The sequence below is a fragment of the Conger conger genome, chromosome 6 (assembly GCF_963514075.1).
Source record: "Conger conger chromosome 6, fConCon1.1, whole genome shotgun sequence".
Taxonomy (NCBI): Eukaryota; Metazoa; Chordata; class Actinopteri; order Anguilliformes; family Congridae; genus Conger; species Conger conger.
In genome coordinates, this window is record NC_083765.1 from 23,634,706 (window position 1) to 23,777,385 (window position 142,680).

The window sequence follows — 142,680 nt, forward strand, 5'->3', positions numbered from 1 at the left end:
GCCCATTCTGAAATTATACCTCATTGCAGGCATTTGGGAAAAGTTTAAGGCAGTGGAGTAGTCATGGTAATGAGCATGTGGGGTATCATACTGTATCTGCATTCCTGCAATTCTGCGGAACACCAGAGAAATTAGACGTCCCACACACACTCTATCTCAGAAATGAAGGTACAAAACGCGCCTAAAAAGATACAAATGTCTTTGCTGGGGCGGCACCCTATGTACATATATATTGCTGGCACAGTACAATTTTAATGAATTTGTAGCTTTTTTGCTTGAAAAACGTCTTAATTTGTACCCAAAGGAGACATTACCCTCTTGCAGGGTACATTTTGGAAATCTGATCCTTGTACCTTCACTGTCACCTCATTTCTGAGCATGCAGTGTAAAAATGCAGGTAGGTTCTTGTTCAAACCTGGCTAAAATGCTTGTTTGTACAGCAGCTGAGGGTTTCAGACACGAGCTCCGTGTTGAAGTGTTTATCTAGGGGAAATGGCACCCTCTGCACCCGATGCTCTTTGCGTTTCCATGAAAAGCCGTTGGGCCTGTTTCAGCGCGGCGCTCCCGCTGATTCTGTATTCACTGAGGGGACGTTCTTTTCTCCACCGCTGCCCAAGCAGTGAGCAGGGCCGGGCTCATCTCCAGGGCCAATAAGAGCCATCCCCACACTCTGGCTGCAGTGTATGAGGCGGAGAGGGGGAATATTACAGAAAAAATGGGGGTGCATTCCAGTACTCTGTGATTAGAAGGTATGCAGGAAGTCAACATCAGCATTTGTAAAAGTTGACTTAATTAAAAAAAGAATTATTCATCAAATAAATTGCATTCCACTCAAACCCAGCTGTCTTAAAATTAACAATAAAAAATTATAATCGTCATCATTAAGACAGCTGGAATCCAAATCTTTAAATTAATATGGAATGTTCACTGTTTCTGAATAAAAACAATTAATAATAATTTAAAAAGCGCTTTACACTGCAGGAACATGAATTACGGGTGGAACCAGAAGCAGAATGCACAGGGGTTCTCCAGGAACAGGCTTGGGAACCTCTGGGTTCCATCGTGTGCCTTTCCATGGGGACAGAACTCTGGTGTTAACAGAGAACGGCTGTACCATAATCTGTCAATAAGAGGAGGACGTGCAACATCAGTTATTCATAAAATAACATGAGCTATTAAATAATCATGTTGCCAGATCTGTTTTTAGTTTGAACAGTATTTTTTTCCACACTTTGAGTCAACAAAAACCATGCATGCAACAGATGAATGCAGTCTACTCATGACAAGATTATTTTTTATGAATTTATGGATTAGATAATGTTCATCGTTAAGGGATTGAATTGCCACAGATGGGGTTTCAGCTGTGTCTTGCAGTCACGCTACAGAACCAGCACAGTAATCGTAACTAAAGTACCAGTGCCATTTGAGAGCAGTGCCATGGAGAGCAGTGTGTGTGCTGGTTTTTATTCCAGCCTTGATTATACTGAACACATTTTACAATTATTTGCTGAATTAGGGCAGTAGATTTGCACAAAATGTACATTCAGTGAAATGTGTTATTTGCATGGTCTAAATAACAACTGTTGGTAATATTCTGTGCTTTAATGCAGTTAAATGTCTATGGCTGAATGAGTAATTGGAATCAATTAAGGCAGCATTGATTGGTCGGAATGAGAACCTGCAAAGACACGGCCCTCTGACACCACAGCTATAGCACCTGTACAGGAGGATCGGTGTTCGTTCAGCGGGTCAGAGGCACTGCATGCCCTGTGTGCCAGTGAAGCCAGTGATTAATCTGAGGCAGCCGTCTCGTCTCTCTCTTTGTGCGTTTGGAATCGAGCTGTTTATTCCGCCGGCTTTGATGTGTCGACCAGGCTGGCCCACCTTAATGGTTTTCAGGGAACATTCATCCACTGGTGAAAATCCAGCTTCAATTACCTGGAACAAATTGCCCGGGCACGTTGCAAAGGAGGCCGATAAGTCAGATGTGTTCTGAGCTGTGGAAGCAGACCGTGCAAGAGCCACACAGCTGCCTCCGCTCTCATTTAACCCTCTCCTTACAAACAAACGCTCCGCTCTCATTTAAACCTCTCCTTACAAACAAACGCTCCGCTCTCATTTAAACCTCTCCTTACAAACAAACTCTCCGCTCTCATTTAAACCTCCCCTTACAAACAAACGCTCCGGGCTCAATCCAATCGCTTGTTTTTCACCCCTTTTTTATTTTTCTTGATCCTGACCCGGAACTCAATCAAGGTCCGCAATCTTTACGGACATTCCAACCCGTTAAATGTTCCTTCCAGGAGCGAGAAGTAGAAGTTAGGAACTCCCAATCTTTCCTTTGAGCAAGGAAATATCAGCGTATCCTTTGCAGAAGTATTTTTTCAGAAAGTCTGACGTACACTCAGTGAGCACTTTGTTGGCAGCAACTGAATGCATGAAAGCATGCAGATGTGATCAAGAGGTACAGCTGTTTTTCAAACCAAATGTCAGAATGGGGAAGAAATGTGATCTAAGTGACTTTGACCATGGAATGATTGTTGGTGCTAGACAGGGTGGTTTGAGTACCTCAGAAACTGCTGATCACCTGTGATTTTCACGCACAACAGTCTCTATAGTTTATGGAGAATGGTGCAAAAAATAAAAATCATCCAGTGAGCAGCACTTCTGCGGGCAAAAATGCTTGAGAACTCAGAGGAGAAGGGCCAGACTGGTCGAAGCTGACAGGAAAGTGACAGTAACGCAAATAACCATGCATTACAACAGTGGTATGCAGAAGAGCATCTCTGAACATTTCAAACCTCTAAATGGATAGGCTACAGCAGCAGAAGACTTAAGTCTAAAAAATAGGTAAATAAATACCTAATAAAATATATAAACCACGTCTGTAACTGACGTGGTTTCGAACTGCCATTTGAAGGAGCAAGGGCATTCCATTTGCCAAATTTACATATTCTCAATTTCCCTGCCTTTATTTATTTTCATTGGCTCTTTCTAGCCTCCCCCAATGGGTGGAGCTAGGAGTAGAAAAAAAAGCAAGGTAAATGAATTAGTGATTGGAATGAGCCCACTCCTGTCCTGTGACGTTTTCTGCAACAGTATTACACTTATTTTGTTTAGTTTAATGGCAGTAGGTACACAGTAAAGGGTGCATTAGTGCCACCCACTGGTCTGGAGTGTGGACTGGAGAGACCAATAGTTTTACAGACTTTTTATCAACATTAAGTTCCTCCCTTATTTTTGGCAAATTATTTAACTGCAGTGGATCTGTGAAGTTTGGCCTTCAAACCCTTCAGTGTATTTATAGCGCCGCTGATTGGTTTGTTTTCAACCAACCAGAATACAGGACTCCCTCCTCCGTAAGTCCCACCTGAAGACCCCTGAGCCAATGTCACCCCCTGGGCAGGTAAAGGGCGAGGCTCCTGCCTACCTGAGGTCCTCACCCAGCATCCTCCAATCAGCAACTCTACTTACTTATAACCTTGTTGGTCAGGTGCAGGGGGAAAAAACACCTGAATTTATCAGGTAAATGTTTATCGAACAGGCTAGTTTAAAAACCACCAAAACAAAGTGTATGGATCATAAAGTATAAAGTTTGAAGCAGGAAATGGCAGCAATATGGTAGTGACTCCAGGCAAATTAGAATATTCTTCTAAAATTACGAACACAGAACAGCAGGGAACTGGAGCTCAATTCCAGGTAAATTCTTCCCCAAAGTATTTATTTAAACTGCCAGTCATCGGTAGACACATTGTTTACATTGTTGACACTTCAAAAAACAACAGCCACTGACAGCCTTACATATTTCCTCTGCAACATATACTGTACATTTGGAATAAAATTTCCCCCTTTTCCTATCAAAACCTTCTCCGTCACAGCTGCCAGCACTCTTGCTGTTCCTTGGCAGCTGTATTTGCTGCCTCTTTGAAATAAATCCTTAATCACTGTTAATCACTCTGAATATTACTATAAGGCAAAAGATTTAGGGTTACAAAAACACACTAAAGCTTAGTCCTGGACTAATTTGAGTTTTCTATGCAGAATCTCCATTGAAAATGTAGTCTAGTCTTTAATTTAGTCTAAGCCTAAATCTGTGAAACTGGCCCATAAAGATGTAAGTAAGGTCCATTATACTTTTCAAAATGAGTCATGAAGAAAGTAGAGCTGATTGTTTTGGTGACTGCACACCGGGGGTCAGAGAGTGTAGCGTTTGCATTGTGCAGTAATGTCCACTCTGAAGTGCTCGAGGTGAAAAGTGATGTGTTTTGTGTGAAGCCTGCCAGCTGTGTTTGTGAAACCTGTTTGAGATCTTAGCTCTCTCACACTGTGTGCAAACACGCAGCGTTTCTCCCTGATGAGGTTGGATCAGCCGTCAGCCTGTGTCCAGGGTGTACTGCATAGCATACATTTTTAACACATCGTTCATTCACACAGCTGGGTGCGTACCTACGCTTCTCACCTGGGCTTTGACCTTATGACCTTACGACCTCCTCCTGTCAACCTTTCTCCCCCAACACTGTCCCATAAGGCGGACTCATGTGCTGAGATGACCTCATCTCACCATTATTTTGATTTGTTTCCTCTACTTTTAGTCTTTTTTTTGCGTCTTTATAGCGCCCTGCTTTGATATTTGGCCCACTTGGTTACGCCTTGAGACTGTGTTTTATGTACAGAGAAACTGGGGCCTGCATACTGAAGCAGGATTACCACTACTGAGTTAGCTGGGCCCTGTTTCACAAAGCAGGATTACTGAGTTAGTTGGGCTCTGTTTTACAGAGTAGGATTATTGAGTTAGCTGGGGCCTGTATCACAAAGCAGGATGACTGAGTTAGCGGGGCTCTGTTTCACAAAGCAGGATTATTGAGTCAGCTGGGCCCTGTTTCACAAAGCAGGATTACTGAGTTTGCTGGGCCCTGTTTCAGAATAAAACCCAGAACAGAGTTCTAGTTTTGGAAGTGAACGTATTCCAGCTAACTCAGTAATCCCACTTCGTGATATATCCCCCAGGTCCCTAGACTGACAAGTTCCTAAACAAAGTAAACATGTGTCCCATTAAAATCTGCACTGGCCATTATTGCTGTGCTTGTATGTTGTCCTTGCCATTCAGAGGTTGGTTCAAGCTGTATTCACTGGAGTAAAAGAGCTTTTGGGTTTAACCCCCACCCCACCCCCTCCCTGAGAGGACGAGGCGTGTATTCGGTGAATGTTGATCCGCGGGGAAGCAGCGTGGTAATTGGGAATCGATCCGGGCCGGAATGCGGGAAGGCCGGACGCGGGACGCTGATCCCGTGTGTTTGCGGAGCGCTGAATTCCTGTAACTGGAGAGCAGAATGCCGCTGCTGTTACTGAGCCAAATTGGTGATTTGCTCAACGTACCCCCCCTCCCCTCCACAACCCCCCCAGAACACACTCAGGGGTCAAGTGAAGCTTCTCAACAGGTGCAGAAAGACAAGCCCTGTTCTCATTGTCCTATCACCCCAACCCACTCCAAACTCATCCAGCCCCATAATAACCCTCACAAATAGACCTGGAGATATCGAGACCAAAGAGAGTGTTGTTTTGTTTTGTTTCAAAGTCAAAACACAGGTTCCTCCATAAGACCTCTGCATTGACCCCTCTCCCGGTTAGAAATGATCAGTCAACAAATAAGAAAAATGGAACCAGCGATTCAGAGGCAATATGAGAATAAAGCCATTTCATCTCCTCAATTCTGTGGAATGACATGATTCTGTACTTTGTCTGATTCTGAGGTTACATTCTTCTGGATAAAAAATTTAATATCAGCTGCAACATTTTTTCCCAGACAGTGCAGGATTACTTGTAGATCTCAAGACACCTCACAGTTTAGATCTCTCAACGTCAAATCACTTTAAAATTCACATTATGCCCCTAACCACAGCTCTCCACTTTACTGCCACTCTTTTTCTTCCATCAGGCCCCTGATCTACTGTACTGAACTCTCCTGTACTGATCTACTGCACTGAACTCTCCTGTACTGATCTACTGCACTGAACTCTCCTGTACTGATCTACTGTACTGAACTCTCCTGTACTGATCTACTGCACTGAACTCTCCAGTACTGATCTACTGTACTGAACTCTCCTGTACTGATCTACTGCACTGAACTCTCCTGTACTGATCTACTGCACTGAACTACTGTACTGAACTCTCCTCTAGTGATCTACTGCACTGAACTACTGTGCTGATCTACTGCACTGAACTCTCCTGTAGTGATCTACTGCACTGAACTACTGTGCTGATCTACTGCACTGAACTCTCCTGTAGTGATCTACTACACTGAACTACTGTGCTGATCTACTGCACTGATCTACTGTGCTGATCTACTGTACTGAACTCTCCTGTACTGATCTACTGTACTGAAGTCTCCTGTACTGATCTACTGTACTGAACTCTCCTGTACTGATCTACTGTACTGAAGTCTCCTGTACTGATCTACTGTACTGAACTCTCCTGTAGTGATCTACTGTACTGAACTCTCCTGTACTGATCTACTGTACTGAACTACTGTGCTGATCTACTGTACTCTCCTGTACTGATCTACTGTACTGAACTCTCCTGTATTGATCTACTGTACTGAACTCTCCTGTACTGAACTACTGCACTGAACTCTCCTCTACTGAACTACTGCACTGAACTCTCCGCTACTGAACTACTACACTGAACTCTCTTGTACTGAACTACTGCACTGAACTGTCTTGTATTGAACGACTGTATTGAACTCTCCTGCACTGATCTACTGCACTGAACTACTGTGCTGATCTCACCTGTGCTGAACTACTGTAATGAACTCTCCTCTGAAGGTACATTTACATGAGGCCTTTGAAGGTTTTTCAGCCATTCCAAGCTGTCATCTTTTGATCATGAATCCAAACTACTTGTAGAAAAACAGCTTCAAATATGTGTTTGGGTGTGTATACTCACTGCATGGCACTTCTAACCCCCTACAATCAACACCTGCATCCCACACACACACATGTATACACACTTCAATCACAGCTGCTCTCATACACACAAGCACACACAGAAACACTTATCACACACATGCACCATTTCACACAAGCGGGCACACACACATACACATATTGTCTCACACACACACACACACACACACACACACTTTCTCACAGGGATTGAGGAACAGGTGTGCTTAAATCCTCGCTAATCCCCCTCGTTATCACGTTAACCCTTTAAACTCCGCCCCCTCCCACAGCATGGGTCCCTCCCACCCATAAATCACCATTCCCAGAGACTCTTAATGAATAATTCATCAACAGAGAAACAGAGGCAGTCTCAGGGTCATTCAGCTGGGTTCAAGCCCAACACAAATCTTTCCGTTTGCAGTGTATTCAGCTGTCCTTGGAAACTGTATTCAATACATTTCCAGCACTAAACGCAAATGTATCAATGTAGGAATCCATGATACAGTATACTTGTTATACTGGTTGTGTTGTCAGGAACTGTTGAAATGCTGAAAATGATGAACCCTTGTGAAGTTGTGAGGTCTCAAATATATGATTAGAAAGTTCTCAACTGAACATTCTAATGATGATGTAACAATCAGTGCTGATAATGGAAAGCAATGGGGTTCTAGAACACTGACTTGCACAGTAGAACTTTGAAAAAACATTCCAAAACCAAACCTACTCATCAAACAGTTAAGCACGCTCATGTGACTGTGTACAAACTCTCAGGCACCTTGTCCTGACCGTGGAGGGGTGATATGTCTCAGGGATGTGTTGTCGAAAGTCAGGAACGGGGTTCGCAGAGAGAGAACCGGGGAAAGCGTCCTCAAAGGCCTTCTTGTTTCATCCACCCCGTCCTAAACGAGCAAAACAAATTGGTAAATTACAGTTTGGGGAGGGCGCACAGAGAACCCCGCTGGGGTGGGGACAGCAGAAGCCCCTCATTCAGCATTCCGGGCCGGGCCAGATCTCCCAGGGTCGTAACTCAGGAGCGCGCGGACGTTCGCCGAAAGCTTCGTCCGTCCCGGCAGGAACCGTGAAAGGGCCACCGCATGTCGCCCGCGCCCCCTTCTCCCCGACAACGGTTGCCGAGCGGGGGAGACCCAGCCGGGCGTGGTCAATAGGCCCCATTCAGCCGCGACTTCCTGAGAGCCGGACCGAGAGAGGGAGCGATGTGGGGAAAGTGTTTTTTTGGGGTGTTGGGGGGTGGGGGGGGGTGGGGGGCTACCTCCTTCCTGTTTATGTGGGCCCCTGCCAACTTGCCTGTCACATGACTGCAAATTCATCCATGGCCCCCCCTCAATAGCGGGTCCTAGCCCCAGCTCTATACAGCTCCCAGTCACTCCAACAACAAGCCCCACATCTGGCACTAACCCCCCTGGCCTCCCCATCCGGCACCTGCTGCCCTGGTAATCTGGGTAATCTGGCCACAGGTCTCCTGGCCCTTACAGAGCCCCCTCAGTGAGGATAACTCATTCATCATTCAGGCAGAAGGGAAACGGCGGAGTTAGCACTGTAATCCACTGTACGTCACTCCAGCACACTGTCATTAACACAACATCAATTAAAGAGGGGTGTGGTCTTCTACAGCACTAATGAGAGATGGGCGTGGCCCGACCTGCCATATGATCGGTCTAAACTCGGTCTAAACAAAGGAACCTGGGGAATGTCTTACCTGTCATCTGTCACCTCTGAGGGAAAATGTGATGAAGCAGAGAGGTGACATTTTCTTTCAGGATGAGAAATAACACTGGGGCACAAATTAATATGTGTGCAGAGGGACACCCCTGCTATCTCTCAATGAACAACTTTCCCTAAAGTACTATTTCATTATATGTACATTGTACATAGAAATAACAGACAGCCCTGATATGAATCAGCCAGCCAGTCTTTATTCTCATACATTGTCAGGCTGTCATACAGACACAATGGACATTTTGTGAAAGGAAGTTAAAACTACGTCAGTCAGTTGATGATGAACATGATTCTTGATCCTAAATAGGTGATAAAGGCAAACTTCCAGCAAATAGTATGATTAAAAGTATCCCTCAATAACCACAAAAATGTAGTCTACAGGAGAAAATTCTACAGAAAGATCTACTGGAATGTAGCATAACATAAAGGAGCTCGATTAATTCTATATTTGTCCTTAACTTTGACTTTGATTCTGCAATGCAAGTGTTAATTTCTTCCGTCATAAATGTTGACTGAATCTTTGCCCTGTAACCTTCAATGTCACTCAAGCAAAATAGAGTTTTGAATGCAAACTGAAACTGAGTAGAACAGCACAAAACAACTTTGAACTCTGGAATGAATACATGCTTTCTTAATGTCCTTGTGGGGTACTGGCATGGATTTCACGCTTCTCTCAGACTCCGGGCCAAAAGATGGTACACATATCTAGTCTTGTTAGTAGAACACTGTCAGTAGAATTATCTAAAATACTGTGATCAGCATGTCTGACAGAGAGGCAGCTCTTTTGAAATCCTCTGAAGTTTCTTCATGACGTTTTTTAAAGCTGCTGCCCAAGGGGCTTTGGGGGGGGGGGGGGGTTGCAGCATTGAGGGTAGATGTAGATCATGAAGACAAGCAGAAGAACATGGAGCATCTCAAAATTATTTCAGCCACTCACTGGATGGTAGACTTCTCAGGTCAGACAGGGGTCTAAAGCACACAACCATGAGTTACCACAGGACTGTAAACTTCTCAGGACAAACAGAGGTCTAAAACATACAATCATGCGTTACCCACAATTACTGTAGACTTTTCAGGTAAAACACAGGTCTAAAACTTACAACCATGACTAATCTACAGAATTGTAGACCTCTCAGATCAGATAAAGGTATAAAACATACAAACATGAGTTACCCTCATAACTGTAGACTTCTCAGGTCAGACAGAGGTCTGTGTGGAGTGTGGGGTTCTTTCCAAGGTACATAGACAATGTTGCCAGTACTTCATAGGAACATTATGAATGCATGTATTCATTCTAGAGGTTGTGCATTTTGGTTTTGTTTTGTTTTACTGTGTCCCATTTTATATGAAAAACCGTCTCTTACTTGAGTGATACTGAATTATAAAGTAGTACACTGACTTAGGTCTAGACAAAACAAAGTCAACATAGGCCAAATCAAATTTGTTCTAAATTTTGACAAGACAGGAGTGGACCTATTAAGACATAGGTCTGAAATGTATCAGCCTTTGTCCTTAATTTGCTCTAAATTAAATGCAAGGGAGTTATTGTAACATATTGGCCAGCTCATGTCATAAACACTGAGAACTCAAATCCAGCACATTGCAAGGAAGAATCCAGATTGTCTCATGATTGACAGGCAGGGATCTCCCAAAGTGTTGTGGGACACAGTCAGAAGGCATGTTTCTCCACTAGGCACTGCCCACAGGCCACCATCTGATGTAACTTTATTGGACAGTGACTGAAACTTAAGAAGGTTCTGTGGGATAAGCCTGTTGGCATCTAAACATTTGAAAATCATTTTCTCAGTCAGTCCATTGTTGTAAATGGTAACCATCTGGGATGAACCAGACTGGGGGTGTTATGAGTTATGTCCTCTTGTGAGCATCCTGGCAGCTCTAACTGGATGTGTTTGAGTGTCTGTCAGCTCCTGCCTTTAAAGACTGAAGGCATTAAAGCACAATGAGGCATGGGTGATCAACACCAGCCATCCATTCGTCAGTTCCCAGGATCATTGCGACCGGCAGAGAAGATCCCCGCGTCCCTTTCAATACCATCCGTCTGCTGTAAATTATAATCATCCAGCTTCAGCTGATCAATGCAATAGATTCCTTACCCAAAAAAAGCTTTTTTTTCCTATTTTGGCAGCCACCCTTTTCTACTCCCTCCTCTACCTCTGTTCCAGTCCAATCTGCTCACCCCAAGGATACTTTCCCTAATATTTTCCTAATCTGGACAGCATACTTAGACCATACGCCTGTGTTTTAGACCCTACGTCTTCTCTTTCAATCCGGGCCAAATTCCTGCCACCCTAAAAACAGTCTTGATTTGTTCTTAAAACACCTTGACAAATCCCAGGCCCAAACAAAACCCCCTGTTGTTAGAAGGTGTTCTATCAAATGAGCTGCTTGAACGTTTTCCATCAGGTTTCAGGTAGCACCAGAGCACAAATAGCTTTTGTCTGTGTAACAACCTCCCATATGTCTGTAGATGCTGGTCATGAGCATGTTATGTTATAGCTTTTAGACCATTGCACTGCCTTCGGCACCTCAGCTGGTTCAAGTAGAACTTGACATCCAGGATGCACTTTGTAACAGAAGGCAGGGCGTTCCTCAGGGACCCGCGCTCGGCCCGGTGAGATTCTCCCTCTGGGAGAACGCTGCATCACTGTGCCAGTGACACATTTATTATACCAGAAACAAAATGGAAACCTGCTCTGGCACCACTGAGTATCTGCCTGCTGAACTGTACACTGGGCATATAAACCCTATTAAAACAACTCCATTGATCCAAAACCAGGGGCTCCAAACACTGGGGTATAGGGTCACAAAGGGGCCTCAAAAAGCAGAAAGAAATATTGCAGGTAATATGATGAGTATTTGAATTACAAAATATGAATAGGCCAGGCAATAGGTACATGTCTTTTAACGTCATGATATAGAATGACATCATGATTTATACATTCCATCGTGTAATAAATAGTCTAAATTGCATGGCATGGTGGACTATTAAGGTGAGGTCCTCAGCCAGAGGGTGGCAATTTTTGTGGGGTCTTGAGATGATAAAGCTTGTGAAGTCCTTCTCTAAAGAGTTTAAAATGAGTGAGTGGAGACCAGAGGGGTACTGGCCTGGGAGGGGGACAAGGGGAGGGGTGTGTGGGGGGGGCTCCATCTGTTGTGGGCCTGAGACCACAGGCCGCAGGAGGACCTGGGCTGTTAGCCCACTGCTCCTTCAGGGTGACCTTTGACCTCTCCCTGCAGAACCTCACAGCCCCCAGGAGCAGCTCAGAGAGGAATAAGGAAGCTGGTGCTGACTCCATCTGTTCCCCACTTTGAGTAGACCGAGCCCAAGCTCACCCCCTCCCCTCCACTCCACTCCACACGCAAACGGACACATACAGCAGGCAGACTGGCCTCCCGTGAAGATAACTCCGCAGCTGGTACACTGGCTCATCCATCCATCCATCCATCATCAAAACTGTTTATTCCTGGACAGTGTTGTCTATGTGTGTGTGTGGGGGGGGGGGGGGGGGGTTGTTGGGGGCCAGAGCATATCCCAGCATACACTGGGGGAACGGGAGGATTACACCCTGCATAGGTCGCCAATCCATCATAAGGCACACACACCATTAGCTGGCATACGTGATTCACAAAAATAATCAATAAGACGCAAAAAAAGGCAGTATACACCAGGACAGTAGCTCACTGAAAAAAAGGGCCTGCACAGGTGTAAAAATGAAACTTGTCCCACCCCCGTCCCGACCCAATCTTCAGGTAAACTTTTTCCTTATCATAAAACTCCACTCATGGCACACAATATAAACCACATTGAAATTTCATGCCAAATTGGAATAAAATGAATGGCTAAGAATTGGCTTCAAAAACACATTTTGCCTAAATGTACAAATACAGAACCGAATGATACAAAATTATTTTCTCTCAGTTATGGGTCCTGTGCTTTTGTGTTTTTGTAAACTGACACCTGGAACATAGTGGGTCAGTATAAATGACTGAAATCTAAAGGGAAGTGCCACCGGAAAATGTGCAGTTCAGTTATACATAATCTGTATGTATTCTGAATGAATGTATTCTTAAAGTTAAATAATATCTGATTCCTCAAAAAGTAAACCTGACCCAAAATGAACCCAATGCATGCCTTTGGGTCCTGCCAGGCTCCAGACAGGTATTTTGAAACACAAACACGGTAATAACTCTCCAAAATACAGTCACACCATCTCTGCCGTTGATTTTTCCACAGAGAGAAGTGGGTCCGTCGGATCATAAATGATGCAAACGAAGCGTGTGGCCAAACCTCCGTTCTGAAGCAGAATCCCAAGACAGAACGCATATTCCATCACTCTATATTTATATTATGCACGTATATTTACGCATATTTAGCTGCAGCACTTTGATAAAAGCCTGGCAGCTGAGGGCAGTAATTCTAGCGAAAGCAAATACCAGTAATTTTCCGTGTGTGCTGTGGCCCTGCTTCTCGGAATAAGGCTAAATTAGGGGGTTGGTCTCTGGGTTTGGGTAATCATAATAGCAATAAACCAGAATGTAATATTGCTTGGTGACGCTCAAGACATTCCTGGCTGTGTTGCAGGGAGTGCCAAGGCACAGGATGTGTAGCCGTTTTTCAGAAAGAGGACGGGGCGGGCAGGAGGGGGGTGGTAACACGACCTTGGCACGGGTCCTTTGCGGTGTTCGCTGTGCGTCCCGGCAAACACCATCGCCTTGGCAACCGTCCATTGGAGAGTGGCGGGGCAAGGCGGGGCAGGGCAGTGCCCTTCAAAGGAGCTCCCCAACCTGCCGGCCCCACCCATGCAATGCTGAGCAGGAGGAGGGAGGGGGATTAGCGTGCAGAGGCCATTTTGGGCGGGAGCCGGTAACCTTCGGCCAAGGTGAGTGTGGCCCTCATAGGACCTCGTCTACCCATCTGTCCTGCCCAAATAAAGAGCACTGGCACAGAGTAGACCTGCACCAGATATCGTATATCATCAAGATATGAACATGCAAGATAAACACATTCCTTAGTATTTACTTATATTGATTTGATTTGGCTGTTCAATTTGTTCAATAAAAGCATGTTGGAAATAATGTTTTCTTTTCATTCAGTGGGCATAGTCTATTCAGTGTCTGGGGCCTATTTAGCAATGTATCTAAAGCAGAAAGACATTAGAATTGTGCACATTTATGTAGACAATATTTATTTTATTTATTGCAAGTCATATCATCATCGCAATATTAAACATTATCGCATATCACAGATTTTCCTCATATCGTGCAGCCCTAGCACAGGGGAGGGGCTACCTGGGACCTGCACACCGGACTGTTCACCCCAAAATAAAACCACACCCAGCTTGGTTCAGAGAACCACTTTCTCTCCCTTGGGCCCTTCCTCTCTGTGAGTAATACAGTCCACAGCTGCTTGTGCATACTCAAACCCCTTTACTATGCATACTCAAACCCCTTTACTGTGCATACTCAACCCCTGTACTGTGCATACTCACACTCCTGTACTGTGCATACTCCAACCCCTTTACTGTGCATACTCAAACCCCTTTACTGTGCATACTCAAACCCCTTTACTGCGTACTCAAACTCCTGTACTGTGTACTCAAACCCCTTTACTGTTCATGCTCAATCCATGGTCCGCTCTTCTTTCATTCCCATATTCCTTTTTTACAGTATTCTCAGGTCTATGTCCCTCCCGTGGTAATGGGGTTTACAGGGAGAATGTGCGCTTCAGCTCCAGGGAATGTGATACTGACTAAGAGAAGCGAAGAATAAATTGGTTTTACAGTCCATCAGTGCTGTGGACACACAGCTCTTAAAGCTCCCTCTTTCCCTCTTGCCCAGCTTCTCTCTCTCTCTCTCTCTCTCTCTCTCTCTGTCATTCCCTCTCCCTCCCTCCCTCTCTCCCAACCTCTCCATCTCTCCCTCCTTCCCTCCCACTCTCAATCTCTCTCCCAGATTATCCTGCTCTCTCTCCTTCTCTCTCTGTTTTTCTCCATCTCGCTCTCCATCCCAGCTTCTCTCCCCCTCCCACTGTCAGACCCTTTGTAATACCCTAACAGTGGTGTGGGACTCTCTCACCTGCAGCACACATTGTACTGGGGAAAAAATGCATTTAATAATGGATTGAGTAGCGTTAAATCACACTGTAGAAGAACATTTTCTCATATTCACAAATCTTCAAATAACTTCTTGCTGCCCTCTAGAGGAGACTAGTATATTGCAGGATAATATCCTTCTAACACACCTCCTGTGAATTAAGTGCTGAAATTACTACTAATTATGAATATTAAATATTATATAATTAAATATTATATAATGTAATATTAAATGAATTGAATTGGCGATTACAGGACACATTTGCGTGACATCAGTCATGATTTTTGAAAATACTCAAATTCGTGATTACAGAATGCAAGCTGTCAGTAAGCCCTTTCTAACCCTCTTTCTGAGCCGTTCGTGCCTCTGGGACATTACATGCACAGATAATTTGTTTATTATTCTGACCGTATTGAAACCACACTGGAGGTAGGCGAGGAGCCCGACGCAGTGAGGCAGGGATTTGTGCGTGTTTACTATGCGACGCTCGGCCTGTTACAGGATGTGAAAACAGCGCTCGGAACAGATGGGAAACAAACCGAACGGTCAACAGTTACAGCAGCTTCCACCACGCAGAGTAAGCACAGGAATCTGAGCTGAAACTGATATAATCATCACAAATAAACACTGCACAGCCTTTAGCTAACTACAGATATTACCTAAAAGGTTTTGGAGTTTGCAGTGACTACATAATATGATTACACCATCAAACTTATGCTGAGCATATTACTGTTATTATTTTATTTTTTATTTTTTTCACAAGCTTTGTCTCGCTTTCCGTACACATCTTTGTGTCTGTCCCTGAATATTTCATTTTGAATGGATGAATTTTCAGTACAGTATCATTATTAAGTATGATCTGCTGATTAATAATAATAATGATAATGAATGAAATAATTGTGTTACTTAGCGAAGGCCTTTATCTAAATTGACTTACTTGATTAGACTAATCAGGGGCCAATCCCCCCTGAAGCAATGTGGGGTTAAGGGCCTTACTCAAGGGCCCAACAGATGTGCAGATCTTATCGTGGCTACACCGGGACTTGAACCACCAACCTTCCAGGTCCCTGTAATAAAGAAACCTATGCCTTTGTGTCTTCTGTGATTAAGGCTACTAATATGATATCTGAAATATCTCCGAAATATGTTTCAGTTGGAGAAAAATGTTTTATCAATTGTATACACCATAATGTTCAGTGGCTACTGTGCCTTGCAGGTTAGGGATCTCTCTCATTTACATGTTTAATCTGGGGAAAGGTCTGCGCTTATGGAACGGGGTGTCCTTGTAACGCGTCTCCTTCACAAGGTTGTCCAGGCCATGCTGGAGCCAGCAGCAGATGTGCAGCCAAAGAGGGCCTTCCAAACAGCGGAATGTGCCTGTAAAAACCCGGGATTAGGAGGAGGACGTGAGCATTACCACGGCAACCTGCATCTGCCACTGACACACACCAGCCCGCCGAGTCACACAAACAGAAGGGTGTGCTTAGGACAAATTCAGAACTTGTTCTCATAGTTACAGCATCCATTTCCACTTTTAGTTCAAAAATTAAAAAATGAATCCCCAAATATGGTATGATAATGGATATCTTATCTACGTTTTGATATTTGTGTGTAAAATGGTGGTGGACATTGACGTAAGGTTGATATAGTCAGAAGAAAAGATTATTCCCAAAATAATTTTTCATTTCTCCAGATAAGCTAAAGAAATTACAAACTTTTCTAAAGCTAAAGCCTAGATTCCAGTCAAAGCCAGTTGACTGGTCTTAAAATGTACTTAGGGAGTCATGTGCCCTTACAATCAATACCAACAGCCTGGTTTACATTCATTTTGACTCAGTTTTTCAGAAGAGACGTCTCAGAGGTGGCCTTGCCAACGTTGTTTTTGGGGCTAAAGCAGTTCTGCCAGAGCTGCCAGCACAGTCCTTTACATCAGCCCAAGATCCCTGGTTAGCATGGTAAAGGGCGATTAATACCCCAAAATTTTGGGTATTAATAATCACGAGGGAACACTCGGCTGAGGTCAGCCATTTTAAGTGACTCTTCCCCAGACAGAGCACTCCATAAACACTCACACACATTGCTGCGATTATAACAGCCTGTATCCACTTGGTGACACATCCCTGTGGTAACCCTTATGGAAAGTAGCGCCACTAAACCTCTTGTTGCGTATATGCTGTTGTTTGTGCAGGGTATGGAGCCTTCTCTCCTGTTCCCTGACACTAACGGTTAACAGACTGGCAAAGTGTCACACCCTCTGACTGCCATGTCATCAATAGACCAGGAGGGAATTTCACAAAGCAGAATTACTGTGCTAGCTGGATACATTTGCAAAGTAAATCCCGGAACCCTTGCAAAACTGGAACTAGGACTGAAGCAAAAACAGCTATTCCAGGTTTTACTCAGAATTTATCCAGCCAACTTTGTAATTCTGCTTTGTGATAAACCTCCCAGGGTCAAATACGTAATTGCTTTGGATTGAAATACTTTTATACATTTTACTGAGCTTGTCTGGTGTATCGGAACCAAAAAGTGCAAACCCTGCCTTCTCATCCTCTGGGTTGGCTCAATTGCACCAGGCAAGATCTATCAAGCACAAAAAAATATTTTAATCCAAAACAATGACATTTGATCCACGTCTGTTCATCACACTATAAAAGGGGAAAACTGATTTTAACACCCTGTTTGCATGAAGGGCGAGGGTGCAGATTCTGGCATACTGTAGTACATTAAATAGTACACAGTATAGTACAGAGATTTGAGATATTAATCTGAGCAGACATCTGTTGAGCACATCCATCTGTTCACCCTCTTTGGCCAGAACGATCACAAAAACTTGTGTCAAAAGAAAATGTGTATTTACAAGAATCATAGTGCAGAATCCAACATATCATTCTCTCGAAAGTCAGCTATGTGCAGGAAATCCTTTTGTCAAGCAAAGGTCAGAGTTTGTATGTTTTGGAAACTTATAATAATAATTTAGTCAGTCTCAAAATGCTCCAACAGTTTAAAAATCATACCATTAAAACCGAATCTGTGTACATTTAACTTTTCTGGAGACGTTTTTGTTTTTCCAGATCCGCAGATCCGGTGTATTATTTTAAAAGGTTGATTTTTTATTTCTGGCGGCGGAAGCGCTGGTGCTGACCACATCGGCTGGCGTGTTGAGCGAACGTCATTGTCGTTGATGACGGGTCCGGTTGCCAGGGCGATGGCGGTCGCAGACGAGGCAGCGACCGCGCGGCATCGACAGCCGCCAGGAGCCATGGAAACAAGGCGGGAATAGGATGTGGTGTCGTGTTGTCCCGAAGACGACCCCAGTGAACACCTGCACTGCTCTTTTTTCCTTGAAGGAATGTTGGCTGCTAAAAAAAAGTTACCCGAGCGTAAATGCCACTTGCTCTTTGCTTACTTTCACGTGTCCATTATCAATCATGTAGAACACGGATAATATACGTGTGTTTCTCACCTGCACTAATCCCCTGTGTAATGGGGCGTGTTCAGAGGATGATTGATGTTAAGTGTAACCAAGGGGATGTGATCTTTATTTAGAACAACACAGCCACTTCTGTTTCCCTGTTTCTTTACACCAGGGTGAAGGATGGTGTATCTCAGACATCAATCACACAAACACAAAGTACACATGTGTGCATAACTCTCCATCCCAATGCTCTGATTTCAGAACAGCAATTCATCAGATAATCCAGGTTTGACACACACAGTATTTGTTGCTGAATTGATTTGTATGCACCCATTAGAGGTATTTGGGTCATAGCACTGTATTGCTCTACAAGCACTGATGCTCTGAGTAGCATTGTGTCACACACCCTAAATGTATGAATGGATTAGCTCCCCTTTACCTGCAAGCCTATACAGAATCCAACTAGGTCATCATAACCTGTGTGTTTGTATTAAGCTAAAGTATATACATGCAAAATTGACTGTGTACATCTCATTCTGGGATGGAGAGGCCCAGTCAAAAGGTAGTCAGAGTAATGCTGGGTAAATATTGCCATACTGAATGCAGGCATAGATTACATTTTCTGCAGTGCCAAATGCTGACGTTTGTGGAAACAAAGTGCAATACTACCCCCTGCTGGTAATACAGTTGTAGTCCAAGCTGCAGCCTGACTCTCCAGCCAGCCCACACAAGCGCTGAGTAACAGGAATTCTGTGATGAAGGGCAAACAAAAATGTATGCACAGTAGGCAACCTTATGAACAGCTTCCACTCACATACCTGGCAGGGCCACACTGTGCTGTGGTATGCCACCAACTTGGGGAGTCTCTCCATTCACAGTCTACTGCTGGTGTGGAAAAGGGCTCGATCCGGCTCACACGGGATCCATTACGGCTCTGGGCCCCTCTCTGAAGTCCCTGCGCAACAGCTGAGGGGCAGCCAAGTGTGAAGTGTTCAGATTAACAAACTTTAAAGACCATTTGTCCAACAGGCTGCATGTGTTAAATGTGTGATCTATCTCGAGGGGGATTTCAATCCATTTACAGCACTGGTAATGTGATTCTTAGCTGTGGGAGGTTTAAATTAAACATACACTTCCCGACATTATGGAGGAAGGGAAAGTTCTTCCACCGCGCCTAACGCCACCTCCTTTCACTCTGTGGCACACCAGCCGAGCTGCGCATTCACTGTGTTGGAGGACTTATTGCACAGTTGTTGCAAGCAGGGCAGCAGTCATCAGGTTGTTAGGGTTATTTCACTATCACAAACTGGCCTGAGCACGAAAGCCTGTTAAAATAGTTTTTTTTCCTTTAAACATTTTAATATGCATCTAGCCTAAATAGCAGCCATTGAGTTTCCTTTGGAGATTTGTCATGTTTTGTTTTTTCAGTTCTTCAATAAAGTTTGATTTACTGTGAATTCATGAAAATGATAATAAAAGTAAAGTTTAGGCTACTCGTAGCAGGCCACCCTATCAGAACCATCCAATCCATCCAGGATTATGTTCTCAGAAAAATGCTGGTCTAGGTATATTGGGTTATTTTTAGCACCGTTCCTGGAATGTTAACGTAAGAAACTAATGGAAATGTGCACACCTGAAATTGTGCACTCCACAAGTACCTTTACTCCTCTCTCCTAATGTAAACACAGTTTTATTACGGTAATTGATAAATGACTGGCATTTATATAGCGCCTTTATTCAAAGCACTGTACAATTTATGCTTCTCATTCACCCATTCACACACACACTCACACACCAACGGCGATTGGCTGCCATGCAAGGCACCAACCAGCTCGTCAGGAGCAATTAGGGATTAGGTGTCTTGCTCAGGGACACTTCAACACACCCTGGGCTGGATCGAACCGGCAACCCTCCGACTGCCAGACAACTGCTCTTACCGCTTGAGCCAATGTCTCCCGGTCTTATTCCTCAGGAAAACAATGGGCACTGAAGAATTATTACCATGTGTTCACTGTACAAACAGGTACAAAACATCACTACTGCAGAGCCGAAGTGGTATTGTGGCAAACTAGTATATATTAAAGGTACAATAGGTAATTTCTGACTTCTAACGGGCAAGAGAGGAATAGCAGCAACAAACACCTTCAAATCACAATAGTGTTTATCCCTCCCCCTTCTCTGTAAACGCGCTGACGTTGAAACACAATTGGCTGTGGCAATTAGAACCAATTTTCAACCAACGAGCTTGAATTATTGTACAGTTATACACTGATGTGTTTTGGGCCGTGAACTGTATATTTTGAAACCTGAATTTAAGGACTATAAACACAGGCAGAGGGTGAGTCAACATGTTTTTCAATGACAGGAAGGGATTTACACTGGTCTTGTAATAATGTTTTGACACAAAAATCTTACCTATTGTACCTTTAACTTTAACCAAAAACTGGAGAATGCACCTTGGACACTAGCTAGGGCAGGAGTACCCAATCATGTGCCATGGAGGGCCAAGAGAATGCAGGTTTTCATTCCAACCAATCACTACACCAGATGATTTCACTAATTAACACACCTTCAATCAGAGAAGAGGGAACTAATTACTGAATTCAGTAGGTGAAATGATTGGTTTCTTTGAATGAAAGCTTGCATACAGTCGGCCCTCCATGGCATTATGATTGGGTACCCCGGAGCTAGGGGAGAACTCGCTAGGCGGCGATAGTGCACCACGAACGTGGTGTAGAACATAATGAATTCCCGAGAAGAAGCACCGCCGCTTGTGCGTGACGTCACTGCCATTCTATCCAATAATATCACAGATGTCATAGTTTGAATCGACTTCAAGCGGTTGGTTTATGGACAGTAAAATAGAAGGTAAGCGCAATAATTTAGTTGTTTTCATTATTTTTTTTATATAAGATAGTTCGGTTCAAATAAACATTATTCATAATGTGAAAGTAGATGACTCGAAGTCCGCAGTACTTGCTAGCTCAGTTCATGCTACTAGTTAGTTTATTCTGAAGAAAAATGTGTGCTATGATGACACTAGAGAGCTAGCCAGCTAGCTAACGATAACTAACTGCCTTATCAATTGCTGCACTTGCTAGCTAGTTAACAGCTAGCTAATGCTTTTGAACTTTGTAATATAATCAGCTGTAAAATCAGATGCATAACTTTCACTGCTTTAATATGTTGGGTTATTGAATTCAGGTTTGCCACCAATGTAGCCAGTCTAGTGAACTGCTAACGTTAACGGTTTTATACAACGTAGAATGTTTATTTATTTAACTTGCGTATTAACTTCGCTCTAACTTACCTGTCCTTTCCTGCCACTGCTGTTTATCTTCAGAACCACAAAAAACGTACAGCCAAGCATCAAAAGTACGGTCGTTCATTATGACTACTCACGTCTCTAGTCTTAATAGCTATAATAAAAGCTTAGCAAAGTTGATTAAAACAAGGCTCACCAGGCCAAAATTTGTCCAGGTGAACATGGAATTGTGTCCTTTAAAATGGTTTCACTTCAGTTGACAGGTTAACAGGTTGTCTAATAACGTTAACGTTATAGCTGCAATCTTGATTAACATAAGATTACCCAATGTATTATTCTTGTAGAGATAATTTAATTCATGATGGCTGCAAGAAGAGGTTTCCAAGCCAATGGTGATAACACGGTAAGGCAGATTTCTTTTAATTTCGTTTTCCTGGTCTGGTTTTATCAGCACAAAGTTTCAAGACTTTAATGCAGAGGACAGTTGTTCTAATATAAGATGTTCCGGTTCTGTCATCTGGTTAGTCTGTGGTGAGACCAGCCGAGAGAGTGCCACTGAGAAATCTACAGAACGAGTTACTGGGTCAGCAACTGGCCTTGTCTGCAACTAAGGTGTTCAGTAAATCTCCTTTCAAAAAAAAGGTAAGAAGTGTAATTACTTATACTTTAACTGTTTTATTGCCATTCCATTTCAACTGAAATTAAGTGCATTGCAGCATCTCCAATTTATTTTTATTTTGGCTTAGGCGGTAAGAGCAATCTTCTGGCAGTCAGAGGGTTGCCGGTTCGATCTCACCCTGGGTGTGTCGAAGTGTCCCTGAGTAAGACACCTAACCCCCAAATGCTCCTGATGAGCTGGTTGGTGCCTTGCATGGCAGACAATCGCCGTTGGTGTGCGAGTGTGTGTAAGAATGGGTGAATGAGCATCAGTTGTACAGCGCTTTGGATAAAAGCACTATATAAATGCAGACAATTTACCATTTATTTAATTTTATGTGGTGGGAGGTAATGATGAGCAATGGAAATCCTGAAATTTTGAGTTTCATATGCTGCGGTGTACTTCATTTGAGTTGACACGGAATGGCCCATTTTCATAAACTTGATGCTGGTGTGTGGAACCCTTGTGATTACATCTCAATCTCATTCTCTCCACACAGGGTGAAACGGTCCAGGGGGAGGGGCTGCCGCACTGTTCACCTCTCTGCAGGGCGTCCAACGGCATAGCTCCCCTCATCGAAACGGCGCTCACCAAGGAGAACACTGCGGCCAATACAGCTAAGCGAGATGAGTCTGTTGCTCAGAAGGGCTGTCCTGATTCGCTCTTGGCTGATTTGATTGACAAGGGGGTTGAGCCCCAGACCAGGACCAGCTTTAGCTCAGTGCTGATACAATCGGACATGACCGGTACAGCGCTAACAGGAAATGCAGAGGACGTTTCTGGTATGGGGCTAACAGGACGTGCAGAGGAATGGGCAAACAGTGTCAGCGCACCGGACCAACAGGCTTCGGTGGGTTGTTTGAGTGACAGCTTGACCAGCTGCCAAACTCAAACCGCCACTGGGGACTCTGCTGTTGAGCCCTGCACTGATGGCAGAGCTGGGGAGGTAACGTTCAGATCCCTGCACTGTTCTGGGGTTGAGTTGGAGATCGCTGACACCTCTTCCCTTCCAGAAGAGTCTGTTGTGCTTTTGCCTGAACGTTCCGCAGACTTGTCCAGCTGCTGTTCATTTCAGAAAAACTGCAGTGGTCATCTGGACTTCTCCCAGCATGTGGGCCTGAATCCCAGTAACAAGTGTGAAGACCATGCTTACTGCCTCCAGAAACGAGGTGGCTCCTGTTTCAGAGATGCTCTTCTTCCGGAAGAGTGTTCAGAGAAGAGTGTTACTGCTGACCAATCGCAGGACAGCGCAGAGAAGGGCGTTACTGTTGACCAATCACAGGACAAGACGGAGAACAATGTCATTGCTGACCAATCTCAGGACTCTGTGACTGCTGACCAAATGCAGAATAAGGTAGAGCAGAGTCTTTCTGCTGACCAATCACAGGACAAGACAGAAAACTGTGTCCCTGCCCAAGCACAGGACACTACAGAGAAGAGTCTTGTAGCTGACCAATCACAGGGTATTGCAGAGAAGGGTCTTGCTGTTGACCAGTCACAGAGCACAGCAGTTCAGGGTCTTGTTGCTGAGTGCAGAGAGCATGATGCAGTTTTGCAGACGGGGGGCTCTGATGTCACCCCTGGGCACACTCAGGAGAGATACTCTGAAACCCCTTCCTGTGTGGAGACGGGAAGCCCAGCACTAGCCAAGACGTCCCGTCTGTGGCAGGAGGCCCCCGGGTGCCCCTGGAACACGGTAGACAGCCCTGTGGGGCCCCGAGGGAGCAGGCTGTGGATGGGCATCCTAGAGAGCCCCATGCCCCTACCACAACTCAACTCCACCCTGATTCAGCCCATACCGATCCCTACCACTGCCACATCCCAAACCAGGGAGCCTGATTCAGGGGTACTACCTACTCCTGCTAAGGGGGGTACTGGCCCGGAACTGGCCCCCCTGCAGACTAAGACCAGCTTTAGCTCAGTGCTGATACAATCGGACATTACCGGTACAGCGCTAACAGGAAATGCAGAGGACGTTTCTGGTATGGGGCTAACAGGACGTGCAGAGGAATGGGCAAACAGTGTCAGCGCACCGGACCAACAGGCTTCGGTGGGTTGTTTGAGTGACAGCTTGACCAGCTGCCAAACTCAAACCGCCACTGGGGACTCTGCTGTTGAGCCCTGCACTGATGGCAGAGCTGGGGAGGTAACGTTCAGATCCCTGCACTGTTCTGGGGTTGAGTTGGAGATCGCCGACACCTCTTCCCTTCCAGAAGAGTCTGTTGTGCTTTTGCCTGAACGTTCCGCAGACTTGTCCAGCTGCTGTTCATTTCAGAAAAACTGCAGTGGTCATCTGGACTTCTCCCAGCATGTGGGCCTGAATCCCAGTAACAAATCTGAAGACCATGCTTACTGCCTCCAGAAACGAGGTGGCTCCTGTTTCAGAGATGCTCTTCTTCCGGAAGAGTGTTCAGAGAAGAGTGTTACTGCTGACCAATCACAGGACAAGACGGAGAACATTGTCACTGCTGACCAATCTCGGGCCACTGTTACTGCTGACCAAATGCAGAATAAGGTAGAGCAGAGTCTTTCTGCTGACCAATCACAGGACAAGACAGAAAACTGTGTCCCTGCCCAAGCACAGGACACTACAGAGAAGAGTCTTGTAGCTGACCAATCACAGGGTATTGCAGAGAAGGGTCTTGCTGTTGACCTGTCACAGAGCACAGCAGTTCAGGGTCTTGTTGCTGAGTGCAGAGAGCATGATGCAGTTTTGCAGACGGGGGGCTCTGATGTCACCCCTGGGCACGGTCAGGAGAGATACTCTGAAACCCCTTCCTGTGTGGAGACGGGAAGCCCAGCACTGGCCAAGACATCCCGTCTGCGGCAGGGGGGCCCCAGGTGCCCCTGGGACACGGTAGACAGCCCTGTGGGGCCCCGAGGGAGCAGGCTGTGCATGGGCATCCTAGAGAGCCCCATGCCCCAACCACAACTCAACTCCACCCTGATTCAGCCCATACCGACCCCTACCACTGCCACATCCCAGACCAGGGAGCCTGATTCAGGGGTACTACCTACTCCTGCTCAGGGGGATATTGGCCCGGAACTGGCACCCCTGCAGACCCCTGGGGACCTAACAGACACCGAAACAGGGCCTCCCCAGGAGAACCTTGCGCCACAGACACCTGGACGCCTGACTGAAACCCAAACAGGGCCCCTGGGGCCACAAGCACCTGGACACCAGGCATGTACTAAGTCAGAGCCCCTACAGATGTTGGGGGCCCTTTGGACCCCTGGAGACTTGGCAGGCCCTCAGTCCGGCCCCCTGCAGGAACGGCTGCTCCAGATGGGGGCCCTGCTCCTTCGAGCCTCCCAGAACATGGCCCCTGCAGTGGAGCAGCACAGCGCCTCCACATGGACCAGCCCGGTAGCACTGGTGGAGCGCTCTGTTAACACCTCCGGCCTGTTCGAGCGCAGGAGGGAGGTCTCTGTGGCCGAGGCCAGCACCAGCACTGACTCCCTGCACTGGATGTGAGCCTGACTTTAACATATGCTGTGCATGTGTGTGTGTGTTGTACATTGTATAATACTGTCAGTATGATTGTATTGTATGCAGTGTGTGGATTGTATACAGTGTGTATGTTACTGTGTGTATGTTGTACACTGTGTATAATAGTCCCTCTCTCCCAGTGTGGCTCCTGAGGCAGTGGCGGGATGGTCTCGGAGGGATCTGGAACAGCGGTTCTTCTCCTCCATCACTATGGTGGAGGCTCTGTCCCAGCAGCTGGCCTCCGCCCAAACGCACACACACCACACACCCCCAATCTCCGAGCTCAGGGACCGGGTGGTGCAGACTGACCTTACAGAGCTCAGCCAGGTACAACATAATCACCATTACTGTACATACACAAACATGCATGCACACGCTTATACATACGCACATGTGTGTTTACAGGGTGTGATGTACAGAGAGCTGTGTGTGTGTTTATAAGGTGTGATGTACAGAGAGCTGTGTGTGTGTTTACAGGGTGTGATGTACAGAGAGCTGTGTGTGTGTGTTTATAAGGTGTGATGTACAGAGAGCTGTGTGTGTGTTTACAGGGTGTGATGTACAAAGAGCTGTGTGTGTGTGTGTGTGTGTGTGTGTGTGTGTGTGTGTTTATAGGGTGTGATGTACAGAGAGCTGTGTGTGTGTTTATAAGGTGTGATGTACAGAGAGCTGTGTGTGTGTTTACAGGGTGTGATGTACAAAGAGCTGTGTGTGTGTGTGTGTGTGTGTGTGTGTGTTTACAGGGTGTGATGTACAGAGAGCTGTGTGTGTGTGTGTGTGTGTGTGTGTTTACAGGGTGTGATGTACAGAGAGCTGTGTGTGTGTGTGTGTTCACAGGGTGTGCTGTACAGGGAGGTGTGTGTGTGTGTGTTAACAGGGTGTGATATACAGGGAGTTGTGTGTATGTGTGTGTGTGTGTTTACAGGGTGTGATGTACAGGGCGGTGTGTGTGTGTTTACAAGGTGTGATGTACAGAGAGCTGTGTGTGTGTGTTCACAGGGTGTGATGTACAGAGCTGTGTGTGTGTGTGTGTGTGTGTGTGTTCACAGGGTGTGATGTACAGAGAGCTGTGTGTGTGTGTTCACAGGGTGTGATGTACAGAGAGCTGTGTGTGTGTGTTCACAGGGTGTGATGTACAGGGAGCTGTGTGTGTGTGTTCACAGGGTGTGATGTACAGGGAGCTGTGTGTGTGTGTTCACAGGGTGTGATGTACAGGGAGCTGTGTGTGTGTGTTCACAGGGTGTGATGTACAGGGAGCTGTGTGTGTGTGTTCACAGGGTGTGATGTACAGGGAGCTGTGTGTGTGTGTTCACAGGGTGTGATGTACAGGGAGCTGTGTGTGTGTGTTCACAGGGTGTGATGTACAGGGAGCTGTGTGTGTGTGTTCACAGGGTGTGATGTACAGGGAGCTGTGTGTGTGTGTTCACAGGGTGTGATATACAGGGAGTTGTGTGTGTGTGTGTGTGTGTGTGTGTGTGTGTGTGTTTACAGGGTGTGATGTACTGGGAGGTGTGTGTGTGTGTTCACAGGGTGTGATGTACAGGGAGGTGTGTGTGTGTTCACAGGGTGTGATGTACTGAGAGCTGTGTGTGTGTGTTCACAGGGTGTGATGTACAGGGAGCTGTGTGTGAGAGCTCTGGAGAGGCTCAGGACCCTGGAACTCCAACAGGAGCAGCAGGAGCGCCTCCTGCAGGAGCTGAGGAGCAGCAGCACAGCCATGGTAGGGAGGGGCCTGTTCTCCTCACGCCCACTCTATTCACAGTGTGGGAAAAGTAGCAGAACATCTCCCTGTTCTCCCCTGGCAGGCTGCTATGGCTGCAGAAACGGAGCGAGCTCTTTCCAGTGTAAACGAAATGGGTCAAATGGCCAGTGAGGACCAGGACAGCATCTCCCAACAGGTAAGCTGTTGCCATAGTGACCTGTGAACTGTGACATCACTGCCCCCCATGAGAGATTAAATGTGAATGACACTGCCATGTTTTTTAAGCTACCTGCATTCTCGTGAATGATGCCAAAAAAAGCTTTTCCTAGAAAGTGTGTTTGTGCGTGTGTTAATGGACCGTGTTGGTGTGTGTGTGTGTGTGCAGATGTGCCGGATGAGGGCCCTGTACGGAAGGTTCCGGCAGGCTCATAGGAGGATGGAGGAGAGGGTGGAGCGATGCGAACAGGAGAAACTCCTCACGGAGCAGCAGAGGGAGGAGGCGCTCAGGACCAAGGAGGCGGTAAGAGCCCTCACCTCTGACCTCTTACCCCTGACCCCTCACCCCTGACATCTCAAGGAGTGAGAGGCTGCAGTCCAGGTCTGTAATGTCTGCACTGGCACTTTATTAGACAACGGGTGCTCACAGAATTAATGGAGGTCAATGGGGTTTTTCCAAAATGCTTTGCTAAATAGGTCATTTCTCCCACATTTGTAGTTGTCAGGACGCACTACAATTGCATTACAATCTGTAATGGTTTTGATAATCCAACGAAAATCTACTTTTAAACAGACTAACGCAGGTCAGATGCAAGCCACTCTGAGGTTCTTTTTTTATTATTATTTTTTTATTTTTATTTTTTACTTCTGCTGCTGTAGCCTCTCCACTTCGAGTTATGATGTGTTGTGTGTTCAGAGATGCTCTTCTGCATACCACTGTTGTGGTTATACTGTCACCTTCCTGTCAGCTTTGACCAATCTGGCCATTCTCCTCTGACGTCTCTCATTAACAAGGTGTTTCTGTCTGCAGCATTCTGTCTTGCACCACTTTGTGAATTCTAGAGACTGATGTGTGTGAAAATGCCACCCATACTCAAACCACCCTGTCTGCCACCAACAATCATTCCACGGTCAAAGTCACTTCTATCACATTTTTTCCCCATTCTGATGGTTGGTTAACTGAAGCTGCTGACCTGTATTTACATGATTCCCCTTGTGCACAAAAAAACAATGGGGGAAAAGCACCAGTTCAGTATCTTCCTATTCTGTAAAATCCAGTCGGGCCAGTGCCCTCATCCCTCATCCCTCATCCCTCATCCCTGACCCCTGACCTCTCACCCCTGTGCAGTCCCTGCTGGTGCTGGAGCAGCTGCAGTGTCGTCATGCCGCCCAGGTAGCCGAGCTGGAGAGGAGTGTGGGCTCTCACCTGGAGCTCATCCCCGCGCTCTCTACCGCCTGCCAGGAACAGGTGCTCTCTCTCACACTCTCTCACACTCACACACACTCACACACACACACACACACACACACACACACACACACACACACACTCTCACACACACACACACGCTCTCACACACACACGCTCTCACACACACACACACACACACACACACACACACACACACACACACACTTGAGTACCTCTAACACACACTCTTAACACATCTGACCACTTACAGCACACGCTGTTAATCTAACACACCTGAACAAGCAGCACACACACTGCTAACACACCTGAGCTGGTGTCACAGGCTGCAGGGATCACACAGGAAGATTTCGCTATACGCTGGTAGTTCTATGTTGCTTTTAAAGGCCCACACGCATCAGCGTTCTCTTCCTGGTTTCAGTATCTAAAACGCCCACAAAACTTTCACATGGAGCACTGAGGTAAGTTTCTTTGCAATTTTCAATTTGCAATTATTTAAACTTGGATCGGAATGAAACCCAAATCGAAAGCTCGAGGATTATCTGAAAAGCATGAAAAATGTACCATTTTCTTTTCCTCCAGGTTTCTTTAAATGAAGAGTATGTTGAGTCTCTTCAGGCTGCGGATGAACTCTTGAAGGGCACGATAAGTGACCAGTCCAGGCTGAGTGAAGAGGTGGGTATTTCGCTCTGTGTAACACAGACTCCGAACCTGTGGTTTGATGAGGGTCTGGAGGGCTTTGATGAACTGGGTGTTTATATCTCTGTAGCTGAGTAAAGCCCGGTTCCTGCTCCGACGGACCGGCCCGGTTCTGCTGAAGCTGCACCAGGAAGCTGCCGCCGCCCTGCAGGCCCAGAACCAGCAGCAACGGGACACAGAAGAGGTGGGTTTTTTTGGAATTCATACACTTAGATGTGTTTATGTGGTTATTGAGAATTGGCTAAGCTGAAGAAAAAGGACTGTGAAACGCTTTAATGGTCTGCTGTGTTTTTCAGATTCAAGATGAGCTGGAACTCACAGCTTCTCGCCTGTACGACGCCCAGCAGCAGATAGGGGACCTTAACCTACAGGTCACCATCCTCACCTCAGGTACGGCCATTTGTCTGCCTGCGGTTGGAGATGTGCTGTGTATATGCTGTGTGTGCTGAGGTGTGTGTATATGCTGTCTGTACTTTAGTGGTGTGTGTATATGCTGTGTGTGCTGAGGTGTGTGTATATGCTGTCTGTGTACTTTAGTGGTGTGTATATATGCTGTGTGTGCTGAGGTGTGTGTATATGCTGTCTGTACTGTAGTGGTGTGTATATATGCTGTGTGTGTGCTGTAGTGGTGTGTATATATGCTGTCTGTGCTGAGGTGTGTATATGCGGTTTGTGTACTGTAGTGGTGTGTGTATATGCTGTGTGTGTGCTGTAGGGGTTTGTGTATATGCTGTCTGTACTGTAGTTTGTGTATATGCTGTCTGCTGAGGTGTGTGTATATGCTGTCTGTACTGTAGAGGTGTGTGTATATGCTGTGTATGCTGTGTGTGCTGTGGTGTGTATATGCTGTGTGTGTGTGTGCTGTAGTGGTTTGTGTATATGCTGTCTGCTGAGGTGTGTGTGTATATGCTGTCTGTGTACTGTAGTGGTGTGTATATGCTGTCTGTGCTGAGGTGTGTGTATATGCTGTGTTTGCGCTGTAGAGATGGCGGTGCTGAGGCAGCGGATGGGTGAGGTAGAGGAGGAGCGCGCTCAGGTGGAGATGAAGAGCACAGAGCTCTCGGCCACACTGAGCTCCACACAGGCGTCCTGCAGCTTCCTACAGCAAGCGCTCAACGCCCAAACAAAGAGGTGAGTCACACCGCACCCAAACGCACAGGTGAGTCGCATAGCACCCAAACGCACAGGTGAGTCACATAGCACCCAAACGCACAGGTGAGTCACATAGCACCCAAACGCACAGGTGAGTCACATAGCACCCAAACGCACAGGTGAGTCACATAGCACCCAAACGCACAGGTGAGTCACACCGCACCCAAACACACAGGTGAGTCACATAGCACCCAAACGCACAGGTGAGTCACATAGCACCCAAACACACAGGTGAGTCACATAGCACCCAAACACACAGGTGAGTCACACCGCACCCAAACGCACAGGTGAGTCACATAGCACCCAAACGCACAGGTGAGTCACACCGCACCCAAACACACAGGTGAGTCACACCGCACCCAAACACACAGGTGAGTCACATAGCACCCAAACACACAGGTGAGTCACATAGCACCCAAACGCACAGGTGAGTCACATAGCACCCAAACGCACAGGTGAGTCACATAGCACCCAAACGCACAGGTGAGTCACATAGCACCCAAACACACAGGTGAGTCACATAGCACCCAAACACACAGGTGAGTCACATAGCACCCAAACACACAGGTGAGTCCCTTACTTATCCTGTCAGCACAGTCTTTACTGATGCAGTTGTGCTACTGACTTAGGCACTGATTCCTGCCGTTTTTGTGCAACAGATTGCAAGAAGGAAGTTTAGGGTTGAGGATGTGCCACCTTACTGACTACAGCCGTCTCATGCTGCTCCATTCAACACTCATAACTGCACAAGATATGACTTCATATTGTCCCAAAGCCGTTTTTAAAGCTGTGTCTCAACTGGGTGTGTGATGTGTTGCAGTCCGGTGCAGGGTGTTGTAGCGCTCTGTGTTGTGTAGCTCACTGTGTTGTGTCCTGACGCTGTTGTGCGGGTTCTCCCCAGGATGGAGGAGGTGCAGGAGGAGTCATCCCAGCGTGTGGAGGAGCTGGAGAGAGCCCTGGCTGGAGGGGACGTCCAGCTGGCCCAAGCGCAGGCAGGTCTGCTGGAGCTCCAGACACAGCTCGCCAGCACCTGCGAAATCAACGAGGTGCGCCCCATTCCGCTCACACATCACAATAAAACAAGTGATGGAGGTTACCTGCCTGAGTGGCTTGTAGAGCAGAGGGACAGATAAAAATGGCTAAGAATTCTCATAACTTTGCTGTTTACATGTACGTGCTGTTGTTGCAGCAGGCTGTGTTTGCGGTTGTTGCAGCAGGCTGTGTTTGCGGTCGTTGCAGCAGGCTGTGTTTGCGGTCGTTGCAGCAGGCTGTGTTTGCGGTCGTTACAGCAGGCTGTGTTTGCGGTCGTTACAGCAGGCTGTGTTTGCGGTCGTTACAGCAGGCTGTGTTTGCGGTCGTTACAGCAGGCTGTGTGTTGTGTTGCGTAGTTCCTGCAGATGGAGAGCGAGGTGTCGCTGGAGCAGGTTGCCCAGAGCGAGGCCCTGGTGAAGTCTCACCTGCAGGGACTGAGGGAGAGGAACCTGGAGTGTGAGGACCTGAAGCAGGAGCTGTGTGCACTCCGGTAAGAGCCTCTCTCTCTCTCTCTCTCTCTCTCTCTCTCTCTCTCTCTATGTCTCTATGTCTATGTCTATGTCTCTATCTCACTCTCTCACTCTCTCACTCTATCTCTATCTCTATGTCTATGTCTCTATCTCTATCTATGTCTCTCTCTCTCTCCCCCTCTGCCCCTCTCTCTCTCTCTCTCTCTCCTCTGCCTCTCTCTCTCTCTCTCTCTCTCTCTCTCTCTCTGCCCCCCCCTCTCTCTCTCTCTCTCTCTCTCTCTCTATGTCTATGTCTATGTCTCTATCTCTATCTCACTCTCTCACTCTATCTCTATGTCTATGTCTATGTCTCTATCTCTATCTCTATCTATGTCTCTCTCTCTCTCCCCTCTCTCTCTCTCTCTCTCTCTCTCTCTCTCTCTCTCTCTCTCTCTCTCTCTCTCTCTCTCTCTCTCTCTCTCTCTCTCTCTCTCTCTCTCTCTCTCTCTCTCTCTCTCTCTCTCTCTCTCTCCTCACTGAACTGAAAAAACGTAGACTGTAGAAAAAATATGGACCCCATCAAGTGCCTGTGATATTACCCACTGAAAGCGCGAAAACGTGTGTGTGTGTGTGTTTTGTTGCTGAACACGTTGGTCTCTCCAGGCTGCAGCGGGACGCTGTGCAGGAGGAGGTGCTCTCCACGCGGGAGAAAACGCGGAACCTGCTGCTGGACATGGGGAACCAGCTGGCCCTGGCCTCCACTGACATCACCCTGCTGCACCACAAAGTGTACATGCTGACCTGTGCCCTCAAGACCACCCTCAACACACAGGTACATTTCTTCCCTCAACACTACCCTCAGCACACAGGTACACACTGACCTCTGCCCTCAACACTACCCTCAGCACACAGGTAAATTTCTACCCTCAACACTACCCTCAGCCCATGGGTAAATATTTACCCTCAACACACTGGTACAGCAAATTATAACGGCCAGATAATTTTGTACTTTTGTACTCTCTGTGTTTACCCCATGGGCAGCCATTTCTGCACTACCATTTCACACTGTTGGCTAACGTTCATGGCAAATATTTTTAAAAATTTGAATATGTTGGGAACGTTTGCCCTCTTGAATAGAGTGAGTCCTCTTCCACCCTGACTGAAGTGTTTAATGCAGAAGCCTGATCGCTCCTGTAAAGAGAGGGAGCCCCCCTCGCTCTCCGCCCCCCCTCGCCGATCCACCCGCTCGTTTGTGGACTCCGTCATGGTGGCCACCACTGAAGAGGCCGATGAGACGGGTATGACGTCATTGACCAACCAGCACTGCTGTGGGTGTACGTTCATGGTAATTATGTAAAAGTACGTTGATGGTGATGAAAGGGTGTATAATTGTGTGTGTGCAGATGAATGTCCTTCGGCAGCACTGGGCAGTGGAAACAGCGCTTTCACTCGTGTCACCACCGCTATCCCGCGGTACGTCTCCCGCTAACCTCTAATTCCTGCCCCTGTGGGCGTGTCCCGACATTTCAAACAGTGCTGTTCCCACAGCATGGGTGCGGCAAATCTCTCACTCTGTGGGTGTGGCTAATCTCTGTTCTGTGATTGGCCTTTTCCCTGCTGGGCGTGAATAATCCCTGCTCCGTGATTGGCCCTTTCCATGTTGGGCATGGCTAGCCCCTGCTCTATGATTGGTTGTGGCTAATCCCCGCTCTGTGATTAGCCGTGGCTGACGCCGTTTCCCCACAGTGAAGGACGACTGCCGGGTTCTGGAGCTGCTGGCCGGGCTGGGAGATGCCGTGTCGCAGCTGGTCTCCACCGTGGACTGTCTGCGTGAGATCAGAGACCACCAGTGTGAGGAGCTACAGCTCAACGTGTAAGCACTGCCCGCTCCAGGGGCCCATAACACTGTATCTGTTATTACTTATTAATATTAATAACTCATTCAAATTTTTAATTAAATATGTCAATTGTTTACCACTTTAAAAAAATTGTAAATGTTTACAATTTCTCCTAAAAGTAGTCCCCAAATTTAGTCCCCGGTATCAGTAAGGGTATTGACTGCCGTTTGTTACAGTTCCAGCCTGCAGGAGGAGCTAGACTCTCAGGGCGCTGGGTACAGGTCTCAGGTGGCTGATCTGAAAGCGCAGGTATCGCATCTCCAGGCCCAGGTGGAGAAGGATGCCCTGGCCCTGCAGCAGAAAGCCCAGGTGAGCTGCACACATCACTTCAGCTTTAGTGTGTTTCCATTCGCCCAGACAACTAGAATTTCAATCGTATCCAAAGGAACTGGTCACTTGATAGTCAAATTGTGGATGCGATGTATACCCATGGTTCCCAAACACCGTTGACCAGCGTCGGTCCCTCACAAGCTGGCTTCCGGGCCCCAGTAATTACAGTTAGCCCGAATGAAATGCTTGATGTAGTTTACCTTACAATGTGTTTCAGCTTTTTCCTTCTTCAGCAAAAACGATGGAACCCCAAAACAGATTTTATAGAGACAGACAAAGCTGCTAACTATTAGGATTAGGAAAATTCGGAACATCAATTTGGAACAATGCAATTAATTACAGCAATATTTTAAATGAGGGGTACACAACTCCGTCCTGGAGGGTTGGTCTGCACACTGGTTTTTGTTCCAACCAGTTACCTCCATTTTAGTTTTCTGACAGCTCTATAAACTACGCTGGTTCACTCCTGTAGTTGAGCACAGTCTGTAGCTATAGCTTGTGCTTATAGAAGTCAGATCAAGATACGATTGAGCTAATTAAATGATTAAAAGCGGAAGATAGCACAAAATCCTGAAATGGATGGCCCTTGTTATGAAAACCCTGTTTTACATCGATAATCATTCCCACAGGGCTATTGAGCACAACTTTCTTTTTGTCAAAACTTTTATGTACAATATGTCATGTATTTAGATGTTTATGCTTTACTGGTGTAGATGTTGGTTGCAGTGGAGATTAGGCCATAGGGTATGTGTATATTAGTTGTGATTGTGGTTGTTGTATAGGGTATTTTGTAAGGTGTACATTAGCTGGTGAATGGTGAATGTTGCATGAATGTATGTTGTTAATTCTGTGCTTTCATTCCTCTTGTCTGTTCAGGAGGAGAAAACGCTGAGGAAACTCTGTAGTGACCTGGACGAGAGCAGAGAGCTGTGTCAACAGCAGAAATGTGAAAATAAAGTAATGCAAACGCACATCTCATTTCCTCTACAAGTAACTGTATCACAAACTGCTCGTCTGTGGTTCTCTGACAACTTAATTAATATACTGTATTTTTGTGTGTGATCTGTGTGTGTGGTCTGTGCTGCAGGAGCTGTGCAGAGAGCTGTCTGGGCTGCGCTGGTCTCTGCAGCAGGCACAACTGGAGGCGCAGCTGCTGAGAAAGGAGCTGTGTGGAGGACAGGCTGAACAACGCTTACCTGCCCTGGAGGAGAAGGTCCGTCTGCAGATGGAGGTACGAACGGGCCCTTCCCGTCTCCCCTTCCCTGTGCCCCAGCCATCCTCTGGATGTGTGTCTGACATGGTGTCTAGCACTAGTTAGTGGATAAGGTTGTGTGTCTGATATGGTGTCTGACACTTGGACAGTGGATGAGTGTGTATAACGCTGATTCTGCATTTCTCACAGGTGGATAAACTGAGGAAAAATTTGAGTGAGACTGAGGACTCTCGAAGCAAACTTATTGACAGGGCCAAGAAACACGTGAGTGTGTTTTCATACGCATAGCGGCTGTGTGTGTGAGTGTATTCATGGTGAGTGATAATTAATGGAGGCCTAATTATCTGTGCTACTTGTGAATATTAATAATGATTGAACGACTGGGCTTCCTCTGATGCACGTGTGTACGTTGGTGGGCATGTCCTACGTGTGCTGTTCCAGAATGTCCTGCATCTGACCGCAGTGCTCATTTCATGTGTCTTTCCTGCAGCAAGTAGTGCTGGAAGCCAATCAGAGGAAGCTGCAGAAGGAACTGCAAATTCTGGACCAGACCATGTGCACGGTGAAACAGGTGAGGAACGGGACTTCACAGGGATGAGCGACACTGAGAATGAAGAGGTAATGTGTGACATCCCTGTCGTGTACCTGTCTTGAGCTGCATTAAATGCAGATTTTCCTGCCGTTCCAGACCCTGTCGTCTATTCCAGAGGTGGTGAAGGAGTGTGAGCAGCTAGAGGAACTTGTGGCTTACCTTGGGTAGTGTTGTTTTTGGACGGTGTCTATGTTGTGTGTTCGTGTCTTATTATGTAATTAAAATTTAACCAGTGCATATGGATGGCAATTTTAAAAATAATAAAAATGATTAACCTGTAAATTATTACTTTGCTTCCTTACACATTTGGTTTTATATTTCTAATTGTAACCAATGCATTTATTTATTAGAAATAAGTTATTTATTTAAATGACCATAATGGGGGCTTGATGGGACCATAAAATTGCTAAATGACTGACAATGTTATGAATCACAGTGGTATAATATTGAAATGTACTCGTTTACAATTTTATATTCTGTGCTTCAACTGAAAATGGTACTGTTGGGTTTTCTTGCATGGATAAAACCATGTTGGTCAAAAGCCTGGTGCCAAATTGGTGAGTTGGAGAGGTCAATATTTTTTGTCTCCCAGTTTGATGGCCATATTGTTTCCTTGGACCTACATCAATGAATGTATGAACACAGCATATAAAAAAGGTTTCAGCTGTAGACTAAGATAAATTAGTTACATTTGCCAATGTTCCAATACTTTGTGCAGCTTGTGGTCCAAAGTTTACTTGCCTCCTAGATTCTTTTGACCAACAAATGCAAGGAAAGCGGCCATTTTGTTTGTAGCCATGAATTGACATCTTTTCTGCAATAAACACATTTTGATTCATTTCTTAAACCAAAAGAAAATCCAAGAAGATTAAAATATCAGGTTACGATGTTTATTTTTTGAGTTAAAGCCACAACAGGTTCAGCACTGCAACATGCACAATCACTTTAATCACCAACGTCATACGAGCTGATTAAGCTACAGCGTGACAGAGCGGTGTGGTTGGTTGTTACAAAGCATGCAGTCTCTACTCTTCCCGTTTATGAGGAGGCTTTACCTTTAACAGTGAAATCACTGTTCTATTGTACCCCTACACAACAGGAGTGGTTGCACTAAACTTCTGGATAGTTCAACCACTGTCTCATACCCAGAAAAAAACCAAGAAACGAGCAGTGCAGAACCACGGACAAATATCAACCACAGGTCCTTTTTAAACTCTTTGGCTTGTGTGACGAAGCAGGATTACGGAGTTGGCTGGATAACTGCTGAGTACAACACGGAACCACCATATTTACTTCAGTCCACGATCCAGATTTACTCAGTGCAGTTATCCAGCTGAGTCCGTAATCCTGCTTTGGAATACAGGCCCCAGGCTAACCCTGCTGTACAAATGCGTGCTTTAATCTGGTGCTAATCGCGGAAGCTACTCTCGCATCGAGAGATGGTTAATTGCCATAAACCCTCCTGCATGTGTGAATCCTGCATTGTGCAAACTCGTGATCCAACAACCACAAAATGGATGCCATTTATGTGTAGGGTGTTCAAATGTGAAGTGAAATGTTCGAGTATGTGCAAAATTGTACCACGTACAATAAATCTTAAATATCGGCCATTTGATTTTGATTTGGCAGACCTGCAGGAAATGTGAAATTCCTCTAAAATCTAAAACTACATCTGCATATCGTCAACCAACAGTTAACAGTTCCACATTTGAAGTGGTCACTGTAATAAAGTTGAGATTGCAAAGGCATCACCAACAACGTGTTCTCACAGTGAGTGATTTGGTCGACCAGGTGCCAGAAGTCTATTCATTTTCTATGAAGCTGAGCTACGGCCAGCAACATGAGGAACTGGGCAACTGAGCGAAGGAAGTCGGCCGAAAAAGTAACTTTTCGCGGGTATCGCCTGTCAACTGCCAATCTTAGTCTCGGGTTTCATATTTGTCCAACCAATGTGATACCATGTCGTAAATCATTGTTCCGGGTAGTTTCGGTGCAGGATAATTGAGGAACAGCTGTGATGATGGTACAACCGAACCGGGATTTTCAAACATATTTAAAAATAGTACAAGCGCCATAAAAAAATGATGCTTGTTACCCAATGACGGTTACCGAGATTAATATCTTATTTTTTCAACCTATGGAAAATGAATAACAGCATAGCCTGGCAAAATCGGCTTAGCAGCACTCACTTTAGTATAATTGTACGTACATGATGATTACATATGGCAAACTTTTAAAAGGATTTTTATGTATTTTAAAAGCAGTGTCGTTGGATTTGGAGCCACGTTTGGACACTTGAGGATCTTTTGACATTTTTTGGTGATCTTTTACCCGTCTGGCCGGTAGGCGGGGTTACTGTGAGCATTTGCCGTGTTTGTCCCACTCTGCACCTGCAAGCTCAGAAAGGCGGTATGCTCTGATGAGTAGGTATACTGTGAACAACGCTCCAGTAAGTTAGTACGTTTTAAATAGTAAAATATTGTTTCAGTTGAAAACTTCGACATATTTCATGTGTCTCGTCATTTTTTTCTATGAATTGTAGTGTTTGGCTGCAATACAAAGTCCCAATGGGAGGTTTTTAACCTCCCATGTCGGAAGAATTTTATGCAAACTTAACGTTAGCTACTAGCTGCTATTAGCCTATGTTTGGGAACATTGCTTAAATATGCGCGAATATGACAGTTTAAATGCAATTCCTTATGTTTTGCTTGTGCAGCCAATGAAAAGATGCTGCCAAGGGGCCTCTGCGACCAAAACACAATGTCGATTTGCTCCAGCCCTGATTTGCAATTTCACTTCATGAAACTTGAGAGCCCTGCATATGGTCATTATAATCGGTGTCATAACATGAGGGTCGGGAATTGCAAATCTATGCATCGCATCCACCACAATACCACAAAAAAAGATAGGAGTTTTTTTACGGCACTGGATGGCTATTGCTAGTGACTGTATATTTATTGACATGATCGGTAGCTGGAGAGCATCCGGGAAAGATAACTAGCGAAAGCAAGTAAGTATCCGTCTCATTGCACAACCACAGGAACTTAAACAATTTATATCGTAAATGTTATATTGTATATTGCCGTTCTTCACTTCAACAGAAATGTGCAGCTGCACGAGACCACAAAGAGGAAAACAACGGTAAGCTCTTGCCCTTCCCTCAGCCTAGAACAGTCCGAGCGACCAGTCAACCAATTCGCTCAGTGAGAACACGGGCTAAAACTGCATTCGAAACCGCACACTACTCGTACTAAATTTCAGGCTAATTTCCTTGAAATGTAGTACGTGTAGTATGCCAAGCATGTGTTTCGAACACCGTCCAAGCCTGGTATTTCTCTCATCTACTGCACCTACATTATTTACAACTTTATTTACAACGGACGCTGTTGATTGTGCGTGGACAGGGCGTTATGCTGTGGAATTTCATTCGGGAAACCCCGTTTAGCTGGAGGGGTTTGTGCCATATCAATATCCCCTAAAACGGGTGGGAAATTCCTGTCCTGGAGGACTAGTGGGTCCTTTACATTACATTACAGGTATTTCGCAAACGCTCTTATCGAGAGCAACATACAACATACCATAACAAAGGGACGAGTGCGCTGAAAGATCTAATTGGCTAAATGAGCCAAGTGACTGTACACTGGAACACTGGTTCAATCATAGACTAGATCACAGGAAAACATTTCAGTGATGCAAGAAGTGGTGCCTTTGACTCATTCATGCAATTATGAAATGTAGCCAAAATGACAGATGTAATTGTTCGGCTAATTTACCAGAAACCAATACGGCCCTTCTGGCCTACCTCTGCCCTAAAAGTAGGCCACGGTGTGGCTTTGAGAAAGTGGTCTCCTGACAACAGGGCCCCATTTTGAACAACCAGCCACAGATTAAGCTGCATGCTGACTCCTAGCAGCCAATCAAAGCACAGCATGGATACTCAGGAACAGGAACTGTTCACTGCAGTGCATTCACAACATTTTGCAAGAGATTAGTCCAATTAAAATGGTTAACAAATATGAGTGTGATGCACAATTACCATGTTCATGGGCAGTAAATAAAATAATCCCTGCTGAATTTAATGAAATAAAGAATTATAAAGGCAAAATGGCTTCAGGCTTCATATGTCAATAATGAACTGATTGTATGGGAAATTATGCGTCATGGAGTAAAAGAGAAAAAAGACAGATTTTGATTGATGGGGGGGAAAAAAAAGAAATGAAGGTACAAAATGATTAAATGATCAAACAAATCTTTATTGACTGAACCTGAATGCTGAGAGTTGCCGAAGGTGATAGTTATGAATCACACCAACGAAACAAGACTTCAAGTTTTATGTTCAGACTTGTGTTTTAAAATAAACAGGGAAAAGCCTCCTAACCATGAGATCAAAGCCTCTAAACCAGTGTTTTTTCCACTCCATTCTTTGCCAGTTACAATAAATAGGCTACATGACACTGAATGTTGATCTTCTGTGCCTTTCTCTGCCATGTTCTACATTTCCCGCGTTGCGTTCCCGACACCGTTTGTGTGCCACACCCCTCCCAATCTACACGACCTGACTGCGCCTTTCCATATTACAACTTTCAGAAGAAAAGCTAGTTGTGCGTTTTTAAAGATTTTTTAAATACATTTTTTAAAATAATAATCTAGAAAAAGCATGCTGTGACAGAAGCTGAAGTTAAGATCAGTCAAAAGGAATATATAATTTTAACAACTTTCGGAATAAACAAGATGGACGTTTATTTTATTTTATTTTTTTACATTATTAAAATCAAGACATGGTCTCACTGCAACAATCAGTCTTACTAGAATTTCATGCCAGACTAGACTGTGTAGCTGAGTTCACACAAGCTGCCTGTATTTCCCCATACAAAACCGCAGGAAAGGGAAAACGATCGCATGAACAAAACCACATACAGAAGTCTGGCTCCCTGTGAACTCAAGTACTGTACCAAAGAGGCTCCTTCCAGTAAATTAACGCAACAAATCACAGTGCTACCCACACTTCTTAAATAAGAAAAACTACATCTTATTAAAATGGGATGGGGGGGGGGGGGGGGGGGGGGGGGGTAATAATAACAATAAATGCATTACAAACAAGATCCACCTTGAGAATTGGAACTGCTCAAGGCATATCTCCCTCCCCGTCTATTGCATTAAATACTAGAGTCCAGTTTTAAGGCCCGTTCTGCCCCACTGCGTTCATTCCCTCAAGCCCAAATACAGGCCTTAGCCCATCTGAACGTGAGCTCACAGTGCAATTACACATAGGTAAATTCTTACCGACAAATTAATCTATTGAGTGGCTGTGAACCAGCGATTACAGCAACAACATTAGGGCCTAACGACAAAGCAAATCTCTACAGGTACTCAGGCATAGAAGCATGCAAGCTAGTGGTTAGCAGGCTATCTCTGGTTCTCTTGTCAAGTATCGTTTAAGCAAGTGGCAGTTAGATAAGACATAACTGCCCAACGCTGCTTTCCATACCATCCAGGTTCAATGGAGAGGACATTCTTATTTTACCAAAGAGGTGAACCGAGGCCATGTTCATAATATCCTATCCGTTGAAAGAAACATTTGGGAAAAAAATTAAAATAAAAAATACTTTTAAGAATCTTCCTTGCATTAAGGAAACACTGGGAATTTACACTGTAAATGTACACTGCTTGCACACATACTTTAAACAGATTTTCATTGTGTAAAATGACAAAACCGCCACTTGTTTTTGTAGTATTGAGTCAAGGCAGAATGATCTTTCAACAGGTTATTTTTTCCCAAGGGATTTCAATACCTTTTTATGATCGATAAAGGGGAAAATATTTCTGGAATAGCCCTATATTGTCCATGTATTGTAACTATTAAACTATGAAAATGATTTCCCTTCAGTGTGGATTTCAGTCAAGTGGCCAAATTAATGGGGACAACAGCAAATGCACCATTTTGGAGCAATTTTAACAGCCATCAGGAATTTTGATGCTGCAAGGCTGTAGAAAATTAATTTGCATATACATTTACAGAATATGCAAGAACACTTATGAAAAGTATTAAAAAGGAATATGAATTATTAGGAAATTAAAAAAATATGAATACAGCCCTCTTTCAATTTCACTTTCAATTTCATGGTTCATCTTGCCTACTTCCTAAAACATTTCTTAGCAGTCCTAAAAGTAGCTCTTAGGTTTCCCTGGTTTAAGTAAATTTGTAAGAATACTCTTACAATCTTTAATGGAAATCCTGTGTAGTACTTCAAGTATTCAAGTGATTGTTTAAAGGGGAATTCTTTTTTGAATGGTCATTTCAGGGTACGAAAAATACAGTTCTCCAAAAAAGGTGCTTAGTACTCCCTCGTTTTGCTCAAGGCCTCGTCACACAAATTTGTCATAATCAAACACACAAAAGTGCTCAAGCTCTCAATTTCAACCACCAGGCAGCTAGGTTTTTCATATTTTTAAAAATAAACACTAACTTTGTCCTTTGGTATGTCACATCAATGACAGCAGTGCCTTACCAAAATATATTTTAAAAGTTCAGTCCCATTTCTATAAGCTTTCAATAATCTTTTTTTTTTTTATCCCATTCACTTTTTCCCCTGACAAACAATGGGTACCGTTTCATTTGATAATAGCCTGTTTGATTATAAAACGCCACAACAACTTTTGATTGCTGCATCTCAAAACTACATTCAGTATGATCACAAATCAAAATGATAATCACATGGTTTATCAATATGGCAGCAAAATCTAAAACTAAATTAAATAAATACTGAAGTTCTGCACTTCTGGAATGAATGACGGTCATGGATCTAGCGTGCAAGGTGGAGAAATGCTGCGATTGCTTTTCTCCAAGATCAAGTTAATGAACGAAAGGCATATTTCATGAGTTCAAACATTAGTTTCAATTTCATTAACACTCCTTTCAAAAATTTTTCCCCTCAGTTAGGCAACAAGTAGAACACCTAACCAGATTCATGGTTTATGTACAGCCTAATAATAATAATAATAATAATAATAATAATAATAATAATATCTGGTCAGCAGACCAAATTGTTCATAATTTGCTCATGTATACAGATTATACTTGTGCGCACGTGCGCATGTACGTACACACACACGCCATATTGATTACAGGGTAAAACTAACAGGGAGAACTGCAGGAAAGACTCGCCCTGCGGAAGTGTCCGCTTTGTTTTCCAAGCCCCCTGTCAGAAGCCGGAAGCCTCCAGAAAGAGTAGCCGGTAGCAGTTCGTCTGGCCCGTGGCGTGGGTGGGGCTCAGTTCTTCAGGGCCTGCTCTTTCTCTGCCTTCTCCTTGGCCCTCTCCTTCTCCACTAGCTTCTCCTCCTTCTGCAGCATCACCATGATCTCCGCCACCTGGGCCGTGGAGATGTCGATGTCCTCCTTATCGATTAGCTCGATCACCTGACCAGAGGACACCACCCCACACAGGAGCGTCAGAGAACATTTCTTAACAAAAGCCTCGTCCAACCGCAGCAACAGAGTTCCTCTAGGGAACCACACGTGAGGAACGTCTCTAGAACCTTCTCCGGAGAGTTATCTGGATATGAACGGTATCGTTGTGAACGGAGGATCCGGAAAGACGCGCAATTTGCAGCGGAACAAACGATGAAAGAGCAAATCATTATTAAGTTTGTGTAATAACTCCCCCAACTTTGTTTGTTCCCAAGATTATCCATCTTCCAGGGAGTCTTTCCCTACCATCATCTGTGCCTTGCTTTCTCAGGGTTTATGCATCCGTGCAAACCTCTTGTAATATATAAATACATGTTCAATTCACGTTAAAATTAGCGCATGAAGGCCCATACCTTGATGACTTCATCGATGTCGATCTTGCCATCCTTGTTGTCATCAAGTGCATCAGCGATGGCCAGCAGCTTGTGCTCTGGAATGTTCTGGATCTGGCGCATGACGGCGATGAGCTCGGAAATGCTGATCAGGTTCTCCCTAAAGGTGAAGGACATGCTGCGTACAGGAAGCCGTTACTTGGTTTGACAGGAAGTAAGATGGTGGCGAGGGGCAGCTTGCCTGCAGGGGGTCCCAGATAACAACCTGGCAAACTCTCCCCTGATTGGACACGGTTACAGAAACACCGTCCTCTGATTGGACACCGTGGTCAATCGCCTCTGACAAGAGACGGTTAACTGGTAAAAGTATTTTCTCCGAGTGGATGCATTTACAGAAATACTTCCCCCGATTGGATGCGGTTAAAGTGGTGGATGCGGTAGCAGAAAACTAAATGAACTAATTGGTCAAACTAAATGAACTAATTGGCTGCATGCACCAACACTGGTTCACTCAAAGGTTAGATCACAGTAAGACGGAGAAGTCTTCGGCTGTCATTCGTGCACATCAGGAAATGTAGCTAAAATATCAGAAGGTGTAAATGTTATGGCGTATTATGTAATTAAGGCCAGAAGTTAAGGCCAGAAATGGATATGGCCCTCTTTGCCCACCTCTGCCCTAGACCGTATCCTTACAGTGGCCATCTCTGATTGTTTAATGTTTGACTGATTGAAAACCTCCACTATATTCTTGCAAAATTTAGCAAAGCTCTGTGTTTAATTGATTCTGAGAAATGTAGATATTGAGTGAGCAGAATGTAATTTAGATAAAGGCTGCAAAATCAGTAAGAATTTGTTTGTGCCATCAATTGACCGATCCTAAGTTTTATCATTGAAAGTCCAATCACAGCTTGGTAATCTTTGCAAGCCCACAACCTCGGTCCACCACTTGACAACATTGGCTTATTTTATTGTCTAGAACTACAAGCCTGTATAAGCTCATCAGCTAACGTTAGCTACCAAGCTGGTTTACGTTATTGTAGCATATTAGCACATTAGGCTGATTTTCTAACATTTGCATGTTACCGCCGTATTTGCCCCCAGCTTGTTCATTAACTTCCCAGGCTATAAGTAACACTTGGAATGGACATCTACCTTGAGAACAGTTAACATTTCCCAACACACACTATATCCCAATAAGCCCACCTCAGGTTTGTACCAGGATATAGCCACATTAGCTACATAAAGCTTTCACTTTTCAACCAAATGTAGCTGGGTTCTCATCTGAAAGCCAAGACTGCATTTCACCAACTTTTCACAACAAATATTCAGTGGGTAACATTATAGTTGTACCATAATGTTACTTTGTTCTCTTTGCATTTCTTCCAAGTCACTCTTTTTTCACTATTAAAATGTATGCTGTCATTATCAAAGCACTTTGTGACTGGAGGCCGAAATGAGGAGTTCAACACCATAATAAAGGCTTGCTGTCGGCTCGAAGAAATGGTCTTTGATCTCCAACAAAATGTTTTTCTTACGTTAGCTGGCTTAATGGTATGGGTAACACCATGAAGGAGTGGCCAGGGCTTAGGAACGGTCAATTGTGTCATATCTTTACAAGACTGAGTAATTGGCATTACTTTGTTCCTTACCTCTTTATTAACAGGTCATACCAATCGCTTATAAATATTAAAATAAAAAAAATAAAAAAATCTTTGTAATTTACACAGAAGATTTGTAGCACAAAGTTAGGCACTGCATAGATTTCAGAAATGGACTCTAAATGAACTTTAGCACAAATGTAGTTTCTGCACACCAAAAGTTAGGGTAGAAAAACCACACATCTTCTTACCTTAATTTGCCAGAGAATAATCTGTGAAATTTAGGCAAAATTTAGACTTGATTGAGCAGAGAGATGTTGCTTTTAGAGACTGTGACCCCTCTCTCCTGATACGCATAAACTGAGGCTCAGTTCTACACCACCATTAATGAACACTGAACATCAACACTGATCGCAAAACCCAGTCTACGACCACTTCCCAGCATGCACCACTAACAATCCCCCCCAAACAATTTGGTGATCTGCATTGCGGCTACGAAGCCGAGTGATATAAAGTTAGGACTACTTCACAAACTATAATAGACCAGTGTTTTTGTACTCATGACAGACGTCAAGAACTGTATGGACTTACTCCTGGAACAGGCCGGTCATCTGATCCCTGTGGAACAGCTCTTACCCGATAGGGGGAGTGGCTCCGCTGTCCATCTGTCCGTCCAGCGTGGTCTTGTCCCTCTCGAGCTCGGAGATGATGTTGTCGATGCGTCCGATCATGCGGTTGACTCTCTTGGAGAGGCGCTTGCTGGCCTTGGACTCCTGCACGGCCTTCTCCTGCCCCGTCTTAGACAGCTCCTTCTTTATCTCCTCAACATCCTGCAAGAGCGCTGGCTTTAGTGCTGCACACACGCACACACCTACAGGCACACACACACACACCCCTGAACTCACACACACACCTACAGGCACACACCCACACACACCTCGTTGTACTCGTAACATACACGCACACACCTCGTACTCGTAGCACGCACACACGCGCACACACACACCCCTCATTGTACTTGTAGCACACACACACACCTCATTGTACTCGTAGCACACACACACACACACCTCATTGTACTCGTAGCACACACACACACACACACACACCTCATTGTACTCGTAGCACGTACGCACGCACGCACCTCGTTGTACTCGTTTACGTCGTCCTTCAGGTCCTCCAGCTCCTCCTTCTCCAGAGTGAGCAGCTTCTTCTGCTCCTTCAGCTTGGAGCAGGCGTCACTCAGCAGGTCAATCTCCTCCTTCGTGATCTCCTCCTCCTGCGGGGAGAATAGCCGGGGTTAAAACCCTCCATACAGACACACACACATTGTCTCATTACATCAGTTATTTTGCGAACAATTTTATCCAAAGTGAGTTGATTAGACTAAGCAGGGGACAATCCCCCCTGGAGCAATGTGGGGTTAAGGGCCTTACTCAAGGGCCCAACAGTTGTGCAGACCTTCTCATGGCTAGACTGGAGCTTGAATCACCAACCACCAGTCATGTACCTTAGCCACCAGGCTTTAGGCTGCCCCTAGTCTCGTCTCCACTGATCCACACAGGGCAACAATATCGGAAAAGATGACAGCAAAACGGATTTCAAATATAAAAACAGAGTGGGTAGGGTTGAGGATGGAGGAGAAGAATCTTTTGCTAATAAGCTAGCAAGCAACTATCACTGTGAGCGAATGAGTGAGCAAGCAAGTGTGTGCATCTTAAGCTAGAATGCTAGCTAGCATCTTTGCCCATCTTAATGCATTGACACAGTTCTGATATCCCGCAGGGCTCTGTACAATGACCCAGTGAACACAGGATCATGAATAAATTGGTGTTAGCTGAGCCAGTAATGGAGAAAAACAGAAACGAATGGGAAGTATACGTTCTGTAGGCACGTACGTCACGTCTGGGCATGCTTGCAAACAGACCACCTGACAGCAGATCAGCACCTCACCTGAATGCAGAGATACTTCTGCTTCTGTTTAAAGCTGAAAATCATAGCTCATCAAGTTATACTGACCTCCCAGTCAGTAAATTTAATTCCAGTGATTGTTTAAAACCTCAGTGGTAATATTAAAGACCAATTCCACGGATCTAAAATGGTGTCCATTAAAATGTTATTTCTTTGCATGCTTTTTGTTCCTTTTTTTTTCCGGGCATTTTTATTTATTTTATTTAAACTATCGACTGCAGTTTTTAAATTACTTTGACATCTTTTTATGTTGACTGTTCAACATATATTTCATGACTCAAAATGTGTTGTCCCAGTGTTGAGCAGAATATGAAAAGGTTTTAATGGCGTGAGTCTTAGATTACCTTGATGCCCTCTAACACAGGGGCGGTGTCTCTCAGTGTCTCCGAGTCGATGGTCAGATCCACATTGACCAGCTCCTGTTCCGTCTCCATGGCAACCTGGCTCCTCTTCCCACCGACCACTGCGACCTTCTGCTCAACAGACTCCACCCCCTTTAGTGAGAGCAAGAACACACCCTGTGTCAAGTCCCGCCTCCAGGCCAACTCCACCAGCCAAACATTCCTGTGACCTTTAACATTAGTGCCAAAGACAATGCGTTTAAGCTGGACATGCTACCCAGGAGATGGCAGACCATTTCCCAATTCTGGAAATGATCAACATGCTATATACCATCACATAAAAGCTCTTCATCAGAACCAACCAAGCAGGAGTAGTTTGACCCCCCAAGCAGAGCAGACCCATTTTTTCTTTCATGCTGAGGCCAAGGGAAGTGTTGTGATAACGTCCCGGCTGCTCACCCCCACACTGCTCACCCCCCCACGCTGCTCACCCCCCCCACACTGCTCACCCCCCCCACACTGCTCACCCCCCCCACACTGCTCACCCCCCCCACACTGCTCACCCCCAAACTGCTCACCTGCACGCCCGTCTGCAGCGCCTCCTTCTCGGCGGCGTCGGCCAGCCTCTCCAGCTCCCGCTCGCGGTTCTCCTGCTTAATGCCCGCCTCCTCCTGCAGCGTGGTCTCCACCTTCGTCTTATGATCCACTGCAGAGAGCTCCAGCTCCGCCACCTTCACCTGCGCCTCCTTCGCCTGGGAGAGGGAGAGGGAGAGGGAGATGGAGGGGAGGGGAGGGGAGAGTTACGCAGACTGCCACCGACACACAATCTAGAGCTACCAAACATAATAGACCGGAACCGAGCACACAACACAACACAAACACTATAGACCTAATGACTACTCGCCTCTATTAAGCATACATTATGTTAACAAAAAAAGAAAACTTTATTTTAAAGTCCCCTCTCTTTAGGAGAGGCCAAGGACTATAGAAACATGATGTATATTACTTGAAAGATGTACTAAAGCAATTTGAACTTCAGTATGACTACTGTCCACAGGATTGGTGCAAATAACTTTCTTTCAAGTATATATTGAGGAAAGTGGCGGACACGTACCACAATCTCGGGCAGAGTCTGCAGGGTGGTTTTGAGCTGGTCAGCAGGGGACAGGGTGTCAGGGAGGAACATGGCACGTGAGAGGAGCAGGAGGGAGGTGGGGATGTGCTGGTTCAGGTGCAGCTCCAGCCACTGGGGAGCGACAGAGAGCCTCAGACATGTGCATTCCATGCACACACGTGTGTACACACGCGTGTACACACGCACGCGCACATACAGACACATGCACCTCCACATACAGCTTTATAGCCTTTTAACAGAAACATGAGGCGGTTTGGAGTATAGAGCATAGTAAAAAAATATAGTAAAAGGTCATGAGCTTGGCTTTGGGAAGTGTGTGGAGGTCCTCACCTGTTTAAGCTGCTCCCGCAGTCTGTCCTCCGTCACACCCAGTGAACGCATACCACGAACCCGACACGCTGCCTGCACTTCCGTTACATTCAGAGTGTCCACACCTTCCTCTGCAATCAGCTATATACATACACACACACACACACACGCAGTTAACATCCACTGTACTATGCAACATACACTTTTAGGTATCAAGTCAATACTACTTGGAACTAAAACTAAGGAAGTCCCATCTCTTATTGTAAAAGTAGCAGAGGTTCTGACTGCAGTTTTTTTTATTTTGTAATTGCCAAACAGGGACGAGGCTACACTCGGTTGGCCACAGGGCCTAGGGCACACTCGGGACAGACCTTGTCGTCGGCACGGATGGCTCTCAGTTTCATGATGAGCTGGAAGCGCAGGAAGTTGTTGGTGCCGATGGACTGCAGCTCCAGCAGCTTGCAGAGCGCCACCAGCTGCGGCCGCGTCAGGTTGTCCAGCGTCAGCTCGTCCTCAAACAGCTTGGAGAAGCGGATGATCTGCTCATTACTGGGCCGCTCGCCGGAGTCTCGAATCTGCAGGAGAACAGAGACCCATCTGAGAAAGCCGCCACATTTACTCAATCAGCACAAATCTTTATTTAGTTCAAAAAACAAAATATTTTTATGGCACAAGTGGTGGACTAAGCCAGACACACTTGACAAGCTCATACAACCCTCATCCGGAAAGGATTTTAGGACATACTGAGACTTTACAGCTGTTGACCTGAATAGCATTGGAGGTAAACAGCGGAGTGACATTCCTGACGAGAATTACCGCCCAATACAGCTACTGTCTGCAGACACCATAATTACCTGCTGGAACACTGTCAGGTTTATGAATCTGGGTTACACTAAAGCACAGCCTGCCCGTGGTTTCAGCAGTGTTCACCGCCCAGGTAAGGCACTCAGAAGCCCACTGCCATCGCACCAGACACACCCCAACCTCGGCAGACTTCCGTAAAGTGGAGCGCAGAATTACCTTCTGGAAGAAGGTGGAGAACTCCTCGGTCACATTGCCCTTGGCGGCTTTGTTGCGCAGGGCGATCTCCTCCACCGTGTCCTGCAAGAACTTTGCCATCTCCAACTTCACCCTCAGCTCCTTTTTCAACCGCTCCTCCTGGAGAGACAAAACCCAGTTACACAGAATCTAAACTCAGTTATCCAGAGTTACACAGAATCTAAACTCAGTTACCCAGAGAGTTACACAGACTCTACACCGAGTTACCCAGAGTTACACAGAATCTAAACTGACTTACCCAGAGAGTTACACAGAATCTAAACTCAGTTACCCAGAGAGTTACACAGAATCTAAACTCAGTTAATCAGATATGACTGAATACACAGATGTCCAGAGTCAAAAATCAGGTTTCTTATACACCGATCAGGTACAACATTAAAACGATTAGGTCCCCCTCGTGACAGCAAAACAGCTCTGACCCGTTGAGGCATGGACTCCACAAGACCTCTGAAGGTGCCCTGTGGGATCTGACAACAAGACGTGAGCAGCAGAACCTTTAAGTCCTATAAGTTGTGTGGAGGGGTCTCCATGGATCGGACTTGTTTATCCAGCACATCCCAGATGCTCGATCAGATTGAGAACTGGGGAAGGCCAAGTCAACCCGTTGAACTCTTTGTCATGTTCCTCAAGCCATTCCCAACCAGGCGCATCATCCGGCTGAAAGAGGCCACTGCCATCAGGGAATACCATTTCCATTAAGGGTTGTACTTGGTCTGCAACAGACCATGTGTCAAAGTAACATCCACATGAATGCCAGGACCCAGAGTTTCCCAGAAGAATATTGCCCAGAGCATCACACTGCCTCCGTTGGCTTGCCTTCTTCCCACAGTGCATCCTGGTGCCATCTCTTGCTCATGTAAATGATGCATACGCACCCGGCCACATTATGTAAATGTGATTCATCAGACCACGCCACCTTCTTCCATTGCTCCACGGTCCAGTTCTGATGCTCCAGAGGCCATTGTAGGCATTTTCATCTGTGGACAGGGGTCTACAAGGGCACTCTGCAGCTATGCAACCCCATACACAGCAAGATGTATTCTCACAACTTTCTAGCCAGCTTTAACCTTATCAGCGATTTGTGCTACAGTAGCTCTTTTGTGGGATCGGACCAGATGGGCTAGCCTTCGCTCCCCACACACATCAATGAGCCTTGGGTGCCCATGACCCTGTTGCTAGTTCACCGGTTGTCCTTCCTTGGACCACTTCTGGTAGGTACCAACCACTATATACCAGGAACACCCCACAAGACCTGCCGTTTTTAGAGACCCAGTCGTCTAGCCATCTTGTCAAAGTCGCTCAGATCCTTACGCTTGCCCATTTTTCCTACTTCCAACACATCAACTTCAAAAACTGACTGTTCACTTGCTGCCTAATAAATCCCACCCCTTGACAGGTGCCATTGTAATTCACTTCACCAGTGGTTTTAATGTTATGGCTGATTGGTGTATAAACATGAATGAACTCAAACAGAATGGCACAGAAACAAAGGCAAACAGATTTTAATATGGGTTCTATTTTAAGTCAGAACCGTATTATTTTATCATGCAACTCCCTTAAACCAAGCTCATTCCCCATTAGAGGGTCCTGCCCCCTGCAGCTCGTACCTTTTTGGACTGAGTCTCGAAAGTGGAGGGCAGCATATTCGGGAAGAGCTTGAGCGCCACAGGAAGCAGGAACTCCATGAACGGCACGATGATGAAGACCAGGAAGGGCAGCAGGCGGAACACATCCGCGCACGTCCTCAGGAACTGCAGGGTCACAGGAGACCTCAGGTCATGCGGTGAAACTAACAACTCACATTATCCACTAGGGGGTGTGGATACACCATTCAGTGCAATTTGCTCTCTCAGGGTCATGTGAAGAATGTGTCCGTCCAGATCAGGTGTTGAGGAAAAGCCTTAAGCATGGCTGTTAGCAGACCTGGGTCAAATATGTCATTATTCTGGAATCAAATACTTTTCTGTGCTTGATTGATCTTGCCTGGTGTAATGGAGCCAACCAAGAGGACAAAGAAGGTGGGGTCCACAGATGTCATGGTGCGCGCAGCTGATGGGGGCGGGATTCGCGCTCACCTGTCTCCGCTCGCGGCGGGAGAGGGCGTGGCCGTTGAGGATCGTCCACAGCATGCGTCCGGCGATGGTGGTGTCGATCCACAGCAAGCGGAAGCCGTGGTAGTAATGGCGGATCTCGTCGGCGACTCGCTGGCTGATGGTCCGCCGTACGAGCGTGCGGTCGACCGTGGGGCTGTACACCGGCCCGCCCTCCTCCAGCTTCTTGTTCTTCTCCTTCAGCGACAGGAGGGACTTTTCGGCCTTGGAATCGTCCCGGAGGCTGCTGGAGCAGTGCCACCACCGGACGGGCACGGCTGCCGCCCCGCCCCGAAACCCGGGGGGCAGAGCCGCCATGCCGCAGTACAGCGCGTGAGACCCCGAGGCCCAGCGCGTGCAGCCCTGCCTGTCGGGGGCGTGCGCGGACGGACTGATGGACAGCACCGAGACAGAACTGCATCCTCGGACCTCGTCAGGCCTGACGGACAAAAACACAGGACCTCCGTTACACACAGAACCTTATTTATTAAGTAGATGCCCAGTCGTATCCAGAGCTTACAACATAGTGGATCAACTCTTGTAACGATACTGAAGTTGTAGTGCGCTCTACCGCCTTTCTGATTGGACAGCAGCAGGGTAGTATAACGGTTAGGGAACAGGGCTTAAAACTCAAAGGTTGGGGATTCAATTCCAACTGCAGTGATTCAGGCATACCTTTGAGCAAGTAAACACATTCATTACCTTATCCTCAGTAATAACGTCATAGCAGTTTTAATAAAAGTTGATAAAATCAGATTAAAGAATATTGCAGATATTATCTGTGTGCTGTGTGCCTTGAGCACATAAACCAGCATTTACCCTTTAAGGTGTGAGAATGTTCAGGTAAGAACATTCTAATGCTGATGTAACAATCTGAACACAGAAGGCAATGCAGTTCTAGAACACTGACTTAGAATTCTGAATTCGAAAAACCCTTCTCTTCAAAGGGTTCAGAAATGCAAACTGTAAGAAGATCAGGCTAAGCATCTTAAAATCTAAAAATTGACTACGATTCTTAATGACCACCAAGTCCAAACTGCTACCCACAGCACTGCATGTGAAATCATGTGGGAAAAGGACAACCTACAATTAAATAAATAGAACAAATATCTACGATAATTATTGGTTGCTTTGTCATCGCAGTGTGCATCAGGAAGATTGGGCTGGTGTTATGGCTATGGTAGAGTGTGAGCAGCTTACCTTTGGCTTGACAGTCTGAGGGCAATGCAGTTTGAACAGACACCATCCTGCAGTTTTCCTGAGACAAAAAAAACATCACTATACTGAGCCCTACGTCAGCATAACAAAGCATCTTTAACCATAAGAAGCTGCGCATTCACCAACATCTTTAAACAGAGAGACTGACGCATATGAGACCTGGCATGACCTTACACAGCCACCAGGTCCAAATTTCCATAAAATATTTTGCCAACAACTGTGGTTTCCGTTCTATGCATCCACACCAACGTTATGTAAACAAACAGATTTTTGGGTGGGTCTGTAGGTCGGACTGGGAGGAGAGATGTAAGTGTTACCGTCGCGACAGAAATCAAACAGAGCTTGGGGATTACATAGAAACAGGAAAAGTCCCAATACAACCGTGGCCCCGTTGTGGAAACGCTGACTAAAAATGCAACAGCTACCTTAAGCCCACTGGACCACACCCACTGTAAACCCACACCATTTCAAGCAACAACATGAAATGTAGATCAAGAGTATGCCAATAACAACACTAAAGTTCTCCCTTACTCCTCTCTCTCTCATACATATATATATACACACATTCTAAAGCCCAGACTATAGAACTGTCTGCCTTTGTTTTGACAAAAACAATCCCTTACAGAAAATCTTGGCAAATGTAGATATACATTTTACATTTGTTATTATATGCAGCAATATGAATGACAATTTCACTTCATGACCACTATTAGGTATTATACTTTTTTATTAAGATATTAGTCTTCTGCTGCAGTAGCACATCCACTTGTGTTGTGTCCAGATAAGCCCTTTTGCAGTTATTTTAGATATTGACACTTTCCTGTCAGCTTGAACCAGTCTGGCAATTCCCCTCTGACCTCTCATTAACAAGCCATTTTTAGCCCACAGAACAGCTGCTCCCTGGATGTTTTTGTTTGTCACACTATTCTTTGTAAACTCTTGACTGTTTGTGAAAATCACAGGAGTCAGTAGTATCTGAGATTTTGACCATGTCAGTTTCTGCCACACGATTGGCCGATAAGACATTTGCATTAACAAGCTGGTGTACAGGTCTATCTAATAAAGTGGTCACTGAGTTCATTTTAGATAGGAGTAAGAACAAGGATAGCACTCATTTCAAGTAGCAACAAGTAAAACACACCTTTTCAACAGCTATTGACTCATTGAAAAGAGAAACCCACGCTGCATTGCATTGTGTCCTCCAAACATTAAGATTAAGATCACTTTATTGGCCATTAATACAAGGAAACAAACCTGTTTTCCCCCCACATCTCTCTTTGATACGCACACACACTGGATACACGCCCACATAATCATGCCACTCAGGCAAACAAGAGTTCCAGTGATTCGCCACGTTTGGACTTTGGACTTTAGTCCCTGCGGCTGTGTGTGAACATGCCACACGCATGTCTGCCCTCTGCCCCATGAGTGGAGCTGCCAGGCACCCTCCCTCCCACCTGTCCTGGGACCTGGCCCCAAAACCTGGCAGCACCAATCTGAAAGGACTGGACTGAACTGGGGTGGTACAGGAGAAGTGGCCTTACAACTCCAGTCCTGGATTTTGCTGCCACCAGTTATCCCTGGCTCAATCAGCTAATTAGCCATTTGCACCATACACATATGCGTCCATATAAGTTGGACCTGGGTGAATTATGTGGTGATTTTGGATTCAAATACTTTTCTACACTTTACTGAGCTTGTCTGGTGCATTGGCACCTATGAAATACTTAAAAAGGGCAAACCCCACCTTCTGGTCCTCTTAGTTGGGTCAATTCATAAATGGATTCAAATCAGAAATGTATTTGAATCCAAAGACATGTACATATTTGACCAAGGCACACTAATGCATCCTAACTCCACACTAATACATCCTAACCATTTTTCACACATTCATTTTCCATTTTCAGGAGCAAGTGCTGCCGAAATGGGTGTACTGATGAGCCTGGCGTAAAGGGTAATTTTCTTAATTGATTCTTAATTGACAATGTGTGTTAACATGAAGACAATAACCTTTTATTTTTAACCCTTATTACTATTAGGCTTCTCCTAGAAGGGGGTAGCTAGCACATTCTGGTCTTACAGCAAGGTCAACAAGAGGTATTCAGAAGACATATACTGATAAATGTTAGTGGCTAGCTTCATGTCTTATTGTTTTGGTAAAGCCCCCTCCCTTCTGGAAAAGTGTGTACAAGAGTTTTACTATGTCTGATTCAAATCAGAAAGCCAGTAAGCTCACTTTCTGTTATTTCTTTGCCAATAAATACAAAAGGTAAACTCAAGTATAGCTATCGTTGTTTTTTATTAGGATCAGTTTCATCAGACAATGCTCATCTGTGAAATGTTAAAAAGGTGAAAAAGTGCAGGGAGGGTGTTAGGGGTTAGGGGGGTGTAAAATGTTATTTTTCCCCAAACACTGGCTTTAACAGTTAGAGTAAATCAACAATTACATTCCTCAGACTAACATGGCTATACCAGTTCACAAGCTCTGCCACAGTTCAGCTCATTTCATGCCAGGGCCATGATATCCACAGCAGATTACGCAAAACCACTGTCCAGAGCAGAGAGGTCACACAGGCATTCCAAAGGCTATTCAAATCAAGTTTCTCTTTCCTTCAATAAGTAATGTCATTTTATAATCATCAAGCTTTATTCATATGGGTTTAAAAACAAATCTTACCCAGAGGTTCCTCAATTATCAGAGATTTCTTATTGGCTTAGTGTCATTAATAAATATGTAACAATGAAAATGAAAACATCCTTTAGTAGGATTGAGCATTTTCTGCATCTTCCATCTGAATAAAGCAGAGAATTTATGAGATTATCCAGAGATTCTTGCTGCAGATCCTCCTCCCGCAAGATGGCTGCCCAGTCTGTCTATTCTTGGCCTCGGCTAGACGTCCGCCAGGAAGTCTTCCATGAAGCCCAGCGTCCTCTAGGAGCCGTCAAGGACACCATAAAGCTCTAACCCTGATGTACGGGTGTGGATACTTGGAGAACAGCAAAGTGTGCAGATTACCAGGTGCTCCTGAACCGTTCATGGAAACACCATTACCTCACCTCATATAGTTATTTGGGTCAGCATCGGTCTCTGACAAAACAGACCCCCCTGCCGCCATCCAAAGGTCAACAGTGAATACCCAATCCCTACCCATGTCCCCACAGCCTCATGGCTAAAAAAAGGATTGCAGGACACTAGCAGGCCCACTTCTACATGATAACCACAAGCAGAGAAGATTTTACTGGGCCCATTAAAAAAATATTAACAGCCAGAAAGTTCTCCATGGAATGGACTTAGAAACTGACATTTCTAAGGGGAAATTCATAGAAGAGCATCCAAAACAAGACGGACCAAAGCACTCATGCTTTTGAGCAAAGTACTGAGAACTGCTTCCTGAATGACATACCCGTTGAGTCATAATACACCCCTTGCATGCTGTTTTTTAATTGACAGTTTAAAAAACTCACTAGTTCCAAGGAATCGCCACACAGCTATTATCATAAATCATTCATTTATTAATTCATTCATCATCATCATCATCAAACCCTCATGGCACAATCACTACGAAATAACACTACACAGCTTCTAAATGTGTAGGATAAGTACGAGTGTGCATGTTCAACTTTGGATATCGTTGGCATTTTCTTTTTTTTTATATAGTGCCTTTATCCAAAGGATATGCCAATATGCACAACCTTTGGAGCAGCAACCAACTACTTCCCATGGGAGGTAAATCAGCTTGAAACAGAGGTGGCAGACATCTTTCCCTTACACCAAAATGGATCCTTACTCCAAAAAGCAATCCTTTTCTGAATGCTACAGAAAGTAATTGGAGATCATAACTATTCAATTTTGAGAAAATAATAAAATTTTCAATTGTGCAAAATCCAAAAAAAAAAGAAAACCAAGAAAAAGAACCTCCTGTGCCATTTCACCAGTAGTTTAGGCTGATCCCTGATCCTCACAACCCGACTGCTGGCCATCGCATCTCCCCACCCGGTGAAATGATCCGTTACACTGTGCAAATAATGTACAATTTCTGGAAAAACGACTGCTACAGTATATAAATAGATCAAAAATAGAAAAAAGGAGAAAGCACTTGCTGCCTCTTACGACAGACTACTCATAATAATTCTGCACTCGATGAAGTTAAATATAATGGAGACAGCCAGAGAGAAACAGCCAGGTTATACGTTTCATTTCTGCTTCCTCCATTTTGTGCAAATGCAGAGTCACTGTAACGTAAACCGCAGCTCGTAAGGGCCAGTTTCAGTGAGGCCAGAATCCTCAGATGACCTCTTCAAGTGGCCAATATTCACCCTCTGCCCATCCCCCATGCCATCTGATCTCCACGCACTGTGCTGTGACCTCACGCCTTTGTGTTGTTCAGAGTTCATTCATAAACTGAATGTGACCATTAGGTCATGCCTTTAAGAGCTATGATTTTCCCACCCATGTCAGAGAATACGCATTCATCACAACACCATTACAGTCTGAGCATGTCTGATGGAATTAATCGTCTGCGGTTCCCTCCCCCTGAATTTCTCAGAGTGAGGCTCTAAAAGGAAAGCACAGCTGTTTGAGCACCATAGTTTATTATAGGGAGGAGAGGGGTCTCTAAAGACACAGCGCAGGCTGGCCCCATCAAAACACTGCGAGAGGCGGAGCCGCAGTGGCGCACGGTTAAAGCATCGGGCCTTGATGCGGGCATCAGTCCGATGCAGCTGCACACCGAGGAAGCGAGGGAGAAGCATAAATGGCCCGCCGCTCCGAGGGTGGGGGAGGGACTCGGCAGGGTGGATCGGCGCATATAACAGTGACCCGAACGCCTCGGAATCACGTTCACGGGATGAGGCTTGGAGAAGGCGTGTCGTTCCTGGGATCATTAGATCTCCCCGTGCCGTTGGACGGGCTGATGCTGTATCCTAGAAAATATATTAACAGCCAGAAAGTTCTCCATGGAATGGACTTAGAAACTGACGTCATGGGTAAAATAGATACATTTTACAAAAAATAATAATACTGTCAATACATCCAATACAGGCTATCCCAGCTAACAGGCTAGGCCCACATCCAATATAGGCTATCCTCATCTAACAGGCTAGGCACACGTCCAAGACAGGGTAACCCCAGCTAACAGGCTAGGTCCACATTCAATCCAGACTAACCATCTAAGAGGCTTGTCCACCGGCCTGTCCCAACTGAAAGCTAACGCAAACTTGCGTTAAGGTATACGCACACCCGCTTTATTAAACTCAGCTCAATGTAGACCCATTAATTCAGAAGGCAGATAATGCAGGAGTTTCTGATGCTTATTGGATGCAACCCGCAACGGCGCTGTTGGGAAAGCAACGATGTCAACGTACAGCAAGTGTGGCAATATGACCGCCATCTGTCCTATTGACAATTCGGAGAGGATGCTGGAAACGGAACAAAGAGAACCTAGAAGCATTTACAGTAATGCAATACAATGACACTGGTGCTAGCATGCTCAGTGTCACAACCAATTGTAATGGGCTAAAACATGGCATACATGGCATGGCATTATATTCCCTGCGCAGTGATTATTTCTTCTGTAAGCATATTTTTATTATCAACAATTCGATCATAGCAAGGCCCTAAATAGGCCATAATTTTCTTGCGAACTGTTTATTATTTGTTTTTATATTGTCATTGTATCGAACAGTATGATTTGATGAACTTTGTACACAAGTGCAAAGGCAACAGCGCGTATAGCATGGGGACCACGACGTCACGCGTGGGTTCTCGCACTCGCACTCTGACATGAAGGCTCGGCATGACTCGTTCAAAGCACAACGACGATACTTTACAGATGTGGAAAATACTCGTCTGACCTATGAGCAACAAAAACCCGGATTCAGACATCAGCACACTGCAACTTTCCAGAAGCTCTTCATACACGAAAATATAGGTTCGTGAGGTACACACCACGTGTACTAGCGAAGTAACATGACAAACACACGTCTCCCTGCACTGTGCATGCCCAAACTAGCCGGTTAGCGCTAGCTAGGTGTCCAAGCGATGACAAAGCGAGTATCCCTAGTTCATAAGCATATTTTTGGACGTCAGCATGAAACTTACAAAGAATCTAATTTTATCCACCTAGATGGCGTCAGAGAAACCGGTTGTGCAACTTGAGTTACTAATGCTATCCAATGTACATCAATGTACAAAAAAAATCCAGGCCACTAAGTAGGTATTAGCTAGCACTTAAGTTAGCTAGCTACCTAGCTTGCCATCAGTACTTCACACGCCGGCCGGTGTTCTGCCAAGTGAACGTCGTACTGTCACTAACTTAACTTGAGCACTATAGGAACTAACTTCGCTTTAACGTTATCTGGCTCAATGTTAGGTTAGTATGACTATATTAGAGTTAACGTTATGCGTCTGCGTATTTTTTCCATTATAATGAAGTGCGTAACGTTTCTGCCAACGGGCTAGCCAGCAAGTTTGCCCGGCAGCGCGAAGGTCAAACAACAATTCGCCTATGTGGTCAACAGGCTAGTAGTGTAGCCAACTTGGCAGCCCAAAGGAGTTGTAGTAGTTAGTTAAACACCAAGTTAAACTTTTATGCGGATTTATTTGAATAATTCTGTCAACCACCGCACTTACACTTGTAAGAGAAGGTAACACAAGGCCAACTTTGTTTCAATAATAATAATATAGCTAGCTAGAACCACAAACACCAGCTGGTAACTAACCTAACGGAATGTAGCCATTGTTATCACTAGCTAGTCACCATTAACGGAACTGTTATGTATACTTTAATTGCTGAGGTTAACCATAATGTTAGAATGATTGACTGCAATAGCAGCGCCATGTCAAATATTTAACCAGGTAACGTTACATAGTGAAATACAGTGTCATCTGCCAAATTTGCCATTATTCTGGCTAAGGTGAAATAAATAAACTCATAAAAACTTACCTTTTCGAAAATCCTTGTTTAACGACCTGGATGTTTTGATCAATGGAGACCGCGATCTCGTAAACAGGATTAACGCCATTCTGATTTTGACTGAGTTTACGTACTGTGTCGACTAGATGGCGAAAAGCAATAAAACAATAAAAAGAAAAGCCAGGGTTAAACGTGTAGCTAATTAGAAAGCCAACGAGTCACCGATTGAAGTTCTTGCCCCATGTCCTTTCGCCGGTGGTGGCGATGATGCGCTCTATGCTAAGCCTGCCGCTCGCTTCCGCCTTCCTCGCTGGACAGCTTTCAAAACAGGACAGCGAGGTTTATAAGCGGCCCCGTCCCGAGCTTTTTAACAACGATCGGATCATGAGCGACTCATTATCTGACCGACTATTATTATCTCAAAGGTGGGGATCAAATACAAATCTGAAAGGAAGATGATGCGAGGAGCCTACTAGCACTAACGTGAAAGCGGTTCCATTTGCTAACGGATATCTATGAATGTCAACCTCGCAATAATGATTAGGGCGCCGAAATTGACTTATCTGAAACAATCGCAGATTAGCCCACCGTGTCTGCACAGAGGTAAACAATGTCTGTCGGTGAACCTTGAGCGGTTATATTCTGCTGGAATCAGTGGTCCGAATGTGTGGTTGAAATGGAGGGTGTTGCGGGCATTTAAGGTTTGTGTCCTCAGATGCACTCAGATCACCGCCTTGCAGACCCGCCTCCTCTCTCGAGATGCTAAAACATTATTGGTACTCGTTTGTTTCATTGTCGGAAGGCAATTGGTTCATCCTTTCTGCAGTTGACGAAAATTATATAGCTATAAGAAAGGATGTTTGCTACGTCGCGCTTGTTTATTTCCAGACATTTTGGAAAACCTAGGAAATGAAGACGACGCTCTCCCCTGCCTTCAACAGGAAATTCTCCTTGTTAAAATGAAAAGGACTTTTTCCTAGTTGCTTATGGTTTTTCAGTCATGAGGAAACCGTTTATATACTAGTTTCTGTTAAAAATACAATTGCAGTCCATATATTGTTAGCTCTTATTTGCTCTTTAAACATCACAATTCATAAAAATTGCCTACCTGTATGCATGCCATAACAGGGCTGTTAATCTAATTTTCTGTAATGTGCAATATGGAAAATGATTCAATCGGAAACCACGTGTGTTGTTAAAGACTGATTGGAATAGAAATGACGAAAATTGTAGACCTTTGGACACAAAAAAACAATGAATGGAGAATGAAAAGTGCTCATCTGAATTATGTTAATGGTAAAAGGAACTAATCCGATTAAAACCTGTAGAATTTAAACTAATGTTGAGGCCAAAGGTTATGGTAAACTGGTGTTGAACTGTTATTTGGGCAACAGCAGCATTCTTTAGCTGCCCCATGTGGCAACTGAGGATGGAACGGGTTGGTGTTTGGTGCAAATCGCACCATAATCAGCTCCACTGAAACACTGCTCCAAACAGACAATGAGAGTCAGTGTGCTTGGCTGCCTCCTCTGGTCAGTCACCCTCCTCCCATACATGAAGAAAGGCATCATTATCCCTTCAAACACCAGGCACCTCAAACCAGGGCAGGAAATTTGCCATTCTCCCAATTTCAGTTTTACCTGAAGTTTTACTTCAGTTTTACACATGTAGACATTTAATTTTAGAAAAGAACAGGACCTCCAAGCGATGGGTGGTTACCTGCCAAAGCTGTTTAAGACACATTTACATTTTTACATTTTAGTCATTTGGCAGACGCTTTTAATCCAAAGCGACTTACAAGTGCATAGGTTCTACCATAAGTCAGAGCATCACATCCAGAAACTAGCAAAATACACAGCAAATGCTGTTCTAAACATAGTTGTCATCAGAAGTGCATTTTTCTTTTTCTTTTTTTTGGGGGGGGGGGGGGTTAGACAAGGATAGGGATATCAGAAAGGAGGGGCAGGGGAAATCAGGAGGGAGGACTAAGGTAGAGTTTGAAAAGGTGGGTTTTGAGTCTGTGTCGAAATAGGGGGAGGGATTCTGCTGTTCTGACAGTGGTAGGCAAGTCATTCCACCACTGAGGAACCAGAACGGAAAACAGGCGTGAACGTGCAGCTCGACCGCCAGGTGCACGTAGAGAGGGAACCGTAAGGCGACCAGAGCTGGCAGACCGGAGTGGTCTAGCTGGGGAGTAGGGAGTGATCAGGGATTGTATGCAAGGTGGGGCAGTCCCCTTAGCAGCCTGAAATGCCAACACTAGGGCCTTGAAACGGATGCGTGCGGCGATAGGAAGCCAGTGGAGGCCAATGAGAAGCGGAGTGACATGAGCCGACCGGGGCTGACTGGTGATCAGGCGGGCTGCAGCATTCTGGACCAGCTGGAGGGGCTTGATGGCACATGCTGGGAGACACAACCCAACAGCCTTAGATCTGAACTGAAAACAGCTAGTTTGGGTGAGGGTTCTTGCCCAGGACTAAAATACCAGATTCAAATGACCTGCACTCACACCAGCCCTTCCCAGGTAAGACTAGGTGCCCCAGGTACAACATCTTGCCTACTTAGCAATTAGCTTTCAAAAAACCCCATCACCCACTCTTGCTATTGCCGGTGGAATTACAGGTTAGGAGAAAAAATGAATGGCCACAAATATCTTCACAAGGATCACGGTGTCCTACAAACCCTGTGTACCATGTAGACATGCATTATACAAAGGTAAAATTCATGGTTGGCAAAATAAATATTTGCATATAATACTTTAACCCAGAAATTGTGAGATTAATTCAGGACTACGTGAACCTCAGAGCTTTGCCTGGAGCAGAACAGTTTATTCATGATTTCAAACACAAAACTAGTGCTAGAATTTGTTATTCAGTCCTAAAATCTAAGACATGGTTGATAGCTGTTCCTAACAAGTCAGGTTGACATGTTAGTAAATCAATCTGCTTGCAGTGGCCAGTATCTTCAAGGAATTAAAACTGTGAATCTGACTAAAGCCAGGGTACACTGGCTGAAACCGCATTCGAGGAAGCACAGCAGATGAATCCAGAATTTTATCCGACTGGTTTTATTTTGGTTTAAAGATTTTAACACTCAACTTCTGAGCACACACTGTCACCATCTCACAGATCTTTAATAAATACTATCATTACTATTGCTATTGGTTAATATGTACCATTTGTCTCCTGGTTTAAGCTGACTGGACTACACACTTGACTGGTAACCAAATATCCTCAGTAAAAATGACTTTAAGGGGATTAAAAAAAGAAAAGAAAAAAAAAATGCAGTGGTACAGAAGACATTTCCGGTTGTTGCAAAGGCCATTCGCGATGTCTCAGGCCTGGCATGGAATAAAAACTAAAGAAGATTCATATTAAACCTGCACGCTCAAACCCTTTACATGCCACAGCCTGTGTTATTTACCTTAATGGGAGCGGATTCCCATTTCAAAAATAAAATAAAAATAACACTTTTAAAAAACCACGACAACCTGTTCTGGTCCTGGATCAACTAAGGCAAAAATCATAAAGTGTAAAGTATGTTTCACCATGAAAATGTTTCATGACTTAAGGCTAAAAGTCCACTGCTGAAGTTGAGATCAGCTCTGTGTCAAGTGCGTTTCCCACGCAGGAAGATGTAGCACCACCACGTCGGAGGCCTCCAGCACCCCCGCTCGTCCTGCTGCTGTGCACTGTTGGTACATTGTCCCTTTATTAAGAAAAATGATATATACTTTTCAATGCAAAATCACTACATTTTAAAATGTACAGCTAATTGTACAGTGTAAAGGGGAACACGAATACGGAGTACCTGGCCCAAGTGCACGAGAGACAGACAGACAGAGCGGACTGGCTTAACGGCATCTTGCGTTATCAGTCAGCATCTAGCGTTATTAGACAGCTGACAGTGTTTTATAAAAAAATCTGTTTGCAGTGTTTTGAACACAAAGACTCAAAAACAAAACTCTCCAGCTCACTGCTGCAATATCTACCCAACTCCAAGCAAGCCCACCTTCAACTGCAAACACAGTTTGACCTCTTTCCTTAATGTTCTCGTCTGAAAATGGTAGAATCAAAACCCCTGTGGGAATCGTCATACCATATTCTGCCAATTCAAAATGAGCTACAAAACGAGGCAAAATAAATTCACTGAGCTATTAACTTCAACCTATGCCTATAACATGAAGACAAGCCATTAACAGCTACTAATAGTGTCTTTCCTTGTGTTTACGATATTACTTCTAAAAACATGTACGGGTTGCCAAACTCACTCTATAACAATATTCCAGTCTCATAGTTTTGGTCTTCAATATATACCTCTACTCTTTAAAAAAAAATCATCTCTCAGAACAAAAGTGGAAATAAATTCAAGTCTGGCTGTAATGCTGTGTAAAGTATGAGGTGGTTTCTCCGTTGTGTATTTTGATTTATGCGCTGAACAGCACATCAGTGTAGAAGCTTAAAAAAAAAAATATTACAATGAGAAAAGCAAGACCTTTAAAGGCTCAGTCGAAAATATCCAAAGGCAACTGGGCTTCCCTGATAATGAAGTTACCTGTACAGTACTAAGTAATTGTGGGTGCATGATTTCTATTCTGTACAGGGGGGGAAGTGTGCACAGGACGCTGGGGTTGGTCAGTCTCTGGCCCTCTAAGATCGTTTTAGGCTCTTGGGACCCCGGGGCCCATCCAGGAGGGCCACCTCAGCCTCCCTGCGGTCCAAAATGGGACGAAGCTCCATGTCCTCGTGCTCCTGGCAGCACAGCTGTCCCGTGGGAGCCCACATGCGCAGCGCCCCCTCCTGGTGGGCCTTGCAGAAGGAGTTGGGGCACAGCTGACAGAAGACCTCAGAGTTCTTCCCGCAGACGTCACAGTGATGCCAGGGGCAGTCCCATCGGCCTGCAGAGAGACAGAGTGAGCAGTGTGGTCTGCACAGACTGTGTGGGGCAGCGGGGATCTGTGTACTTAAACCAACATTAGCAAACTGTATGGTCAGCCCCAGAAAACACAAAAAGCATGCAGTAATGTTCATTCAACTCGTACCTGCGTACCAAGAATTGTATTTGGTACACAGTGTGTGCAGGTCGAGGGCAGAGGGGCCTCACCGAAAGGCCTCTTGGTGCGGTCCAGGCAGGACAGGTGGTAGGCCTTGGTGCAGCTCTTCCTGTCGCAGAGCACCAGCTCCCCGCCGTCTCCGCAGCGGAAACACTCGTCCTCCGAGCGCTTGCCCTCGCTCCGCGGCCGGCGCTTCTTCTGCTTCTTCTTCAGCTTCTTCCCCTTCACCTCCGATGCCTGGCTGGAGTTCTGCAGAGAACCCAGGGATTTACACCACTGCAATCCTCCAGTCATGCCCCTTTCCCCCCCCCCCCCCCATTTCCTCTTCGCCTTGAATCAGGAACCAGCGTGCTGACGCTTCTTTACTAGATTTGTGAAATACTTTTGTATACTGAAAATAAAGCCAATCTCACACGCACAGGCACACAAATACACACACGCTCACCTTGGGACGGTCTCCTAGGAAACCGCTACAGTTGGGAGCTCCACAGCGGCACACAGTCTTCTCGTTGCCCAGGCAATCCAGGTTGTAGTTAAAGGTGAGCTCTGTGCCTGGAGAAACACACAAACACACGTATATACGCATACAGACCAGAGGTCAGGGGTGGTGCACAAACCAAACCGCGATAATACTGACACACACACATTACAGAGTACAGGAGCACTGCAGAAACCATAACAATAATAACAGGGTGTGCTCACCTGCAGGGATATCGCAGACGGCAAACAGCCCGACGCGCGTGTCTCCGTTCACGGTCCACTTCTGCGTCTCACAGTTGGGCTGGCAGCTGTGGTTCATGAAGCGCGAGTAGTTGCCTTTGGGGCCCGCGTCGATGATGCGGTCCTGTGGGCGGACGGTAATTCACTTCTTATTTTATAATTATTTTAATATACATTGATTTATGATTTTTTCCTTTTTCTCCCAATTTGGTAGCCAATTGTACCCTATCTAATCCAATTAGTTTTAGCTGGGCCCACACCCTGTCCCTCGGCAGCCCGGAGGAGACCAACGCGCCTCCTTCAAGCCGTCTCATCTCATGCCCGTGACCGTGATTCCGAGGCGCCCGGGGTGCTGTTGTACGCGGTGATCCGCTAACCCTGCCAAGTCCCTCCCTCTGGAGCAGCGAGCCAATTATGCCGCTCCACGAGAGCCGGGCAAACTTGGCAGGACCGGGAATCGAACTACAGCAAACTGCAACCGCAAGTCTGCTGCATCTTTATTCCACATCCCTAATAAAATGATCCGTTTCCGGTGGTTCTCGAACCTTGAGCCTTAACCCACTTTTTCTGTGATTCACCCCTTCTTATAATGTAGCCCAACATATCTTCAGAAATATGAAACGCTTTAAAATTAGTCAAAACAACCGTGTACATGGTAAAGGTGGCTGTGCACGTAATAAGGGCAGCATGTAATTCAGAATGTTGAGGGATAAGATATAATAAAAACATCTCACAACAGACCTCATTTGCTCACAACCCATCAGTAGGTACCACCATTTTGCTGAGCAAGACTGTAGCACTTTTCCTATAGAGCCGCACAGGGCTACAGTGTGGCTCACCCAACACAGTGCATCTCATTTCCCTCTGTCTCCAACGGCCCAGTCACTATCAGCACAGAGCCCTGCTGGAGCCCAGAGTAACAGGCTAACAGGGAGGTGTAGAGGAGCAGGCTAACAGGGAGGTGTAGAGGAGCAGGCTAACAGGGAGGTGTAGAGGAGCAGGCTAACAGGGAGGTGTAGAGGAGCAGGCTAACAGGGAGGTTTAGAGGAGCAGGCTAACAGGGAGGTGTAGAGGAGCAGGCTAACAGGGAGGTGTAGAGGAGCAGGCTAAAAGGGAGGTTTAGAGGAGCAGGCTATCAGGGAGGTGTAGAAGAGCAGGCTAACAGGGAGGTGTAGAGGTCTGTGCATGAACGCACTGACACTGTGCAGTTACCTTATCAATAGTCAGCATGTAGAAGTGCGTGATGTCATTCTCCTGGGCATACTTGATCCTGGCACGGCATTCCACTTCATCAATCAGCTCCCCCACGTACTCGTTAACAAACTCGCCCTAAGGCACAGACACAGACAGAGTTATGAACACTACAGCCCGGCTACCAGCTCGTAAACTCGCCCTGAAGGCACATACAAAGACCGGTTATCGGCACAACCCAAAGAGCCCCAAGCAGCAATGTTGTTCAATTAAACTGGAGTGGCAGTCAAGCCTGTACGTGCTGTATGACAAGAATCCCACCCCCAGACCACAACTGCCCCCAAAACCCGTCATAGCCGCACCCCCTCACACCCCCAGCAGCAGCTCTAATCCCACACGCTCTCCTGACGGTCACCTTCTTGATGTCCCTGAGGGCCAGCAGGCCCCAGCCCTTGCCGGCGGTCTTGATGGTCTTGGTGTCGGGGTACTGGCGCTTGGTGAAGCCCTGGTTGTGGCAGCGGTCCCCGGCAGGACACACCTGCGGGTGGCACTCGTACATCAGCATGCGGTTCAGGCACTCGGACTCGAACCCGCAAGGCTTCTCGTCCCCGGGCCTGCAGTTGCACTTGGGGATCTCCGAGATGTCCGCCGTGTAGATCTGCACCCTGCCGCAAGGCTTGTTCACCTGGGACACGCAGGATCAACACGGGACCATTAGACCAGCGGCAAAGTCTTTCAGCCTATGGACAAACTATTCAAAGTCTCAAAGTCTCAGGGAAGGCCACATATTGTCAGGTCGACAACATCCTACATTATGAGAACTGTAAATGCTGGGGGCCAATGCTGGTCCATGGACCAGTGTTTCGGAACAATGGCATTAGACTATACACGCAACTATACAGTGATCAAACAAACAGACGTGTATGCATTCAAAAACACACACAACCACTGTTGAATCTTAAAATAGAAAAAAATTCCATCAGATGCTTTACAGCAGGGGTCCTCAATCTTATCCGCAAAGGGAAGGTGTAGGAGCAGGCTTTTGTTCCAACGGAGCAGTTACACCTGATTCTGCTAATCAAAGTCCTTAGCAAAGACTAATGGTTGATTTACAGAACATAACAATGGCGAGAACAAGCCATTCAGCCTAAGCCATGTTTGCCTAAGTACCTCCTGCTTAGTTTGCTGAACAGCTAAATAGTATCAAGCACTATATCAAGCCTGGTCTTGAAAACTCCCAGTGTTTCTGCTTCCACATGTCCTGGCAAGCTATTCCACACAGTGACCACTCTGTGTGAAAAATGTACTTCCTAATTTCTGTGCAGAATAGACCCTTTGCCAACTTCTATTTACACTCTCACGTTCTGCAAGCCTAACTCACCCTGAAAAATCACCTGAAGCTAGCTTTGTTAACCCCTTTACTGAATTTAAATTAAATGAACAGAATCAGGAGTCCTAGAGCTTGACTGGAACAAAAGCCTGCACCGGCCTTCTGGATAAGATTGAGGAGCCCTGCTTTACAGCATCCATGTTAAAACGGTCATGTTCACTGTGAGCCACCAGCTCAATGTTAACAGTGCTTATATGCAAGATTTAGACTGCAAGACTGAGAGGGCAGGACCTGCAAGGCCTCAAACCAGCCATTACTATCCTCATATGGAGTAAGTTCTCAAGCTACAATATTCCTGCAGGCATCTCTAGTGTTTAACATAGGCATAACTCCAATTAGCAGCACATTTTTCTACTCCACCCATCCCCTCAGGCCCCTCCCTCGGTGAGGACAGACCTTGACGTGTTTGTAGGGACGTGTTTGTGAGGACAGACCTTGACGTGTTTGTAGGGACGCGTTTGTGAGGACAGACCTTAACGTGTTTGTGAGGACAGACCTTAACGTGTTTGTAGGGACGCGTTTGTGAGGACAGACCTTAACGTGTTTGTAGGGGGGCGGTTTGCGGGCGTTCTCCTGCGCCTCCTTGGCCTCGCGCTCCTGCTTGATCTCCTTGAAACGAGACTCCGCCTCCAGCAGAGCTGATGGGCAGGAAATCCCACAATTACACACAGGCTCATCTTCAAAACCTCTGGGGGCACTGAACCCCGATTATTCAGTGGTAACAGTGTCCCAAACAGGTCAGAACAGCAAACACCATTACAATACTAAAATATACATTGTGAGCATTTGACTTATTTTTTTAGACTTACGTCTTCTGCTGCTATAGCCTAGCCTATTATGATGCGTTGTGTGTTCAGAGATGCTCTTCTGCATACCACTGTTGTAATGTGTGGTTATTTGTCTTACTGTGACCTTCCTGTCAGCTTTGACCAGTCTGGCCCTTCTCCTCTGACCTCTCTCATTAACAATGTGTTCCTGCTCACTTTTTTGTTTTCACACCATTCTCTGCAAACTCAGAGAATGGTGTATGTGAAAATCCCAGGAGATCAGCAGTTTGAGATACTCAAACCACATTGTCCAGCATCAACAATTATTTGACAGTCAGTCACTTAGATCACATTTCTCCCCCCATTCTGATGGTTGATGTGAACATCAACTAAAGCTCCTGACCCGTATCTGCATGATTTTATTCATTGCACTGCTGCCACACAATTAGCTGATTAGATAATCGCATGAATAAGTAGGCGTACCGTGTTCCTAAACACATGTATGCATTTTACTCGTTTTATGACTTTGTCAAGGGCCTTGGATGTTAAATAATAATTGTATTTATTTACATATTATCATGATAATCTACTACTACTACTACTACTACTACTACTGCTACTGCTACTGTTGCTGCTGCAGCTACTGCTGCAGCTACTGCTACTAAAAGACATTGACATTTTCATTTTCCATCCTTGGCGGAACACTACTCTCTCAAGCCCTTGTTTCCCGTGGACCCAATACTCTGTTGCACAGCCGGCTGCAGACTCACCGTTCTTAAACACCTTGCCGATGCCGGTCTTCTGGTACTTGCTGCCCCGATCGCCCTCCATGTAGGGGAAGACGCGGCCTTGGTGGGTCCAGAAGTAGTCCTTGGAGCCGAAGAAGAAGACGGGGAACTCCCCGATCTCGTGCCGCAGGTGCTGGATGTTGGAGGGGACGGTGCGGGGGTGTCGGACCTCCGCCGGCCACCACCTGGAGGAGGTGGAGGAAGGCAGAGAGAGACGACTGAATGCCTGAGAGAATGCGCTTTCCACAACAGAAAACATCCAGATAGATAACCATTTGTTGATCCCAAATGGGGGTTAGAAAACCCCCTGAGCATGACACTTTTGTAAATGACTAAAATAAAGATCTAAATTATATAAACAAAATAAATAAGAAAATACATTCAATTTTATTTTTATTTTTTTAAGCAAGCTCACTTTAAAGTACCCCTCCCAGAGTTTTGTTATATTCTATCCCAGACAGTTGTGAGCACAGCTGCTGACCTGTAGTTGCCCAGCTTGACCCAGATAATGTCCCTGTACTTGGGCTTCTTGCCGGCCTTGCAGTCGTTGCAGTACCAGCTGCCGTCAGGCATGGCGATGTTGAGGCAGTCCGGGTGGAAGGCAGCAGGACAGGACTCGCAGCACAGCAGACTGCCACCTGAAGGTCAGACAGGAGGAATGCAGGGAGCTCAAAACACTGCACAGGAAGTAATTTTACCTCAATTACCTTTTTTTTGTGTATGTCTGTTTTTCATTATGCAAAACACTTCTTATACTTGCTATTTGTTAAATGTGTATGTTTGTGTATGTTACTCATTATGTGAAGCACAATGTAAACTCCATGTTTTGGAAAGTGCTTTATAAGTCATTTTAATTACTTATACTTAATATTAGAAAAAACTGGACATGGGATGTTTCAGCAAATGAAATATTTAAGGCCTTCAATAGCTACATATATACAGAATGGTGCACACTCATTAGAAGGGTGCATACTAGCGGAACATAAATATCTTAAAAATAATAAAGTCACACACACAAATCTCTCCGTGTTGCATTTTATTGACCAACCTTTCGGCTAAATGCATTTCCAGGGTCTACACCCAGCTACACCAAGAAAGAAAAGCCTATCTTTGGACACTGCTTGTACTGCAGATCATTAAAGGGTTAAATAAAGTTAGGCTTGGCGGTGTTGAAAGTCCAACGCACAGCCAGCCAGCTGCTTACATCATGACCTGGCAGCTTCTAAAGAGCCGTTAGTTTCAGTTGTCAGAGACACGCCCTTCCCAGCGCAAGAAGTCTGCTGTGCTTCTGCGTGATCCTTCCTGTCTCATCTGCTCAAGAGCCATTTTCCAGACCTTGAGCAAGGTCAATTTGCATTTAAACATTGCAACACATTTAAGACTTATTTTGTTTTACACAATAAAAACTTTTTTTTTAAATCCTTTATTTAACCAGGGGAGATCCACTGAAAACATGTTCTGTTTCGCAAGGATGCCCTGGGAGAAATGCCAGAGAGAGAGAACAGGGGTAAAGGTCCTTGGTTAAGGGCCTTGCTCAAGGGCCCAACAACACTGGGTTCCTTTTTTCCCCCCATTTTGGGGACCCAATTGAATCTCTCCAGATACATGTCAGCATCCCTATATGCCGATCAGGTGCTTAAACAGTTGGCAGGTGAATATCCTACCACACAGCTACTGTTGTGTTTAAGAAGAGCAGTACAACATCAGTAACCGTATACCAGGGATCATGAATCAGTTTGAATACATTAAAATACTTGGGAGATTATGTTGCCGTATGACGAAGCGAAAAAGCCCCTGAAATGGGTGTTTCAACAAGGCAACGACCGCAAACACACAAGTAAGCAAGCAACATCTTGGTTGCAGACAAAAAGGATTGAGGTAATGGAGTGGCCCACTCAATCCCCCAACCTCAACCCCATTGAAAACTTGTGGGGTGACATTAAAAATGCAGTTTCTGAAGCAAAACCCAAAAATTCACAGGAACTGTGGAACGTAGTTTGTTCATCCTGGGCTGAAATATCTGTTTCTAGGTGGCAAAAAACATGGTTATGCAACTAAATATTAGTTCAGTAATTGAAAGTGAAGTTAAATCTTGAAAAATGTATTCAGTTTATACAGTTTGAAGAGAGTTTGAAGAGAAAAATGTAGACTGCCATTTTTTTGAACAGATTAATATTCCTTTTCTTTGCTTCCTGTAAAAGAATAACGCAGACTTCGAATCGGCTAATGCTTTGATTTGGAATTGAATGTGTAATGTTTCCACTACATTTTAAATATTGAACTAAAAGCAATTAAAAAATATTAGCACTTTATTCACTTTTAACGCAATGCCATTTATTTGAACACAACTGTACATGTCCACCATACTATAATGGGACTCGATTCCATTCCATTATGTTTTAGTCAGGGCTTTTATCCAAAGCACCTTACAGTTGATTAGACCAAGCAGGGGCCAATCCCCCCAGGGGCAATGTGGGGTTAAAAGACCTTGCTCAAAGGTCCAACAGCTGCACTGATCTAATTGCGGCTACACCTTCTAGGACCCAGTCAAGCACCTTAGCCACGAGGCTACAGGCCAGTTCTTTGGGATTCACCTTTGCAGACTCATTCCTGGCACCGGGGGTGCACTGACCTTTGGAGCAGACGAAGCACCAGCTGACGTTGACGTGGGAGTGATGACTGTAGCCCTTCTTGGCGGTGAAGTGGTTTGTGCAGATGATGTTGCCGGAGGTGAGCATCTCGCTGCCCGCGGCAACACACTGTTCTCCACTGTGATAGGCCACCGGACACTTCACACACCGCATCATCTTACCTGAGAAACACCAGGGTTTATAGACAAACCATCTAGCCTCCTACACAACAGAGTTTTATATATCAGGTTGGACTGCATTCATGAAAATTCCTGGGTCATTTAGTGCCAATAGCTCACTCACAAGGGCTGCCATTACACAAAAGTAATACTATTCTCACGGAAGTAATAAAAGTGTGGAATGTCAAGAGTTGACTCATATCATGCTAGGCATTTTGCAGGTTTGCAACTACAGTTTTACTGCATAGAAAGTAGACTGCTGGTATGCAGCTGGGTGAGGATTGGCCCACGCAAGACTGCTGAAAATGATCATTATACACCATTATACACAAGTATTGAGTAAAACTACCACAGCAACCAGAAAAACGAGCACTAAAGTACAGGTGTAGTTTGACTTGAGTTGAGCTTTGGAGCACTAAATGCCAGATGGGCCATTCCTTGCCAACTCCAGGAGGTTGCACCACAGCACCTCTTGGATGTTTGTATTTTCCTCACCTTTGCTGGCCTTTGGGCGCGAGCGCAGGCTGTAGTGGCAGGACAGGCAGGTGTGCAGCGGGCAGCGAAAGCCTTTGGCCTCGAACACAGCCAGGGCGCTGAGACGGGCGCAGGCCTCGTGGTAAAACCTCCCGCACTGCTGCACCATGCAGCGCCTCACCTCACCCTGGGCCTGCTTACAGGAGAAACACGCGTGGAGCCCTGCGAGAGAACGAGGGGAGGGCTCAACACACTGAACAGAGAGACACACTCACACAGTCAAACACTGAAAACAGACAGTGACACTCCCTCTGAACACTCAACACAAGGTTAGAATCGACACGTGGTACACAGTGAACCCAGGACAAGGTGTGCACACATCCAGGTAGAGAGCCACACAGCCCACACAGACACACACACATACACAGGTGCAGATCTTACCTGAGCTGCACTCCGGGCAGAGCAGCTTGCCCGGGGGCCTGCAGGGGAGGCCCAGACACTGCAAGTGGAAGGTTCCGCAACACTGACCCTCACATGGGAGCAAGTCTTCACCAGCTTCCTCACACACCTACAGAGAACACCACACTACTGAGGACATCTCACACATACCTGCAGAGAACACCACACTACTGAGGACATCTCATACACACCTGCAGAGAACACCACACTACTGAGGTCATCTCACACACACCTGCAGAGAACACCACACTACTGAGGTCATCTCACACACACCTGCAGAGAACACCACACTACTGAGGACATCTCACACACACCTGCAGAGAACACCACACTACTGAAGACATCTCACACACACCTGCAGAGAACACCACACTACTGAGGACATCTCACACACACCTGCAGAGAACACCACACTACTGAGGACATCTCACACACACCTGCAATGAGCACCATAGTATTAAGGACCTCTCACATACCAGCAGAGAACCTCTCTCTCTCTCACACACACACACACACACACACACACACACACACACACACACACACACACACACACACACACACACCCTGTGATGAGTAAAAACAGGTGTAAAAGGGCAGTGTGTCTCACTCACGGGACAGACGTTCTCCTTCTTTCCGGCGCCGTTGCGTTCGCCCTTCTTGGCAGGGTGCGTTTCATCAGTGCTGTCGCTCCGGGGAGACTCTGCCCGCTGCTCGCACACCTGGGAGAAAAACGGGAACAGGCGAGTCTCAGCCCCTCAGTCACCTCAGCAATTTCAATTCAAATGTATTTGTATAGCACTTTACACAGAAGGCTGTCACAAAGATGCTTTACAGAACAGAAGGGAAGAAAAAGGGGAAATGACAGTCATGAGTTCCCAGATAATAATAATAAATAAAAAAAACCTCAATAGAGGGGAGAAAACCCCTCACGCTGGTGAGAAAAAACTCCCAGATAGGAAGAAATCATGGGAGGAACCTGGCTATAGAGGGGGAGCCCATCCCGTGCTGGCCAGCAAGGTGTAAGGGTACAATGGGTATCAAAGTAATGTAATAAGAAATCAATCAATCAAATCCAATAGGTTGAGTTGGTAACAGTTGAGGTATTAAACTAGCAGGTAAAGGAGAATAGAAAATAGAGACATAGTTCAGAGGGGCAGGGTGATGCATCTGTAGCTCTAGGATGGGTCAAAAACATGGGTATGAACCAGCATCCTCCACCCCCGTTAGACATGCCCCCACCTCAGGCTCCGGGCAGGGCGGGGCTTGCGGTTTCCTGGGTGCTGGAGGAGGAGGAGGAGGAGGAGGAAGAGGAAGAGGAGGAGGAGACAGCAAACGCCACTGCCTCTTCTTCTTCAGTGTCTTTGACCCTGCAGGAGGAAGAGGAGATCGAGATACAGAACTCCAAAACTAAATCATATTAAAAATGCCACCTGTCTTCAACCAAGCCCCTTCAAAAGTCCGACCTGGGTTAAAATACGCAATTCGATTGATCTTGCCAGGTGCAACTGAGCCAACCAAGAGGACCGGAAGGTGGGTCTTGCAGTTTTTGAGAACATTTCATAGGTTCCAATACACCAAGTTCAGTCAAGCATAGAAATGTATTTGAATCCAAAACCAGGTTTGTTAAATATTCATCCAATAAACATTCAATGAGCCACACAGCAAAGTGCTGAATCAATCCTGAGGTTTCTATCGTCAGTACTGAACGAGTCGTACCAGAGGTGGTTGTTTGAGACGCCACGGACGCTTTCTTCTTCCTTTCCACAGCAGGCTTTGCTCTCAGCTTTCGTTTCACTGCAGGAGTGGAGTCAGACTGGAGCCCCAAGAAGAGGGGAAAAGGATACGATTGGTTACATGAGCAATTACAGAACAAGGAACTTATCACAGACATGAGAAGCTGAAGCATCAGCTTGTGTAGCGCGGTCATTACATGATGTTACCGTCATTTAGCATACTCTCTTAGCCAGACAGACTTATGAAACTACTGCTCAGTCATTGCTAATTACGTGTCATACAAGTCTACCGTCATTAACCCACGGCAGTGAAGATGAAACCGAAGAATACATAAGTTAACAGGTTTTTCTATTCTGCTTCCACAAATTGCTGCTTACCTTGATCCTTTTTTTTGGACTCTCATCCGGTTCCTCCTCTAGAGCACTCAGCAGCCTTTTATGGGGTCTCTTCTGTACCTCCACCTTTTTCTGTCCTAAAGGGCCGTTTAAATGAGGGGGAAGGGGGGTGTAAAAAGCCTTTCCTGTCTGATGCCCGTTCCCAAATGTTATATTCCAAGCCTAATGTCAATGATGACCCTTATAAGGTGAGATATTAATCATAAATAATGTGATTATGTGATAAGAACTTTCTTAACTGAACATTATAGTGTTGATGTAACAGTCACTACTGGTGACTGAAAGCAATGGAGTTCTGGAACACTGACTTAGAATCTTGAAAACATTACAAACCACTTACTCTTCAAAGGCTTAGGCTCTACAAAAGGCTCTACTGATGGCAAGATAATGAACACGCAAAGGTCATTACACCAGCAATGCAGACAATACAGGTTGGACTCATCTGACTTATCTCTTCTGTCTTCTGTCTCTTCTGTCATCTGTCTTTAGGACAACCTGTCCCTGACAAACTGCACTCAAACTGTAAGAACAGTCATTTCCTGCTGTACCTTTCAAGTCAGACTTTGTCTTCGCCTTTGTCCTTTCCTTAGCGGGGTGGGGTTTAGGCCGGAGTGGTTTCTCGGCTGAAGGGAAGGAGATGAACACTTCTTAGTATGAAAGTTATATGGGGGTTTCATATTATTCTGAGAAGCTTTTTGTTAAATGTGGTATGTGAATGTGGTAGAGAGGTCCCTCACGTGAGGTGGTTGAAAGAGGAAGGCCAGTGAGACAGACCACCAGCTGGGTGGTCTTCTTCAGAAGCCCACCGTCAGACAGGGGACAGGACTTCTGTGGGCCCTCCCCCAGGAAGGCAGGAATGGGGACCTGCACAGAAATATAAATGAGAAACAACCCCTCCCTAATCCAGTCTAACCGAAAACACTATAGAAACACACAACAGCTCCCCCCCACCCCCTCACCAGTCTACCCAAAAACACACACAAAAGAGCCCCTCCCTCACCCTCACTACCCAAAATACACCCACTGAAACACATACGCCCACACCCACAGCCAGCCTCCGCCCACCCCCCCCCCAAACAAACACCCACAGTAACAAAAGAAGGACATCCATATACTACGACAGATGGTTCCAGATAATGACTATGGTGGTCATGTCAGATGATCCGGGTTAAGTGTGTGGAGTCACCCAAGAAAGCCTAAAGCCTCTCCAATTCAATTACCCGCCCCCGTCTAAATGTGGTCTACAGCCATTCGACATCAGACTCAGTTTTAGAAGTGCTATATCTACAAGTAAATATGGGTGCGTGATATATTTAAAAACACAGGGTCCACTTAAAGTGAACATGGAAGGCCATTCCCATAAATGTTCATTCAAATGTTCATAAAACGTCACCAAGACATTTCTTAATTGGCTTGAGTGCCAAAGCACAGGTATGGAATTAGATTTCTAGAATCTTGGTGTAAAATGAGGCTGAGGATGCTTTAATTGTGGTCACGTGATCAAAATGACTACTTCTTGCTAAATTGGTTATCCGACGTGCCATATCTGCAAAGTTGAAAATATGGGTGTGAACGGTTAAATGTTAACGGAAACGGAGTTGTCCATGTATACCCAAAATTATTAACCGATAACAGATTATTTTTTTCTAAAGCTGAAATGGTAAGCTTAGTTTAATTAAATAAATGCACTTTCACCACCAGTGACAAAATGCACAAATTGGTCGGACAATGGAAATAAATATTCTGGCTGCGTAATAACGTCTGTCGGTCCTAGCAAGCAGTCTGTGGCTATTTCAGGGGGTTAAGAATGCAAACACCACAGGGAATTGAATGCTGCAGTATTATAGTTATCAAAGAATTTATTTGTGTTTTAAATCTGTAGTTGTTGGTTCACTTATGGCTTACTGTATGGCATTTCTAAAGGTTCACAGAGGACTCCACTATGCCGTACATATAAAAAGAAACAAAGGGATACAAATGTCGCCAACATGAAAGTTGATAAAGGATATAACCACGGTTCGTAATTTAATTAAATCCAACAATAATTTCACTAAATTGCTAAACATAATTCAACAGGATGAGGAAAAGATTAATTCAAGAGCAGAAATAATTCAACTTGTAAATATTAAATTGATTTGTTCAGTTTTACCTTCTTTGGCAGATGGCATTGGCTTGAAGTTTCAAAAGGTTTTTTGAAAGGAGCACTGTCACACTTGTTTCAGTTGAGTTTATTTGGATTAAATGCTTAAATTATGTGTGTAGGCATTTTTTTAATCACCGCCAGTCAGAGCTGTCCGTCATATTACTCAGGCTAGCCAAGTTAGGTTCCGTGATATTTGTATGCCAACGTTAATAAACTAGTCTCTTTGTGGAATGGTGGAGTTTGATGTAGGCCAGAGCTATCTTACCTACATTTTACGACTGTAGTTTAACTATTTCCAAAATCAAGTAGAATTGTTGGCATAAAAGAAGAGTCCTTAGACCAGTAGCCTATCATATCCATCGGATATTGAAAGCAAAAATTCCCTACTCTAAAAGGACCACATTAACCCTGTCACCACAAAGATTGCCGTGTGCCATATAAAATCAAATGCATTGGCAAGGTTTACGGTTACATATAAGCCTAATTGTATAGAAACCATTGGCAAAATCATTAGACCAGTCGACTATGGTATCTGGTCAAAATCCAATTTTTATATTTACACTGCTTCTGCCAGATTGCCTGCCTAAAATATTTTTTCAAATATTTAAGCATTCACTGGCCCATCAGCAGTCCCTATAAAAGCACTATAAAACCCAGAGCATATTGAAATGCATTTATTTTACCCTTTGAGTATCAAAACACAACAAATACTGTTATCGCTTACTGATGTCTGTAAAGTTCATTTCACAAGAAAACAGAGAAAGCGGTCAACTATGGAAACAGTACTACATGAACAGAACCAAGCTATTAAACCACGACATTACATGAGCAAAGGCATTGAAATACGGGTTTCCCCTATTGCACAGTTGACATCGGTTGCAGGTTGTCATCAATAGTCTACCGATTACAAATAGGATACATTGGTGTGATCAAGTTTATGAGAATTAAAATCATGGCAGTTAAATCAGATTTTTAAATCGCACGGGCCAGGATGTCAAACGAAAAGGACACCAGTGACCGTGGCATTAGGTGCAACTGAGGAAATTTCATCACTTTGAGAGGGAAAGCATTACGGAGACTGAAATGGGTGATGTAAACAGGCAGCAGAATACAGGAAGTATCGTTCCCAAAACCTCCCTATCGGGGATGTGTCTAGCACAGACCCTAGCAATCCATCCCCAAGCAAACAGTCGTGCCTGGCAGAGAGCCCATGAAATAAGCCCGCTTGTACAGACCTGTGAGGGCAGCAGTGTGGGCCGCTGCGGCTGCTTGTCCTTGCTGGCTTTAGCAGCCCTGGGCTTGCCCTTCGCAGGGAGGGGTGGCTTGGTCCTCTCCGCTGATTTTGTGCCGTTTGGGGTCTTTTTCAGAGCAGTCTTTTTAGCCTGAGAAGTGCTGCAGTGTGGAAGGGGCAGGCAGGGGTCAGCCGGAGGGGCACTCTCCTCAGGCTCCAGGCCCTCCTGCACGTGCGGGTTCAGCTGTGGCTCGTCGTCGGTGTAGGTGAAGGTGAACTTGGCCATGCGCTCCTCCAGCGCCATGCCGATGGCCCGCGTTGCCTGGGAGATGCCCGTGTTCCACTGGCCACGCAGGGCAATGGAGCTCAAATCCTAGAGAGAGAGAGAGAGAGAGAGAGAGAGAGAGAGAGAGAGAGAGAGAGAGAGAGAGAGAGAGAGAGAGAGAGAGAGAGAGAGAGAGAGAGAGAGAGAGAGAGAGAGAGAGAGAGAGAGAGAGAGAGAGAGAGAGAGAGAGAGAGAGAGAGAGAGAGAGAGAGAGAGAGAGAGAGAGAATCACTACTGCATAGTGGAAGTGATCTGCGGAAGATCAAGACAGGCCAGAAACAACCCTAGATGTGGTATGGCCACATCTAATACAGTAAAACAGCCAGCAGATGGCAGTGCGATGTTTAAACCAATTTTCACTTTTGTTTCCACTTCAGTAATGAAACTAATGCACATTTTCCAGGATGGCGAGGGCTTACCTTCTTGCGGTTGGGGCAGGAGACTGTTTGCCTCTGGCACAGTTCTTGGTACTGCTCTTCGCCCTCGAAGGGCACCATAATCTTCTCAGACACGTAGCCGCGCTCTGGCATGTCGCTAAAATACTGCACGTGATACATCAGTATGGTCCTGGAGATCACTGCTGGGGAGGGGAGAGACAGCGCCAGGAAGCGTCAGCCTCGTTAGGGGGACTGACACGGCCCAATCACCTAGTTTCTGAAAGACTTTAATGTAGCCTTTTTCTTTGCGTGTTAAAATGTTAAACAGTAGACTGCTGTGGTTTAAAGCCCGGGCTGTGCCGTTAGGCTGTGCACTGGGGGAACATGAGCTCTTCTGTTCAGCTCATGCCGAGCTGTTTTGACCAGTTTGACCGATGAACACACCTTTCTTTTTGACGTGTTTGTTGTGCACTGGGTCAGTCGTCACCATGCAGGGCCACCAGGGGTATCCATTCACCTTGGCCCAGACCACGTCCCCCACAGAGAAACGCACCTCTGGCTCCTCCTCCTTCACTGCCACAGGCTCCACCTCCTGGCACACCTGGGGGAGCAGCCACATCAGTCAAAAAAACTCAAATCTGAGACCTGTACAGCAAAAATAATCCATCGATAAGGCATCGATCTCTAACGCTGGTAACAATGTCCAACAGCAGCAATAATGCCCAACAGCTATAGATAGACAGCAGGCCCAGACTACATACCTGCAAATACACTGGCCAATTAACTACATTTACCATGATCCTTCATTCTGATCAGACTGTACAATTCAGGCAAGATGGCAGCCTACAACAACATTAGTTCACGGGTTATCCGACACTAGCCGACATCTCTCATTGAAATCCACCAATGATATAAGGCAAAGGCGATTTCTAGTCATTTATACCTTTGTGGTTAAAGGGTGCATGGAAAACAGATTATATGAATTAAAATAGTCAAATAGAGGCTACGCACTGCTTAATTAAGCCTACTGATGCCTAAATGATGGCAACATACACCAATCTCAGACCACGGTACCCATCAGCAGCTTTAACAGAGACAGACTCCAGTAAGGCGAGATGAGAAGCCCAGACACGGGAGAGATTCTGACCTTATCCAGCACCTCGGTGCTTCCATCCTTGATCGCTGCGATCACCGGAGAGGCCACGGGACCATTGAGGGGCCGGGGCTTGGGCTTGGGTTTGGGTTTGGGTTTTGGCGTGGCCTTCAAAGGCCTCTTCCTCTTCTTCCCCTGCTCCCGGACATTGCCAAGGGTCCTAGCCAGCTCGACCCCGTCCTCGGAGGGGAATCGCGGGGGCTCGAAGTGCGGCCTCCCATGGGACACCAGCTTGGTGATCTGCAGCTTGAGCTCGGGGGAGCTGCCCTTCCGCTGGGGGGGGCTGGCAGCGTGGGGGGGGCGGGGGAGGGGGTTCCGAGCCCTTCAGGAGGAGGGCGGGCCCCCCCTCGGCTGCACACAGCTTGGCGGGTTTGTCCGTTTCACCGTTGAGCATGCGGGACGTCAGGTCCTTGAACCGCTCGTGGCTGCTCATCTTCTGCAGGACAGTGTCCTGGAGGGTCACGGCCAGGAGGGCGGAGTCGGTCATCAGCAGGGCGGGGTCGGAGCGGCTCTTGCGCCCCCCCGGAAGTTCGGAGGGGGGAGGGGGGGGCTTCGGGCAGACGGGGGTCAGGGGGGAGGGCAGCAGAGGCAGGGAGCACCCTGTGCAGTCCATGGCTTTCAACCCCACCGCGTCAGCACTCATTCAGCTGCAACCAACGCAGCCAGGAGACAGGGTGTAAGAACACAATGCAGTCAGGAGACAGGGTGTAAGAACATAATGCAGTCAGGAGGCAGGGCATAAGAACACAACGCAGCCAGGAGACAGGGAGTAAGAACACAACGCAACCAGAAGACAGGGCGCAAGAACACAATGCAGTCAGGAGAGAGGGCTAAGATCACATAGCAGTCAGGACACAGGGTGTAAGAACATAAGATATAAGGATGTAGAGATATAGCCACTAGGCTGTAGGCTGCCCCTGTCCTAAGTTGCTTGACTGGACCAGTATGGCCAAAGCTGTTGGGCCCTTGAGCAAGGCCCTAAAACACACATCATTAATTACTAACTATAAGTCACTTTACATAAAAGTATCAGCTAAATATCTAATGTTTAATGACATAGACAGAGATAGAGGTGCCAGGAGACGGAGACAGAGGTGCCAGTTAAAACAGAGTGTGGAAAACCCACCCACAAGTTACATTAATGGCATATGGCAGACGCTCTTATCCAGAGCGACAATTCTCTCATTCTCAGAGAACACATTTTTTTTTTTTTTAAATAAGATATTTTAGATCAGGGTTGCCTAACCCTGTTCCTGGAGATCTACTGTCTTGTATGTTTTCACTCCAACCCTGACAAAGCACACCTCATTCAACAGCTAAAGATCTTGTTGAGCTTCTAATTAGTAATCGGATGCTCCAAATTAAGGTGGTAAGTAAAAAAACTACATTAAATACATCAAAATGCATTAAATACATCAATGTAATGCTTATGTTCACCAACAGTTGCCCATAATTAAAACATAATTGCATAAAATACAAATATGCACACAAGACCATTTCAGTAAACTATATTAGTTCAACCCAGCCACCAATTTGAGGAAATGGGATCCTGGGAAGCCTTTTAAAACTCAATACTACCCAGAATGTAATATGTTTTGGTAAAAATCATGATACATGATATGCATCAATTTTGGCAGCAGCTAGCACTAGATGGGTGGCAACGATAGGCAAACTAGCTACACAGCTTGGCTTAGAAGGGCTACAGTGGCAAAAAGCTGCACCGTATGGCTAACATAATAACTAATTTAACTTTTAGATTACAGTAGCATGGCTTCAGTGTCTCCAAATGATTTTAGTAAAAATGCTGTTATCTAACTTAGCCAAGGGAAGGCCACACACACAGAGCAGTCCTGTGGCCACACAGTAGAGGGAACTTGGCAAAATGAGCTGCCAGCTAAGTTGCTAGGCAACATGCATTCTCAGAGCTCCACTAATGTTAAATGAGAAAATGTGCCTTTAAAAAGGCTTTAGTACATCAAAGTACAATGTTTTTATCAGCAAAGCAATCTGAAGCAACTGAAGCTGGAAATAAGTATTACAACAGCACCGCGGTATGATCCCAGAAGGTTGAAAGCCTTACATTATGACCAAAACGTGGATTTGACCAGTTTCGCTGCATTACCATTGATATCCCTGTAAAACCAGCGGTCAGCACAGTTCAAAGATGCGGTAAGCAAGAAATATAGCTAGCAGCGAGCTAATTCAAGAGTAATTTCTTTTAAATAACTGATATCGTTTCTATTTTTTCTCCAAAAAAATAGTGAACAACAAAATAGTCTGGGTTTACGCCATTGTAATCGTGCCCGTGTGTAGTTCACGAAACAATGCACGGCAAAATAGCTTTTTTAAATCCCACCTGGAAGTGTCACCAACTCGGAATGGGCAGGGTGTAGCCCCTGGTATAAAATAATGACATGAAAGACTTGGAACGGGAGTATGTTAACATTTAGCAAATATAAGCGAATGTGTTGACCGACTCTGATAGGCATGAAAGATACGGGACAGGTGTCCGTGTGGAGGCCGGCCATTATGGCGCCGGATGTCAGGAGGAAATGGGCAACAACATGCATTTTAATCAGCCTCTCTGGTCCGAAAAAGTAAGATGCACCAGCATCCAAAGCATCTTAAAAAAACATCCAAACCAAAGAACTAGCGTTTTTCCCATGGTAATTTAACTGGTCACGCAAATAAGACGTGCGTCCTGCAAAAAACAAAAAAAAACAAACAAAAAAAAATATACAGACATATATATTTATTTATTTTTTAAACGTTGCTCTATGCATCCTTATTTAGAAACATTATTGTTTTCACCTGACATTGTGGTTAGCGTTATAACTTACCAGAAAAAAATACTTTTCGCAAATCTACGAATGCGGCGTGGACATCCTTTTAAGTTGCGCTTAAGAAGCTATTCATATTTAAATTATGGTTAGTAGGGCTACTGGGTAGAGGACCAGGCGAGCTATCCGGCTTTGCAAAGCGGACTGCTGCTTGCTTAAGTTGACACTGCGGGGGGGGCCGCTGTCTTGCTAAAGATGGCCTCCCATTCAAACGGAGCCCGATGTGCATCAATAGCTACACATACGTTCTGCTAAATTAGTACAATCACAGTGCACGTAGTATATTAACATGTCTTAAAGTTAAGAGATTAAAGTGAAATTGCTGGTTCATATAACGGTAAAACAATCCATCTACGAAAATAACGGCAATAGCTAGCATCTACATCAGAATACAATTCAATTGAGCTCGTTGCATATTTAACTGGCCAGCAGGTTAACAAAACAATGCCCACTAAAACCTATTTACAGACGTTCAGTAATCAAAGTAGCTAGTTCTCTACCAAGCTCAGTTTAGCAAAGTTATATTTTTCCCTTACAGCGGGGCGGTTCCTGTTGGTCGTGGTATTTTTAGACATCGCCAAATATTAATTCATCTTCATGCAACGTTATTCATCCTCAGTTTCATTTAACTTAGTTACATTTAACGTCAGCCGAGTTAACTTAGCTGACACGATAGTTCAGACTGTATTGATGCATTCCTCTTTCACAAGTTAAGTAACTATAACTACGTTACGTGGAAAAAAATGTATACTTACATTATAAGTCCATTCGGCAAACTAGCATTGCTACAACTGCATCTAGCACTGCAGCTATCGCTAACATACTATCCATTTAGACGGCTAATATGCCACTACAGCAGGCAGTCGCCGAAAAGAAATGCCTAGCCCAACGTTACTTCAATGGCCATTTTGACTAAGCAGGTTACGTACAGCCTTGTAATTATCTGACACTAATAGAGCAGGTCAAGCCAAAAATCACTTACCAATGCGTTTAGTATATCCTGGCTCACTTGAGACATAAGCAGTACTTACCGCATGAATGGTTAGCTCCCTAGTTAGCAAGCTAGCTAACGTTAGCCAACTAACAATATCGCTTGCAATAGCAAACAAATATAAATTCCCTTAGCTAACATTATTTAACTAGCTAATTGTAAGGAAGGCCAAACGATACCAAATCAGAAATTACAAAGCGATTCGTCTGATCTCCAATGAAATGCGACGTGCTAGCTAGCTAACTTTAGCTGTATGTCGAGAAGTTCCAAATAAAATTGCATATTTCAAGTACCTAAATCGCTCAGTGTGAATGGGACGTTAGCTGGATGGCTACCACAGAATGACTAACCCGCGGCTAAAGGACCGATTGAAATATACATATGACCTTCCCTCGTTTTATTCATCAGGGAAGCGTGTTCGGTGTCATTGTGGATATTCAGTTCACAAATAACAGTTAATGACATAATAAAATTTAAAAATAACCTGTTTGTAGCATCTTTCCAGCGCTGACTGTGTGAACTCGATTCTATGCTGCGGGAAGCACTAATCCCAATCAGCGCGAAAAATACTCACTTCCGATTGGCTGGCGGCGGCGGAGAATTTAACCGGCCTTTTCAAAAAACAACTGTGTCTTGACGTTGTCCAAAAAACATCCCAATCGTTTCAGTTATGTGCTTGCGAAAAATGTCATTGCGCTTCTTATCGATTAAGCCTTTTGAGTTATTACCGTCAAAATGAACGTCTTACGATTCATGAAACTATGAACCGGCCGCCCTTACCCTCATACAATGAGGAACGGCATCCTTCTTGAATGACGTCACACATTGTAATACCCGCTCCACAGAAGGTGTCCAGATTGGGTGGCGGTACAGAGTTAATGGGGGATTTTCCTTGGCATCGGTTGATATTTTCCCAATTCCTTTTCCTCTCCTATTTGATCTTATCCAGGCCGATCAGAATTACAGCGGAGTACCAAATAAACTGACATTAGTTATCTAGGGTATACCCTATGTCAGAACACAACTTTCGGTTTTAAAAAAGTGCATTATTTCAGAACGATGTGCTTTTGAATTTAATAACAATAATTACTTTTTGTAACAAATAAATAGATTTCTAGTCAAGCAAGTAATTTATTTTATAAGCACCACGATATTGTATAGACGACTCAAATACTAACCAAACGCCATAACACAGTGTGCTGCCAGAATAACATTATCCGGTATGTATATTATGTTACGGAAAGATGCATATTTATAATTAAAGACAGTTTTGCCACCTGCCTGTTTTGAAAGACCATGAACAGCACAAATGCGGAATTATCAGAACTCTGGCAACCTTCATCTTGCGCGCATTTGCCAGTGAATACGGAGGCTGCGCATTGCCAGCCACCACATTTTGTGTGACGTTGTCGTGACATCACATAGTTCATACTTGAACCAGTGTCGGAGTTTCTGCAAACTGCATTTCTTTTGGGATTTTCCTCACATCTGAACGGAAAGTGGAAGGAAAATCTCTAATAAAACAATATTGCAACAACAAATGGGAATTCTCCTATAAAATACAAAATGGAAATATTGTTTTTTAATTAAATTAATTAAAAAAATATCTCGATTTGACATTACTACGTGTGCATTATTAAGTGTACAAATATGCAAACTAGGCAACTTCTGTACAAACTAGAGACTGAAAGCTAGTTTTCAACATTCACATAGGTGTGTCTGCAGGTGAGGTTGGTATTATCAATGAGGTGGTTTACATAACCTGTGCTTTAGTTACTAATGTCACTTTAAGTAAATTCACACCCTCTATTATAAGGACAGCACTGCGGAGACATATTCTATAGCAGTTTATGATAATGTTCCATGATCCTTCACATCCTTTGGACTGTGTACAAATTTTAGATCAGGTTCCTAAGATGACAGTATTTTTGTCGTCAGTTGTATTCGCTTCCGCTAGACAATTAAGCCAAGCAGGCTTTGAAATAAACCAATTTCAATACCTGCTTGGGATAATCCATTTCAAATGGACATAATGTTAATTTCAGATGAGACCAAAAATGCACATGAATGACATTAGCACGCAGTTCCAGTTGAAGCTGATTTCATTGGTATGTATGGTTAAAAACTGTACATATTATTAGAGAAGTGTTTAATTGTCACACATTACAAATATGGAATGCCAGTATATTGCAGTCAATAAATGAACTGTAGCTCATCAACACACTCTTTTCTAGTAACTTAATACCGTCCATAGCTACAAATTTTTACTTGAAATTCAGCGAAAGTATAACGTTGTATGGCTTTAATACCATCTAGTGGTGGGATGCTGAATTGCGAACTTAAATGTAAAGTAGTGCGAAGTAGCGCCTTTTTAAAATATGAGACCGTGCTGGATTCTATGTTGGGAAGGAAATTAGTGAGTAAAACTTTGTTGTGACCACATGTTTTTCTTTTTTAAAGTGGTTTTCGTTGTCCTCTGTTAAAGGAGGATGGAACTAAGCCATAACGTCACTCAAGCGTCAGGCTACCCCGCAGGGGACGCGGCTACACGTACGCTACGCCGTAGCCTCTGCGTAGAGCCGGCGTAGAAGTATAAATCCGGCTTTAGTTGTCACATGGGTTGGTGGACGAGCCAACAAGTAAGGCAAATCATGAAAAGGTCATTCCCTGACCGGGAATCGAACCCGGGCCGCGGCGGTGAGAGCGCCGAATCCTAACCACTAGACCACCAGGGAAGGAAACTGCCAAACACCCACACGGTAGGGTCCATGTTCACTGCATAATTCACATTGCGTAATCGAACGATTGACGATTATACCCGGAATTGCGTGGGCGTGGAAAGTAGAGCAGTGGTTCCCGAACTCGGTCCAGGGGGGCCTGTGTATGCTGGTTTAGCAGTTAGCATTAACAAGCATTTGTCTTAATTAGGTGCTTTATGTTTAGAGAGGTTATGTAAGCCACATTATGTCAGATAAAACTATGCATGCCATATCAAAAGGGCGTTCCCTGACTGGGAATCGAACCTTTGATGTGACACAGAACAGTTGGGAAATCCTTGTGATGGAACAGCACAAAAAGAGTGTCTTGCATTTGCATAAGAGCCATTGTCTTGACACAATTTGCAAAAGCATTACAAAACCTATTATCCAGAACTTTGGGCTCTTTCCAATCTCTTATCCTTGCTTCCTTTCTTTTGGGTGTGTTCGTAAATACGCTCTGAGAGTGCCGGAGTGCACCTGGGACATTCAGAAATTCAGAGCACTCGGATGGTCCTGCTCTGAAATCAGAGCAGATTTTCAGAGTGAATTTACGCACCCTTTGTGTCCTTTCCTCCCACCTAGTTCCACCCATCGGAGGACACAAGAAAAGGAAGTGAGGAGAGGGGCGCTGAGGAACCGAGGGAATGTGTATAAGGTCATTCAATTTGCCTTATACATGAAAGTTTGGGGAATGTAAGGTGCAAAAGGAACCAGTCCAAGGAAGATTAATTGCGCCAGCCGGGAATCGAACCCGGGTCGCAAGAATGGGAATCTTGCATGATACCCCTACACCACTGGCGCAGACAAAGGAAAGCATGCGAGTTCTTGAGAACCTGTAAAAGTGGATAGCATAACAACAGTGGGACAGGGGCAGGGGCTGCCGCATTCCCCAGCTTCAAAAGAGCAATAGACTGTCATTGCAACCATTCCTATCCTTGTAAGAGTGAAATGCTGAAGGGCTAAGGATGTGCATCCAGCCAATATCATGCCGAAAGCACAGAAATTCCCCAGTGTACTAATGGAGTGGTTTTAGACCAAGCCAAGTTCCAGGTCTGGGAATTGCATTGGTGAAGACTAACAGCAAAACTAACAGAAGCTGATGTAGAAGCTTATGATGAGAATGTGTTGCCGCAGAAGTTGGTGGAATTAATAGCCAACAAGACAGGCAAACCATGAAAAGTTGGTGGAATATTTGAATAATAATTCAACCACAACCTGAATTATGTTAATGACATCTTGATGGAATACTGGAAGGACTTCTGTTTGATGCATTGTGGAATGTTGACACAGTCTACCCAATGTTTCCCTGTGTCAAATAGAGTGTTGCAGATATCACAGTGTAGTTTGGAAATGTAGATTTATTTTTTTGGCAGTTTATTAGTACATTCTGAACATTCAACAGATAGTGTTAGGGCTCTGGGAAGGAACGCACCCATTATAAGCTTATTTATCCTAAATTTGCACAATTTAAAACTATATTCTCAAAAAAATTAATAACAACCCACCTATTCACCATTTAAATAGTTCATTTTCTTTAATAAAGACTAAGTTTTTAAATTTTTAAAGTTTTCTCAGTGAAATGTACTGTACTTATTTTAACATAACATCCCTCTGAAAAAATATGTTTCCTACGAGCATAAGCAGGTTGTCTCCCAATGTTGTTTGGCTTAGCTGGATGTGCAGGTGGTTGGGGCACAGGGGCCCGGTGCTGCTGGCCCTGTGAGACAGTGGGATCTTTTCCCTTCACAGGTGCCCTGTGCCCCGCCGACGGACCAGGGTCAAATACACAGTTGTTTTACTGAGCTTGTCTGGTGTATTGGAACCTATGAAATACTCTCAAAAAGTGCAAACCCTGGACCTCTTGCATCAGGTAATATCAATTTAGCACAGAAAATTATTTGAATCCAATTAGGTAATTGACCCAGGCCAGCCCACCCATACAGCCACAGCTTCTGCTGGCCTCAGGTGGCAGCAGTACACTGCCTAAGTCTACCACTTAGGCAGTGTACAGATGGGTGTTCTGCAGTTCTGCTGTTACAATATTACAACTGTGCACTTCTACTATTACAATGACAGTTTTATCTCAATGATTGATAACATAGCAAAAGTAGCAAAAGGCTAAAATAGCAGAAGGCTAAACTCAATCCACCATAAAAAGATTTCATATAAAAGGCACACACGCAAACACACACACACACACACACATACAGGCATGCACACACAGACACACACATGTATGTACAGGGATTGGGGATTAATTCCATTTTTAGTGTTTTGGAAACACTCAAGAATCAGTCAATGAAAAATATGTCCAGAATTCTGATACAGCAGATCTTTCAGCAAGTTTAGATGATGTCGCCATTCAGTGTGTTTCTGGTACGGCGTGCAGAGATGATGCCGCCATTTAAGGTTTGGTGCATTTCAGAGATGGCGCACAGAGATGACGCCACCGTTCATAGTGCAGTGTGTTTCAAAAATGTGAAAGAGAGTAAAAGCCCTCATGAAAAAGTCTGTGCCCTTAAAGGGTCTGTGTGAGCAGAGAAACAAAGACTGGGATTGGGTTTGGGACTGGGAGGGACACAGGAACTGGATACAAGGCCTGGGTCTGCATCTGAGACACTGGGTCCATTCAGCTCCGCAGGGCAGCCAGCCTCTCCTGCATCTCGTCAAGGTCCTCCTCCTCTTCTTCTGGCTCTGCTGCAGCTCCAGCAGGCTCCAGCTCCGGAAGGGCATCGGTCACGTTACTGGGAGCTTTACCGAGTGCACCTGTGACACAAACAGCACCTGTGTGAACCTCGCTTTACCTGTGTGAACCTCGATTTACCTGTGTGAACCTCGATTTACCGAACACATCAGAAACACAATCATCACCCATGTGAACTTTGCTTAACCTGTGTGAACTTTGCTTTGCCAAACACATCAGAAACACAAACCACACCAGCTGTGTGAAATTTGCATTTGAGCACATCAGAAGCATTTACGCCAGTGGTTCTCAAACCTCCCCTCAGGCCCGAAGACCCCAAGCAGGATCCAGGTAGTTGATGTGTTCCACCTCAAGCACACCTGATGCAACTCATTAAGGGCTGGAATAGGTCTGCTTGAGATTGAACATATCAAATACCTGGATCCAGCTGGGGGTTCCTGAGGAGGTTTGAGAACCACCGATTTACACCACCTGTGAGAACTTTGCCAAGCACGCCTGAACGCCTGACACAATTTAAGGCCTTACAAATTATCTTCTGCAAGAATTAGAACGCCATCTTGACTGCTTTCACAAGATGGTGTGTGGATAGGGGTGGCACATGTAATGCTGTGAGGTTGAGGTATACTCTGTGATACCAAAGAGGGTCTTCAGCTTTTTCTTAAAAATGCAATATGGGGAAGTTTGTTGAAATAGACATAATTCCAGAACATTCTTTACCTGCTGTAATGTCAAAGAGGATCTTTTCAACCTCAGCATCTGCAGCCTCCTCCATGTCCTCATCCTCCATGTTTTCAAAGGTGTCCTCCATCATCTCCTCAATGATGCCGGCCTGAAGAACAGTCATTACACCACATGACATCACAATAACTTTGCACACACCCTGCAATTAGCATACATCATTACCAAACCAGACACAAAAATAAAAAATAAAAAAAATTAACAAAAAATAACTCACTTTACAATTAACATATGTCATTACCTAACCAGGGAAAACACAATGATTATGCTGGACTTAATGCTCATGTTACAATTTTAATTTAGGCCTTTCTAACCAAAAGATTTTAATGTCTTGTGGATTCTATTGCTTGTGGTGCCCAAGGTTTTCCATGTATCCCCATGAACATAGAGACATGCTTCAGTGAGAGGTATGGCATGCATGAATCACATTTCATGGCAATCAACCCAACCTCTAATAATGCAAAACATTTTGGCTATAGAGGCAGGGACTGCCAGAAGTCTATCCAAACTCCAAAAAGGAGAATGTAAGCTTGGGATCATCAAATCATGGTCCTTGAGGGCTGAGCACTGCTGGTTTTCCACCCTCCCTCTACCCCAGGTGTGAAGATCAGGCCAATCCATAGCACTACTTGTTTAGTTAAATACCCAGGGAGAAAAGAAACCCAGTTCTGGACTTGGATTCAAGGGCCAGATCTGATACTTCTTGACTCAACTGTCGCAATTCCTGGGGCAGCCTGTAGAATGATGGCTCAGGTGAATAACAGGACCTGGAAGGTTGGTGGTTCAACCAGTGTAGCCATGATATGATCCACACAGCTTTTGGGCCATTGAAGGCCCTTAACCCTGCATTGCTCCAGGAGGGATTGCTCCCTGCTTAGTCTAATCAACTGTATGTGACATAAGCTGTGGAAAAAAGCATTGGCTAGATTTATTTATTCATTTATTCATTTATTCATTTATTCATTTATTCATTTATTCATTTATTTATTTTTTTAAAGCTCTCGGTGTGGTCTGTGTTTCGTTGGCAGTACAGACCTTGGTCATCTCCTTGGAGAGTTCCCTCATGGTGGCCTGGACCTCGGGGATTTTGACCAGGTTCTGCATGGCCTTCATCACCTCTGTACTCTTCTGCATCGCCCCCGCCATTCGCGCCACGGCTGAAACAGCCCACAGCAAACCCCCACCCACTCAATTCACCTCATATACCCCCCGCATTACAGCACACTGCACCCTATGCGACAGCCCAGCAATACACACAAACTGTGTAGCACTGCAAAATAATAATTCCAAAATCCAGTTAAATGAAAAGCAGGCACATTAACAGTTTTACATTTTGCATTTATACTTCAGACATTCTCTTATCCAGTAGGATTTCACCCACACCCAGGGCACACACCTGTTGTGCAGCATAATGGAGATAATACCGGAGATACTCACCGAGCTGGTTCTTCATGTTCAGCAACACAGAGTTCAGGTGTGCTTTTGTGGCGTACAGTTTGCTGATCGCCTTCTTGGACTGGATGATCTCCTTGGCCAGGATCACACACACATCCCGCTGACCTTTCTTTGCCGCGTCCTTGATGGATCGCTTCACCTTTTCTTGCTCTCTCTGGATATCTGAGCCATAATACAGCAAACCTCACATCTCTACACACCTGAAAAACCTCACACTGTTTCTCCTATATGCCTTGAAAACACTCCATACACTTCTACAAAGCTCACAAACACACCTCACATTCCAACACACTGCACAAACTCTCTCACAAATATTACAAACACTAAAATTCTCACACTCATAAAGGACAAGAATGTGTTCGGGTGTATATGCGTGTGTGCATCACACAGAAAAAGGGGTTTCCCTCGAAACTCACCCCGAATTTGCCTGTCCATCCCTCTCATCTCCTTCCTTATTTTGCCCGACCATTCACTGACCTACAGATGCAGAAATGATTAATCACATTTTAATAATGCATTACTATATATATTATATATTACTAACGTATATAACTTTATATATATTTTTAAAAACACATCATTTCTTTACATAGTTGGATATTGACTGATCCAATGCAGATTTAGACCCTTGCTCAACGGTGGGCGCACATTACACTCAAACGTTCAACCTTGAAGTTGCAAGCCCAGTTCCCAAACCACGACCACCCTTAACGTGCACAACGTATATTTTTGTAATTCATCGAGTTGTTACGCTTTTCACTCACATCTTTGACGTACGATACTGTGCTGCCTTTTCAGATTTCCTTCTCTGCCAAATAACCTGAATTGTCATGAACTTTATCCGACTGAAAAGCCAACTGCTTTAAAATGTTTCCTTAGCAAGTCTTATTTTGGTTATTGTGTTAATAAATTTGTACACCACAACTTTTTTTCTTATATGCCAGCTGGCATGGTGCAGTTGGCCGTTAAGCCTCATGTAGGCCTAATGTATTATCTTCTTTATCATACCCATTAAGTCATGTTTTGGGGGATTTTACGTATTTAGCTACGTTTAGACAAGAGTAGCCTAAACGAGCACTGTGGACCTACCTTCAGTTTAATACCACCTAACTACAGGTGATTGTGGATAATCCACGCTCTCATTTGCACCTTTACAAAAGAATTACATAACAAATAGAGTTATAAGGAAACACATACTTACTTGTGCTTTGGGGTCTTTCTCGTGTTTGCCAAAAAGTCCCATTCTTGCTAGCCTGGCTGACTAAATGAAACTAAAAAGATAATGTGAGTACAATAACTTTAGCTAGCGAGCTAGCCTAAAACACAACTTTACTTCCTACTTCTTAAAGTGTTGTATAGGCTTGTATTGTTGATGCTAAAAACGACACCCGTGTCCGAAGTCTTGATGACTGCAGTTGAAAACAATATGACTGACAGAATAGAAACACCAGTCAATCAGTATCTTTTACATTTCAAGTCAGTGAAATGACGAAGAAAGAAACGAAGCGAGTGCGAGTTTAGGGACGATCATATTTTTAAGAATCTGGAGAGGCGGAGTCGTGGATACAAATTCATCCCACCTAATCGAGCCCAGAAAGACTTCATTCTAACCATTTTGCTTACATTTTGAGAACGCCGTGGGAAATGTTACAGCGATGGGCTATAAAAGATGAAATATGTTGAACAAGCTTGAACGTTTGTGAAAGGAAGATGGATATTAAAAAAAAAAAAAAAAAAAGATTGCTATTATTTCTGGCTTGCAATCTGTGTACGTTAATGTGGCTACCATCTATATCAACAATCAAAACAAACACAATCATGACAATTTTAAAATAATTTCTGTAATGGCCAACACAGTTAAGAAGTTTTGAAATGTTTTCATAGTTATGGCCAACGTTTTATGATCTGGTGTCACATAGTTGATAGTTACAACCAGATAATTACAACTGTAAATAAACGTGGCCTACCACACTGCACTGTGTACATTTATTTCCGCATGCATAGTTCAACAGCATATTTTCTTGACTCCATAGACATTATTGATTACATAGACAGGTGTAAAAGGTAGGGGGAAACCCACAAACATCAGTGCAGTTATCTGAATAATTGTAGGTGCCGTGGACAGAAAATGTAGTAAGGAGCCACTCTCAACATCGCCTATCTTCACGGCTTATAATATTTTTTCAGTTCCAGGTCATTCGAGGCTCCATGACGATACAGTGCCATTGTGTGTAAACCACAGGTTTAAACTTAAGTCTCTTGTAAAATAACGTTATAGCCTATATTAAGCGTTGTTGTCGAATTTATAGAAGCAATACGTTAAGGCAAATAAGCATTTCAGTCTTGAAAATCATGTTTTATAGTCTTTTATTTTTAAGTCTGTTAAAGTACACCGGAAGTCGTATTTTTAGTTTGCCTGGCTTCACACTTCTGCCACTGCAACTGTATGCCGAGGACGCGACAACTTGGAAAATTTCCTTTCTGTCTTTATGAATCTTTCTTAAATAATATTATTTCGCCAAGAATATTAGATTTAACCGACATACTTGAATCAACCTGGCAGGCTACTTCGCGCTAACACTGGAGATGTGGTAATGTAGCTAACATGTTCAAGTAACTGTTAGCGTAGTTAGCGTTATCTAGCTGAATAAAATGAGCTAACGTTAACATCTAACATTATTAGCAAGTTTACGGTAGCTAGCGAGTCAGAACAATGGTAACTTATGCATTTATGCATTTTTTATAAATAAATAAAAGAAATAAATAAATCAATAAAATAACAATTTCAGTCACTATCCCAAGTAGCTAGATAAATAGTTTCAAGTCAACTCGTGAGGTTAAGTTTTGTTATTGTTTGACTCCAGTCATGATTGGGTCCATGCAGGGATTGTGAGCGCCACGTTAAGTTGAGCTGTAACGCAATGCTTTTATTAGTAATAAATAAGATTTCATAACCAAACTGGTTTGTATTCTTCGGAATTTTTCGTAACTTACTAGCCAGCAGTAGATGATGATAGGCTATCGCGGTAGCTGACGTTACACGGTGGCGTCTCTAACGGGAGCCGTTGTCAGTCCTGTTAGCGGGAGCTGTTGTTAATTATCTGCGTTGGTGTGCTGCTCTGGGCGTTAACGTGTGGAGACACGTTTTAGGGCCGTTAGTTGTGGCTTTTTTGCACTGCCATGACAAGTTTGAAAAGTTTGCTGGCATGTTGATTTTTCACGTTAGAATGACAAGATGGAATCATTTCTCGTCAGAGCTAGTCACACAGATGTTTATGACTGACCTATCAGATTCATAGCTTGCTTGAAAATATTTAACAATATATTTCCTTTTGTACAAAATACTAAGGAAGTGAGGTGAAATCTTGGTTTGGTATAAGACTTGGGTCCAACGTTTAAAAAAAAATGTTTTAGTTCTGAGTGTGGCAGTTGTTTCATTTTTCATTACAATTAGTTGTACTATAGTTGCAACAGAATTTTGTTACGACAGTGAAAATGATCTAAATAATTTTTATAACCAATCTTCTGTTTTGTTTCAGAAAATGTTTGACTATATTTGGCAGCATTTGTTCACGCCATTCCTGAGGTTTTGGTTTAAGTGGTTCCTCAGACACTTCACAGGGAAATGTGAGCTGCAGAGGATATGTGGCGGATACAGGCCAGGGGCTGCCAGGACATTACGAGCAGGTGGGGCACCTTAAACATGAGCATGTCACAAGTGTGTGGGACATGTACACGCCTCAACAACTGAACATGTTACAATGTGGTAATGTGCCTAAACTTGTAAATGCATCACAGGCAGGTGCCCATGTGCGGATGTGTTGCCTGTGGGGCAGTGATGTGTTGTCAGGTTTTATGACTGGAGATTGGAAGTCAAATCAGAGCTGGTCCTGATATATCTGATGTCATTTGGTTCAAACCCCGCGGTGGCAGCTCACACAGGAATAGCATTATTTAAGGAACTTTACAGAAAAACTGACTAAATGTAAATGATCGACTTAGCTGATTTACACAGGACTAATTTACAGATGAGTTCAAGCAGGAATTGCATTATCTGATGTTAACTAGTGCAGTTAATCTTATCTGATTATTGACATAACATAATAACACTGGTGCTTCTGAAGATGCAACTACATTCTAGATTCGACTTCAGTTTTCTTTAATTTCATTGCAGAATACTCTCTAGAATCCTCAAAGAATAAGGTAAGGGAATCTGTTTATTTCAGATGCCACGTTTTGTCTTCAGTCTTACTATAGCATCTTTGTAGTTTGTAGTTAGGACCCGCTGAAATATTGCCATACTTATTTGATGATTCATTGACATGTTGTAGTTACTGAGGATAGCGAGCAGAAAAGCATAATTTTCTAATTTAAGGATTGTACGAAATCTCCCTTGTGAAAGCATTTTGAAGGATCTTCAATTTGCAGGAAATTGCAATTCTTTCAATAACTGACCCCGATATGGAAAGTTGACCAGCAGGTGGTCTACGTGTCTGATCGCCCAATTTTTTTTGTAACTTGTTCCTGACCTGGAAATCAATCGATTAAGGACATTCAAACCCTTTAAATGTTCCTGCTGGGAGCTAGAAGTAGAAGTTAGGAACTCCCAATCTTGCCTGAGCAAGGAAACGTGCACATCCTTTGCGGAGGTATTTTTTTCGGAAAGCATGACATATAAATTCAACCTGTGGATCCATGTCTCCCCATCTGCAACATTTTCACTTCTTGATCTAGCCTCTCCTGGTGGGTGGAGCTAGGAGCAGGAAAAGGAAAATAAAATAAAGATAAGAAAAATCAGTGATTGGAATGAGCTTGTTCTCCTGTAGGAATCATTCTAACAGAACTCCCAAGTAAAAAGAGTGCTAGAGACAACATGATTAATGTTTCCTACGTTGAGCTCATTTGCCATAAGCTGTGTCGGACTGCAACCAGTGTGAGGTTGACTGCCGTCTGTGACTTTGTTGTCTGTCAGGTGTTAAGAGCTGCTGTTAGTGCGGAAGAAGACAAAGTGGAGGAGTGTGCTATGGCTATAATGAAAGAAAAAAAGGTGTCATCACAGAAAGACCCAGCGTAAGTTTCCCAGCCCTCTCTCGTGCAGTCAGACATAGTCACAGCTATCTGTCTGATCTCAAAATCTTTATTCAAGTGGAATAAGCTACAAGGTAAAGTTCCTTGTCTAGTTTGCATTGTGCGATAATGGATGCAGAGATTGATGGTGAATGTATCATTAAGCATAAGTGCATTGTCCTGTCTCTGTTCCAGGTTTAAAACGAGTCTCCAGGTTTGTCTAATGCAGATCTCTGGATATAAGATACTGTATGGCTCTGTGGAGGAGCTGAGGAAACAGCCCTTTGACTGTGAAAATAACAGCCATGAGACCATGCTGCTGAGGGTGAGGGCACCAGCCTGATTAATCTCATTCATCTTCATTTTCTCTTTTTCTTTCTAATACGTGAAATGCTATTCTCTCTCATTTATACTTGTGCTGTGGTTTCGCTAAGCAATCTGTGTGTTTGCTTAGCGAAACCACACACAGGCAGTGTGTGTAGATGCATATACATTTCAGACCTGCATCAAATACGTAACTGTTTTGAATTCAAATACTTTTCTGTGCTTGATTGATCTTTCCTGGTGCAATTGAGCCAACCAAGAGGACCAGAAGGCAGGCTTTGCACTTTCTAAGAGTATTTCACAGGTACCAGTACACCAGACAAGTTCAGTAAAGCGTAGAAAAGTATTTGAGTCCAAAACAATGATGTATTTGTCCCCGGTCTGATAAATTTGTCTATATTGTGCTACTTCAGGCCAAAGGAAGTTAATGTTAAAGGAACATCCTTACTGAATCATTTCAGCAATCCTTGCATAAGTAGCAAGTACCCCCATTTGTACAGTGAAGTATTAAGATTAGTAATTAAGATAAGAACTTATAAAGCCTTCTGTCTTACCACTGGCAGTCTGCTTATTAGTGAGTCTTTTTTTTGTTTGTTTCAAGCAGCTGTGGGACTTGCTGATGCCCTCAACAAAGCTGGAATCCAGAATTACCAAGCAGTGGGGAGATATTGGTTTCCAAGGCGATGACCCCAAGACCGATTTCAGAGGAATGGGGATGCTGGGGTTAACAAATCTCATGTAAGTCTGAGATATTTTGCTACGAGTTAATGCTACATTTGAATAACATTCAAATGAAAGATTGTGGTTTGTAGCTATGCAGCTTTTCTAATGTGCCATTTTGTTCTTGTTTTGGTCTTGCAGTTTCTTTAGCGAGAAGTACACTGATGTTGCCCGGCAGGTGCTATCTCATTCAGGTCATCCCAAACTGGGGTAAGATCAGCAAACTCCTCTATTCCTGCAAAGTTGGTAAATACCCTGCTCCTTAGACTGATAAATCCCTGCACACCCTTTATCACAGTAACATGGGTAAATACCCATAAACTCTTCACTGCTGTATTGTGGGTATATACCTTGCTCCCTTCTCATGAGACCAATAAACACCCACTTAGCATTTATCTATGTAACATGGGTCAATATCCGTACACCATTTAAACCTATATTGCACCTAACTATTGCAGGTAGTGCTAGATGTATTTGGGAAGGATTCAAAGTTTTGTTGTCCGAGTAAAGGCATTGCTGTCGGAGCCTTTTGACGGAAGTTTGCTGTGTGCTGTGTTGCAGATACTCTTATGCGATAGTGGGGATTAACCTGACGGAGATGGTGTTCAGCTTACTGAGGAGCGGAGCTCTCAAACCGCACTTCTACAACACAGCGTTTCAGAGCCCAAAGATGGAGCATTTTCACCAGCTCTACTGTGAGTGTGCCAGATTTCTAAACCAGGGTGGCCCAACCGTGTTCCTGGAGATCTGCTATCTTTTTAGTAATAATTAAGCTTACTTAAAAAAACGATAAGTTAAAGTTTTTTCTAAAGCCCAACAAGGTCTGTGCACATTAGTGACATTTCTGTAAATGTGGCAGTTATCCAGGGAGGCTAATTTTCACCTGTAGACCTTTTCTGCAGTTCCTGGGCTACATGTCTTTGGTTTATGGGAGGAAAGTAGAGTACTCGGAGGAAACCCACTGGAATACAGGGAGAAACTCCACACGCAGAGGATACAGCCTGGCCGGGACTCAAACCTGGAACCTGCTTCTTGCGTGGCATCGGTGCTAACCACTGTCCATAAAGCACACCTCATTCAACAGCTCATTGAGATCTCCTTGAGCTTCTAATTGGTACAACAGGGTGTGCCAAATTAGAGTGAATTTGAAAACCTACAGTAGCAGGAGGGTAGATCTCCAGGAACAGAGTTGGTCAGCTGTGGTATAAACATATTTATCATACTTCAGTAAATTTAGGAACACTTGCTACAGACTGGTCTTATTTGCAACATTTAGTAACTGTGCTTAGGATTCTTTAATATTGAGAGGTAGCAGCCATCTTGTGCTGGAGACTACACACGGCTCTTGAAGTTGAAGAATGCAGTTGTGAAAACAACCCAGCCCGTGTGTCAATGTTGCTTTTCAGCTCAGTTTTGAGTTGGTAGTATGTGGATTTGGTACATCAATCATTGTAATCTTTTTCTCCCTTTCTTCATTAGGCTATTTTGCATATGAGTTTGATAAGTTTTGGGTTGAAGAAAAGCCAGAAAGCATCATGGAGTTTAACCGCTACAGAGAAAAGTTTCATGAAAAAATGAAAGGTCTCTTACAGCAACCAGACGTGTCCCTTTGTTTGACAGTGGATTCTAAACCGTAACTGGGAAAATGTTATTGGGACCAGAACTTGATTTGTTTGCAGGGAGAGCATTTTGCATTATAGCATAGGGAAACCCCTCCCTTTTAAATTAAAACCCCACTTTTTTACCGTAACATTTATAAGGGTTTAGATGTATGAAACTGTAGAAAAGATTAATATTTGGCCTTAAAAGGCCATCTTTCCACTGTGGTAAACGTGTTTCCCTTTGATAATGTTTTTCAACCTTTAAACGGTGTGGGACATAAATTGCAGTCATGGGCTAAGGAGGATAAAATAAGTGCAATTCTTTAAACAGGGGCCCAACATTTTCACAAACAAGGTTTGACTGTAATTGAATCCTCCAGCCACAAGACAGCCGTACAGCCTCATCCCATTAAACCAGCTGTTGCACAGTTCTCTATAATTGCATTCCCTAAATGTTTGTGTGTGATAATTTAATAATTTAATGAGCACTAATTCTGAGAAAGTTGTGTAGAATTATCAGTGATTACTGACATGTTTTTTTCAGTATTGCTGTGTGTAATACATTAAAATGAATGAAGCAGAAACCATTTGCTGGGTTTTTTATTTGGGGTGCCTACTTTAAATAAAATGGTTTTGTATATTAGTTCTCACCAAATTTGCCAAGAAAACAGCAGAAACCCAAAGAATCCATTTGTCTTTTCATACAAAAGAGGTATACTTTCATTACATTATTGGCATTTGGCAGACGCTCTTATCCAGAGCAACATACAGTTGATTAGACTCAGCAGGAGACAATCCTCCCCTGGAGCAATACAGGGTTAAGGGCCTTGCTCAAGGGCCCAACTACACATGCCGATCTTATTTTGGCTACACCAGGATTAGAACCACCGACCTCGCGTGTCTCAGTCATTTACCTTAACCACTACGCTACAGGCCGCTTTCCTATCTTCTGCACTTTATTTTTGTAATTAAATGGGAAATCCTCCGACAGTGATCAAACCTGAAAATGTAGAAATTAGATTTTCTCCAAAATAAATTTAAATAAAATGCCAAGGTAATAGTCAATCTTGCCTAGTGATTTTGATTATGGTGTACTCATTTTACCCATCTGTATGCATTGGAAGAAAATTGGATATTGCTGTCCATGATAGACTATTTTCTTCTGTTCAGAATTTTGTGATCAATCTGTTAATATTAATTTGTTAAACTGCAGAAAACTGTTTGGACACTAAAATTCAAACTGGTTGGTGAAAAATGGCAGGATTAGGATACATGAATGAATTACCATGCCAAATCTTTGCCATGTGATGCAAAGGTTATGGTAAATGGTCTGAATTTATATGGCACCTTCATATCGCTGCATAGTTCTGAAATTCTAGCTCAGGAATCAGGATCTGAAGTTTAAAAAAGACTGATCGGATGTCTACCCTGTGCTGTCAGTTTACAAACTGTAAAAACGTGAGGAAATGTCATTTAACAGTTACATTCGGTCCCAAGATGGGGCTGACGGGTATACTTTTAGGGTATGGTTGTAAAGTAAGATTCCTCTTCACTCAGTGACAATTTTTCTTCATTAGAAAAAATGACATGGAAAGACATGTAGGTAGGCCTTTTAAAGCAAGTACTGTTACTCATTTAATGGTTGTTGAATTGACGTAAAAAGGACTGGGGTGCACTAGATAGTTTAAATAGATTTTTTATTCCGTATAACAAAACGTAGATTTTTACATTTCATTTAGAAATTACAAGGCAACACCAGAAAACTGCAATGAAATGTGTTCAAACCACTAACAATATCAAATATCCCAATGTCTGTAATTAGTAATGCATTTTAGAACTGAACCTCAAAGTGTGAAATTATCAAATTGAAAAAGAACACCAAGCTACTTCGACAGTCATTGTTCCAGGACAAATTCCAGTGGTCCATTTATAAACGCAACACAAGCGGTAAAGTGACTTCAACAGGGCTGCCAACTACATGTTACGCACAGTGCAAGACAATACAGGAATCACCACTCAATGATTTTTATTAACAAGTCAAGTTTTCAACACTTAAAAACATATATAAAAGACAAAGACGAGGATGGACAAAGACGACGTTCAGCGTTTCTGCACGTTTGCAATGAGGTCATCACAAAGTTTGGTCAGCTCTTCGATCTCTTTTGCCTGGGGGAGAAGAGGGTTGGGCGAAATGGTCAGCACTGCTTGCATCAAAGCAAAAATAAGCATACTCTTCAAAGAATAAAGTACTCAACTAAACTTTGGGATAGTCACTTAGTTATAATGTAAAAATGCCGTCTTCAGACAACAGGACACCCAAATGACCAATACAAAATCCTCCTGCAGTGGGAATAAATGAATAGGCTTAATATCAGTAATGTTCATTTGTTCTTTATAATATCAGTTTTAAAAGAAATTAATTATTTTGGATTTCACAGGGTCCCTAATTTGGCTTGTAGCGAAGCCAATCACAGCTCAGGTACAGGTGTATAGTGGGGGAACAGGCAGCCAATCACAGTTCACCTTCTGCTCCAGACTCTTCTCCAGCGAGCACGCCTTCATCTGCTCCCTGCGTAGCTGGGCCTGCAGCACAGACGTCTCCGCTTTCAGGTTGGAGCGCACCTGCGCGATCTCGTCGTTTGCTCTGAGGGAGAGGGAGAGGTTAACACCTGTACCACACCACAGCTTCTGCAGGTCATGGAGGGGGGCTGTTTTTCACCATTACACAGTGCTCGACCAAATTTAAGTAGCCTACAGTGATTGGCCTGTCTGGTTTGCAATTACAAGGAGCAAACGCGTCGGCCATGCACCAGGCTCACATACTCCACTGTGAAGGCAAGCTGGCTGGTCAACGAGGGTGGGATTCTACTTAACACTGCAGAAACTAGACATTAAAGCCTGATAAAGGCATGTGTGGCTTGAGGTCTTACAGGCTGATCTTCTCCTCCGCATGCACTTTCAGAGCCTGGTAGCGCTGCTCCTCCCGTTTGATCCTTGTGAGGTAATCCTGGGCACACTTCTTCAAAATGTCTTCGTTCTGGAGAGGAGAACCGGACCATCAATTACAAATCTACACTGCAATGTCTCAACGTGAACGTGGAGAAGTTCTAGCAAAAACAGCAATCCACTCCTCAGCATGTATGATCAATATTTGGGGGGGGGGTTGGTGGTTCAGACCGTGCAGTGGTTAGGCCCTTGAGCAAGGCCCTTAACCATACAATGGCCCCAGCTTAGCCTAATCCACAAGTTGTTTTAGATAAGTGTCAGCCAAATAACTGTACTGTAGGGTGCTGGACAGGCTTCTGACCTTCTTGTACCCTTCGATGACCTCCTTGCACTTCTCCAGCCTTTTGAAGACCTCTGCCAAGGAGCGTTCCATGGCATTAAGGTCCATGGTCACCTGCTCCTTCTCCTCAACCACCTTCTGCAGCTTCGCATGGGACTCCACCTTCTGCTTCTTACTGTCCGCTACAGACACACCCTCATGTAAGCCACAGGCACAACATGATCCTAGCCACAGCCACAGCCTGTCAGGAGGCACACCCCATAGCTTGCAGTCTATAAAGTACTTTTCAGACAAATTAAAGCAGTCACTAAATGTATTCAGGCATACATCCATTTAAACTGTGACCCCCCCCCCCCACCAAAAGGGAAACATACCAATAACCTCAGATACAGTTGCCTCAAAGTCAGCCATGATTTCCCTATAATAAAGATAAAAATAAAGTTATTGTTCTACAAATTCAACAATGTCCGTCATGTTATTTGGACACATGCTAGCCTACAAACAGCACATGCAGAAGCAGAGAAATTAAAAAGGCTATAGGCAACTACCCCATCTCCTTGTTTTTCTGCAACAGTTTGTTAAACCTGGCTTTCCATTCTTCATCCCTCTCTTTTGCCTGTAGAAATAAAATACAACAAGGTCAGCAAATACCAGAGCAGCCAAACACAGAAGGGTGGCATTTCACAAACTCACAAAGCTTGACTTCTGCTGTAAAACCTGGAACCCCTTCAAATATGGAACGTGGACAAAATTAAAACCAGCTGTTCCGGGATTCTGGAAGTCCGGTTTACTCAGCCAGCATGGCGAGATTTAACACAGGAATGACAGGCCGGACCCAGCAGTATACCCACCTCTGATTGGACCTTTGCGATGATATCGTCCAGGTCGCTCTGGCTGTACATGAGCACCTCTATGATGGCGGCTTCCTTCCCGGCCGGTTTGTGGAGGGGGGGCACCAGCGAGTCGAAAGCGGAGGAGGGACCAGACACAAGGGGAGCTGCAGCCTAGGGAAGATCAGTGTCGAAGTTTCATGGGTGTCACCGTTTATGAGCATCTGCTTACAACAGTCTGCACATACCCAGGGCTCTGCAGGGCTCCATTTTCAGAGAATTTGCTCCAGAAAGAGTCTGGGCACCAACTGGAAAAATTATTTGAGTACATCTAACTGGGACGCATTACTGTGCACCTACTCAGGAGCACATATGCTCCTTGGAATACATTTTAGCATCAAGCTGGACAGCATGTAGAGGATTCACTGAATACTGTACTTGTATAATAGAATTACAAATATACTTAACTATACTATAATACTTCACATGAAAGCTCCAAACTACATTGTGGCTGTTCTGTACCTTCCATCCCGTCAGTTTTTTGACAGTGTGCAAGGCAGTGTCAAAATGGTCAAGCCACGAAGAAATCCGCACAGCTGTCGGGCCCTAGAACAAGGCCCTTAACCCCACATTGCTCCTGGGGGGATTGTCAACTGTAAGTTGCTTTGGATATAAGGTGCCAGCTACAACAAATTATAAAAACAGCCATTTCACCACAAAGAATGGGAAGGCAGGCAGATCTGGCAAGAACGGCATCGTGCGGCAGAAAGACAGACGCTCAGCAGGTAGGAAAGGAAATTAGTTGAGAGTGCATAAAATGCCAGGTCTCCATATTAACCGTGTCATACGCCTTCACCCCCTCCCGCTATAAACCCTGCAGAGTGTTGAGCAGACGAAAGGCTCTTGGCTCAGCTCTTACTGGTGCTGGGAAACCCTCCAGGAAAAAGAGTGCGTCAGTCTTCTCAGAGCTGCTCTCCTTGGCAGGTTTGGGCCCGCCTGCCTGCTTCTCCAACCTGCAACCACAAGCTGTCATTACACACACACTTACACGTTCCATACTGATTCAAGCAAAACAATAGTAATTCTGGTAAAAGCATGCATATTTTAGGGCCTGCTATTTTTCTGAGGGGTTTCTAATACAATTTCCCATGTGACATGAAGTATGTTCTTGCATAATTATCCAATGACGTTGCTAAATGTTGATAGAGAGCTGACCACAGGGGGCAGAGGTAGAATTGGGCTCTGGGGGCAGGGTTAGAGACTAAAACCTACATCACTGCTCTTTACAAGCGTTTTACGGGCATTTTAGATTCTAAAACAATTACAACAAGGATTATGGCTGTACATAAAATGGAAATTCATATATAACATTAACCTAATTTTGCATGGACACTGGCTAGCCACGTGAATATTCTTATTGTACATATAATAACCCAAGTGACCCACCGTGATGCAAAGGAGGGGGGTAGGGGTATCTGCTGTGTGTCCAGGGTACAGGCTGCAGGCTTCTTGGGGCTCTCCCTCACAAGAGGGTCAAACTTCAGGTATAGAGACTGCTTCCGCAGGGCAGACTCCTTGAACTGAATGAAAACAAAATGAGAAATGAATACCAAAAACCGGCAGAATAAAATATTGGGTCCCTTTTTTTTTAAAACAGTCAATAAATGCAGAAATGCCTTGTGACTTTGTAATTCTAAGGTTCCATCTGCATTCTGAGCATTTGAGTGAGACTTAAAATTGACTAAGATTGCAATTCAAACACAGCAAAACTGAAATGCAGGGCAGTTCTTCATAGATTAAAATGACACCCTAAAAGCACTCTGAAAGTACAATATCAATATCCTATCGAATTGCCAAGTATATATATACTATATGTGCATTTACTCATTTTTGTCAAATGTTAGTTAGAAGCAGTGCCATTTTAACAGACACCCAATTCATATGGCAGAAGATTCATGGAAGACAACATAGGCAAACAACTGCTGCTGTATATTTCATATGATGTATTTGTTGTAGTCTAGTGCATGGACACGGACTTACCCTGGTGGACCCAAACTGCTCAAGATAGTCAATCTGGCCAAAATCAGCAGACATGACTGAAACAAGGAAATGAGGAAGGGGGGTTAACACAAAGCAGGGCCACAATTACAGCACATAATTTCAATCTGTAAAAGTGCGCATCAAGCTTACAAGCGGCTCCAGGAACGAACTCTTCTTCCGCTGCTACAAGGCCGTTCTGAGGCTTCTCTGCTGGATCCGGTTTGACAGGGAGCTCTGGGGCTTGCCACTCTGGCTGCTTGGGAATGGGTGGGCACTCCATGGGCGACGCCGCAGAGACCAAACTGCCCACTGCGGGAAGGGTCTTCACCTGCTCGGAAAGAAAAATTCACAAAATATTACCAGGTGCAATATTCCAGTAGAGAGATTCAGGAGCAGTAACCATAGTTGGCCCAACAAATACTGGTTAAGAAGAGTGAGCCCCATTTCTATACAAGTGTATTACAATGTCTGAAGGGCCAACTGTGATGAAGCTTAGCAGTCAAAGTGGAACAATTAATTGATGAATGATTGAACAGCTAAAGCAACTAGAAATAGATCAAATGCAGGAAAAATCCCAATTGCAAATATAAACGAAAGTAGTAAACTGAGTTGTACCACGAGAAAAAAAAACAAGGACGGACCCATTTCTAAGGCAAAAATGAGGACAACCTTACCTCTGCTGCAGGCAACACCAAGTCCATTTTAACAGGAGCGACATCTTCAACCCTAGAGAGACAAGTATTTGGCTTTCACATTTGTGGCCGACAACACATGTCCACCCATTAAATTTACTGGTCTTTTCAATTCATTTAAGACTTCCTTAAAATACTTACTTGGCCCTTGATAGCACTTCAATTATGCATAAATGTAACATCTCCAAATGTGCAAACTGAAGTGTCATTCCCACTACCCATCAGAAAGTTAGTATTGTTTGACAGGCTTAACTGCAATTACTTGGAGGTAGCTAGTTATAGATCTCAACATTCTATGCTTAAGGTCAGCTTGGGCAATGCAAGCCATCAGGGACAATAAACCCAGTCTTCGATAGTAGTCTAGGTCAACACTACTCAACTCTGCTTCCTGTGGGCCAGTGTTTGCAGGCATTTGCTTCAGCTGTGCGCAACACCTGATTTCACTAATTAGCTTATCTGAATCAAGCAGGTGAAATTAGTGAAATCAGGGGGTGTGTTGTGCACATTAGGAGCAAATACCAGGTCTGGGTGAATGCATGCTTCTCCCATACACAACCATACAGTAATCTCAAACAGCAACTGTGCATCTTCAGATCCACTATACCAAGATGCATTGGTATACAGCAAAAAAAAAAATTAAAATATTTATTTAAATTATTCAAAATATTTAAAAAATGTGGCTACATTTCCGATTTTGTAAGCTTGCATGAGTATGGTCTATAAAATGTGTCACTGCAGGATATTTAAGGAGAATAAAAGATACAGATCACATTTTTGTGTTACATTACATTACATTATTGGCATTTGGCAGACGCTCTTATCCAGAGCGACGTACAACAAAGTGCATACCCATAACCGGGGATAAGTTCGCTGAAAGACCCTAGAGGGAAGTACAATTTCAACTGTGTTAATTTGATCACAGTAATGTTGATGGAAAGTAAAACATTTTCTAACATTATCACAAACTGCTAAAAATGGCAAATCCTTCTCAATAATAGAAATGTACCTGTGCAGAGCTTCCTTTGCTTTGTCCTTTTGAACAAGTGCGTTGTTCTCAGAGCCAAAGCAGTCTTGGGAAACTTGCAGGGAAAGGTTTCCACCCATCGGGCTTAGAAAGGATTTGGAGCAAGATTTGGGAGTGCTGTCCATCTCTAGATCGGTCCCAAAAGGGGCGAAATCAAAAGTACAAGAACCCTTGGGGGTCTGGATGCTTGGGGTCAAAGCAGCAGGTTTGCTCTCTGGCAGGACTGATTCTTTGCTCACATCAATCTTCTTAGGCACCTCTGGTGCAACAGGAGGGGCTTGGGTGGGCAGTGTCTTAATTACAGGGGAATTCTGAAGTTTGGAGCCTCCCGTTTGAAAGGGGTTGACAGAGTCCAGGTTGTCAAAATCAAAGTTGTATGACCCTTTTGGTGTTACAGGGGAGGTTGCCACAGGCTTAGAAGCATCATCACTGACCGGGCCACTTTGGTCTTGGGGATCCAACACCTCTACAGCATCTTCCTCTGCCTCCAAACCTACATCACACAGAGACTCATCCATCTGCTTCAGGTCGATGATCACGGTGCTTTCTGTGGAGCGCACCTCCGTCGACAAGTCAGCTAGCGAATGTTCCAAGGAAGGGACGAAGGGAAGAGTTTCGTCCAGCGGCTCGACAGCTTTGACCGCCATCTCTGGCTCCTCCTCGGTACTGTACCCAGCGGTTTGGGGGTCCACTGAGACCAGAGACTTCACGGTCAGAATCTTCGCCATCAGGTTGGAGGCCTTAAATGGATCCATGGCTTCATTTTCTGCAGTAATCTTAAGCTCTGCTGAGGTCTCAGTCTTAACTGGAGAGTTGACCATCAGGTTGGAGGCCTTGAAGGGATCTTGGGCTTTGTCCTGAAGTTCAGCAGGGATTGGAGTCTTTACCGGAGAGTTGCCCATCAGATTGGAGGCCTTAAATGGATCCACAGCATCACCTTGTGAAGTGATCTGAAGTTCTGCAGAGATCTGGGGCTTCAATGGAGAGTTGACCATTAAATTGGAGGCTTTGAAGGGATCTTGGGCTTTGTCCTGAAGTTCTGCAGGGATTGGAGTCTTTACCGGAGAGTTGCCCATCAGATTGGAGGCCTTAAATGGATCCACAGCATCACCTTGTGAAGTGATCTGAAGTTCTGCAGAGATCTGGGGCTTCAATGGAGAGTTGACCATTAAATTGGAGGCTTTGAAGGGATCTTGGGCTTTGTCCTGAAGTTCTGCAGGGATTGGAGTCTTTACCGGAGAGTTGCCCATCAGATTGGAGGCCTTAAATGGATCCACAGCATCACCTTGTGAAGTGATCTGAAGTTCTGCAGAGATCTGGGGCTTCAATGGAGAGTTGACCATTAAATTGGAGGCTTTGAAGGGATCTTGGATTTTGTCCTGAAGTTCAGCAGGGATTGGAATCTTGACAGGGGAGTCACCGATCAGATTGGAGGCTTTGAAAGAACCCATGACTTCAACCTGTACAGTAGGCTGGGCCAGAGGCTCACTCTGGTCGTTGGTCTGAAGTTGTACAGGCACTGGTGTTTTCACTGGGGAGTTACCCATCAGACTGGAGGAACTGAAGGGATCTTGGGCTTTGCCAGATACAGTGGTCACAGGTTTAGCAGGGACTGGAGTATTGACTGGAGAGTTATTCATCAGGTTGGAGGCCTTAAAAGGATCCACAGCATCACTTTGTGAAGGGATCTGAAGTTCTGCAGAGATCAGAGTCTTCAATGGGGAATTGTCCTTCAAATCTGAGGCTTTGAAGGGATCTTCGGTTTTCTGCTCAAGTTCTGCAGGGATTGGAGTCTTTACCGGAGAGTTGCCCATCAGATTGGAGGCCTTAAATGGATCCACGTCATCACCTTGTGAAGTGATCTGAAGTTCTGCGGAGATCTGGGGCTTCAATGGAGAGTTGACCATTAAATTGGAGGCTTTGAAGGGATCTTGGATTTTGTCCTGAAGTTCAGCAGAGACTGGAGTCTTGACAGGGGAGTTGCTGATCAGATAGGAGGCTTTGAAAGGATCCATGACCTGTACAGTAGGCTGGGCCAGAGGCTCACTCTGGTCGTTGGTCTGAAGTTGTACAGGCACTGGTGGTTTCACTGGGGAGTTACCCATAAGACTCAAGGAATTGAAAGAATCTTGGGTTTTGCCAGATACAGTAGTCTCAGGTTTAGCAGGGACTGGAGAGTTATTCATCAGAAGGGAGGCTTTAAAAGGATCCATGGCGTCACTTTCTACAGGGGCCAGATGCTTTGCGGAGATCTGGGCCTTCTCTGGGGAATTACCCACTAGCCCAGAGGATTTGAAAGGATTCACAACATCAAGGTTGATAATTCCGAGCAAAGGAGCGGAGTGTACGTCATTTGAACATGGTTTTTCAGATACAGGGCCCCCTTTGATTTCCAAAGATGCCATCCTGTGTGCAAAAAAATACAAAAGATGAAAATGCATAAGAACCCCGAAGGGCTCTACAATACTCAAATTTCAGGAGGATTAGCTGATGTACTGCTAAATTATTCTTCCAGGCACACAAATAACTGGGATGTTCCAATATTTTTCAACTTGGGAAGGAGCAGATGTGCTCATTGAAAACAAATGTTAGCATACCATTAGCATTGTAAATATTCACATTGCATGCATCCTAAAATCCTGAATACAGATTTGACATTTCAAAGCCACAACATACTTACTGTGTAGTCAATGACATAAAATCAATTGATTGATCTGGAGACGCCACAACACCAGAGGTTTTGTTCTTTGAGGGAGACATGATCTTCTTTGTGACAGGATGCCGCTGAGGTGTCTGAAAACAAACCTAACAGGAAAACCCATACATGTAAACCCACAGGAAATCGGTTACATTTGTTGGAATAATTATTTGGGGAATAATTCAGCAATGACTAGAATATAGTAGAAAGTGGAAATGCACCTTAGCCTTTGGCATGTTTTTGGTTTGGACGTTCTCCATTTGGGATTGGCGTAGTATGGAAGGTCTCCCGGTGGGCTGGGCAGTTGCAAACATGTCACAGCTCACCTCCAAACCAACTGCTTTTCGGCTGCAGCCATCTCCAATGTTTTCATCATTTACAGCAAGGGTGCTCATCCTTACAGGAGAGAAGACCACAGACACCTTAAGTTACCTACACAGCTACCACCATATCAATATCACCCGAGATGACCATGAAATTAAAGAAACTGAACAAAGCAAAAATATGGTTAGCCAGTTGATTCTAACAAGTTGTCAACAAGCATTTCAATATTTCGAGTTTCCTTGCTCACTCGCTTGTTGATGAACATATTGAAATTTGAAAATTAAATTGATGATTATTTAAAATGACGTCATGGTTGCGGTTAACTTTACCAGTACGTCACGGTTGCTTAGCACTTCGAATCCACCCCAACTGACCCATGCACACACTTTTCTATGATATCTGGCGAACGGTAGTTAGCTACAACCAACAAGAAAATATTACGCTAACGTTACATGTCTAATGTTAGCTAGTCTAGCTAACGTACATATACCTAACTTACCTAGGCTAACGTTAGGGTAGAATTTATCATTCGCACGTCTAGTAACATAATAAAACGATAATAAAAGAAAAGCCAATATAGCTACAACAGATTGTTAAACACATTAACGTTACTGCTTCCAGTTAATTAGTTTCATACGACAATACATGGACATAGCCAATTGCATTAATGACTCAAAAAGAAATGAGAACGGCTAAATTAGCTAGCTTGCTGGCTAAATTGCACAGAATCTGTAGCTAATTCAGTTGAACTACTAAATTGGTCGTCGGACAGTAAACTAGTCACTTTATTATGTTGCTTTTTTTTGTTAATCTATTAAGTTAACTAACATAGCGTTACCTTCAATAAAGACAGGCGTTCTCTATTCCAGGACGAAGTTTCCACATGAAACACAACCCCGACTGATAAATGCTTTTACCACCACTAGCAGTGTCCGGTACATTTTAAACTTAAACTCCTGAGTATTACCAATCGGAATATGGGGATTCGTCGTCTGTGATATGAACCAACCAATGGTGTGACAAGTGGGCGTGACGTAGCGTTCCACATTTCACGTATGAGTGGGCGGAGTTCCTATAACTTACTTTTCGGTCCGGCCAATCAAAAGGCTTACATTTTCGGTTCGCCCAATTAGAAGGCTATTCTCTAGAATCAGTTGTCAATCACTTTGTAACCCGTCCAACAGCTTCACGCGGGAGGAGGGTTCACATCAGTCTATGGTTTACTCGGGAGGAGGTCCACAATTGTTTTGCTGTTTTCGTCGTTAATGTTTCTGTTATTACAATCAGGAGTGGGGTTTATTGTTGTCTTCACTCATTTTGTTATGCTCATTTTGGTATTTTAAAAGTCACTCAAATCATAATTGGAATATTAAAGCTCTAACACATATTCAATTAATTAAACATTTCATATGCAAAGCTTCTTCGCTTAGTTTCTGTTATGACATTTGTCCTCGTCATCATTGTCATTTGAGGATCTATATGGATTTCGCATGATATGTTAACTATGATAAGTCCGGTATGTGAACGGTATATTCTCTCCTAGAACATATCACAGTCTCAGGTAGCGTACACCATGAGAAATAATCACAACTGAAAATAAGATGAAAGAATATTAAGGTATTACACATCCACACAGCCTCATGACATCACTGGAGGCATGACATCATTGTATATGCTTCTTTGGAGTAACTGGAAGCATATTTATTTGCTTTAGACCAGAAATCCCCAAGTGCCCCTACATCAGCCATTGTGAAGACAGCAGGCCGTCAGAAACTGTGGTACAATACCTTGAATGAATTTCATAACACATGAATGTGTAAGTGTGTGGATGAGAGAGAAGCCTAGAAGCAGTGAGAATAGGTGGCTCTTCAGCCCGCATCAGATAATAGCCTCAGGCTGAAGTGATGGAAGGCAGCAGGTTCAGCTCAGCCAACCACAGATGATGTGTAAATACTTCCTTGCAGTCAGTTTTTATTTAATGTATTTTTAAAAAATCAAATCTATCTATGTTACTGAGCCAGCTAGTTTGTTAACCTGTTGCTATTAAGTCTCCTACCTGCTGCTGCCTTCCAGGCTTCACTGAAGGACAGAACCCGGCCTCTGCTGCCCTGGGCAACTTGGGAAGCTCATTCCAGTAGCCGACAGAGCGACATTGTGACTGGGAAGAGTGGCCAATGTTGTAGAAAAGACAGATATGATGTAAAAAGTTTGAAGACAAGTGGGAGGGAATGGTGGAGTTGTCCCATTCTCTGGCAGGTAGGCTGGATTTTAATGTTGATTTAAGATGTAACAGGAAGCCATGAAAGTAAGATGAGGAAAGTTGGGAAATTTGTATACTTGGGAAGACTGTAAATAATTATGTGCAAATACATGTGGATAAACTGCAGGGGGTTAGTCACACAGACAGGAGCACCAGGGAACTGCAGGAGCACAGATGTGTGAGTGCCTGGGCCAAGACTGGCAGATGTGGAGAGGAAGTCCTACAGTGCTCTCTAGTGGCCACGCTTGTCATCGGTCATTGTTAAACAGCAGCTGAAACAGAATCTCTCGTCTGCTTTACTGACTCCAATCTAACACCCAAGATGGCTATTTACTCAGCGGGAAAGCCCATGAATCGCACTAAGGATCCAGTGAATTATTTTATCCTAGGGATCTCTGATATAAATTGTAGGCTATAGATTCAATTGAACCTGTTGGAGTGTAGCCTATATATTTCTGCTTACAGTCAGTGTTGGTTAACTTGGTTGGTTAATTTCAGAATTGTATTTCTATTCTGGCACAATGTGTACACTTGACAAGTTCTGTGAAAGGTAGAGACCAGAAGAGGTGTGGATATATTCAGCTTATTACTAATTCCCTGTGCAGTCTTTTAATGAGGATACATTCAATATTTTGTTGAATTGTCATTAATTAATTAAAATCCTAATGTAAACGAGTAAAAGCTGACGTGAAAGGGAAAAAAAAAAAATCAACCTTTTAAGGCACAGTGTCTAAAATGCGTCTATTATTGTGTCATCCTTGGGCGAGGTGGTGGCGTCCCGTCGGCTACAGTGGGATTTGGTAACAGGCTATCTCATTTTCGTGATCACGTTGGGAGTCCGATGTTGGTAGGCTACTTATTTAAAAGTGTTATCAATTTAGCCATGTCCATCATGATATATTAGCTTAAGTCAAAAGCTAACTCTCCGGATCATACTTTGCTATATCCCTCAACAGATGGGGTCTCAAATTGTTTTGCTGAAGGCGCGGTTTCGTGTCACTGACGTGCACCTCAAATGTTTTCATTGATATTCAGTCGAGTATCCCAGCTGAGCAGGCGGAGAGAACAACCCTGGTTAAATAGCGCAAAATACAATTCTGAATCGCCCGAGACGAAAGCAAAGCGATCTCGTTTCGGGCATTCTCATTTGGGATGAATGGGATCGGATGGATTTTGCCAGAAGATGGTGATGAAATCGTCCGCAAGGTCAAATACACCTTTGATGCCGTATGCTGGAAAGCTAACGATTAGCAAGGTGGGTTGGTCACACCAATACCGCTGTTTATAGGTGTCATAATTATATTTTCAGTTGTCTGTCCAAACTTGCATGTCGCAGTTGGCATTCCATCACATATTTTCATGCAGACCAGACCAGAATCAGGTAATCAAATTTAATTTGCTTGAGGTGATTAAGTGTCACTTGAGGTGTTCAGTCCGCGGAAAGAGTAGCCTAAAACATAGGTTTGGTGCATGTGTCTTTGGAACCCATCTAGTCTATCTAGTTATTGGAATATGCTAGGCTATCGTGTAGCTTGCAGTAAGATTTTCCGAGATAAAATGTTTTTCAATTTGGAACCACGTTCTCTTCTGCCCTGTAAACAGTAACCTATCGGAACGTGCAGCGTACACGCCTATTCCTTGCAGGATTGATGTTAATTGTTGGTACTTGGTAATATTGCACATTATAACTCGTATTTAGGTTATTAACAGACATTCGTTAAGGTGCAATGTCAAACAATTGAGACATTGCCATTTCCTGAACTGTCAGCTGTTTTTCTTCGCATAGGCCTTAGAATTAACCTACTTAACAATGAAATATGATCTTCAGCATTACAATCATGGAAAATGGACTATCATTGAATCTATGGCAATCACTGTAGTGTTTATATTCTCCGGTATCCTATGCATTGTAGGTGATGTCCAGAGGTTGAGTTTTCCATTATTGTTTGTCTTAAATGTGTTTTAAAGCAAACAATATGTTATTATTTGTCAATATCCAAAGCATAATGTATTATCCATTCGGTGTTCATTAAAAAGAATAAACCTTTTCTAAACTGGTATTTGTTATCGGTGGTCATGCAAATACAGTCATAAGACGAGAGCACAACATACGAAGTCCATTTTGCATGAAATAAGTGAACAGTAGTCTATACCGAACCATTTGTGTACATTTGAACCTGTACTTGATTATGCAAGGCGTTTTAGTCATTGTGTTTATGGATTTTCTTTTGTGTAGTTCTGCATTGACACAGATCATCAGTGTTCTTTGTTGCAAAACAAGGCTCATACCAACGTAAACAAATAAACCATTCATACAACATATACATTATGAGCAAAAATCTTTGTTCGAGTGGGCCATTAGTGTATTTATGCAGAACGATAATTTCCCTCGGACATTTTGTTAAAAAAAAAATGCACACGCTGCACATTTGCACTTTACAAAGCCACATTTATTTTCGGAGGGAATAAAGAAACCCGAAGGGTGGTCCTGTTCCCAAAACACTGGCTGTGTTGAAGATACAACGCTCGCAGATTTAAGGAAGCATTGTGTCATGTCGGTGCAGATTCTACAGCAAAGCGAAACTGTTGCGTTTGCTGCACCGCGCGATCACTGGTGGAAGAGCTGTTAGGAGTTCAGGTGTTAAAAATTGCGAACTGTTGCGCGGCTTTGAAAGTGCTACTGCAAGGGGGGCAGCAGTGTAATTATAATGATAAGGGAGCTGTGCTTTTAACTTAAAGGTTGCGGGCTTGATTCTCAGCTGGGGTGCTATCATTGTACCCTTGAGCAAGGTACTTGTGGCGTGCTTCAGGAAAATATACAGCTTGAATATTCGATGAATGGATTGTAAGTAAGCTATGCAAGTCGCTCTTGGTAAGAGCATCCTGAATGCTGAAACTTAATATTAATGCACTAGCAAATGACAAAGAGTGATGTAGGCAATCTCATAAGGCTCCTGCAAACTGAAAGTGACATCCTATGAAGGAGGTGTAAAATGAAAGCTATTAATGTATATTTGAATTACGGCTATTCACAATGAATGTCCCTGGTTTCATAAGGCCACACTCACTTGTGTCAGACAAATACACAACATTTTTGTTTAAATGATGTAGGCTAAACTTTATTTTTGTATACATGCATTTTTATATTTGAACAACACCTCGTAGATTGATCCTCAGTAGGTTATTCTCCTGAAGATCAACCAAGTAATTAATAGCTGATTTCGTTTTCTCCTATACAGTTATGATATTGGTATTGTGTTGTGATGTGTTTTTTTGGAATTGCACATATTGTTGCCATTGAGTTACCATGGTTTGCTCTGTGTAGAATTTCTCAGCGAGACTGTCCTGGTGACTTCCGTTCAACTTGTGAATCTCTGTGGCAGAGATTCATGACTGCATTGAATCCTCAATGGAAGTGATGTGAAATCGGCCATTACATGTATGCAGACATTTTCATAACCAAGACCACTTCAATGGGGACAGACAATAGTGTCACAGAGATGATTGACAGGCACACTGAAAGATAAAATTCAAAATTCATGGCTTTCATTTCTTAGTATGGTCATGTCCATTTGCCATCACCCTTTCACTTTCATTACAGAATATATCAGGCTCTCTGTGTGAGAGAGCAGTTCCGGTTTTCCATTCGGCGAAAGAGCGAAGCGCTTCCAGCACCGTTCGATATCACGATGGAGCTGCTGCTGAGATGCAGGCCTCGTATATCCCGGGAACTCGACATTTATAGGCCATTTGCATTACTGCACATTCAGCTTGTGCAGTCACGCTGCCTGGTTTTGGGTCACACTTAAAGTGCGATCCAGGGATACCTACACCTTCATGGCTCACCTTCTGGATTCCAACAACCCGCGTGGCTGAGAGAATACAGTGCACTTCACACCCTGTAAAGAAAGGCTATGTTGTGTTTAACATCCTTCCATTTGGTGATAATTCTGTGTGTTGGTGAGACTGGTGCCCGATTAATGGACGGCTTAATTACATTTCCCAATAGGGTACTGGGGCGACATTGCTCAGGCAGTAAGAGCAGTCGTCTGGCAGTCGGAGGGTTGCCAGTTCGATCCCACACTGGGTGTGTCGAAAGTGTCCCTGAGCATGACACCTAACTCCGAAATGGCAGCCAATCACTGTTGGTGTGTGAGTGCATATGATTGGTTGAATGAGAAGCATCCTATTGTTCATTTTTCAAAGCCTTTCATTCTAAAGTGTGTAAATCAGTTAAATTCGATAAGGACACAATCAAATAATTATTAATTCAGGTACATCTACCTTTGTCTTTGCTGTGGCTGTGAGCTTGTCAGTTGAATTCCAGTATAGAGATACAATCAAGACAGAGTTTCCTATTGCCAATGACAATCAAATAACATATGTATACATTTTACTTATGTATGTATAAGTAACAATATTGTTTTATTGCATGTATGTGCTTTTGTGAACTGCTGTCGTTGGGTTGAAACATGTTGCATTGTTTTTCTTTTTTAGGAAAATATGATTCGTGGACATTGATGTACAGGAAACACTGTTTGACTGAGCGTCCCCTTATTTTGGGTTAACTGAAAGGGAATTTAAAATGGGCACTGTTCCAGATCCCAAAAGGACTGTTACAGCTGATAGGGTTCCACAGCCAAAGCCTGTAGACCCAAGTGCCAGCGAGTACAAGCCAGCCCTGGACTCAAAACTGGTCTCTGTGTCTGCCCCACAAGAACAGCCGAGTAACTTGTCCTTGAAGACAAATGGTGGTGGAATCAAAAAATCTTCAGACAACAGTCAGCCAAATAACAGGAGGGCCTCAAACACCTTGATTTCCCCTACCAGAGATCAGAAACCTGCTTCTACTTTCTCTATTTTAGCTAACGAGAAATCTAAGGCAGATCAGAAGGAATCTACCTTCGCTTCCTCTATGGCAGATCAGAAGGAATCTGCCTTGACTTGCCCTGCTGGAGATTATGGAAAATCCTCCATCACTTCATCCACTGCAGATAATAGGAAATCCACCATCACTCCCTCCACTGGAGATCACAGGAAATCACCAAGCACTTCCTCCACTGGAGATCATAGGAAATCTCCAAGCACTTCCTCTATGAGATATCCTGAGAAATCCACCATAACTTCCTCTATTGCAGATCATAAGAAGCCCGAGATTATATCAACAAAGGATATAGAAACAGGGAAAGATCTGATTGCCGGACTTGTAAGTCAAAGCCATGACAACAGCAGTGCTAGAGAGAGAGTGTTACCTGCAGCTGAGAAGGCGGATATTTCTAAGTCCAGCTTGTCAGTGTCAGCACTTACACCCTCAAGACCCAGTTCACAAGCCAATGATACTGGAGGCGACATGGAAAGCTCTACAGAGGGGTTTGTACAATCTAAAGAGAGCTCTGCAAAGGACACATCTGAATATTCACAAGCACCTCACTCCGAGACAAATGTGAGATCGAGGTCAGACCAGGTCTCTCATCGAACACACACAGCTTCTCTGGCACTAACAACAAAGCAAGACGAAACTGCTGATGTTGGAGGCTCACGCAAGGATGCCTCGCTATCGGCGCAATCAAAGGATTACAAAGATGCCGTACGTCTATGCTGCGTTTCGCCCAAAAGTCCGGCTCAGACAGGGAACCACCCGCAGACCTCTGAGGGGGAAGCTGCCAGATCTATTTCAGTTAACGTGCAACAGGTGAAACAGGAGAAACCCCAGTCCCCAGGGGCAGAACGGAGTAAGGTAATGTCCGTAAGCAGTGCAACACCTGCAGTAGCACACAAGGGGAAGGGAGACATGGAGAGCAGCTCACATACTCACCTGTCCTTTCTGCCTCCCAGCCATCCCGACTCACCTGGCGCACTGCTCAGCAAACCGGGCGCTGCTGCGACGGTAGGTGGAACTCCAACCCTGAATGTCACAGCAGAGGAAACTCATGAAGCCCAACAGGGGCTCGGTTCAAGGTACAAGGAAGCTGGAACCATGACCGTCAGCACAGAGCATCGCTCGACTTCCAAACACAGCCACCATGATGCCGGGGTTCAGGCAGTCGCTATTGTCTGCAGCCGATCCGTCGGTACTAGCCCAGGCTTGACATCACAAGGTGGTGTACTCAAGCTTAATGGCATGGCAACGGAGAGGCAGGAAACTCTGACTGTTACCTGCCAGAGGAGCAGCAGGTCTGTACCCGTTTACCAGATCACCATGGATGACAGCTGGTCGAGCCAAAGTGGGATTCTTAGCGACGCATGCGGGCAGACTGTTGTCTCCTCACAGATCCATAGAGAATCCTCTCTTCTCACCAGCAAGCAGATCTGTGACCACTTACCAGGACCAGCGCGACAGAAAGGTGGCCAATCTAACAGTCAAACCACTGGCGTAATTCACCATTCAGACCCTGTGCTAAAACCAGAAGGTAAGGGACAGGGAACCACGTCTAAAGAGGCTGTAGACACGACACAAAAATGGCTTCCACTTTTACAACCCGTGTATCAGATCAATATTGAGCCCTGCGGCCAATCAAACATGACATCTAGTGCCAGCACCTGCAATAAAGAGTCACTAATGTTGGACTCGACGTGTCACCATAAATCTGGGACTGAGAGCGGAAGTAGCAGGCAGCAGGGTGCGAGAGGGTGTTTCCCTGGAAAAGCAGATTCTAACAATGTGTGCCAAGGCTCTGCGGAAACACGCTCGGTCATGCCTCCTGCGGTGAGGCCGTCCCCTGCCCAGGTAGACAACCTTTTGCCAGGAGCCCTGACTGTAGCAGAATCTGAGAAAGACCAGGAGGAAGCAAATCCTTCACTGTTAAACCCAGCAGCGGAGGGCAAACAGGTGACAGGAAGGCTAAACGAAGGACTTAAACAGCAGGCGCCCAAAAAACAAGATGGACGTGCCTGTAAAGCGGGTCAGAGTGAGGCTGGAGGAAAGAAGAAGAAGAAGGAGTCGGAGCGGAGCCAAACTAATGAGGAAGTCAGGAAGGAGCAGTCACAATCTGGCTCCAGGGGAAAGGCTGGCAAAGCCAAGGGCATCCATGATGTGGTGTGGGACGAGCAGGGAATGACGTGGGAGGTGTACGGGGCCTCGGCTGACCCAGAGTCCTTGGGCTTCGCCATCCAGAACCACCTGCAGAGCAAGATCAAGGAGCAGGAGAGGCTGATCAAGGCCCAGGTCGAGCGGCGGAGGTCAGAGGCGCCTTGCTCTCCCGCGGGGAAGAGGACCAGGCGGCGGCAGCCCAAAATGTTCCGGTCCCTGATGAAAAACGTCCGAAGGCCCAACTGCTGCGCCCGCCCTCCCCCTTCCTCCGTGTTGGAGTAACTCTGGCTCTTCTCAAGTCGACTCTACTCAACTAGGCCACCAGGGTGCAGAACCTTGTTTTTTTACAATCACTTTTCAAGATCACTTCATACTAAAATATCACAGTTGTGTGTGGCTGTTTCTGTCGATATACAGAACACACAATATACATTTGTGAAACAAGTATGCTGATGCATGCAGGTTATGACCTTTGACCTGCAGGGGGTCTTCTTTGTCTTCTACTAGTTTTTAGATTATTTTGTTTTACCACAGGGTGCTGTTTAACTTATCAGTAATCAGTAATGTCACTCAACTAAATTATCTCTAAAATAATTTTGAAAAACTTTGCAAAAACAAACCTTGGTTCAAATTGTTAGATGAACTCTGATGTGACCTGTTGCAAAATGACTTGAAAAACGTAGTGAGAGCATAAAGTTAAACCGCTGACTCTGACTACTTCTACAGCAGGTGTTGAAGTTGTTCATAGACATGTTTCTTCTCTTTTCGCTGCAAAAGATGTGCCACTGACCCTGAAGAGGTGATGAAGTGGTCCTATAAGTAGAAAAGCCGACGAAAGAGAAATTAAGGAGCTTAATATTAATGAAAATGAAATGGCAATAATATATAGTAAAATGCATGTGTTTGCTGTCGCTGTAGTGTCTGAAATGGCTAATTATGTGGATGCATAATTGCAGGTAACCTATCAATATACACTCACTGAGCACTTTATTAGGAACTCCTGTACCCCTACTTTTTCATGTGATTATCTAATCAGCCAATCATGTGGCTACAGTGCAGCAATGCATAAAATCATGCATATATGGGTCAGGAGCTTCAGTTAATGTTCACATCAACCATCCAGAACATCCAAAAATGTGCTCTCAGTGATTTCAACCGTGGCATGATTGTTGGTTCTGTAACTGCTGATCTCCTGGGATTTTCACACACAGCAGTCTCGAGAGTTTACTCAGAACGTTGCGAAAAGCAAAAAACATCCAGTGAGCGGCAGTACTGTGGACAGAAATGCCTTGTTAATGAGACAGGTCAATGGCCAGACTGGCTACGGTAACTCAGATAACCACTCTGTACAATTGTGGTGAGCAGAAAAGCATCTCAACACGTCCAGCCTTGAGGTGGATGGTCTACAACAGCAGAAGATCACGTTGGGTTAAACTACTGTCAGCCAATAACAGAAAGCTGAGGCTGCAGTGGGCACAGGCTCACCAAAACTAGACAGTTGAAGACTGGAAAAACGTAGACTGGTCTGATTAATCTTGATTTCTGCTGAGGCATACAGATGGTAGGGTCAGAATTTGTCTCCAACAGCATGAATCTATGGACCTAACCTACCTTGTGTGTACATCCCTTCATGGCCAGAATGTACCCATATTCTAATGGCTACTTCCAGCATGATAATACACCATGTCACAAAGCAAAAAGTCATCTCAAACTGGTTTCATGAATATGACAATGATTTAAAATACACCTTTTGGATGTGGTTGCAGCATGAATGTGCAGCTGACAAATCTGCATAAATTGCCTGATGCAGTCATGTGAACATGGAACAAAATCTCAAAGAAATGTTTTAAACATCTTGTGGAATCCATGACACAAAGAATTCTGGCTGAGCCAAGGGAGGCCCTACCCAGTATTAGTTTAGTATTCGTAATTAAGTGCTCATTGAGTGTATTCATTTTTGTGCAACTAAGTATTATACATGTTGGTTTTTAACCAAGTCTAAGTATTTATTCATCGTTTCTGAGGGTTTATCTAGCACCCTGTATTTCAGCAAATTCATAATATTTTCTTAGTTTAAAAAAATGTATTAAGAATATTTATCGGGATAACCTATAAACTCTGCTTGGCACTATACCTGTCCAAAACCAGGCCTGCGTGTATTAAGATGCTCCATTCAATTACAGTGTCCTGTTACTTTTATATAATATATTAGGGTAAATATCTGTAAAGGCAACATCTGTCTTCTGCATTGTTTAATTTTTAATACTGACAGGTATTAACAGGTATAACCCCAGTGTCACTCGGGGGAAGGGACATTCTGTTAGATGTGGATTCTAGAAGTCCAATAAAAATCCTCTGAACTTAAAATGACTGTTAACAGTTTGTTTGTTGGCTTGTAGTGTCCTCATTGTTTTCCGTAGACTGTTTAGACATTAATTAAAGGTGGCAAGCTATAGATTGATGGGGAAAAATAGTTTTTAATTAATAATTGAATAATATTGACTATCAGAAAATCCATGAAGTTTTTCATCTGATGTCTGATGTTTAGTTTTTTCCCCATGTTGAATAATAAATGAATCTTTTTATCCTCCTTTTCTTCCATGGATGAAATACATATAAACAAGTTTAACAGTAAACTCACAGTCTATCAAGCCTGCTGCCTGCCGGGAATGGTGGTTAAAAAAAGGAGGGAATTCACATGGGAAGAGAGTTACATAGTGCCATCAGGAAGACACTGTCTTTTTGTTAGAAAATGTGTGCGTGTGTGTTTGGGTAAGAGGAGTTGGCGATGTGTGAGTGTGCGTGTGTGTGTGTGGTGTGTGTGGGTGTGTGTGTGGTGTGTGTGTGAATGTGTGTGAATGTGTGTGAATGTGTGTGTGGGCTGATATGTATATAAATGTGTGTGTGTGTGAATGTGTGCGTGTGTGAATGTGTGTGTGTGTGTCTTTTTTATTATTCCCTGTATTATCTCTGTCCCATGTTGTTCATGATACACAAAATAAAAATGGTCTCAAAATGTGTGACTGAAATGCACACAGACATTGATGACTTTTGGAAATCGTTACTATTTTTTGATTCACTACATGCTTTAAAAAAAACCAACAGAATGTGAATAAATGTTTTATACAAATCTGCAGTGAAGCCATCTCAGCCGAATGCTTTATTACTGCCGATCGATATGATGGCTTCAGTGACAGTTGAACAAGATATTGTTTGTCTACAATCCTCTCTGTCCACCACGGCCAGTCTGGGATGTTTGTGCTAGTTTAGTTTTACTGGAAACACTGACTAGTATTCAGGCAGAAAGATGTATTCATACATTTTAAATACTTAAAAGTCTTTTGAGTGACAATCAAGGGTTACCTGCAAATATAAAACCAAAATGGAAATTTACACAATTTGCATGAATAATGACATCGAGGGAAATCATGACTTATATTATAAGGTGCTATCTTTGTTCTGAGTGGTTTTGAGCTTCAAAGATACCAAAGTGAATGGGCTCCAGGCTATACAACCTTTTCAATTTTGCATTTTTTTAGCACACATATATTTAGTGCCCTATAAACAACGTATTTATGAACATAAATAGGTGGCAACAGAGCAACAACATCAAAAGCAATTATACACAACAGGCACTCAAGATAGCCTTCTGCGATTTCATTAGCATAACATTACAATCACTTGCAGCAATGTGGACACAGACCCATAAAATACTGTTGGTCCATTGGGTAGAAAAGGAAGAAGTTCACGCATTTAGTCACGTTGCAGCTAATATCAGCCAACCCGAGGTCCCTCATGGCTGAGTTATATTATCGGTTGCAGTTCTTCAAGGCCTTACAATTAGTCACATTCCTCAACAATTGCAAACAAAGTTGATATTATAGATAAATTCACATCAGTTTATGGGAGGTAATAATACATATCTAAAGGATAGATAGCCCCAGTGCCTATTTTTATTGCCACCCTTTATCATGAATAGATAGTAAAACGCTGCCTGTGGTTTAACAGAATGGGGGAATGTTTACTCATCAGGTCTTGCCTCCACTTTAATTCTATATGTCTCTCTGGACTGTATTGTAAAGGAATGGATATGTCGTTGGAGATTAATAGGTGACTGGGAAGCCAGTAAGTCCATAAATTCAACTTCACTGGCTTAGATAAAAGGTTCCCGATCTTTCTAATCATGTTTTATCAGCCACGTTTTCTGTGACTCACCCCTTTAAATAAAACATACTTTATTATAAAAATATTAGCAAATATGGGTTTTAACATGCATACACAATGTAACTACAGCTGGGCATATAACAAGCATAGCTTTTAATAAATAAAAAACATGAACTAAATGTATCATAGTTCATGTTTTTTTTTTTATCCCTCTCTTGATAATTTGGAGATCCCTGCTGAAGAGGCATTGTCCTCATTGGAGAATTCATCCACCACATAAGACATGTCCTTTTAATATTTCAACAATGAAGTTGAAAAATATAGGAGAACCACACACTGGCATAAAAATGGAAGAAATTCAAAAAAGAGGCTTTGGCAAAAATACAGAGTAGCAGTAGTATCCCAGTTGGGGATATTCTATTTGGTTAAGGGATATTCTATTTGGTAAAACAGTGATCTGAGGCCCTAAACTCGATCAAAGTACAAAAGTTGAGCGTCTCAAAGGTCGGGAGAGAGAGACTGTTATAAAGCCGGGATCGGGCAAGTCTTGCACACGCGTGCTCTGCAGAAGCACCACATCATCATGGGTCGCGGGTCCTTCACCACGCTGGAGAAATGCCTCATCGCTCTCTTTGTGGCTCTGACGGGAGTGTGCATCGGCATGGTCGTGGTATACGTCACAGAGCGCCAGTCCTCCACAGGGGCAGATGAAGGAGAAGGAGGTGAGTTTTATTAGAGGCCTCCACACAGTCTTTACTCCATCACAATAGAGATGCTGTGGCAGGACCTGAAAGAAGCAATACAACTTAAAACCTCTCAATTTGTCCAAAGTAAAGAAAGCAGTTAATTTATGCAAAGAAAAGTGAACTAAAAATTCCTCCACAGCAATGTGAAAGACTGATATCAAATTACAAGCTGAAATTTGGTTGAAATTATTGCAGGTAAAGCCGGTGGAACTAGTTATTCAGTTCAAGGGGGCAATGCATTTTTCACGGGTCATTTGGGTGTTTGATAACTTTTTTCTTTAAAGAAATGAAATCGCAATTTTAAAAATGTGTTTTGCATTTACTTGGGTTCCCTTTGTCTTGTCTTGCATTTTGTCTGACACCATTGAGTGTGACAAATATCCAATTATAGAGGAAATAAGGAAGGGGGCAAATTATTTTTCATGGCACTGCAGCTGACGGTTATTTTCAAGAAGCAGTATCTTACAGGTGGATTGTATTGTGGTTTTCTCGGGGTGTCAGCAGGTTGTAGTATCTAACGAAGGTGACTGTGCGCATTTACAGTGTGCGGATGTATGTGCTTGATTACACATCATCTCTATCAATGCTGTAAATTATTCATTGGCTGTTAAAAGGCTTATCTGCCGATATGTTGGGGCCAAGATTACACAGTATCAAGTGAAGTAAGTTATTTCTGATCATCAAATAAGTCCATGTAAATAAGTCTCTCAGAAAAAGGTACAAAAGCTTGTGGGTATATACAAGTGTACCCCGAGCCATTTAATGATTAATTTGTAAATCTTTTGCTTGCTAAAGGTATTTACTCAAATAACACAATTGTACCTTTCAGGGTACATTTTGGGAAATTTGTTCCTTAAAGAACAAAAATGTACCTCCACTGTAACTTTATTTCTGAAAGTGTATCAGTTCAACAGCATCGGTGAAATCAGGTCTGAAAATAAATTGTTAAAATGTCCTCTCCATTTACAGATGTGGTGGTCGACTCTGGATGTGGGAATCCACAGAAACTAATGGGGTCTTCAGGGGAGTTCACCAGCAAGAACTACCCAAATAGCTATGACAACGGCCGCAGCTGCAGCTGGCAGATCACTGTCAGCCCAGATAAGGTACTGTGCATAAAACAAAAACATAACACAGTATAAAAAATTAAAAAGCAGCTAGGAGCAAGCAGTTTTAAACAGCCCTAGACAGTTTTAAATAGCCCATATGATATGTATCGATGACATCGTACTTATTGTGTTCACTTATTCAGGCATTACATTGAATACATTTAGCAGATGCTCTTATCCAGTCACTGATGGGTGAAATGCCACATAAGCTGTGAATTCTGGGAGTAGTAGTATGTTTCAAAGGACCGACCAGTGAGTTTCAATCCCGGCAGTACCACCCTGATATCCAAATTACTGAAAATACACAGAAAATGCTAGATGGGTAAACTATGGGTCTTTTTTTACAGTTAGGGGTTCTTTTTGACTGATGAAACAATGATATGGTACACATTTTTATTAAGCAGAAATCTGACACTCAGCTTGGAACCCATTTGTAAGAATGTCCCTCTTGTGCACTGCCTTACTTCAGGTAAGATAGGTTACTTTAGTCGACTGCACTCTGTCATAGTTTAAGCAGCCCCTGGCACTCTGCTGTGATCTAGGTCATCCATTTGTGGTTTGAAGATTTCTCACTAGAGGAAACCGATGTGTGTTCATCAGATTTCGTCACTATACAGGACAACCTGGGAATCATTGGTAAGCATCAGAAACCGTTTACGGAATCCTTATGGTCTAACCGAAAGTACATTTAATATGGTATATACCCAGCTAGCAGTTCTGAGAATATTCAGTAATGGTATCAATAGGCTCTTTCTTTTTCATAGACTTTTTTCTTTTTCTTCTTCTGGAAATATGCCATTTAAGAACATTTTGCTTCACAGAAAGTTCCCCAGTTGCCCAAAAAAATAACAAGTTCAGCTAACCAACAATAAGGTGCATATAACGTCACTGCAACATTAAGAAATATTACACACAAAATAACTCGCCAAATTGAACATTCTGGGAACCAAAACTAACCTTCAGAAAACATTCTAAGAACTTTAAATTGTTGGCTGTGTATTTGGCAGAGCTCATGGTCTAATGTTTCTTTCTTTCTTGTTTTATAGGGAAATATTGCGGGCTCACAATACCTAAACCATTGGTTTCCCTGGGAAACAGTTTGGTGGTGTACTTTGACTCTAATGACCGTGGAACCGAAAAAGGATTCAAAGCCCGTTTTAGTGCAGTATCTCCAGAGAGCACTGCAGGTACTATAACTCCTCACTGTGTAACAGCCCAGTTCTCATGGATAATGCACAGAAAATATGTGAATTTAGGAAATAATCATCTTTTTTTGACAAATGCTCAAAATGGCCAGCGTAACCAATATGACACAAGAGGTCGTGCCGTATCCTCAATACAGTCATGGCTACAGGGGTGTTGTTAGCCATGACCATGATACATAGAAACACTCAATTGATTAATACACAATATTATTTTGCAGAGTGATACTGTTTACAAACAGGCAGTTTGAATAACTGTTACTGAATCTGATTTACAATCACTGAAGAATGCGGTCTCAGCCAATCAGCATCCAGCATCAAAAGAACCCATTTTATAGAGCCTTTACCACGTCCACTTCCGCACTATATGTGAAGCTCTTTTGGGAGTTCAGCTAAGAAGCCCTGTTGTACTAAAGGAAGAATGCAGGAAGGGCATCTTCTTCAGCAGAAAGGTGTGGGTGATGAAGCCCCTGTGGAGGTCAGTGTGACCAAAGTCTCTATTTCTTCTCTATGTTTCCAGACATTTCCGGAGGTGGTGGCCACCTACAAGGCACCAGTGGGGACATCCAGAGTCCAGGGTTTCCTGCGCAGAATTATGAGAATGGGGCACTGTACCAGGTACTACCTCCACTGCCCCCTTATCTGTGGGGGTTAAGCTGATCATTGGTAGTTGAGTCTGCATGGATCCCCTAATTGGGGAGCTGTAATGCTCTTAGTTAGTAGACTGACTGAACTACAAATTACTCCTGTTTCTTTGAGCCAATTGTCTTTCAATGTCTGACATTTGTGTCGTGTATTGATCATAATATTTCCACAGCTGTTGGTAATATTGGGAGATTCAAAGAGAAAGCTCTTCACTTGAATGAAGGAATTAGCAAACTTGCTCAACATGAATTATTACTCTGTTATTATTGTGAGTGGGCTTATTATGGCAAAAAAAAGTTATCAGAATGCAAGTGAATAAGTGTAAAACACAGATTTTTCAAATGTCCTGATGTTCGAAATATGCAGAATTCCATGGCTAGAGTGACCACGGTGTTTACTAGCAGGTGTTAGTACTGTTCATTAGTAGTGCTGTTTGTGTGAAACCCCATGGGATCTCTGCTGTTACTATAGTAGTGGTGTTTGGGTGGATCTCTAAAACTGCTCTTTGGGTTTCAGTGGAGGATCACAGTGCCTGAAGGAGAGCAGATCAGGCTCACGTTCTTCTCCTTTGATCTCGTGCCGGACTACTGTGGAGACTACGTGGATGTTTATGACTCGAATCTCTTGGGTAAAGGATAATCACACATAAAATGAACGAATGATTGCAGTGAATGCTTATTTATGCTTCACAAAAACAGATTGACAAGGCCCTCGTAAATCTAATATAACACATTAAATCAGGCTTGCTTAGCCTAATCCGGCAATGATTTTTCAACAAGAATAAGAAATTTGGTTCAAAAACAGAGAACTTAAAAGGTTTGTCTTCTTAGGTCATTTTTGTGGTGGCAAGATTCCCAGTTCAGTGGTCTCCAGTGGCAACACCATGGTGGTCCGATTCAAAACGGACAACTCGCTAAGTGGTGCTGGCTTCAGCGCCACCTACAGGCTGGCCAGTACTAAGCCTATTCCCAGCACCACACCTTCCACTGTCACAACAACACCGGCACCATTAGGTAAGGCCTCCGTCAACACTTCTACACTAGCTTTGTACATGTTTACTCCACCAAATATAAGGATTTTATCTCTTTCCTGTAGAATTCTGTATTCTCCCTGACTGCCTGCAAAGTTCATTAGCCTCTTTGGCTTCCTGTGAAGCTGCCTTATTAACCAACGACCAGTAAACAAACCTCAATCAGTGCAAAATGAAGTGAGCACTTATTCCTGTTTTTCCACATAGCTTATTTGGCTCTCCAATTCCAGTATTTTTTCAATTACTTTCCAAAGATAGTGACAATGTGCAAAGACCCTTAATACAAAGACCTAATATCTGTGCTTGAACAGAAAGAAACAAAGCCGCCGACAGCAAAAAAAAAAAGAAACGTGATGGATTCAATTGGCACGGGGGTATTTTGCAAAATAAACTACAGCCCCCTTGTTCCATCCAGGTCATCTGAAGTGCATCGTCATTGACTGATTTCCCCCTGTATTTTAGATTCAGGCTGCGGCAGCAACGGGCTGCAGATGGGCCGTAGAGGTGTGATCCAATCCAAAGATTTCCCACAGTCCTACCCAGCCGACCTGTCGTGTGTGTGGACTATCACGGTGCCCGAGGGCTTCCTGGCAAGGCTAACAATCACTGACATATCTGTGGTGGGGGAGGCCGGAAACTGCGGAGTAGACGGACTGGATGTGGCAGACGGTCTGCAGTGGCTGGGTACGCACCGTCAGCGCCGCTAGTGCTAGCCGCTAGTGCTAGCCGCTATAGCGCTGCAACATGTGCCAGTCCACTCAATAATTAAACACACAAACAATAAACGCAGGCTGTTTAAACATTTGTTTGGACAAATGTGTGCTCCCGTTTTGAAGAACCTTCGACCTGGCCAGAACACAGGACCTCTCATGTTTGTATGTGTGTTGACTTAATCTAAATGCAATACATCTAATATTACACTACATTACATTAATTTAGCAGGCACTCTTATATGGATGTTGTTGAAACATAAGGGCACTAGTGTATTTGACACAGAAATGTGTAAATTTGGACAAAATCTTTGTAAATTGACATCTCCTATGATTTCACTTAAGCTCTATTCATGAAGTTTTTTGGTGTGAGTAGTGGTGCTCTGAGTACATTACATTACATTATTGGCATTTGGCAGACGTTCTTATCCAGAGCGACGTACAGTTGATTAGACTAAGCAGGAGACAATCCTCCCCTGGATCAACGCAGGGTTAAGGGCCTTGCTCAACGGCTGTGCGGATCTTATTGTGGCTACACCGGGATTAGAACCACTGACCTTGCGTGTCCCAGTCATTTACCTTAACCACTACGCTACAGGCTGCCCTGTAGCAGAGTGTTTTGTATTCTACAGACAGGTGGCTGCGATGGTGTCTCAATGCTACGCCTCTTTTTCAGGAAAACACTGCGGGTACATTCTCCCTCCCGTCCTCATCAGTTCCGATAACAAACTGTCCGTCAGCTTCCTCTCTGACTCCCGATTGACCGACCAAGGCTTCTCTGCCAGGTGGGAGGCGACATACCCCGAGGACATTGGAGGTAAGAGAGACACCTGGCACGGGTATTGTCGGCCAAAGAGTCAGCCGCAATCTTTAAAGAGCTACAAAAGTCACGTGAAATATATTGCCTTAGAGCCTGATTTGTGTAGTAAATGATATGTACATTGTACAGAGGGCAACAATACCACTGAATAACGTAGCACATACAACAGATAAGATATATATTATCAGAGATTCAATTAGTAGGACAGAAGTTTTTCTGAAAGTGTTCTTTATTATGTTTTCCAAAGAAAATAAGAAATGGGCCATTTCTAGCCAAGCCACTTATGTACAGATCTGCTTTGCCTCATTTGCCTCAAAACAAGATATTTTATTCAGTTGGCACAGAATGGTAGCAGTGGTATCACACTCTTCCCTAGCCCAGCTGAGCAACATACACAGTAGTAGCAAACTGAATGAAAGTTTATCAGCAGGCTGTGTATTTGCTTGCAGCAGCAGTTCTGGAGAAGGTGCTTATTCTTATTCATTGGTTTCACCTCAAGTCATGCCCCAGGTGTGAAGTGATGAGGTTTTAGCGAGGATCAGTGGTGTGGCACAGCTCCAATGTTCTCAGTGAAGAAAAATCAAAATTTACTTCTTTAAATGCAATATGTCTTTAATCCATTATGATTTTGGGGTGCTGCTGAGACATTTCTGACAGTTGCCAGATGGGGCAAGTGGACATGTCATGACACATGTGTAACAATACACTGAGATACAGCAGTGGTTCCCAACCCTGTTCCTATCCTGTAGATTTTCATTCCATCCCTAATAAATCACACCCCATTCAACAGCTAGAGCAGATCTGCCCAACCCTGTTCCTGGAGATATACTATCCTGTAGGTTTTCACTCCAACCCTAATAAAGCACACCGCATTCAACAGCTAGAGCAGATCTGCCCAACCCTGTTCCTGGAGATATACTATCCTGTAGGTTTTCACTCCAACCCTAATAAAACACATCTCATTCAACAACAAGATATCTTGTTGAGCGAGTAATGGGCAGAATCAGGAGTACCAAATTAGGGCTGAAATGAAAATCTGAGGTGGGCTAGGAGGGCTATATCAATTTCTGGTTTTCATGCCAACTTCTGCCTTTAATGACTTAATTAGCCCAACATTTACATCATCTGACATTTTCGCTACATTTCCTGATAAGGAAACCTACGAGTGAACCAGTATTGGTGTGTACAGCTAGTTCATTTTGCCAGGGTAATTGGTGGAAAGAAAAACCCACACACACACCGGTCCTCCAGGACAGGAATTGCCCACCACTGCTTTGGAGTGAACACCTGTGTAATGTCATCTGCAGAGATCCAGGGATGTGGAGGGGCTTCGCACGAGGAGGTTGGAGTCATAAAGTCAAAAAACTGGCCCATGAACTATGCAGCAAACAGCCAGTGCCTGTGGATTATCCAGGTGCCGGTTGGGAAGACCATAACTCTAACCTTCACGCATTTTGAAGTGGAGGAGTCTGACCCGCTGATTGCAAGGTGCTACGATAGCGTGCTTGTCTATGATGGCATGAATGCCGAAGCAAAGGGTGGGTGAACAGAAAAACTCTCAGCTCATTTTTGCATGTAAAGTCATACAGGAAAAGTTATGTTATATTATGTTAATTGGATAATTGGATATTCATTTAAATGCCAAGTGGACATCTCAAGCCTTTGCCCGATTGTCAGAAAATGCACAATGACAATAGTCCAACAATGCACAATGATAGAAACTCACAATCTTTTCTTTTTTTATCTTCTGGCATGTACACTGAGTGAGCACTTTATTAGGTAGACCTGTACATCAGCTTGTTAATACAAATATTTAATCAGCCAATCCTGTGGCAGCAACTAAACGCATAAAAGAATGCAAATATGGTCAAGACCAAATGTCAGAATAGGGAACAAATGTGATCTAAGTGACTCTGGAATGAGTGTTGTGCCAGACAGGGTGGTTTGAGTATCTCAGAAGCTCACAGACAACAGGCCCTAGAGTTTGCAGAGAATGGTGCAAAAAGCAAAAAACATCCAGTGAGCAGCAGTTCTTATGGGCAAAAACGCATTGAGAGAGGTCAGAGGAGAAGGGCAGACTGGTCAAAGCTGACAGGAAGAAGGTGACAGTAATGCAAATAACCACACATTACAACAGTGGTATGCAGAAGAGCATCTCTGAACACACAACGCATCAAACCTGTTCAGTGAATAGGCTACAGCAGCAGAACACCAATAAGTAAAAATAAATAAGTGTAATAAATACCTAATAGAGTGCTCAGTGAATGTACACAATCAGTAAAATGAGGTGGGTTTAGTGGACTAATTTAAGCAAGCAGCACCACCAGTGAAGTTAGTCAGCATTATCCAGGCTTTGTTTCTGAAATATTATCACTGATGTGTAGAAGCTTGAAATGCAGCAGAATGAATGAAGTTCTGCCCCTCTCCACTGCTGTGTCTGAACGGTACCAGGCCCGTTCTGTGGGTCCAAAATCCCAGACGTGATCCAGAGCACAGGAAACCAGCTGCTGATGCGCTTCCGCTCTGATTTCCTCACCGAGGCAAAAGGGTTTAGGGCCCATTGGACGACTGACCCCTCCCAGCCCGCCCCGACAGAGCCTCCAACGCCGCCCAACCCCTGGGATGACATCCCCATCGGTAACCACAACCCGTCCCACCCCAGGGGCCAGTATCATGAAGCAGGATTAATGAGTTCCAGGTTTTACTCAATGCAACAACAACAACTATTTTTTATTATTTAAAATATCTTATTTAGTAGCGTAATAATTTCTGTTCATATTTTTGGCCTGAAAAACAGGTTCAATGAATAATGGGAATTGAAAAAAGGCAGGTTTATAGCTAGAGATATAAATGTGTTGGTGACTGAATTTTTATTGCAATCGTGACATTGAAAAATACTTCATACATAATATGCTGGAATTAGAATTTATCAGAACCTAGCATAATTGTTTAAATATAGATTAGAGACAGGCCTTGCAAGTGTGAAAAAATATTACATATTTTCAGCGCTTTTGCATCGATTTTACCAATATGTGCTAGTCGGTTCACTCATACTGTACGCTGACAATTTCTCTGAGTAGACTGCTGTTAATGTCTTTAAAGGAGTAACATGGTGGTTGAATGTGACACTTACCAGTTGTCTTTAGGCAACAATAAAACAAATGTACATAATTATTGTATTATCCAGTCATTTAAATGTATTTTAAAACATATTTTTCTGAATTTCCCACTATAAAAGTTCACCCAAACTGTCTGGGCGTTGTAATGAGAACTGTCAATTATCTACGACGTGCCCCCACTTTCCTCTAGGCCACTTTCCTCTAGGCCAGCGGCGCAAACTGTGGGTTACGAGTTATAGGGGAGGGATGAGGGGAGTGGTTATCATGTGATGTACTACTAGGAGAACATTCTCAGCCGGTTGAAAATAGGATGATAAATTAAAACGCTTACTTCTTCAAAACAAAAGAACGGACATATTTAATACTTTCATCGGGTTTCTTCAATGCCGTTGTGCAAATTGCATATAAAAACCTAGAAAGTGTGACCAACCACACTGTTACTCCTTTATCCTTTTGACACAAACCTAAAGGGTCAGGTATTTACTAACTGTTTTACCTACTGTACCTTAGACTGGCCTGAAACCTGTGGCACCCCTGCCATTCCCCCGATGATCAACTCACGCATCGTCAACGGCGTGCCAGCCAAACCTCACTCCTGGCCCTGGCAGGTTTCCATGCAGGTAATTCCAGAAAGCCAGGTGTGGCTTTACCTGCAGCAGGAAGTAGAGGGTATATCACCAAGCAGGATTACTGGGATAAGTTCACCAAGTAAAACCTGGAACTATCCCAAAACTAGAACATGGACTGAAGTAAAAACAGCTCTTCTGGGTTTTACTCAATGAACTTATCCAGCAAACTCAGTAATCCTACTTTGTGATATACCCCCAGGCGTGTTTGGGTACATCAGCCCCAGGGAGTGTGTGGCGCTGTTTGAAGAATTCAGCTATTCTCATGTGTGTGACTGGTTTGGACATTAGTGCTGGTTTGGACATTAGCATTAGCACTGGTTTGAACATTAGCATAAGTGCCAGTTTGGACATTAGCATTAGCGCTGGTTTGGACATTTCCACTGATAGTCTGTGACCCTCCACCCTTGTGCAGGTGTGGCCTGCCAACCGACCGCAGCCAACGTTCTTTCACACATGTGGAGGGACCCTCATTCACAAGAACTGGGTTTTAACTGCAGCTCACTGCTTCATACAGTAAGACATTCACTCTTTATATAATAAGCCTTTAGTTTTTATACATTTAGCCTTTAAATTTAATCTAATCTCTTTTGTAATTTTAAAGTAGGGATTCCTTACAGAAACCTTCAATGCTGATCTCTATATCGGTCAAATATTTGTCATTAAATACTGTTTGTAAGCATTTTTAATTTAACTGGAGGATTACTGGCTACTGTGTCACTGCATAATGATTGTAAAAAATAAGTCATGAATCCAAGTAAGACAGAAAACTTAATCTCACTGGCACCCATACCCATGCACACACAGAAAAGCATGGATGAACAGATACATCATAAAACGCATATACAAACTCACACATGAATACAGACAATATGCTAAGAGTGTTAATTTTTGGTTTGGTGAGGGCTCATTATCCTGTAGGGCAGGGATCAGCAAGTCACAATCCTAGTTAGGTGTGAAGACAGTTTGGCCAATCAGTAGCACTGATTACCTGGGAGTCGCTCTGTTGTGCGGTGTATAGATACACCGACAGTATGTTACAGTAAGTGTTGACCATGCTAGCAGTAACACTCGCTCTGTTGTGCGGTGTATAGATACACCGACAGTATGTTTCAGTAAGTGTTGACCATGCTAGCAGTAACACTCGCTCTGTTGTGTGGTGTATAGATACACAGACAGTATGTTACAGTAAGTGTTGCCCATGTTAGCAGTAACACTCGCTCTGTTGTGTGGTGTATAGATATGCAGATGAACTCCCCCGCTGGCGCATGTGTTTTGGGAAGCACAACCTGACACTGACGGAGCCCACTGAGCAGTGCCTGTCCGTGATGGGCATATACAGGCATGAGGGCTTCAAGTACCCGCAGCTGCCCACCGTGGAGTTCGACATCGCCCTGGTGCGGCTGGACGGGGAGGTCCTCCCCACTGAAGAGGTCAGCTTCGCCTGCTGGCCCCCCCTGGAGGAGGTTCTGCCGGAGGGGAAGAAGTGCTACGCTACGGGCTGGGGTGATGAGACAGGTGAGGCTCTGCCCCTTCTCTTACCCTGAGGTGGGAGGTGAGAGTGGGGAGACCATACCCCTCTTTAAACTATGGTCTCTTCTGGAATCTGTATGAATCTCATTACCATATATGGGCGGCCTGTAGCATAGCGGTTAAGGTACATGACTGGGACACGCAAGGTCGGGGGTTCGATCCCCAGTGTAGCCACAATAACAGCCATTGGGCCCTTGAGCAAGGCCCTTAACCCTGCATTGCTCCAGGGGAGGACTGTCTCCTGCTTAGTCTAAAGAACTGTATGTCGCTCTGGATAAGAGCGTCTGCCAAATGTCAATAATGAAATATAATCAAAAATCATGTTTGATATTAGGCAGTGCTAAACTTCTCAATGTTGTGTAGTATCCATTTCAAGCCAAACTGTGCTCCCAAAATCACTGGGCCATCAGTGAGATTCAACAGGCAGCTTAATTACCATCTATAGAAACAGCAAGTAAAATTAGTTACCAGTTAGTTATTCATGGTGGTAATTATCAAAATAAAACTGATGATGATCTTAATTATTATTTTCATCTTGTAGTCCTGACACTTAATAAACAGTACAAAGCTTTGATGGTGAAATGGAATGTGAAACACTGCAGCTAATAGAGTTGACTTTTGATTAAAGTTTCCGGATAAATGAGCACTGAATCTCGCCCTGTCCCCTTACAACAAGGCAACTCCACCGAGCCCAAGGTGGCAGAGACTCTCAACCAGGTGGACCTACCTGTGGTCCCCTATGACACTTGCAAGAGGATGGATTACTGGTGGTTCCAGGTCAAGCCCTCTATGATCTGCTCTGGCTACAACAGCCCAGACGAGCTGAAGTCGGTGTGCCAGGTCTGTACCTCTGGGGGTTTAATAAGCTTGAGGTGGGCACTGCTAACAGCCACCGTAGAGCAGAGGACATCTTAGCTGGGTTTCCCATGGGGAACCACATTGAAACAAAATCAATGTAGCTTTTTAGTATCATTTCTGCATATTATTATTATCCATCCATCCATTATCTGAACCCACTTATCCTGAATAGGGTCACAGGGGGGCTGGAGCCTATCCCAGCATACATTGGGCGAAAGGCAGGAATACACCCTGGACAGGTCACCAGTCCATCGCAGGGCACACACACCATTCACTCACACACTCATAACTACGGGCAATTTAGACTTTCCAATCAGCCTAACCTGCATGTCTTTGGACTGTGGAAGGAAACCGGAGTACCCGGAGGAAACTCACGCAGTCACGGGGAGAACATGCAAACTCCGCACAGAGAGGCCCTGGCCAACAGGGATTCGAACCCAGGACCTCCTTGCTGTGAGGTGGCAGTGCTACCCACTGCACCATCTGTGCCGCCTATTATTATTATTAATAATAATAATAATAATAATAATAATTATTATTATTATTATTATTATTATTATTATTATTATTGAGGCCTTTATTTTGGGGGGTTTTCAAAGCAGGAGCTTCAATAAAATACAATTGTGAAACATTCCCTCTGTTTCTTTGATGCAGTGTTCACTTTGGGAGTTTGATACACTAGTGTATTTTACTGGAGCATGTAGGAATGATGTATATGTATTTGGGAGTGATGCAATTGTTTATTAAATGGGAGCAGACCTGGGTCAAATACAAAACTGTTTTTGTTGGATTACGTATTTAACCGAGGTCTGAATCGGCTGTAGAGAAGAAATGCATTCCGCGTTAGGGTTGGCATAGTATGTGTCCGACTGAAGGGGGGGGGCTCTCTCCCTGGTACAGGGGGACTCTGGAGGTCCTCTGGTTTGCCAGGACAATTCCACCAGCCCCTGGGAGGTCCACGGCATCACCAGCTTCGGGCCGATCGGCTGCATCATGGACAAGAAGCCCAGTGTTTTCACACGAGTGTCGGCCTACCTGCCCTGGATTGAGCAGGTTATCCGCAAGAAACTCTACGACCTCTACAGTATGATGTCTCTCCATGCTCCTATTATTCCTGCGTTTGGTTGACTAATGTGTGCATCATTGTATTAAAAAACAGAAAGAAGAGGCCCTTGTTTGTGATAGTGGCATTTACTTCGTTTGGCATATACTCTAACCTTACTTACAATGTCAACTTGGCAAAATGAGCAAATTTGATCATTGAATTAGTGTTTTGTTAATTAAGGGTTGTGTTACGTGCTTTGTTCATTAGTTCACATGTTGATTAGTGGTGCTTTTGCTAATAAGCGATGCTTCGCGCATTAGTTAGCATGTGGATTAGCAGTGCTTTCTTAATTAGCAGTGCTTTGCTCCTTAGTTAGCATGTTGACTAGCAGTGCTTTGATCCTTAGTTAGCATGTTGATTAGTGGTGCTTTTGCTGATTAGTGGTGCTTTGCTCCTTAGTTAGCATGTTGATTAGTGGTGCTTTGCTCCCTAGTTAGCATGTTGACTAGTGGTGCTTTGCTCTTTCGTTAGCATGTTGACTAGCGGTGCTTTTTGCGCATTAGTTAGCATGTGGATTAGCAGTGCTTTCTTAATTAGCAGTGCTTTGCTCCTTAGTTAGCATGTTGACTAGCAGTGCTTTGATACTTAGTTAGCATGTTGATTAGTGGTGCTTTTGCTGATTAGTGGTGCTTTGCTCCTTAGTTAGCATGTTGACTAGCGGTGCTTTGCTCCTTAGTTAGCATGTTGACTAGCGGTGCTTTGCTCCATAGTTAGCATGTTGACTAGCAGTTGATTAGCATGCAAAGTGGTGCTTGCTCTGCTTAACTGTGCTCATTGGGGTGGCTCTTTCCTGTAGGCTCTGGGTGTGGAGGGGCAAAAGACGTGACTGGGCTGAGGGGAAGCCTCTCCACCATGAACCACCCACGTACTTACAGCAACAATGCTGCCTGCTCCTGGAACATCAAAGCCCCTCTGGGGAAACTTGTGCGTCTGCACTTCCACAACTTCTCCCTGGAGGACAGCCAGTTCTGCATGAGCGACCAGCTCCAGCTCTTTGACCACATCGGCTCTCTGGGTATACCACACTCCCACATGCCGCAACACTATTGCCACCATACTACTCCTTTACTTCTACTCCTTTAATTCTACTTCTGTAATGTCACTGCCATTATACTGCTGCTGTTTCTGTTAAAGAAGTCCAGGGGGACAGATGGGCTACTGTGACATGTTATATATGTTGCATAGCAGAAACTTAGTGTGCGCGTGTTTGTTTGTGTGTATGTGTGCGTGTGTTGTATTGCAGGCACTCACTGTGGAAGCGGTTTGCCCGGTGATCTGGTGACCACCAGTGACACTCTGAATGTTCAGTTCGCTTCAAATTTCAGAGTGGTGGACACTGGCTTCCGCGCATCCTGGACTGCCATAGACCCAGCAGACATTTCTGGTGAGATGCACCACAGTTACACCATAGAGTTATACCATAGAGTAACACCATAGAGTTATACCATAGAGTAACACCATAAAGTTACACCATAGATCACAAACAACCCCATAGAGTTACACGATAGACGTGGAGCAGACAGACATCCTCATTGAGATACACCATAGTTATACCATAGACATGGAGAACAGACATCCTCATTGAGATACATCATAGAGTTATACCATGGATGTGGCACACACAGACATCCTCATTGAGCCATATCACAGGGCCCACAGACATAACCAAGCATACCACTATTTTCCTTTACTTTCAGCTGAGGTGAACTGCGGCGGACATTTTGAGGGTGAGCAGGGGGAGTTTGCATCCCCCGGCTGGCCCAAAGCTTTTTACCCCGCTCTGAAGGCCTGCAGCTGGCGAATCACAGTGGAGTCCGGGCAAAAGATTTACATGAACTTCACAGCGTTCTACCTGCAGGGTCAGAATGTGCTGGGAGACTGTAACGATCACGTGACCATCTATGACGGAGTGCAAGCAGACTTTTCCATTCCTTATGGTCGGTATTATAACTTTCCTTCATACGCATCCTATTTGATCTGAAATGTCTATTCTTTATCATCTAATTTAAATGTCTTTTTTTATATTATATATATTGACATCTCAGATAATAACACTGGCTGAAAACCCTATGGTGTTGTCTAATAGGTTTCTCAAGCAGAATTATTAGTTGTAGATCTTGTGACATCTTAGCTGGGTGAGAGTGACAAAAAGATGAGTGACAAAAGATACATTTTAAAGAATAGATTCTTTGCCCAGTCTAGCCACTGTTGGGCCCTTGAACAAGGCCCTTATCTTCACATTGCTCCAGGGGGATTGTACCCTGCTTATACTAATCCACTGTACGTCTCTTTGAATAAAAGTCTCAGCTTTTTAACTGATTTTATTATTTATTTAAGCCAAGTGACTCAATCTCCACACAGGTCCGTACTGTGGATCCACTGCCCCACCAGCTCTGACCACCCAGGGAAACGCTGCCATCATCCGCTTCCTCAGCAATGGAGCCGTGCAGAACAGAGGTTTCCATGTAAAATGGAAAGCTGTCTCTTCTGCCCCAACAGACGCCCCAACAACCAAACCCATCACAGACACCCCAAAACCCCCACCCATCACAGACACCCCAACAACCAAACCCATCACAGACGCCCCAATAACCAAACCCATCACAGACACCCCAACAACCAAACCCATCACAGACGCCCCAACAATCCCACCCATCACAGACGCCCCAACAATCCCACCCATCACAGAAGCCAAAATCACCACTCAGTTGTAGTAATACACTCCATTATTACTACCTGGGACACCAGGTGTTAATTTTTTATACCTCAAGCAAATAAAGGAGCGAATGTACTGATACCCCCAGCCAAGCCCTCCTGGAGTACTTTCACCAGGGTTATCTCCACCTTGAGTGACTAAAGAAGAAGAGGACTCTCCTTCTCCTCACACAGACACTGGCATCAGAAGATGGGGGTTTCTAAACAGAAGAAATCTATTTCCTAGTGTGCGTGCGTGTGTGTATAATGAAGCTCTCAAAATGTAAGGGAAGGGAGATAATTTGGTTCTCAGAAATGCCACAACCAAAAACCTTTTTTTCTGTAAATTATGTTTTGCTATTTTATTCATCTGAAAAATCAGTCTACCATAGTTGAATACAGGTATACAGGTCTGAATTTTCAGCATGGTCCTGTTTTTTTAGCTTGTATGATTCCTGTACATATCGAATGGCAAAGTGATTTTACAAAGCAGTCTTGTTTTCTAGATATGGATTAAAATTATTATTACCTATCCCTTGACTTATCAATGAAGTTATTATCCACTTCAGTTGAAATGTCCCCCGGTGATTCCGGTGTTTTCCACAGAAGTGTCTGCCAGCCTGTTGTTTGGAGCGCTTAGTGTCATTAACAGCGTAGAGAAGGTCGCACAGCTGACATGGTATTGCTGTCTCGTTATTTGTTCACAGAATAAAATAGTTTATATACAGCATTGCCTCTCTGTGCTGTTATTTAACATCACTACACTTATATGCTCCAGTATTCACTGACAGTAAGTTCATTATGTGCTGATATAATATCATTACATTAAATTACATGCCATTTGGCACACGCTCTTATCCAGATTCCAGTAACAAAGTCGCTGTTTTGTTATGTCAATGTGTGGAAAAATATGCAGGCACATTTCATCTCCAGATTGGAATAGGGTTTAACGGAAGACATTGCAAGTTCAGGTGAATCCCTTTGTGTAAATCTTTCTGCTTGTGCTGGCATAGACACCCCCCCAACCTCCCATCCATCCATCCATCCATCCATCCATCCATTATCTGAACCCGCTTATCCTGATCAGGGTCGCAGGGGGGCTGGAGCCTATCCCAGCATACATTGGGCGAAAGGCAGGAATACACCCTGGACAGGTCGCCAGTCTATCGCAGGGCACACACACCATTCACTCACACACTCATACCTACGGGCAATTTAGACTCTCCAATCAGCCTAACGTGCATGTCTTTGGACTGTGGGAGGAAACCGGAGTACCCAGAGGAAACCCACGCAGACACGGGGAGAACATGCAAACTCCGCACAGAGAGGCCCCGGCCGACGGGGATTCGAACCCAGGACCTCCTTGCTGTGAG

At 44.2% G+C, this 142,680-nt stretch overlaps 8 protein-coding genes and 2 non-coding genes across 15 annotated transcripts; 4 read left to right on the plus strand and 6 right to left on the minus strand.

The window, feature by feature from the left end:
- Positions 1-20,990: 20,990 nt before the first annotated feature.
- Positions 20,991-33,572, plus strand: spag5 (sperm associated antigen 5). The gene is made up of 19 exons (XM_061246889.1): positions 20,991-21,078; positions 21,820-21,878; positions 22,001-22,117; positions 22,633-25,604; positions 25,764-25,950; positions 27,227-27,343; positions 27,429-27,521; positions 27,711-27,845; positions 28,671-28,790; positions 29,334-29,426; positions 29,521-29,634; positions 29,747-29,840; positions 30,434-30,581; positions 31,504-31,648; positions 31,991-32,124; positions 32,747-32,901; positions 32,970-32,995; positions 33,261-33,381; positions 33,487-33,572. Exons 2-19 carry the CDS (start codon positions 21,834-21,836, stop codon positions 33,570-33,572), a joined length of 4,902 nt encoding a protein of 1,633 aa, XP_061102873.1. The 5' UTR covers positions 20,991-21,078; positions 21,820-21,833.
- A 6,776-nt stretch (positions 33,573-40,348) lies between these two features.
- On the minus strand, positions 40,349-61,276 carry letm1 (leucine zipper-EF-hand containing transmembrane protein 1). 3 transcript variants are annotated; one of them, XM_061244628.1, is made up of 15 exons: positions 60,582-61,276; positions 53,620-53,677; positions 52,405-52,858; positions 51,937-52,080; positions 50,291-50,428; positions 49,642-49,845; positions 49,292-49,411; positions 48,941-49,072; positions 48,405-48,578; positions 47,830-47,979; positions 46,659-46,793; positions 46,151-46,344; positions 45,766-45,786; positions 43,938-44,094; positions 40,349-43,533 (listed from the first exon to the last, which is right to left on the minus strand). In XM_061244628.1, the coding sequence occupies exons 1-15, from the start codon at positions 60,658-60,660 to the stop codon at positions 43,387-43,389; spliced, it is 2,307 nt and encodes a 768-aa protein (XP_061100612.1). In that variant the 5' UTR covers positions 60,661-61,276; the 3' UTR covers positions 40,349-43,386. The 3 variants fall into 3 exon arrangements, with proteins under 3 accessions (XP_061100612.1, XP_061100614.1, XP_061100613.1); XM_061244630.1 differs by lacking the exon at positions 45,766-45,786 and having other exon boundaries at positions 43,938-44,076; XM_061244629.1 differs by lacking the exon at positions 45,766-45,786.
- A 2,326-nt stretch (positions 61,277-63,602) lies between these two features.
- Positions 63,603-82,050, minus strand: nsd2 (nuclear receptor binding SET domain protein 2). Its single transcript, XM_061246891.1, is given in 23 exon segments — positions 63,603-65,448; positions 65,655-65,853; positions 66,050-66,156; positions 66,307-66,448; positions 67,537-67,653; positions 67,931-68,200; positions 69,440-69,543; positions 70,443-70,645; positions 70,942-71,098; positions 73,093-73,272; positions 73,765-73,965; positions 74,185-74,311; positions 74,817-74,924; positions 75,445-75,572; positions 75,922-76,018; positions 76,317-76,411; positions 76,883-76,957; positions 77,072-77,198; positions 79,713-80,081; positions 80,453-80,613; positions 80,855-80,999; positions 81,558-81,863; positions 81,865-82,050. Coding segments are annotated over 23 exon segments (3,852 nt in total). The 3' UTR covers positions 63,603-65,200.
- A 6,007-nt stretch (positions 82,051-88,057) lies between these two features.
- On the minus strand, positions 88,058-88,129 carry trnae-cuc (transfer RNA glutamic acid (anticodon CUC)). Its single transcript has one exon. It is a non-coding gene; the product is annotated as a tRNA-Glu (tRNA).
- Positions 88,130-88,883: 754 nt separating this feature from the next.
- Positions 88,884-88,954, minus strand: trnag-ccc (transfer RNA glycine (anticodon CCC)). Its single transcript has one exon. It is a non-coding gene; the product is annotated as a tRNA-Gly (tRNA).
- A 539-nt stretch (positions 88,955-89,493) lies between these two features.
- On the minus strand, positions 89,494-96,178 carry LOC133130552 (charged multivesicular body protein 3-like). Of its 2 annotated transcripts, XM_061245213.1 has the most exons (7): positions 96,045-96,178; positions 94,252-94,321; positions 93,467-93,527; positions 93,033-93,212; positions 92,631-92,752; positions 91,575-91,686; positions 89,494-90,919 (listed from the first exon to the last, which is right to left on the minus strand). In XM_061245213.1, the coding sequence occupies exons 2-7, from the start codon at positions 94,291-94,293 to the stop codon at positions 90,783-90,785; spliced, it is 654 nt and encodes a 217-aa protein (XP_061101197.1). In that variant the 5' UTR covers positions 94,294-94,321; positions 96,045-96,178; the 3' UTR covers positions 89,494-90,782. The 2 variants fall into 2 exon arrangements, with proteins under 2 accessions (XP_061101197.1, XP_061101196.1); XM_061245212.1 differs by lacking the exon at positions 96,045-96,178 and having other exon boundaries at positions 94,252-94,771.
- elmod2 (ELMO/CED-12 domain containing 2) lies at positions 95,133-101,346 on the plus strand. 3 transcript variants are annotated; one of them, XM_061245210.1, is made up of 9 exons: positions 95,133-95,277; positions 96,590-96,737; positions 97,225-97,253; positions 98,023-98,120; positions 98,313-98,442; positions 99,046-99,179; positions 99,303-99,371; positions 99,723-99,856; positions 100,064-100,783. In XM_061245210.1, exons 2-9 carry the CDS (start codon positions 96,593-96,595, stop codon positions 100,270-100,272), a joined length of 948 nt encoding a protein of 315 aa, XP_061101194.1. In that variant the 5' UTR covers positions 95,133-95,277; positions 96,590-96,592; the 3' UTR covers positions 100,273-100,783. The 3 variants fall into 3 exon arrangements, with proteins under 3 accessions (XP_061101194.1, XP_061101192.1, XP_061101195.1); XM_061245208.1 differs by lacking the exon at positions 95,133-95,277 and adding an exon at positions 95,295-95,641; XM_061245211.1 differs by lacking the exon at positions 95,133-95,277 and adding an exon at positions 95,303-95,641 and having other exon boundaries at positions 100,641-101,346.
- A 1,096-nt stretch (positions 101,347-102,442) lies between these two features.
- LOC133131682 (transforming acidic coiled-coil-containing protein 3-like) lies at positions 102,443-112,617 on the minus strand. The gene is made up of 16 exons (XM_061247086.1): positions 112,495-112,617; positions 111,554-111,728; positions 111,315-111,439; positions 108,617-111,040; positions 107,593-107,644; positions 107,069-107,246; positions 106,919-106,974; positions 106,325-106,458; positions 105,798-105,891; positions 104,900-105,052; positions 104,597-104,664; positions 104,423-104,466; positions 104,070-104,230; positions 103,693-103,799; positions 103,286-103,406; positions 102,443-102,928 (listed from the first exon to the last, which is right to left on the minus strand). The coding sequence occupies exons 2-16, from the start codon at positions 111,725-111,727 to the stop codon at positions 102,863-102,865; spliced, it is 3,957 nt and encodes a 1,318-aa protein (XP_061103070.1). The 5' UTR covers position 111,728; positions 112,495-112,617; the 3' UTR covers positions 102,443-102,862.
- Positions 112,618-119,707: 7,090 nt separating this feature from the next.
- gprin3b (GPRIN family member 3b) lies at positions 119,708-123,313 on the plus strand. Its single transcript, XM_061246892.1, has one exon. It carries the CDS (start codon positions 119,708-119,710, stop codon positions 121,226-121,228), a length of 1,521 nt encoding a protein of 506 aa, XP_061102876.1. The 3' UTR covers positions 121,229-123,313.
- Positions 123,314-125,693: 2,380 nt separating this feature from the next.
- Positions 125,694-141,327, plus strand: zgc:154142 (uncharacterized protein LOC555481 homolog). The gene is made up of 20 exons (XM_061246893.1): positions 125,694-125,832; positions 126,826-126,962; positions 127,508-127,601; positions 128,012-128,152; positions 128,688-128,785; positions 129,329-129,440; positions 129,643-129,825; positions 130,305-130,526; positions 131,229-131,369; positions 132,680-132,910; positions 133,824-134,009; positions 135,002-135,129; positions 135,557-135,633; positions 136,358-136,635; positions 137,327-137,490; positions 138,409-138,592; positions 139,410-139,628; positions 139,857-139,997; positions 140,311-140,550; positions 140,975-141,327. The coding sequence occupies exons 1-20, from the start codon at positions 125,694-125,696 to the stop codon at positions 141,325-141,327; spliced, it is 3,468 nt and encodes a 1,155-aa protein (XP_061102877.1).
- The last annotated feature ends 1,353 nt before the right edge of the window (positions 141,328-142,680 follow it).

What these genes read in the sequence shown, in the direction of transcription:
- LOC133131682 (XM_061247086.1), bottom strand. Translation starts at nt 111,727, where the DNA reads ATGAGCACCCTTGCTGTAAATGATGAAAACATTGGAGATGGCTGCAGC. An exon ending in TTTATGTCATTGACTACACA is followed by an intron (nt 111,041 to 111,314) that starts GTAAGTATGTTG and finishes TTTTGCACACAG; the next exon opens with GATGGCATCTTTGGAAATCA. An exon ending in AACTGTATCTGAGGTTATTG is followed by an intron (nt 104,231 to 104,422) that starts GTATGTTTCCCT and finishes GTGTGTCTGTAG; the next exon opens with CGGACAGTAAGAAGCAGAAG.
- zgc:154142 (XM_061246893.1), top strand. Translation starts at nt 125,694, where the DNA reads ATGGGTCGCGGGTCCTTCACCACGCTGGAGAAATGCCTCATCGCTCTC. An exon ending in GGACAACCTGGGAATCATTG is followed by an intron (nt 127,602 to 128,011) that starts GTAAGCATCAGA and finishes CTTGTTTTATAG; the next exon opens with GGAAATATTGCGGGCTCACA. An exon ending in GCAGCTCACTGCTTCATACA is followed by an intron (nt 135,634 to 136,357) that starts GTAAGACATTCA and finishes TGTGGTGTATAG; the next exon opens with ATATGCAGATGAACTCCCCC.
- elmod2 (XM_061245210.1), top strand. Translation starts at nt 96,593, where the DNA reads ATGTTTGACTATATTTGGCAGCATTTGTTCACGCCATTCCTGAGGTTT. An exon ending in TGCCAGGACATTACGAGCAG is followed by an intron (nt 96,738 to 97,224) that starts GTGGGGCACCTT and finishes ATTTCATTGCAG; the next exon opens with AATACTCTCTAGAATCCTCA. An exon ending in TCATCACAGAAAGACCCAGC is followed by an intron (nt 98,121 to 98,312) that starts GTAAGTTTCCCA and finishes TCTCTGTTCCAG; the next exon opens with GTTTAAAACGAGTCTCCAGG.
- LOC133130552 (XM_061245213.1), bottom strand. Translation starts at nt 94,293, where the DNA reads ATGGGACTTTTTGGCAAACACGAGAAAGACCCCAAAGCACAA. An exon ending in GATGGACAGGCAAATTCGGG is followed by an intron (nt 93,213 to 93,466) that starts GTGAGTTTCGAG and finishes ATTATGGCTCAG; the next exon opens with ATATCCAGAGAGAGCAAGAA. An exon ending in GAACATGAAGAACCAGCTCG is followed by an intron (nt 92,753 to 93,032) that starts GTGAGTATCTCC and finishes GGGCTGTTTCAG; the next exon opens with CCGTGGCGCGAATGGCGGGG.
- letm1 (XM_061244628.1), bottom strand. Translation starts at nt 60,660, where the DNA reads ATGGCGTTAATCCTGTTTACGAGATCGCGGTCTCCATTGATCAAAACA. An exon ending in TGCGGGAGCAGCTTAAACAG is followed by an intron (nt 49,073 to 49,291) that starts GTGAGGACCTCC and finishes GTCGCTCCCCAG; the next exon opens with TGGCTGGAGCTGCACCTGAA. An exon ending in AGACTCTGCCCGAGATTGTG is followed by an intron (nt 48,579 to 48,940) that starts GTACGTGTCCGC and finishes TCCCTCTCCCAG; the next exon opens with GCGAAGGAGGCGCAGGTGAA.
- gprin3b (XM_061246892.1), top strand. Translation starts at nt 119,708, where the DNA reads ATGGAGAGCAGCTCACATACTCACCTGTCCTTTCTGCCTCCCAGCCAT.
- spag5 (XM_061246889.1), top strand. Translation starts at nt 21,834, where the DNA reads ATGATGGCTGCAAGAAGAGGTTTCCAAGCCAATGGTGATAACACG. An exon ending in GGAGCAGCAGCACAGCCATG is followed by an intron (nt 27,344 to 27,428) that starts GTAGGGAGGGGC and finishes CTCCCCTGGCAG; the next exon opens with GCTGCTATGGCTGCAGAAAC. An exon ending in GCACCTGCGAAATCAACGAG is followed by an intron (nt 31,649 to 31,990) that starts GTGCGCCCCATT and finishes TGTGTTGCGTAG; the next exon opens with TTCCTGCAGATGGAGAGCGA.